The sequence below is a fragment of the Adiantum capillus-veneris genome, chromosome 19, assembly GCF_014529385.1.
Source record: "Adiantum capillus-veneris isolate H3 chromosome 19, ASM1452938v2, whole genome shotgun sequence".
Classification (NCBI taxonomy): Eukaryota; Viridiplantae; Streptophyta; class Polypodiopsida; order Polypodiales; family Pteridaceae; genus Adiantum; species Adiantum capillus-veneris.
In genome coordinates this window covers 1,242,744-1,386,922 of record NC_140949.1, presented here as the reverse complement: position 1 = coordinate 1,386,922, position 144,179 = coordinate 1,242,744, and the positions used below count along the sequence as shown (strand labels likewise).

General features: G+C 41.2%; 1 protein-coding gene across 1 annotated transcript; it reads right to left on the bottom strand.

The window, feature by feature from the left end:
- Nucleotides 1-39,601: 39,601 nt before the first annotated feature.
- Nucleotides 39,602-43,044, bottom strand: LOC147433456 (pentatricopeptide repeat-containing protein At5g27110-like). The gene has a single exon (XM_086490135.1). The coding sequence runs from the start codon at nucleotides 42,261-42,263 to the stop codon at nucleotides 39,774-39,776; it is 2,490 nt and encodes an 829-aa protein (XP_086346261.1). The 5' UTR covers nucleotides 42,264-43,044; the 3' UTR covers nucleotides 39,602-39,773.
- Nucleotides 43,045-144,179: the final 101,135 nt, after the last annotated feature.

Here is a 144,179-nt window from a genome sequence, read left to right as displayed (position 1 = left end):
ATTAAAAATTTGCATGTATGGATATGTACAATGGTAGGTCAAGGTTGTGTCGAAGCTTCTATTTTTGTATATGAACTACATGAAGAGCAAGAAGATTCATTTTTTTTCTATAATTAAGCCGAGCGAAACAATTTGTTCTCGCTTGGGTACCCAAACTAGCTCCGGATGAGGTGTATAGTGTTCTGTGATCTTTCCCTTCCCACGATCTTCAATCATCTTTATCGTACAGGATTTGACTCACATGTGTCAGGTGATAGGTAAGAACACAATTTACGTTTTGGCACCTAGATTTTATCATTCTCTTCATAGTAGCCTTGGGCTTCCAATAGTCGTTTAGGAATCCAACGCAACATTTTCTTACATTTTTGGGAGCGAGTGGGGCGTCTCTTACAAGGCTCCTGTTTTTTTAGCATCAACAATGGTTGCTAAAGAAGCTTTAGGGACCTAGTTGTATGTTTTATTTGTTATATTAGGATGGGTTTTATGTGTCTCAAGCTTTATTTCAACTAAAGAAGTTGAAGCTCTAGAGGATTGGGCTATAGGTACATATGGTTCAACCTCTTGGACATGCACCGTTTTGGGTTTTATTTTCTTGAGAGGCGATATCTCAGGGACTATCGCTTGAGTGGCAGGAATAAGAGTTGGTTTCTGTGTTGTGACACTCCCAATCCCCCAATCAATAGTGCATTTGGTCTCTATCATCCACGTGCGTCCTATGTTTATATTACAATCCACAGTTTCAGCACGCATGACCAAAAAGTCTTGAGCTACAACCTCGTTGTCATAACTGACAGAAGTGTGTCAGATTCCAAAAATTATAGTTTTTTTCTTGTTGACACCCTTGACTTGGAGAGTACTCTCACATAGAGATGGATTTCCTAACGGACACCACACCCCATATGACAATAGATTATATTTAGCACCCATGTCCAATAAGGTGTTGTCGTGCTGTGACATGTACATAGTGGGAACACATGCTACAAGAGATATCTTGTAACTTTTTAGATACATAATTATATTTCCTATAATGTACATATGCATATGTAAGTATAAAAATAAGCTTATTATCTCATCTTATTATTTATCTCAAGGGTAATGTATTCTTACTTTACCATCAAAAAATACTATGGGAAAAGTGTCAATAGCTCCGCCTCTTTAACTTGGGGCAAAAAGTATTGATTCCTTATTTCTACTATTTCATTATCATCTCACACCCTAGCTAGATCCTATATCTAGGATAAACTCCAATATATATATATTCTATGTATTTTTTATACTTTTCTTATATTTCTTTTTGAATAGCTACTAGGAGAGAATCAAATCCTAGTGGGACACTAGGTGGCATGATTTCAAAGATACACTTATTTTAATGCATTATTGCAAGCATGGTTACAAAACTTTGTCAAGGAGAAATGTCATGCTTTCATATGGCATGAGGTGTCCTTGGGAATTAAATGAAAGTCAAGGCTAAGGAGACCACATGAAGACTTTTGCTGCCATAAATGGACCCTATTTTGATGAATTTTTTACACAAGGTTCCAATCCGAATTGGAGAATGATTTTAAAATGGAAATCGTAGCTAATGAGCTGAAGTTTCTGCCCATATTTTTATTTTTTTATTTGGAGCTACGGTTGAGGAGATATGATCAAAATACTGGACCCCAGTCTGCCCACATCATGCAGGGACAGCTCATTTCCAACTTTTCCAATTCCTGTTCACACTGGCTCCTCTCTTCTTGTGTAAACCCTTGTGGGTTCCCTTCACCTATAAAAGGGGACCTCTTCTTCCTTGGAAAGAACTCAAGCATTCAAGCCATTGATGAGAGGAATTCTCGAGGGAGTGAGTAGTAATGCCTAATTATACTTAGCCATTAACATAAGCCCAAGCCTACACTTTCTCCTAGAGGGAGACTAGCCATTCTTGCAACAAGCTAACCTTGGAAGATCAACTCTAATCAAAGAAGGTCTTGCACTTGGTGTATCAATCAAAGTGGAATTATCCACTCTTCTTCTCTCTCCCATCAATAATGGTGCCGAAGGGTTTCAAGTAAGATGTGTTCTACATTGATGTTTTCTTGATTTCTTGTTGTTTTCATTTTCATCTCTAATCCAACATATATATATATATATATATATATATATGTATCTAATCTCATCTCCTTAACCAAGCCTATCTCTCTCATTCTTAGTAATTCATCCTCTCTAGGTTCTCTTCGCTACAAGTACATCTCTCCCCGCAGTATCCTTATTGCCTACGGGCAAGAATAGGGCTTGGGAGGGAAACTTTTCATCTCTTCACTTCTCTCATATCTACATTTCTCACATACTATCCTAGATGAATAACCCACATGATGATCATTTCTATCGCTTTCACTCTGTACGATCTATTAGAATTAACGTATGGATTAGCCGAAAAATATACTTTCAACAACGTATAGTGTTTCTCTTTGGCCCAGAAAGGCTTAATGAAATACTTCTATCACCGGATCCCATCATACTACCTCTCATAGACTATAATTTTTCTTTTGATGTAAGCGTAGTTATCTTGCTATGAACCAAGAGGATTTGTACACACAATTAATCCCAATCACTAGACAAAATATATATATTATGGTAAGCACAAAACTACAATTCCAAAGAACAATTCGTAGCCTATTTGGGCAGCCAAGATTGAATGCCATTAACTCATCTATTAACCCTTTCATATTACCCATGATACGCTATGACCATAGCCTTGATGTTTTCATCTTCGTATTGTTTTGACATTCTCTTTTGCGTTCTTTCTTTGTGTGTGTGAGTGCAAGAGAGAAAGAGTGAGTCTTCTTTGATTGCACTTCTTTCCAAACCCTAGTCTTCATGGCATCTATGGTTTAACTCCTTCATATAGTTTTTGTTGAGTTCTCTCACAAACTCTCACAGCCATAAGCCGGGTGCTTTCCTGGCAAGACCGCAAATTTCTCAACATATTTTTGGTGAACCGGACGCGAATCTGCTAGGGTGAGAGTTTGTGGGTAACCATGGGTGATCATGTTGAGCAACAGGGTATTTATTTTGACCCAGCAACAATGCAAATGTTTCAAGCATTTGCAATGTTCATGCAGCAACAACATGCTACTGAAAGAAGGGAGATTTCAGCAACAAAGGCCATACAAGCGGTCGTCACCAGAATGGATCAGTTCAATGGCAAAGATGTAACCAAGGACTTACGCGAGTATGTGAAGGAGATGGAGCTGCATCACGTGTCAGAAGGTGAGATGATTCAAAGCTTTGAGCTAGTTGTTGCTCCAGAAATTAGGGAGCATGTTAGGGCAATTAAAGATGGGCATGGGAGAAATTGAGAAGAACTCAAAGTAGCTTTAAAGGAGGAATATTTCATGGAGGACTCTGAGAGAGTGACCAAAAGGACATTCTTAGAATGGGTAGTCAAGCCAAAGCAAGGACTATCAATAACAGAGCTACTTAGGGAATTTGAGCGGCGCTATGCACAACTCACTAGGACAGAAAGGGCCACACTAGATGCAGAGAAGACAGATCTTTTCTTACAAGCTGCAGGTAAAGAGTTTCAAGAAAATTTGGAGCTTCTTCTTGAAGATAAAGATGCTGAGCAAGGACTAAAGACCGACTGGAATGAGGTTGAAGGTGCTGTCTCACTGCTTGCCAAACGACAAAGAAGAAGGGACAAGATGGTAGTAAACACTACAAGTCCTTTCACCTCAACTTCTGACAAAATGGTAAAGCCTACTTTTATCGCTCCTAAGTTTGATGAGTCCATGCTAGATGAGCTTGTGAAGGGAATGCGTGACTTGAAGGTGAAGTTTGCAAAGCTTGAAGAAAAAGGCCAACCATCAGGGCCACTTCCTAGGCAAAGACAACAGCCCAAAGAAGGGTTTGTTAATAGATGTATTTGGTGTGATAGTACAGACCATGTAAGAAGGGATTGTGATGATTTTAGTGATGCTTTGTCAAAAGATGTTGTCTTTTTTAAGGATGGTAAAATCCACTTAAGAGAGACAGGTCTACCCTTGAGAACTAACTTTGGGAAGGGGGGAATGCAAACCTTAGTTGAAGATATGGCAACCAAGCATGCCACCTCTTCAGTTGAGGCAGCTACTTATGGAGTAAAAATTGAACATTTTTGTGATGAAGAGGTGAGTGACCATCATGGTCAAATTTGGCCAAATGTCATGCAATTAGCTAAAAAGGGAAAGATTACAAAAGAGATTCTACATGAAGCAGGTGATTGTATACGTCTAGAAACAGGATGGAATGATCCAGTGGACTCATTGTCAGTGCATGCCTACATTACAAAATGCCAACAAAATGAGGCAAGAGAAGCGGAGACGTGAGAATGCTGATGAAGGACCATCAAAAAGAGCTTCTAGAAGTGGGGGAAGAAGCGACTCAATGCCTTCTCAAACACCCTCAACACAAGGAGCATCTCCACCTGAAGTACTCATGGAGGAGTCTACAACGGGAAAGAAGAAAGAGCCAACGAAAGGTAAGACAAAAGGCCCAACTTATAAACTACAATCTGATATTGAGGTTGCTACAGATTTAAAGAAAGTCTTGGAGGAAAGGATCTTGAATAGCAAGATTGAGTTCACTCTGGGAGAAGTTCTTGGCATTGCAAAGCGTGAATTTCATGAGGAGATCATTGACATCATCAAGAGGAAGAGGCAAACCCTTGCTGAAGTTTCTCATCCACAGGTTGAAGGGGAAACCTCAAAGACACAAGGGATGCAACTGCAAAATAAGGAGAATGATGGAGCTGTGGTAGGATGCTACCAATCTAGTGGGAGAGTGAAGCAAGTGTGTTTCTCAAATGATGATGAAGAAGTTGAAGATATTCCTAGGAGTTACTATTCACGAAGTCATTGGGCAAGGGCTACTACAGAAACTTTGGTTAAGGTAGGTGATCTTGAAGAGCCATTTGTTGCCTTGATTGACCATGGTTCAGAAATAAACATAATGTCAAAGAGTCTCTACAACAAGTGCAAATGGCCGATGGACACAGATCATGGCTGGATGGTAAAAGTGGCAAACAATTCATCCGGTGAATTGTATGTAGCATGTCCAGGTGTGAAGGTAACAATAGGTGATGTAAAGATTGACCAAAACTTCTTTGTACAGGATACATCTTCATATCATCTCATCCTTGGACAACCCTACATTGTGGGAGTTCGAATGGAAACAAAGGTAATGGACGATGGTTCAACATATGCTAGGATACGTAGCAAAGATGGTAAACGTGCTGTCCAATTTCTCACAGTTTGTGTAAACCATGAAAGAAATCGTGACAACCTCAGAGAACATCCTCTACCAAAGGTGAGCAAAGAGTTTCATGATCATAAAGAAATGATGGGTTTTGGCCAAGTACCATTGTAAAGCGGGATTGCAGTGGTACAGAAAGAAAAAGGGTCTCGCCTGATCCAAAAATAGGTGAAGCATTTTCAACGAGCTCCTTGGTAACAAAGAATGGATCAGTATGTTTTACAAAACTTGAAGATTTGAAGAGATGTGAGAAGCAATATGTGCATAATGTACAAATAGGCATGAAAAAGAGTGGGTTGCTAGAGCCTACTGAAAATGTTTTGGGTTTGTGTGAACAAGTTTCTTTTGTAGATACTATGGGTGAGCTTGATGCTATAATGAGGTCTAGTTTGCATCTTGAAAATGAAGTTGTGGAAGTTTGCTCTATGGAAATGTATCAAGTAATAGAAGCCTTTAAAGAAAGCCAAACAGTAGGCCCAGAAGTCCATGTTGAAACTAAATACAAGAGTGTAGCAAAGAAGGTGAAACCAGTAGCTTCACCCTTACCACCCAACAACAGGGAAAAGATTGAACATGCTTCTTTACAACCAAGTTTGCGGAATCCTAAAAAGATCGGGCATACCTTCACAAAGGAGTCTTTTCAAGAATTGCAGATTGGTTGCGAGGAGTTTCTAACACAGGAGGAGACAAAGTGCTTCAAAGAAATGCTTTCAAAGCATGGTAAGGCTTTTGCATTTGAGCCACATGAGATAGGATGTGTTATCCTTATATTGTAGCTCTTATGGTAATTTTCACAATACCTCATGTGCCTTGGAATCTGCGGCCTATTCCGGTTCCAAAGGCTCATTTGCCAAAGTTAGTAGAGCTACTGAATGAGAAAATCAAAATGGGAATCTTGGAGCCTTCTTGTGCTCCATACTCAAACAGGTGGTTCACAGTTCCAAAGAAGAATGGTTCTCTACGCTTCATCCAAGATATGCAACCAGTGAACAAGGTGACAATTAGAAATGTAGGAACAGGTCCAATTGTGGATGAATTTGCAGAGGCGTTTGCAGGGAGGGCAATCTACTCAATGGGGGATCTCTACTCAGGGTATGATCAGTTTCAGCTTGCAATCGAAAGCAGAGACTTGACAACCATGAGGACACCTTTGGGTTTGGTAAGGATGTGTACCTTGCCACAGGGAGCAACCAACTCGGTTGCACATATGATGAATGGGATGAATAAGGTCTTACGTGACTTTATTCCTCAAATCACAATGCCTTTCATTGATGATTTGCCTATCAAGGGATGTGAAGAAAGTGACAAAGATGAAGCTTTGGATCTCAAGGGATGTCGCAGGTTTGTGGTAAATCACATAAATGATTGTGATAAAATTTTGTCTAGGTTGGAAGAAGTGAATCTTACATTGTCAGGGAAAAAGTCTATGTTTGGTGTCAAAGAAGTGCTCATTGTGGGGCACATGTGCAGGCCATATGGTAGGAAACCTTGTCCATCAAAGGTAGATGCCATCCAAAGAATGAAAGAAACATGCACTAGCATCACTGAGGTTAGAAGGTTTCTGGGAGCATGTGTCTTCTATGTTATTGGATTCCACATTATGCACATGTAGCTGATCCTCTTTATCAGCTGCTTAGAAAGAATCAAAAGTTTAAATGGACAGAAGCACATTGTAAATCCATGAAAAAGCTAAAGGAGTTACTCAGTCAGCAACGACTTTGAGAAAGGTAGACTATGAGTGTCAAAGGCCAGTGATTGTGACAGTAGATACCAGTCCTACAGGGATTGGATGGGCAATAGGGCAAGATGACAAAGAAAGACACAGGTATGTGGTAAGATTTGGAGCAAAGGTACTAAGTGCTCGCCAAAGAAACTATCCACAGATAAAGAGAGAGTTATGGGGTATGGTTACAGCCTTGAAAAGTGGAAAAGAGTACCTAATTGGTGCATGTGTGGTTGTAGAAACAGATTGTCTACCACTTCTTGGGATGATTACAAGCTGCTCAACACCAGACATTGCTATGTTGCGGTGGATTGCCTACATTAAGTCCTTAAATCCCGAGTTTAAGCACATTGCAGGTAAAGACAATGCAGTGGCAGATATGCTATCAAGGGCAAGGTATGAAGATGAGTCACAAATGATTGATGAGGGAGATGATGTAGGCACAAAATTCTATTCTATCTCTCATGTCAAAGGTAACAATGTCTGCATGACTAATTCACTTGAATTGTTCTTGAAAGATCTTTATGAAGGTGATTGGCTTCTTATTGGAAGCTACTTGAGTACTCTAACAAAACAGGATGATTGGTCTGAACAAGAATTCAAGAGGATACGTAGGAAAGCATATGGGTACTTTTTAAGGGATGTTTACTTGTGGAAGCATCCTAAGCAAAAGGGTGCTACACCACAACGGGTTATATGTAAAAAAGAGACTCAAGTAAAGCTCATGCAAGAGTTTCATGAGAGTCTATGGGCTGGACACAGGGGTGTGTGGGCAACCTTCTCCAAGTTGAAAGAAAAATAATGGTGGAAGGGTATGTATAAAGATGTATCTCAGTTTGTAGAGTCATGTGTAACTTGTCAAATGTATTCAAATGTTCGACATCGTGATGGATTACACCCTACATATCCACTAGCCATGCACTATAAATGGGTTGTGGATCTAGTCATGATGCCTTTAGGACTCTGGCAGATGAGGTACTTGGTTCTTGCACGAGAGGACCTAACTAATCAGGTTGAAGGAAGAGCATTAAGAGCTAAAACCACAAAAGCTGTGTGCAAATTCCTTCTTGATGAGGTGATTTGCCGTTATGGTTGTGTGGGAAAGATCACTGCAGACAGAGGTGAACTGGATGCCGAAGAAGCAAGGGAGTTCTTTTCTAGATTAGGGATCAAGCTTTCTCTTACTACAGCTTACAACCCTGAAGGCAATGGAAAGAGTGAAAGAGGGCATCCTCCTATCATCAAAGCTTTGGCCAAGGATTGCGAAGGAAGAGTTGGTGAGTGGCCAAAACTGTTACCATATGCTTTATGGGCTGATCGTACAACACATAGCTCAGTAACTGGCTACATGCCTGTGGAGCTAATGTATGGTCAAAAGCCAGTGATGCCGATTGAAGATACAATTCCTACATGGAATGTACTACCTTGGCAAGAGGGGCTTAGTAGGGAAGATCTCCTTGCATTGCGCATAAGGCAACTAGAGAGAAGACCTGGAGACATTGAGGCTGCAAAAGAACGACTCAAAAATGCAAGATTGAAAAACAAGGACTACTTTGATAAGCGACATCGGCTCAGGAGCAAAGCAATTGACAAAGGTGACTGGGTTTTAGTGTATGATAGTAGCCTTGATAACCAACACACAGTCATGCGTAAGTTTTCAAAAAGATGGTTTGGACCATATGTTGTAAAACATGTGCATGAAAATGCTACTTACAGCTTGTCTGAACTAGATGGCACAGAAGTAAAGATTCCCATTGCAGGAAAAAGGATCAAAATGTTAAGAGAAGAGGAGACAATGATCCAGAAAATGCTGATGAGGAAGAAGAGCAAAACACACGTGAAGATCAAAGTGAAATGAAGCTCTGGAATCATCCAGTGAAGATGAAAGCAAGGAAGATGTACAAGAGGGCTGATCTTACAAAGAAATAATTTGGCACATACCGGAGGATGTGCAGGTTTAGAGGGTGGATGTCGTGCTGTGACATGTACATAGTGGGAACACATGCTACAAGAGATATCTTGTAACTTTTTAGATACATAATTATATTTCCTATAATGTACATATACATATGTAAGTATAAAATAAGCTTTCTATCTCATCTTATTATTTATCTCAAGGGTAATGTATTCTTACTTACCATCAAAAATACTATGGGAAAAGTGTCAATAGCTCCGCCTCTTTAACTTGGGGCAAAAAGTATTGATTCTTTATTTCTACTATTTCATTATCATCTCACACCCTAGCTAGATCCTATATCTAGGGTAAACTCCAATATATATATATTCTATGTATTTTTTATACTTTTCTTATATTTCTTTTTGAATAGCTACTAGGAGAGAATCAAATCCTAGTGGGACACTAGGTGGCATGATTTCAAAGATACACTTATTTTAATGCATTATTGCAAGCATGGTTACAAACTTTGTCAAGAGAAATGTCATGCTTTCTATGGCATGAGGTGTCCTTGGGAATTAAATGAAAGTCAAGGCTAAGGAGACCACATGAAGACTTTTGCTGCCATAAATGGACCCTATTTTGATGAATTTTTTACACAAGGTTCCAATCCGAATTGGAGAATGATTTAAAATGGAAATCGTAGCTAATGAGCTGAAGTTTTCTGCCCATATTTTTATTTTTTAATTGGAGCTACGGTTGAGGAGATATGATCAAAATACTGGACCCCAGTCTGCCCACATCATGCAGGAAGGCAGCTCATTTCCAACTTTTCCAATTCCTGTTCACACTGTCTCCTCTCTCTTGTGTAAACCCTTGTGGGTTCCCTTCACCTATATAAAGGGGACCTCTTCTTCCTTGGAAGGAACTCAAGCAATTCAAGCCATTGATGAGAGGAATTCTCGAGGGAGTGAGTAGTAATGCCTAATTGTACTTAGCCATTAACATAAGCCCAAGCCTACACTTTCTCCTAGAGGGAGACTAGCCATTCTTGCAACAAGCTAACCTTGGAAGATCAACTCTAATCAAAGAAGGTCTTGCACTTGGTGTATCAATCAAAGTGGAATTATCCACTCTTCTTCTCTCTCCCATCAATAATGGTGCCGAAGGGTTTCAAGTAAGATGTGTTCTACATTGATGTTTTCTTGATTTCTTGTTGTTTTCATTTTCATCTCTAATCCAACATATATATATATATATATATGTATCTAATCTCATCTCCTTAACCAAGCCTATCTCTCTCATTCTTAGTAATTCATCCTCTCTAGGTTCTCTTTGCTACAGGTACATCTCTCCCCGCAGTATCCTTATTGCCTACGGACAACAATAGGGCTTGGGAGGGAAGCTTCTCATCTCTTCACTTCTCTCATATCTACATTTCTCACATACTATCCTAGATGAATAACCCACATGATGATCATTTCTATCGCTTTCACTCTGTACGATCTATTAGAATTAACGTATGGATTAGCCGAAAAATACACTTTCAACAACGTATAGTGTTTCTCTTTGGCCCAGAAAGGCTTAATGAAATACTTCTATCACCGGATCCCATCATACTACCTCTCATAGACTATAATTTTTCTTTTGATGTAAGCGTAGTTATCTTGCTATGAACCAAGAGGATTTGTACACACAATTAATCCCAATCACTAGACAAAATATATATATTATGGTAAGCACAAAACTACAATTCCAAAGAACAATTCGTAGCCTATTTGGGCAGCCAAGATTGAATGCCATTAACTCATCTATTAACCCTTTCATATTACCCATGATACGCTATGACCATAGCCTTGATGTTTTCATCTTCGTATTGTTTTGACATTCTCTTTTGCGTTCTTTCTTTGTGTGTGTGAGTGCAAGAGAGAAAGAGTGAGTCTTCTTTGATTGCACTTCTTTCCAAACCCTAGTCTTCATGGCATCTATGGTTTAACTCCTTCATATAGTTTTTGTTGAGTTCTCTCACAAACTCTCACAGCCATAAGCCCGGTGCTTTCCTGGCAAGACCGCAAATTTCTCGACAGCGTCATATAACACTTTCCCATATGTGCTATTTAACTTAATAGGGTATCGTAGAGGTGCGTCAAAGTCTAACCAATCATCCTCTTTTTCAACGTGAAATGCATGTATGACTCCAAGGTTGGCCTCTCGTTGGCGCCTTATCTGTTGTTGTCGCTCCTTAGTCTCAGCTTGAGCTTGTATCTTTTTTAATTCTGCTTGTGTCTTGGCTGCCTTTTTTTGGTAAATGGCACATAGCTCCTCTTGGTTTAAAGGATCATAGTATCTTTTAAATTTTCTCCCATTGAGGAATCCAATGGTTTCAACTCCATCAAGAGTCTCCACACAAATGGTACCTTGTGGGGTGATTTCACATACTCTATATGATCCTTTTGTGACTTATTTCAACCTTTTCTTCTCGTTACATACTCCATACATAAGAACTTTATCACCAACATTGATATCTTTGTTCTTTAGATGACGGTCAAACCATTTCTTTTTCCTATCTTTCTCCACAAGTGCATTTTTCACAGCCAATTGCCTTTCTTTATCTAACCTCTCAAGGATATATAAACGCTCAACTAAAGGGTTACTATCCCAACCTTCTTGTGAAGCTACCCGTAGACTAGGAACTGCTTCTTGGCCATATACCATTTTGAATGGTGTACAATTAATAGCCACTTTGTAAGAAGTACGATAATCCCATAGAGCTCATGTCAGCTTCAAATCCCAATCTGTGCGATGAGCTTCCACAAATCAAGGTCTTGTTAGTGCTGTCAGCTTGGCCATTTGCTTGTGGATAATAAGGTGTAGAATTATGTTTTTGTGAATTCCTTTATCACTCCATTTATAAAATGAGTACCATTGTCACTCACAATCTCAAAGGGACAACCAAATCTTGTAATAATGTTCTTAAAGAGAAACTTAGCAGTTGACCTTGCATCAGCCTTGCATATCGCCTTGGCTTTTGCGCACTTTGTCACATAGTCAATGGCAACAATAATATATCGAGATTGAGTGTTACGAGCCACCGGACTAATTGGGCCTACAAAGTCTAAACCCCATTTTGCAAATGATTGAGTCACTTTAATAGTATGTAAGGGCATCATATCTTTTCGGTGTGTGATCTTGTAACGTTGGTATTCATCACACCCTTTGGCAAAAAGTTATGCATCTTTGAATAAGGTAGGCAATCAATAGCCTCATTGCAACACCTTTATAGCAGTTAGTTCCCTTGAGAAATGTCCTGCGGCTATACCCATGTGGGCTTCTTGCAGTATGTATAAATACTCATCCTCACGAGCACAACGTCTAAGAATATCGTCCTTCCCTAGCTTGTAGAGAGTTCCTGCAATTAGAGAATAAGGTTCACATTCTTTTAACAATTTTTGAGCTATATCCTTATGAAGCGCCTTGGGTGGAAAACCATTAACTTAAAAGTTCACAATATTCTCACTCCATTCAGGCATGGTCTCTACTAGAAACAGGGAAGTATCGAGTAATTCATCATCAATTCCAGTAGGGGCTTTGCCATTAGGTATGCGAGACAAATGATCCGCCATGGTATGTATTTTACCAGGTCTCACCACAATGGTAAAATCAAACTCAAGAAGAATTAATAACCATCGTGTAATTCTTCCCGTGGAACAAGGTTTATTTACTAGCTACAATAATGCTTGATGATCTACATAGAAAACAAACTTGTTGGCAAGAAGGTAGTAGCAAAATTTCTTAACTACATAAATCATAGCTAAACCTTCCCACTTTGTAGTGGTGTAGTTCCTCTCAGCATCATTTAACTGACGACTTGCAAAGCTAATGGGGTTGTCCAATTTATGTTCTCCTGGTTGAGTTAGAACACACCCAATAGCAAAGCTCGATGCATCAATATGCACATGGAAAATTACATTCCAATAGGGCACTCATAAAATGGGATCACTTGTCAAGGTCTTTTTCAATGACTCATAAGCATGGTCACACTCTGCAGTCCAGTGGAACATAATAAGAAGCTTGTACAAAGGGCGAGCTATCTCGATAATTTTTAAAATAAAATACCGGTAATAACCAACATAGCCCATGAATCTTTGAACTCCTTTATAGTTTGTACGTGGTGGAAAATTGAAAATGGCTTTATTTTGCTCTCATCTATGGAAATCCCTTTTTTTGGATACTATATGCCCTAAAATGACTCCATGTTTAACCCAAAATTGGCATTTGAAAGGGTTTAAGGGCGATACAATGTGTACTTCTCAAACACGTTTTGTAAACATGATAGATGTTCTTTCCAAGAAGAATAAATACAAAGGTCATCTGAGAAAGCTTTGCAAAACTCCCTCAAATATTCTCTTAAAGCAGTGTTTATTAATCTTTGGAAGGTAGCATGGGCATTGGTTAAGCCAAAAGCCATAACACAAAACGCGAACACTTCAAACTCGGTTATAAAAGTAGTTTTAGCTTGGTACTCTAGAGCAATTGTGATTTGATTGTAGCCAGATTACCCATCTAAAAAGCTATAAGCTTCCTTCCCTGCAACTCTTTCAAGCACATGTTCCAAATATGGCAAGGGGTAATGGTCTCTCCTAGTGGCGGAATTTACCTTCTTGAGATCCACGCACACTCTGAGTTTCAAATTATTTTTTGGCACAATAACTATTGGAGACACCCATTCTGAGTGCTCAATAGGGTATATGATTCCGAATTTCACAAGCTTTTCAATCTCTTTTTGAACAATATTTGCAAACTTAGGATACATTGGGTAGGGTCGTTGTTGGACTGGTTTAGCCATGCTATTCATGGGAATTGTTTGTTGCACCAAGGAAGGTGGAACACCTTTCATACCATAATATGTCCAAGCAAATGTATCCTTGAATTTCTTGAGAAGCTCCTTGAGTACATATTCCTTAGCAATGAAAACAGGTTCGGACTCCTCACCTAGGTTTGCTAACTTATTTCCTTAACTATTGCGGAACCATCATAGACTCCATTGCTTCCATCGATAGGTTTTCTCTGGGCCTTTGTATACACAACCTTATGTTCCTTTGTGGTGTAGGATTTGAAATGATCAGGTGCAGGGTGTAAGTCTGTGGGGTCTTGTTGCTCTATGGAATGTGATTTCTCTTCCGCTTCCTTTTGTTGTTGAGCTAACTCTCAATTTTGTCGTCTCCTTACGGTACGACTCAACATTGGTTTCTCTGTAGCTTCTAGCTTTGCGATGTCAATGGGTTGTGGACTACACCACATAAAGCTTTGAAGGTATTCATCCAAGTTATCTACCAGCTTCTGATGAGCATCACATGCCCCTATATAATTAAGCCATTCTGCGGTAGATTTCTTTTCATTTATTCTAGCACGCACATTTGCTCAATATCTTTGCCTCTTATATCTCTTACTCTTCTTGTCTAATTTTTGATTACGGCCGATCTCTAGTGAAGAGTCACTAGATGAATCACTACTCGTGTCTTCTCCTCTCCCTGATAGATTGCCATCTAGGGTACCACTAGGCCCTGAATGGTTTCCCCACATTTGCACCAAGGTTTAACTCAAATTCTTTGTCTTCAGAGTCAACTTCAATTGATGATTCTAACTCCGAATTATGTGGGCTATAGTCTTTTAAGACGCTTCTAGTTCTAATGTCAGTCAAGCCTTCATCTTGTAGGTCATCAAAAGCTATATGCATTGCTCCTATCATATTTAAAGGTACGAGTGGTGGCATTTCATCCCCCTCAGGTGTTACCCAGGTTGTCCCCCTATTGCCCAAGTGTCTATGGTTGTTGCTGCTAGGTGAACCCAATCCACATTGTCAGACTCAATCATCCCAGGTAGAACATCCATATAAGGAGAATATTCCCCAACATCAGTGTCCATTTTACACGTGTAGCAATACTGCAATCGGGCCGAGTGAAGTGTGGTGTTAGATCTAAGATCAATTATAAATTTGTTTCCTAGAGGATGTGCTCGACCAATTACAAGATCAACTTGAATGACAAAATCTTGGAACTACAAGTAGACATGGTTTTTAGACCATTCATGCACCATTTTTGCTTCCCTCATGAAAGGACTTCCTAAGATCATCTTAGATGACATAGTGTGCTTGGAGAAATCCATGACAATGAAGGTATTCCTTATTTTGTGTCCAAAGACCTCGATCTTGAGATTTTCTAGCATCCCAATAGGTTTAACAATAGTCCCATTGGCCATCTTTACCACTATGTTTGTAGTTCCAAGGTGAGGTCTTTCCATAGTTTCCCATCAATTTTTAGTCACAATGCTAACCCCAGCACCACCATCAAGGATTTCCTTCACAGTTAATACCTTGGTAGTGATTGGTATGGTCGCATTGGATTCATCACCTTCAAAGTATTGTCCCAGCTTGTTAACAGGTATTTCAACAACAGATTTCTCATTTAGGTTGGGTCGTGGATCTAAGTGTTCCTCCTCTATCGGCACTTCCCTAGCTCCATCCATTTGTGCAAATTGTGGTAGCCCGGATTTTAGTTCTCCATTGAGGAAAGCTCAAAGAGCTAAGAATAAATCGTGGTCTCCATATAGTTTGGACATGATGGTGGTTCTAACTTCTGAAGCCATGAAATCCATCAATTTGACAATATTTAACGACACTTTTTGGGCTTCAGTCCCTTGACGTGGGGAAGATGGGATCTCCATTTCCTCGATAGGGTCAAGTAATCCCTTTGTAAACATTGAGTCTCCAACAAGGAGTACGTCCAATTTCCCATGACTTAAAGTCACTTTCTTCTTGGATGGCACTAGGTATGGCTACTGGTCTATGTACTATGTGAGGTTGCTATTACGTAGGGAACATTGTGTCTATAATCTGGATATGTCTAGGCGTTGGCTCTAGATCCCTTTGGGTCTCTTCTACCAAACCCATGAATTGCTTGAGTCGATCGATCTCCTCTGTAGGGTTTGGGTAAGTTCTTATCTTTTTCTTGGGTCCTGGCCATCGTGGCTCATGACGATCTTCCTTGTTTGTTTCTTTCCTAGTGGTCATTTTAGTCTCCATGGTCTCACATGAATCAAAATCCTCTTCAACGTCATTTTTATGTACGGGGTCATCACCAATCCCTATGTTGGTCTTTGAAATGGGGTATGACTTTACTGCTTTTTGCTATCTCTTCCTTCGTGTTTTCTTCGTCTTTTGAGATTGGGCAATTGATGATGCGTGTCTTTCTTCAAGAATATAAGTTTTGGAGCATTGATCGTGTGAGTACCTTTACTGGTACCAGGTGTACTTTGTGTTGGCTCCTTAATAACCTCAATTAAATTCAGTGGTGTCATCTTTGGTGCATTTGGGTTATTAGGACATTGGAAAATCAAATGATCTATGACACATCGATTACACATGAGTATCAACATTGTAGATGTGCTCGCTTGATTGGTTTGCATTAGTGTGGCATTCTTTTGTAGCCTAATCCAGGACATTCGGCTACACAATGTGGACCTCCACACTCATAGCATTCAAGAGGTGGTCTCCTATGTTTGAAATATACAATGTATAATTGAAAAAAGAGAATATATTGTCTTTCGAGAGTGGTTGGGAATCGAGGTTTCGTTGTCATCTATTGTAAAAGAGGTCGAAAATGTCCATAGCTCTGTCAAGAGTCTACATTTGAAATCAATACCTGGTTTGGACCATGACTCGTTCCTCAAGGATTCCAAAGAACTGCACAGGGGTAAGACCTTTGCTTATGAGCTAGGTCTAATGAAGAAAGAACCGCAATCTGAGGTGAACAAGGCATTTTCAAACACAGGGAAAAGATTCCTATGCAAGTATGTACATAAATATTTACATTAAGAATGAACAAGTCATTTTTGGTGCTTATAATACACTACATTGTGCTAGATGGTTACAAAAGTGCAAATTCCAACATTGATAGTGTCAAAAGTTTGCACACAATTCTTGATGTTGAAAAAGCAGACTGCATTTTCAACCCAATACAGATAGCACATAATTTCCAAAGCACCGTTTATACAAAATTTCCATGGTTCTTGGAGTATGGGGAGGGGTACTTCCCTTGAAATGAGGAAAAGGCACACAATGATACTGTGAAGGATAGGGAGGAAAGAGTGGGCGGAGGTGCAGAGAGTACACATCACCAAACCTCCCAAATGCCCATGGCAATGAAGTCTAGTGTGGAAGTGTCTCAAAGAGAAGAGATTGCTACCACGTCTTAGGCTCTTCTTAGGTCTGTGATTGGTAGTTTCGTAAAAGGATTTTTTTTTCCAATTTATTCATATAAGTTAGTTTTTGATAGTGATTTCAATTTTGTTCCATAGATGGAGCATTCAAAGATGCTATAGGCTCGCAAGGACCTGCTCCTACAAGGAAAAATATAATTGTATTATCGTCCATAGAATAATAAAGTAGAATTCACTTTTTTAATTGCTATCTTTGTGATGTTTAGGGAAAAGGATTGGAATGTTTGTGAAGGAAGTAGTTGACTTTGCAACAAGTCTAGAAACAAAAATATCGCATGTGTTGGACCTGCCATTAGTAACGTACTCATCATCCAATAAGTGGCTGTTATGAATAGCAGTTAGCCATTGTTGTGTGAATTAGGATCTTGCTTGATCTCCTGACATGGCATGCTCTTGTTTGAGGAATTTGTGTAGATAGTAATGGCGGGTGCATTCAGATTGTGCATTTCACTTGGAACAAGATAGAGGATGACATGAAGGATGCTTTGCTGAGCATTGTGAAGCCACACATTTTGGAGAAATGCCTTTGTCCGTTTTGTGACAGGTCACCTGTTGAGTCTACAATGAACGCTTCTATTTTATTTTTTCCATCCAATACTCCTGTGTGGGATTTATGATTCTGAGGTGCCATATTAGAACAAATTGGAAGTATGCCAGTTGGACAACTTTCTCTACCCGTGCTTGCAACAACGAATGACAAAGACATGTTTGTAGTGGTCTTCCAGTCTAATAATTATGGCATGGTTCATGATATCAATGCTGCTACTAAATGGCATGAAGAACATCTAAACGTAGTTGTTTGTAAGACACCAATATGCAAGAAAGAAAGTAGGATTGGTTCATGATATCATTGCTGTTGCTAAATGGCATGAAGAACATCTAAACATAGCTGTTTGTAAGACACCAATCTGCAAGAAAGAAAGCAGGACTGTGTGCACATTGTTAGTGTCTGCAATAGTAAAGTGCACTCTTGACCATTGGAAGCCATTGAGATGCTTGAGAACAATGCATGGTTCGATACGCTAGAGGAGGAGGATTGGATGAAAGAGGAAGATGGCTCATCTTTGTGAGGTACACTTTGGAATCTTCTATCTAAAAAAAATGTTTCACTGCTTTGTTTAACCTTCTTTTGTTATGCAGGAGGTATGGAACATGGGCATTGCTTTGTTTGGCAATTGCTTGCATAGTACACAAACGAGCACGACATTATCGTCCAATACGGAGGAGTGGGGCATTGGCTTTGCTGGGGAGCCGGATGGGTCATATAGTGACACTATCTAAGAGCAATGAGAAGTTCGCAATCCAAACTACACAATGTTTCAGATATGCAAGCCCTTTGGCTTAGAGAGATGTAGGAGAGCGGCAAGAGGAATGCAGATGAGGTGGATCATGCATTGAGGGAAGCATATTTGGAGGGGACGCTTCCAAGCTTTGTGGAGTTAGATCTAGCAACTCGCGACTTAGAGTGAATATTCTAGATTGCACCTCACATTATGCAAACAATGACCTTTTTTGTAAACCGTTATAAACGGTAGCTTTTTACATGCAATTCAATAGAGATATGTTTATTTTCAAGTGGTATGATCTTGTAATTACATGGATTTAATCTGTTCTTGTGACCCTTTACGTGAACTAATTTGATGTGCCAAAGAGAGAGAGAGAGAGAGAGAGAGAGAGAGAGAGAGAGAGAGAGAGAGAGAGAGAGAGAGAGAGAGAGAGAGAGAGAGAGAGAGAGAGAGAGAGAGAGAGAGAGAGATAGATAGATAGATAGATAGATTTTATTATCATCCTCGGAGGTCAAATATGACCTATGGGACCAAAGTTACATGTGATGTAGTATGTGTATGGTTGATGAGTGACTCTCGATGCTCCAAAATTGTAGTGATGAGAGTCGCAATGGAGATCCCACACTTTGGCTGGGAGAGGAAAGTGTGTAGGTCTAAGTTATGGCTGAAAATGTGAGAGAAGCAAGTTCGGATGTGATCAAAAGCTGAGCACTCTAGTAGTGTGTGGTACTCAGACTCTCGAACTTGCAGTGAGCATAATGTGCACAATCGATTTGACTCTTCTCCATTGCCCCAACGCCCTATCTCGCATCGAAGGAAATGGGAGCTAAGCCGAATTGCTGCGATAGTGCGTATCGCGGACAAGGGAATAGGCTCAAGCATGTAAGTGTGAGTACGGTTTCCTCTCTCAGCGAAGAACATGGTTTTGTAGTTGGGGGCAATATAGGTGGTGTAATGTATGAAGCGTGACCCACCGGATTTCTCCCAAGCCGTAATACATTGGCGTTGTAGAAAAGCTTCATTCACTTGAGAGTCAATTGAAGCATCATGTAGCAAGTGTAATGCATCCCATCTCCCAAACCACTTCTTTATGTCTTGCATCCATCCCGTGCTCAAGATCTTACTTTTATGCGTCTTTTGAACTTTTTTGCTTGCTGCCCATGCAATTGTAGGAAGTCGATGTGAGGGGTTTTGACGCATCTTTATCATGTACTCCACAACCCTTTCCATGCCCATAACCTCAATTGGAAGAGATCCCGACTCAAGAAGTAGGAGCATATATGGTGTTTGTGTCTTAACTTGGAGAAAGTTTGTAAGAAAACGCTTTTGGACATTCTCAAACTCTTTCCAAGTAGACTTTGAGATGCTCCCGCCCCACACTTCAACTCCAAAAAGAAGAACCGGTGTCACCAATGCATCAAAAAGATACTTCTTGAGAACCCAACACTTGATGTTTCCCGCATTACACATGTTGTCAAATGCATAATATGCTCTCTTTCCCGCTTCCAAACGACGCATAGCACATTCATGCCACTTGTGATTGGATGGAACCTCAAGGCCAAGGTACTTAAAGCTCTCAACAACTTCAAGTGTCTCGTTGTTGTACACAATGCATGGCTTCTCCTTATGGTTGGTTTTCACAAGCATAACCTTTGTTTTGGATTCATTTACAATCAGCCCACTATGCAAGCAAAAGTTCTCAAGGACAACCATAAGCTTTTGTGCATCTTCTAAAGTGTGTGCTAGAAGCACTACATCATCCGCATACAACAAAAGCATGATTACCGCATTGCAAATAGTGACCTCTTCAATACCTTCTTCTTGCATAAAGTCAAGTACCATTTGTTCCAATTGATCGATGCATAGACCAAAGAGAGTTGGTGACAATGGACATCCTTGTTTAACCCCAATAGTGCTTACAAAAATTTCTGAAATTTCCCTTCCCATGCGCAATTGACAAATCACCTTCTCATAGATTCGAGAAACCGCAAGCATAAACTCACTTGGCACTTGGAGTTCTTCCATCCTTCTCCACAAATTGTTACGTGGAATCATATCAAAGGATTTCTTAAAGTCCACAAAACAACAATACAATCACTTGCCTTTCAACCGATTTTCCTCCATGAGAACACGAAGAGTGACAAGATGATCAATGGTGCTATGGCATCGACAAAAACCTGCTTGTCCCTTTGCACGCTTGTCATTCTCTTCAGCCCAATCACTCAATTTCATCTCCATTATGCACCCAAACAACTTTTCCATAAGAGACCCAATCATTATAGTCCGGTAGTTGCTTACATTCTTTACATCCTCTCCTTTATGCAAAGGCTTAACCCAATTAGTACTCCAATCATAAGGCATACCATGTTGAAGTGCAAGGTTGAACATATCACACATCCACTCATGGGTAAAATCTCCCGTCCATTTGATCATCTCCGGCTTGATACCTTGAAGATCTCCCGCTTTGCGAGTGGCCAACTTTTCAAGCCCACCGCATACATCCTCAATAGTAAAAAAAGACGGCATACATGGGAGTGAACCATAAAATGGCATTTTTTCAGCATTTGCTTGCTCATATAATTGCCTACAATGTGTATACATATCCACTAGAGAGAGAGAGAGAGAGAGAGAGAGAGAGAGAGAGAGAGAGAGAGAGAGAGAGAGAGAGAGAGGAGAAATTGGGAAAGAGGAGTAAGATGGAGTAAATGATGTGTGGATAGACCTAATTTTGAGGAGTGAGCCTTTTTGGAAACAATTAGGTAATCCAGAACAAACTTGTTGGAGAGAGCTTTTCCATTAATTTCACCATCTGATTCATTTTCCAAAAAAAAAAAACTCCCTCCAAAGCTCGCTCCATACCCCTACTCAAACCTTATATAATACTTCCTCTTCAAAAAACTTCCTCTTCAAAACTCACAACATATGATACTTATTGTGCATTCTAATATGCTTCACAAAACGTTATTTATAAAAAAGGATAACAACATAATCATGTATAGCTGTAAGAAATTGACGCTTTAATTTTGTCCATCATGTGTAAGAGATATAGTATGCATCATATAGCCGAATCTCATGGAAGGGCTTTAATTATCATACATTTTAGGCTCTGCATGTTGAAAAAGACGTTAAAAGTAAAAAAAAGCAAGGGTAGCAATATACATAATGTGACTTCCTTGATAGCACAACAAAGGCAACTAATGCCACTAAGAAGAAAAGGGGTAAAGAGAGATTCATTTCCCTTCTCTTCTCCTCTCTCTCTCTCTCTCTCTCTCTCTCACACACACACACACACACACACACACACACACACACCTACATGGAGTTAGTGAGTACCCTTCAGAGACTTTGATAAGAGGAATCAAAAGGCATTCAGTTGTGCCACATTGCACTGAGCGCTTGAAATTTATCCGGATGGTCACTACTTCAATTTGTTTGAGTTGTATATAATATGTCAATATCACAAAATGAAAGAGACATGAGAGAATCATATCAATGTTAGAGAAAAACACAAACATAATGTCTTCTTTAAACATGGTCTACAACATCTCAAAATTGATTCACACAAAATATATTATGGGGATCTCTTATTTGTATGAACTATATCTAACTTAATATAAGATAACAAATAATAAATCATCGTGAAATAATAATCATATGAATCATAACAAATGATTGTGGAAAAACACAATGGAATAATAGTCATGTTGGTCATAATAAATGATAATAAATCATCATGGAATAACATTATAACATCATGAAACACATCTATGAAATATTAAACACGATATATCATGAAACAATTCCATGACATCATGCAATAAGCATCTATATAGTTGTGAATCAATATGAAATAGTACATAACAATATGAGAAAAAAACAACTCCTAAGATTCATAACCCTTTTAATCATAAAAAATTATCATGGAGCAATACCATAGTATCATCATACAATTAGATAGAACAAAATCCATGACATCATGATAAAGAACGAATCATCAAGAATAATACCATAGCATCATGGAACAACACCATCATAACAAATTATCATGAAACAATACCATGAAATAATTTTTTTTCGATCATATATGAATCATCATGAAATAATATAATGGCATTAGGAAGGGAATGGGGTCTAAGGGGGCCTCTTTATTTGCCATGGGATTAAAAAGGAGATTATGGAAGGGGAAAATGGGTGGATGCCATGTGGACTGAAATGGTGGGTATGGCAGGTCCTAAAAGTAAGTGGTCAAACTTGTGCTCTTTTACAAAATACAAAGAGAAAATCTCTTATAATTCAAAAAAATGAATGTTTCTCTAAATAGTTGAGTAAAAACCAATACTTTCTCTCTCTAGTGGCTATTAGTTTCTCCCCCCCTCTCTCCTAAAAAAGGGTCCCTCCAAAAACGTGCTGATCATTCCCTCCCTCTCTCTCTACTGTACCATCTCTCACTTCTCTTCGCTTCACTTTCAGTTTTCCCTCCCAAAAGCTCTGCAACAGAAGTTTGAACCTTCTTTCCATCCTCAAGCTTACTGCATTCTCCTCAAGCTGAAGTTCTCTATTTCTCCATGAGCCTCACTAAACACCTCTCCCTAAAGCTGAAGATCTGCTACATATTCTTCTGCTAGATCATCCCTCTTTCTATCCTCAACAGGTTTCCTGCTCCTTCTCCATTGTGTTCTCTAGAGAGGATCTACTTTCCTCTCAAGCTTTGCAACATTATCTTTCCAATCAAGCCAACAAGCAGGTCGAGCAGTATAGCAGTAAGTGGCATCCTTCGTCTGATATACCATCAAGAATCTTGCTTGCTCTATACAACTGAGAACATGGATGTGAAATCTCTAATCATAAGTGTTTGTCTGCAGGTTGTGCCACTATTCTCCATGGCATTATCGGGTACTCGAGGACCTAGGAGTGTCATTGACTCCAATTTGTGCAGCAATGTACAAGATGACAGTGGATGTTGGGTGACGATGGAGTTCAAATGATTGATGTGGGTGACAATGCAACCCAGCTCAAGAGGTGCACACAAGGTCTCAAGGAGACACATGGCTTCTCGAGCACACCATTGGAAGGGAAGGATCGTGGAGTTCAAGCAAACCCATGATGGCAAGCGTCTTGCAAAGGTGCAACATGTGTATGTTTCTTCACAACTAAAGCTAGAGACAACAATGGCTCCATCGAGGTTTCCTACAAACTGTAATTTCACTCCTCTATCAATTTTTTAGATTGTATATTTTGTATTTGTGTTGTATATATTGCTTTGATGTCTATAAGGCTTTCATTGCTTGTTCATGTTTGCAGATGTATTCCCATCTGATTTTGTAGAGTGGGAGCCATTAGAGTCCTTCACAGGAACTTTTGAGGCCATCCACGTTGAACTTGGCAAGCTGCTCTATGCTGGTTGTCCATCCGTGGAGCTTGTCTCACGGTACATTTTTTTAACAACCATACTTATGTAACGCCTAGGAAAACTGGGTATGGTAATCTTTCTCTAGTTCATCCACCAGCCTTGCAGAGTACGGAATGGCCTAAGCCTGATAGTGCTTTGATCACAACAACCAAAAGGAGAATTGAGGTGGATGTGTATTCAGTAATGAAGTGCACCTATGGTTCCCATAAAGCTTCCCTAACTTGGTTTATGTCCCTTCATATGTTCGTGTTTATCTTTCAACTGCAGAGTGTTCACAGGACACCAACAATGTGGACTTGCAACGGGGAAAGTGCGATCAACAGTTTCCTTGTAGTTGGATGGCAGACTAAGGTGGTCAACCACCAGGGAGATACAATCAAGTGCTCTATAGTTGCTGGGAATGTGGTGTGCAGATACCATATTGTGAAACAGAGCTTGTCAATTGTCTTTCCCTACAGAAGATGGAAGATGACGAATGGAGAATGGGAGGCACTAGACTCTGATGTTGCTCCTAGAGAATCAATTGATCTGCAAATATGCCTCCATAATAATGCAGTGCATGACATCTCGGTGAATAACGACTGGAATCTCAGTCCCCTTCGCGAGTATCTTAATCTTAGATATACTTTGCCCAATCAATATGTTTTTGTAATCAATGAAAAGGTTGTTCGTTCCAGAAAAGAGAAGAGCTTTCTGTGTGAAAACATTGGTTTTGCGTGATGTATTAATGTAAAAGCTTGTAACTAAAACGATTTCCCTCCCATTAATACATATGGCGTTTTGAATCTCTATCTCATTTTTTAATTTGTTCAAGATTAACTTTGAAATATGCAAGTTTTTTAGTTTCGAGCGTGAATACTTTCGATGTAGGTGTCTTTCAATGCTTGTTGCGTGGTTTTGGTCATAATTATAGTTTTAAGTTAATTTGATGTTAATTTTAAGTGCTTTAAAAAAGTGACATTGAGTATAAAATTCACTTTGTAGGTTTTAAACTTCATTTCTCACATTCACAAAACACAAGCTTTCAGCTCTCTTCCCATCTTCTTCGCGAACATACCCATGACAACATCTTCTGATGCACTTCTCACACAATTACAGAAGATAGGACTTGTAGATCGTGCACATGAACTAGTCAGTGTGTTTGAGGGGACGATTGACATGCATGCCACTGCTAACCTTCATGTAGAGGGATTCCAGAGCTTTCTTGACTACATGATGGAGCACATGGAAGAATATGCAATAGTCTTCGAGGGATCTAACATGGCGTGGTTGCCAATGGATTTTCTCAAACACCTCTATGCGGCTGACAAAAACTTTCACTATTTCTTGTTGAGGTTTATAAAAGGGCTTACTGAGCGGGACTACATGACAGAGGATGAGGATGACCTCATAGACTTGGGCATGGGGTGCATAGGCACCCAATTCATCTCTTGGGACATGGTTCTGGTATTGCTTGTTCTTGAGGGCATGGAGAAGGGAAAATCAAAGGAAAAGGCCGACAAGAAACCTCCTGTAACCATTGTGGAGGAATCAAATGAATTTGTTGAAGAGGTTGATGAGCAGACTGAAGCAACTATGGCACTTTTCCTCTTGCAAGATCCCAACTCCACTAAGGAGGAAGATGGGATGATAGAGGGAGACGAGGTGCTGGAAGAAGCTCCTGACCTCCAAATTCTCACTTTGCATGCAGTGGTGGTGGATGGTTGTCACTTTTTGTTCCTTGATGACATTGCGAAGACACTAGGACTCAGAGAAGATGAGTCGCTCTCAGTGCTCGCTATCTATGCGGGCATGAAAAATCCCAGTGAAAGGCAAGAGAAGGTCAACTTTCAAATTGACTTTGAAGACCAAGGTCTCCCGCCAAGCCTGTTATTCCTCCCTAGTGAAAACGAATAGAATTTGGTACAAACCGTGGCAAATACACTTATGGAAATCAAATCATTGTGCCTCATTTTATGAAGGCATCCCGGAAAGTGCTTTTCTTCCACACAAACCGCTGACCATTATGGGTGGAGAAGATCGCTCTAGCATCGACCTTACAAGGAAAACTCTTGAAGAGATGGATGAGGAAACTGAGGTATCCACTTTTTAACTTTATCGATAGTAAATTGTTTTCAATAGCAAGTGTTCAAGTTGTTTAAAATGTTTTGCAGACCGCATACCATGTTGATAAGTTTGCAATGCGTACTGGAGGTTCACACAACAATCCTATGGGTAGAGATAGCTCCCTGTGGCACTACCTTGGCCATCTGGGGCCATCCGTTCCTTGAGTTGCACACACAGAGTTCTCCAAGCATGGTTCTGCGGAGTTGCTCAAGTGCAAGGCATTAAGTGCCATCCTTGCTGAAGATTCCCTTACCCTTAATGCTCACAAGTGTATCTTGGTAGATCGAGAGGCCGCATTCTATGCTTTTACAAGAAAGCACCCTGGGTCAGTCCTCTCCCACTGTGCCTTAAGCTTAGGTCAAGGGGTGACAAACCCAGAGGAGATTGTCAAAACTTTTGGTGTCAAGTCGGCCATTTTCCCTATACCAAAAGATGTAATTTACAAGAGAACCAACCAGCCATGATATAATATCCAAAGCAATATACAATAATTTTGTTTTCTATCTTTTGTTTGTCACTTCATGTGCTTTTTTTTTTCTATTACACATATTGGCCAATAAATCTTTTTCTTCAACGCGTTCACACCTCCTCGACCATCCAAGCACCCGTCTGATGTGGGACGCCCACCGGTGAATAATTTGTGAAACGGATCCGTTTCGAGTGCGTACGGAGGCCGTGGGAAGAACCAAAGCCACGGCTATGACCGACGACGCGGAACGGGCCGCAAAAAAGCCATGTGCGCCACGTCGCGCATGGGGCAGTTTTGACCAATCAAAACTGTCCCATGTTAGCGCCGTGGTGCACATGGCTTTTTTGCGGCCCGTTTCGCATCGTCGGTCATAGCCGTGGCTTTTGGTCGTCCCACGACCTCCGTACGCACCCTAAATGGCTCCGTTTCACAAATTATTCACCGGTGGGCGTCCCACGTCAGACGGATGCTTGGATGGTCGAGGAATTGAAATCTAACTACTTGATTAATTCAAATACTTCAACAATAGAAAGTACACAATTAACTATTAGAGTTACACCGAATGAGAGAAAATCGAGTCGTTTATATTATATCGAAAGATTACAAATCTGATAAACAGAGATTACATGGGAAAACTAATTCTTATGGAGGCACCCTTCATTCCTCAGATTGAGCGCTAGAGCTAGATCTATATTTTTTAATGTAACTCGCTTTGCATGCACCATACAAGATACACCATCTTGGAACAATTGCACCAGAATGTCCTCGGCGGCATCGTGTAAAGCCAAAAGAGCCGCACGCTGGATACGTGTAACTGAATCTGAATATTCATCCATTATTTCTCTTACCACCCAAGAAAAGCTGCCTTTGGTATTATTGGCTCCGTGCTCTTTTGATATTTGCGGATCTCACGTAGAGCAACTATTCCAGGCTTCCATCACCTTTTCTTCTGCGCTGTTGGCGATAGTGGAGGAGCCGCTTGTTTGGCCCATTAAGGAGGGTCATTTTTATACTTCTTCCTCCTCTCTTCTTAGGATTGCTGCTCTTCAGGTGTGAGCTTGTCCTTTTTCTTTTTCATACATTGTTTTGCTCTCTGAGAAATTTTTACTGGTCTGGAGCTCCCAGCCTTTGCTTGTTGGGCGGCCTGAGTCCCGTCCTCTTCCACTCTCTTCTCGGCCTCTGCTAGTGCTTGTAAATTAGCCAAGTGGGCTCTCTCAACCTCTGATCTGTGCCATTCTTCCTGCTCTCTCTGCCTTCTTTGTTCTTCATGCAATTTATGTGCTTTTCTATCTGCTGCCTCTTTCTTTTCTAACTCTCTCATTCTCTTTCTCTTCTTGGCTTCTCGTGCTTTTGAAACAGGATTACCGGGTATTACCTTGATCACCCTTTGTTTGATTCGCAGAGAGAATTTTCGCGGTGTAGTTGCGGCTGCTTGAGCTTCAAGTGTTGCCGTTGCTTGATCTCCAGTTGGTGTCGTTGCTTGATCTTCAGTTGTTGCCGTTGCATGAGCTCCAGGTCCTGTTTCCTGTGTTGGTCTGTCATGACCTGCAAATGCTTTGAAATCCGGTAGAGATGTGCGATTTGCATGTTGTGGTGGTTGGAGATCCCCAAATATCTATCGCATGGTGTTTTGATCCTCTGTAGTTGAAGGTTAGGGGAGTGGTTGGATGTTAGGAGCTAGTTCTTGTGGTTGAGGCTGTGGATTTGAAGCGGTGGATTTTTTACGAGGTTGAGGTTGCGGATTTGCAGTGTTGTCAGTGGTAGTGGTGTCATCGTTGTGCGTGGTGGTGTGCTCTTGTGTATCATCCATGTTGTGCAAGATATGAGTGCGTGTACGTTTGGGCTTGAGAGGATCTTCTAAAATGTGCAAACAGGAAATGAACTTTGAGTTATGAGTTTTGACTTATATAGTAAAACTTTTAATTTTTTTTTAAAAACTCAATAAAATCACTAAAAAATAAAAAAGACTCCAAAATAGATGAAACTTGAACCATGGGACTAATAATTGTCGCCTTTACAAATCACTTTCCATGACAATGCATGTTTACAATAGAAATGGTTAGTGTCAAAAGGAAATTAAATTTCCACCCAATGCCTGCCATCATGCCGCCTTGTCTCTAGCCAGCGTCGGAATTGATCTTTTGCACTCGAAGCATGATATGATTGTGATCGCCTCAAGCTAACCACTTTTTTTCTATTCTACATTTTAAACTTCTTTGTTCTCTTGTGTTTTTTCTCTCTCTCCCTGCTAAAACTCTATAGAACCAATTGAACATCTCGTGAAGGGCATTGCTCTTTTTTCTTCCACCTCCATGTAGTGTATTTTTAAAATACACTGCTTTTGCTTGATAGTGTGAGCGCTCCATCCCTTTGGCTGCTCCAAATGCCTAATGAACCATAAGTGTCGAGGAAAAAAGCACTATGTGCAAAAATAATGTGCTGAAAAAAAAACAAACTTTAGTTTCGCATATAGATGTATTTTGATTGAAAATATCAAACATGCAACACACCATGTAATGTGTTATGTGTGTCTCCCCCCAAGCATCCACCATTTGTGCTGTAAAACTATTGATTACAAACTTTAGGGTGGATATCTCATCATCGGTTAGCTTTGGCCTTTCGAGAAGATGAAAAATATCATCAGTAGACTGCCACACACGAGCACGCTTAATTTCTAGGACTGTTTCATTACCTTTGTACACCTTTTTCCACAACTGAAACTCATTGGGACTTTGGGAGTCTAAATAGTTTGAAAGCAAATGTCTAGCTTTACTACCACCCATACAAACTTTATTAGGGCGATCTTGTGTACTTCCAGGCTCCTTCTTGTCTTTTGATACCTCAACTGCACCCCCATGTAGATCAACACTCGATAGAATAGATTCTAGTTCTTGTATACACTCTTCTCTTCTTTGTGCAGGCTCCATATTCCAAGCGTAATTAATATGGAGCATAAGCAACTTGCCAAGAATTCGTAGATGGGCATGAAGGATGCACACATGCACATTTATCAGTGGTATTGAAATAATAGGATCCCAATTTGGATCATCCATGTTTCGATTAGGAGGTACTTGCTGGTCACAACTGAGGATACCTTGAAACCATTGTTGTAGTGCTTTACCCACTGCTTGTGTAGTGGGTACACCTTTTGCAGAGTTGACTGTAACTTTGCCTCCCTTACCCTTACCACCTTTCAACTTGCTGGCCTTTGCACCCTTGCCATCAGTTCCCATTGAGACTTTACTGTGGCAACAATAAATGCATGGAAAGAGGGTCATTGCACCTTGCTTGCACCTTAATTACATACACTTGAGTGTTTTCAAGTCTCCTGTCATGCCAAATGCCACTCAACTTGGAACGTTCCCAGACCTGAAACATACAATCTCTGTCCTTCTTGCTGTTGTCAAATGACATCAACGATTTCTGTGTGATTGAAATACCATTTGAGAGTCTCATGTGTCTCATGTGGAGATAAAAAGCTGCCAGCCACCAAATATTTTTCTATGACTGAACACCTAAACAAGTGTTTCCCTTCTCATTGGCATTTAGCTCCACATCCACACCCACCAAGGTCCTGATCATCAACGTAACACTTACCCTTTCGAGCTGTTGACCTTTAACAACTTGGCACTCATCAATTTTCATAACAAATATCACTTTCCCATCACACTCTTTTCATGTCAATGCATAAAATCTTATCATTGACTCTTGGAGCTTCAACAAGTCAACATACACATTGTTGAACTCATTATAGCGGAATACTTTGTTGTCATCTAATGGCATGTCATCCTTCACATAGTGAAATCCACCCAACAAGCTTGCAACATCATTATTGGCACACTTTTTTGCAACAGTGACACTGTAAGGCGTTGGCAGAAACCGAAACAAAACTTTTGTCCGATGACCGAGTGTGACACTTTTATACAAAGCTTCATAGGCCTTGAAAATTATTCTTGCGCTGTCACACACCTCCATCATCTCTTGAGGCGACACAATGTCCTTTAGCTCATTGAAATACTTCTGCCGCAAAATATTAGCAGCGGCAGCATTGGATGGATCATCTAGTAGCTCAACCAACTCCTTTGGCTTGATGATATGTTGCAGCAGAGCACGTCCGGTTGTTTGAGCATCGGGATCAATTCCCATCATCATTCAAGCCAAGTTTTTGCATATTGAATTACCATTACACAAACCTGTAGAACATATAGAAAATCAGAATCGTGCATTAGTATCCTTACTGAGTTTGATGGACATGTTTATTTCGAGCTCCACCACTTGAGAATAGCAAGGACATTGCTTGTCTATTGCGCTTACGAATGTGGTAGCCGAGGGGAATGTGTGTGAGATTATCAATTCGCCGACGCATATTGCGTGAAGTGTGTTGTAGTTGAATATAATTGTCTAGTCGACACTCCTGCTCTTTTTTTTGTTGCTGTACTTTTTCATTGAGATTCGCCATCTCATCGTTCAATTGCTTCATCTTCTTGTTGGCTTCCTCTCTAACTTGCTGTAGATCTTTTGCAGACTTCTCTTGTAGTGATGAATAGGCAGCCAAGAGATGTTTACTTGCTTCCCTTTCATTGAAAAAAGATGAATACAATCTCCAGCAGTAGCCAAACAGTCCGCCTCTTCCATCTCCAATAAAACGCAGAAGCTCAGTGACATTACGAAAGGGTAGTGGTGCATTAGTTGTTGGATCACCTGGATAAATGTGGCCATCAACCCATAAGTTGATTGCCTTGCACCCAATGCTCTGTAGTTGATCTGCAGCATTGGGATTTGATGTGCCAAGTCGCACAATAGCATAATCCTGCTCCAAATCAGTGTTTACTTGATATCATTTTGGCATGTTAGTAATGTATTGCAGTGGAGAGAGATTGAATGACATGTTTGTTAGCTAATCAAGAAAAATAGTGAGAGAATGTGTAGTGGTGACTGCTGCAAGCAAGAAAATCTAGCTATGGAGGGAAAAAGTGGAAGGTACTCAGAGATAGTAGAGAAGGATTATGTTGTGGAGGGAAGAAAGAGAGGGAGTGTAACTCAATCTCTTTTGAATTCAAAATATTGATCATGAGGGATTTAGAGAGTGAAATGCAACTGCAGACAGAGGTAATGGAGTTCTCCATTGCTCTCACTTGAAGCTAGAATGGGAGTGGGAGAGAGAGAGAGAGAGAGAGAGAGAGAGAGAGAGAGAGAGAGAGACATAAAGGAAGAGAGTGAGAAAAAGAGTAGATCTGTAGCCTTGGAGGATCTGCACTTTTTGTCAGATGTAGGCAACATAGAATGTCCTCTTCATGATTGGGAGGTGGAAGTGACAAGAGAGAAAAGGGGGGGAAAGAGAAAGAGTTGGCTCACGTTTTAGAGAGAGAATGCAGAGAGAGAATATGCAAAATCTGCTTTTTGGACAGGGGGGCTGAAAAGTGCTTCTTTTAATGAGAACTAAGTGAGAGAGAGTGTTTTATATGTTAGAGAGAGAGAAGAAAGATGGGGAAAGACATTTTAAAATTCAGTTATCCACCTCTCTTTTGTGTTAAAGTAGCCTATTTTCAAAATACAAAATATACAAATGGTATTTTTAAAAATCTCAGCATAGGCCTTTTTGCCCTCTCTTTTAGGCTTGGTCAAACTTGACTTAAGCTTTAAGAATTTCCTTAAATTGCCAAATAAAGAGGCCCTCCTATACCCCATTCCCTTCCTAATAGCATCATGGAGAAAATCCATGAAGATATAAATATCTCAAACATAACAAAATATCATGAAATAAAATAATAAAACAATATCATGACATCATAAAATGATCATCTCAATCATTACAAATCAACATGAATAATATAATGGTATAATGAATCAAAGCCATATAATAATTATTATTATTTCAATCATAACAAATTATTATAGAAGAACGCCATGATATCACTCTTTTAATCATAGTAAATATATGTCATGAAAGAGTGCCATGACATCATGCAACAAGTATCTAGATCATTGTAAATTAACAGTATCATGACATGATGAAGAAACTCTGTAGAGCAATAACTCTTTCAATCATAACAATTCATCATAGATTAACACCCTGGAATCATGACACAACAACATGGAAATAAAATGATTTTGAGCATAACGAAACATCATGGAAAAACTTCATGGCATCACAGAATAAATCCATAGAATACTAAATATCTAAAATATAACAAAATATCACAAAACAATACATTATAAAATGGTCATCTCAATCATTACAGACAAACATAAAACAACAACATGGTATAATGAATCGAGTCCATGGAACAATAAATATTTCATTCATAATGAATCATCATAGAACAATACCATGGTATTATAAAAAGATTCTATCTAACAAAAAACCATCTCAACTATACCGAGTCATCTCATGAAACAATAGTATGGAACCAAAAAAACCATCTCAATAAGAAACAATTAGTGCAGATGATTTACAAAAGAATTATAATCATTATGGAAACACATCATGGCTCATGGAACAACTCCATGAAATAATAACCATTTTGATAACAAATGATCATAAAATAATAACCATATCAGTAACAAACAATCATGAGAACACATCATAGCATCACATAACAACTCTATAAAGGAATAATAATCTCAGTAACAAACAATCAGTACGAATAACTTCTAATCATCATGGAAATGTATCATGGTATCATGGAACAACTTCATGGAAGAACACTCATCTCAATGAGAAACGATTATCACGAAAGATTTCTAATCACATGAAAAAATATCATGACATCACAAAATAACTCTATAAAGGAATAATCATCTCAGTAACAAATGATTAGTACAAATGACTTCTAATCACCATAAAAACGTATCATGGTATCATAAAACAACTCCATAAAAGAATAGTCATCTCAATGGGTAAGGATTATTAAGAACAATTTGTGATCATCATGGAAACACATTATGACATCATGGAATAACTTCATGAAATAATAATCATTTCAATAATGAACAAACAGTAGGAACAATTTTGAATCATTAAAATACATCATGACATCATAATACAAGTCCATGGAAGAATAATCATCTCAATGAGAAACGATCAATACAAACAATTTGTAATCATCATGAAAACGTATCATGACATCATGAAAAAACTTCATGGAAGATTAATCATCTCAATAATGAATGATCAATAAAAATGACTTCCAATCATGAAAAATATTTTATGGTATCACGAAAAAATTCTATGGAAGAGTAATAATCTCAGTAACAAACGATTAGTACAAACAACTTTTAATCATCATGGAAATGAATCATGGAATCATGGAACAATTCCATGGTAGATCAATTTATAATCATCAATGTGAAAACACATCATGGATCATGGATCAACTCTATAAAGAAATAACCATCTCAATAACAAATGACTTGTAATTTTGGCATCATGAAACAACTCCACGAAATAATAACCATCTCAATAAAATGAACCATAAGTACGAACGACTTTTAAGCATATATCATGACATCATGGAACAACTCCATGAAAGAATAATAATCTCATTGAGAAACGACCAGTATAAATCTATTATGGCATCATGGAACAACTCTATAAAGAAATAATAATCTCAATAACAAATGATCCATACAAACGACTTGTAATCATCATGAAAAAGTGTCATGATATCATAAAACAACTCTATAATCACAATCTCAATAACAAACGATCATAAGATCTTATAATGAGTTTTTTAAAAAATCTTGATATTTGTAGCTAAAAATAAATTGTTAAAATGTATCTATTTATAAATCATCAAAATTATAACTCTTCAATATTTATATATAAATAATTGATATAAATCAATAAATCATAACGATTTGACATGAGATATCGAGAATAAACAAATCATTAAAATTGTAACTCTTTGATGTCTACAATCAAAAGAGAAAATAAATCATCAAATTATAACTCTTTGATAAGCCATCAAAATCATAACGGTTGACATTCACAGAGAAGAGAAATAATATGAATTATCAAAGCATAAGATTCAACATCAACTAATGATTATTAAAAGAATTATCAAAATCGCACTTGTTTGTGATGTAGCTAAATAAATCAGTGAAACGTGACACTTTGATATTCACATAGAAAGAATAAAAAGAATCATCCAAACATAATTCTTCAAATATGATACAAATGATCAAAATTGTAGTCCTTCAATATCTACAATCATAACTCTTTATGAAAAATCAAAACCATAATCCTTCAATATCTACGATGCATAAAAATCACTTTCTTAAAATTTCTCTTTGAGACTGCTTGAAAGCCTTCATTCTTATTTGAGCTGCCTCCTCTGGGGTAGGAACATGTTTCAGTTCAGAGAAATCTTTGATGAAGTGGCCCTGGTGTAGATAGTGGAAGCAAGCATTCGGGAGATTTTTATAAGCCACTCTTTGGAGATGAAAAAATTTACATGCAGAGTCTTTGATAGGAACTTCAAACTTTAAGTCTTTACCAATGCCAACTTCAATTAGTAGCCGAGGGTCCCACTCAGGGTTGATGGTACCTCTTGCTCTCTGTCCTTACACCTTGCCCACCCAATTGCTACATTTTTCAACCAAGGATAGAGTTCAATAGGAAGATTTGGGAAATCAACCCAAACAGGCAGGCACCTTTGTGGGTTTAGGACCCTTGGGGTTAAAATCAGGACGTTAGTTGAAGACAGTCATAGGAGTATTCCTAATGATCCATTCGCCATGTCCAACCACTTACAAAGCAATATTTGGATCATTAAAAAAGAAGATAGTAATTGTTAGGAAGATAATGCACTTGGGTGACTTTAATGTTTTCTTTTGAGAAAAGTAGAAATTGAATTACTGAAGGGTAAAAAGAAAAATACAAAGACTCTAAAAAAGGGGGAGGATGGCCAAAATGTACGAGGTTAAATCATATACAATGCATTTTTCATTCAACATCTTGCGTCTGAGTAAAACTTAGGGATCTTCACCCTCCAGTGCCACCTGGTGGACTTTTGCATAGCAGCTAAAGGATTTCTAGAATCGAAGTAGAGAGAGTGAGGGCATTGAGGGGGGGAGTTGCATACAATAGCATTCTTGCTGAGCCAAATGAACCACAAAATGTTTTCTCTCTATATACATTCTAGAGAGGAACATCAAAGCCTTTACAATTTCATTGTTTTTACTTTGTCTATTGTTGGGCTATCTAGACTGTAAGTGTCTCCATGGAGGGCCTAATGCCATGGCAAAGCTGAGTTACTACTCTGTCCTGCAACTGCGCATGCCACATTTCAAGCTCTTTAGTGGGGATAGTGACACCATTTTCATCAAAATAAGGGTCCTCGACGGCTTTTGATTCACCCCAATGGGGGGTACTTTGATCCCTTTGAGGATGGCCCTTAAGGGCAGTCATCTCCTCAACATCTTCCCTGGCTTTAGGGCTTATACTACTTAGCACATTGTTTGTCTCTAAGATCTGTTATTATGATTGAAGTTCTCAAAATTTTCTTGGAATTGAGGCAAAGGAGACTTACCCTTTGCTTTAGTTGTTCGTAGGGGTTCAATCGTGGAAGTTGATCCAGGTCAAAAATTTGGAGGAGATTGCATGACCATTGCGGCATACAAAGTTTGTTGAGGAAATTGATGGAGTTGCCCTCTATTGACGAAGGTACTGATTGTGGTGAAAGGCGTAGTTAGTGAGGCTATTGAAGCAGCATTGCAGAGTGGTCTACATTGGACATGAGGATTTTGGGCATTTGATTGAGGGTTAATGACCACAGAGTGCAGATGCGGGATTCGATTGTTAGAGGAGAAGGCGCTGAAGAGGCCATTACATAGAGCCTCTTGAAGCTCCATCGTCCTCCCTCCCTCCCCAAAGGGGGGAGGAGGGAGAGGTGGAGGAAGAGAAAATGCGTTGTCACGTCACGAGTGAGAGAGAAAAGGGGGAAAATGCACCATAATGATGGCAAAGCAACTACAGAGGTACATGGCATTAACCCAACGCAATCCTTGAGCTCGTACACAATCCAAAAAAGCTTTTATAGAATCAAGCTCCTGTACTCCCCCCCCCCCGTTTTTTTAAATACAACTATTGCTCTATCAAAAAACAAAAACCACAATATGGAAGAGAAGCGGAAACGGGCCCTGGACCAACCATTGGAGGCGAGCGTGTCTCTACTAATGCAATTAAACCCTTGGTTTGTGTCTCTAGAGAGTCTCTTTGCATACAAAGAGGACCGCCAACCAATCGGGAGAGTGGTCTTGAGCAAGGATCTGTTTAAGCTTCTCTCTCTTTCTCTCTCCCTATCCCCACCAAAGCGGTGCTCGTAAAACTACGGTAGACGAGGGAGGGAACCTCAACACTGAGTAACACCTATATTTAAGGGGACCGGGGGGGGGGTAAATGGAATCAAGGGCAGGGAAGTTCAATCACGAAAGCCAGGGAGATCGCAGCCACAAGAGTCAAATCAAAAACTAAACTTGGACGGGCCCTAAACCTGGACAACCTGGGGAATGCATGTCACCTCACAATATAAGGCCATAAAAATGATTGTGCATACATGATGCGCATGGTGAGGTGGTTAGCCTATGTGACCCTAAACCCGAACTGCAAGGTCATCTGTTCAAATCCCGGCCGCGTGCCTCGTTTTTTCTGCTTGCCAGGTTTATTGCGCCTAGCTTTTTGCGTGGCCGTTGTCAAGAAGTTCGCAATGCGACTAGGAAAGCGTCGAGCCTCTGACTGTGAGGATTCGTAGCAAAATCAAGCAAGACGTAGATGATTTAAAGCCAAAAACACACTCAAATAGAACAAATCTCTAGCCATGAAAGCTCTACTTTTAAAAAGAACCAAAACTAACTCAAAACTCTTGTGTGTGTGAAGATTAGGTGTAGCCTCGCTCCCAATTGCACAGACGCAATGCTCATTCGACCTGTTACAAACCCTAAATTGACACTTTGGTTCCTCGTCATGACCATTTCATGGAAGCTTTAATACTTCATTGGAGAGGCCCAAGTAGTTATTTGAGGAGGGGAAACCCTAATTGGAGGCCTCACAACCTCAACCATGTAGTGGAAGCAGTACGGGACTGCACTAACATCCTATAAAGGAATGGTCATATCTCCTTGCTTATATGCCCAAATGAGCTCATTCTTGGCTCTAAAACTTCCCCCTCAGCTTGATCAACAACGCGCCGTTGTTGATGTGGCATTTTGAGCCATTTTTTTCTATTTTTGACCATTTTATGGTCATTTTTAGTCTTTTGTTTTTGCTAAAAAATGTCCTTTTTTGTTCGTAAAATGTCAAAACGAGATGGGAAAAATCTTTAAATTTGTGGGAAAATCCCGTTGAGTTCAAATTTCATTTTGAACCGCATTTTTCCACTTGGTAAGCACTTTAAACACATCTTTTACACCCGCGCACGAAACCTGCTATTTTTGGCCAGCATCGCTCGCATTGAACTTTCTAGGCAAAATGAGTGTGCCACTTCGAAACACTTGACATTTGTACATTCCTAAAGCAAATTAGGCATTCTTTAATGTGTTGAAACATGCTGCCATGCCACGTCCCCGACCTCGCTTATCTGACAAGGTATGTATACGCCTACAACAATGGCATCTGTTTTCGCATATACCACACTATGTACATTGTAGCATTTGGTCCCACATATAAAAAACATAAAGAGTGGTAAATATTTTTATTTTCACATTATGCACGTGTCACGGCATGGCATCGTGTTTAGTGCGCTTCGAGATCTCGCCCCTCAACCCGGACCGTGGATCCCATTACTCCACCCCGCATTAAAGATGGGTGTTACTTAGTGCGAAGGAGAGAGGACTATTAGCTCTATGTGACAAATTTAAATCCCAAGGGTAGTAAACTTATTATATAGATATAGATATATAGATAGATTATGTATTAAAATTGCCCAATGCTAAGAACATGGGTGGAGTGTAACATGGCTTATATTTGGAAGCGATAAGCACCTCCCCCTGTGGACCTTTTGATGTGTCAAAGAAAAAAAAACATGGGTGGAGTAGACTGACCAACACAAGTTCAAAGTAATAAGAAACATGCTCTTTATTCTTGCTGTAAAGAATACAACATACACCTCATTAGCTCCGACATTGCTAATTAAAATGGTGTAGCCAAGCGGACAATGCAAGCCCACACGATCCCTACAAATTCAATGGGCCTGGCCAAGCTGGTGAGATAGCTGACTTGCCACGTGTTCCTTCACAGAATCTTCTTCTTGCATGAGAATGAAAAGAGGTAGGATGGTTACAAATGTAGAGAGTTGTGTGTGTTATTGGGTGCTTGCAGTGTGACTGTTAGTATACTTGCAATGTCGGTCTGCCAAGAGGCCCCTAAAGGTGACTCTGAATTTGCTCGTACCATCCACAATCACAAATAAAGATCTCATCAACGTGCAAAACTGGAATCCACCAAATATATATGCACTATTGGTTTTTCTTCATTTGGAGGCCTTACAAACTGCGTAATATATATTATAGTGGCAAAACTGACAAATGCCCGAAGACCTTTTCTTTGCCAAAATATTCCTTCTCGTCGAAGTATCTTGACAGGACGGCCGATGAAGACAATTGAAAAAAGGCTATCCGATGGTCTTTAGTCCTTGGCCGAGTTCTAGGCGGACTTGTCTATCTAAGAGCGGCTACACTTTGACGTATGGGAGAGTCTTACTTTGACTTGGTTGCACAAGGGCGGCCATGGACGCATGGCCAAGTTCTACTTGGACTTCGCTATCTAAAAGTGGCTACACATGGACGTTTAAAGACTCCCTTACATCCATATGAAGAGGCTTTCTCTATGAGCCATTATAAACTAGAGACGTACATACACGCACATCCTTATATGAAGGATTGCTAGCCCTTTGTATTCCTAATTGTGCTGGTTGTCTAAATCGCCATCTAAGCTCTACCTTGAGAGTGCATTGTGGATGACGCCATCACTTTGTAAGTGTGCTAATCTAGCTTTTTTGATTTGCCACTAATCTACTTTGCATCGTATCTCTCTCTACTCTCTTGCTACTAGATCCTAACGAATTCTACATTTCTTGCAGTGACATGCCCTGGTTTGAAACTGCGCCATGCCTGTCTTTCAATGGACTAAGGACTATGACCTCCTTGAGATGGAATGGTGAGCTCATGTTCAAGAGGACAACAAAGCTTTAGAGCATTAACCAAGGTATTCAAATTCTCCTCCTATCATCAATAACCGAGCTAGCTTCAAATCAATATCTTTGCTTAGAGTTTTTGCAAACACAAAATTGAGGCACCAGAGTCCCTCACTCGGTCCATATGCCACACCCTCCTTGCTTTCATCCTTTGTTCTTTATTCTCATGGCTTCAATGTCTTTGGCCTTCTCTGGCATACCAGCTGCTGCATATATATTTGCCATTATTATGTAAACTGCCCCATCATGATTATCTAGCTCTATTGCCTGCTCAAATGCCCAAGTCCCTACATTGACATCCAACAATTTCCGGCAGGCACCCAAGAGGGAAATGAAAGTCACAGAATTTGCCAAAACCGGCATCTGCTGGATTACTTCTGTTGCCTTTACTAGGTGCCCGGCACGCCCAAGAAGGTCCACCATGCAGGTTAAACAGTCTATGTCAGGGTTCAAATCATATGTAGCTCCCATACTATCAAAAAGTTCTTGGCCCTTTTCAAGAAGGCCTAGATGACTACATAAATTCAACAGGCAACGAAATGTCACTATATCTGGGAGGATTCCATCAAGCTGCATTTGCTCAAAGCATTCCAGTGCTTGCTCACCTTGACCTTCTTTTGCATATCCTGTGATTAACATGTTCCACAAGACCACATTGCGAGCAGGAAGCTTGTCTAAAACACTTTGCGCTTGGGAGAGAGCACCACACTTGGCATACATGTCGACAAGTGCACCACCCAAAACTATATTATGCTCCAACAACCCCTGCCTTGAAATTTCATCATGGATTTGCTTTCCCTTGCCAATTGCTCCAATCACAGCACAAGCTTTCAAGATGCCCACATAGGTCACTGCATCTGGACGAGTGCCCTTCTGCTGCATTTGTTCATAACACTCTAATGCCTTCTGACCTTCATCATTTTGAGCATATTCTGTGATCAAAGCATTCCACGTGGCAACATCGCAAAAAGGGAGGTTCTTTAGGACACTTTGCGCCTGGAGAAGAGCACCACACTTGGCATACATGTCCACAAGTGCACCACCCAGGACTACACTATGCTCCAACAATCCCTGCCTCAAAATCTCCTTGTGAACTTGCTTTCCCTTGTCAATGGCTCTCATCACAGCACAGGATTTCAAGATGGACACATAGGTCACAGCATCGGGAACGATGCCCTCCTGTTGCATTTGCTTGTAACACTCTAGAGCCTGTTGGCCTTGCCCCTTCTGAGCATATCCTGCAATCAATGCACTCCAAGAGATGACGTTGCGAGAAGGGAGCTTCTCTAGCATGCTTCGAGCTCTGAGAAGATCACCACACTTTGCATACATGTCTACTAAAGCATTACCTAGCAATGTATTGTGATCCAGCAACCCCCGCATCAGAATCTCATCATGAATTTGCTTTCCCTTGTCAATAGCTCCAATTGCAGCACAGGCTTTCAAGCTGCACACATAGGTCACTGGGTCGGGCAAGATGCCCGCATGTTGCATCTGCTCAAAACAATCAAGAGCTTGTTGGCCTTGCCCATCTTGAGCATATCCTCCAATCAAAGCATTCCATGAGACAAGATTGGGCGAGGGAAGGTTGTCTAGGACACTGTGTGCCTGAGAAAGAGCTCCACATTTGGCATACATGTCCACAAGCGCACCACCCAGTACTATACTATGTTCCAACAATCCATACCTTGAAATCTCATCGTGGAACTCTTTTCCCTTGTTGATGGCTCGCATTACAGCACATGCTTTTAGAATGCACACATAAGTCACTGCATTTGGAGGGATGCCCTCCCCTTGCATTTGTTCATAACAATCTAAAGCCTTCTGGCCTTGCCCTTTTTGAGCATAACCTCCGATCAAGGCATTCCACGCAATGAGGTTGCGTGAAGGAAGCTTCTCCAAGACACTTTGTGCCTGGGGAAGAGCACCACACTTGGCATACATGTCCACAAGGGCACCACCTAGTGCTACATTATGCTCTAGGAGCCCCTGCCTTGAAATCTCATCGTGAATGTGCTTTCCTTTGTCAATGGCTCCAATCACACTGCAAGCTTTCAAAATACCCATATACGTCACTACATCTGGACATACACCCTCGTACTGCATTTGTTCAAAACAGTCTAAAGCATTCTGGCCTTCTCCCTGCCGCGCATAGCTTCCAATCAATGCAGTCCAAGGAATAACACTGCTACTCTTATTTCTATCAAGTAATGCTCGTGCTTTTTGAAGCTCACCACATTTTGCATACATGGTAACTAACGCATCAGAGTAGTTGCTGTCAAGTAACCCTCTTCTCTGAAGCTCATGATGTATTCTACTTCCTGTCATCAGGTCTTTATTTTTACAACATGCCCAAATAAGGGAGGGCGAAAAGGCATCTGCACCTCTTGCCGCTCCAATGCATTGCTCTACTGAAAATCCAAGTCTGTAGAGCTCATCTTTTACCCAAGAAGGATTCTTTCGGCTATCCACCCACAAAGGTTCTTTGGTGAGTTTGTGCTTGAAATCGGGCTGCTTGGGGCTTCGTTTGCTGCTGCGATTGTCCCACCACTTTGAGGGATCCTTAAAGAACTCCTTCCATAAAAGGTCCGAGCCATCCCCTCTTGCCGCATCACAACTCTGTAATTGATGCATCGCATGGGCCAGTTCCACAGAAGAAGCTCATAGAATCTCCAAATACGCACGCCTAACGTATCTCGAAAAGCGCGCAATTTTATCTTGACTGCGCGTGCAAACGACAATAGGGATTGTTAATGGTTCTCTTCTTCTCTTCACGTGGTTGCCCTTTCCACGTGTCCTCTTCTGCGATATGAAGGCTAAAATCCATAGTTCAAAGCTTACCCTCCGCTCTCTGGCTGCACGCTCCCACCAGCCTTTAATCTTTGAAGCTCTCGGGGAGAGAGAGAGAGAGAGAGAGAGAGAGAGAGCCACTCTTTGTCTCCATCGCCAGCATGTACAAGTGAGAGTGAGAGAGCTCGCCACTCAGTGGCAGAGTGGCTCAATCTGTGTGTGTGTGTGTGTGTGTGTGAGAGAGAGAGAGAGAGAGAGAGAGAGAGCATTCGGTATCCTTTCGAGGTGAGCATCTCTACCGTCCTCCTCTGCACCGCATTAAACGCAACAGCTCTCACTGTAGTAGCAACCTATGGCCACCCCATTCCGCACCATCACCGACCAATTTGAACGCAACAGCAGCAACCTATGGCCGGAAGCTCTACAGGACCTTGCCTGCGCGTGCGCGCACACACACACACACGCAGAGAGAGAGAGAGAGAGAGAGAGAGAGAGAGAGAGATGCATTGAAAACTGCACAGTTGTGTGTGTGTGTGTGTGTGGCCGAAAGCACTGCAGGACCATGCCTATGCACACACACACACACAGAGAGAGAGAGAGAGAGAGATTGAATTATCATCACGGAGGTCAGATATGACCCATGGGACCAAAAATAGAACATAGCAATCGTTCCAAATATGTGAAGATGTTCGATACATATCAGTTAAGGACTGAAGGTCCATCAAAAGGATAGAAGAAAAGAACAAAAACCTATGGGGGCTCAGGTAAGGAGGTAGCCGGTTTGGGAGTTCGAAATTCCTGGATGATTGCTTTACGGCCTCGATAGACTGCCCATTTACTTTGCTTGCGGGCTTCATGCATCCTCTTGGGTTCACTTGTTTTCATCTTGAGTTGCGTCGTGGTTAATTCTTCAGCGATCCACAACTTTGTTCCCTTCAAAAGTCGGGACTGGTGTAGCAAATTGATCCGCTCCTCTTTGTCCTTGAAAGTGAGGATGCATTGCTCGGGTGGCACATGCTTATGTGTGTCATTGATCCAAGAAACAGTTTCGGGTTTGATCTGAACTGGTTGAAGAATGTCATTAAGTTTAGTGATTGCTTCTTCGAGGGTGTCCTCAGTGCACCATGCTGGCCGGAGCCCCCCAATCCTGACCTTGAGGCCAAGAGATTCTTGTAGTCGACACTCTTGTAGGGCCGCTTGTATCTTGGTATCGATCTTTTTCTGCGCTGCCTCGTGAGCTTTCTTTTGTACCTCCATGACACTCTTGACGAAGGAGGATTCGACTTCCTTTGCTTTTGCAAGCAAAGCTTGGCTCTCTACTTCTTTCCCATCCTCCACACACAGAGAGAGAGAGAGAGAGAGAGAGAGAGAGAGAGAGAGAGAGAGAGAGAGAGAATGAAATGACATGTCATTAACTTTTGTAAAAGGCCTAAAATAAACTCATTTATGCATCAAAAAAGAAATAATAAATAAATAAATAAATATATATATATATATATATAGAGAGAGAGATGAAATGAAATGACATGTCATTAATTTTTGTAAAAGGCCTAAAATAAACTCATTTATGTATCAAAAATAGAGAGAGAGAGAGAGAGAGAGAGAGAGAGAGAGAGAGAGAGATAGATTTTATCATCGTCCTCCGAGGTCAAACATTACATGTGAAGTAGTATGTGTGGGGTGGATGAGTGATTCTTAATGCTCCAAAATTGTGGTGATGAGAGTCGCAATGGAGAACCCACAGTGTGGTTGGGAGACGAAAGAGTGTAGGTCTAAGTCATGGCTAAAAATGCAAGAGAATTGAAAAAAAGGGGAGGGAGAGAGAGAGAGAGAGAGAGAGAGAGAGAGAGAGAGAGAGAGAGAGAGAGTTTTAACGTTGTAGAAAACTATCCTAACGAGGAGAGTTGAACTTGAGATCTGTTATTCAAGAGGGGCATGGCATAACTAATCTACCACACTATGTGTGTGTGTGCGCGCGCACGCGCGCGCGCGCGCGCGTGTGTGTGTGTGTGTGTGTGTGTGTGTGAGAGAGAGAGAGAGAGAGAGAGAGAGAGAGAGAGAGATAAAATGGTATATCAAAAATAGAGAGATAATTTTTTAAGTAAAAATGGTGAGAGGGAGAGAGAGTGTGTGTGAAATAAAATGGTATATTAATGTCTTTAAGAGGCCAGAGTGCCTTCTGCAGGTCCCCTCTTCCTTGGTTAGAGTTAGTTGTTTGTTGATAAGAGTGGTAGGGGGGTGTTAGAAGATGGCTGGGTAGAGCTTTTGGCTGTGTGTGTGGGAGCGGCTCAAGCATACGTAGCTGTGGGCAGCAAGCAGAAGGCTAGGAGGAAGCGGATTGACAAGGAGAAGCAAAAGGCAGTGTGTGTGGCCCATGATTGCCTCTATCTCTCTCAGCGTGGGAGATGCCAAATGTTGACGAGGATTGTGGGTGTGCACAGACGTTGGCGAGGGAAGTAGAGGAGGGGATGACAGATGTGCGGGAGGAGGCGATGAGTTCCCTCCATCTCTGTGGGCACAATTGACGAGCTGAGTGTCAATTGTGTGCGCACTGAACGACCAACTCTCTCTATCTCTGTATTGATGTTAAGTCAGAGAAGGTATTGTGAGGGTGGGGGGAAGTCGAAAGGCACGTCAGGTGCCGCGGGGGAGGGAGGGGAGATCAAGGGAGGGAATCTTCTAGGAAATAGGATTATTTTAGAGTAGCGCTAGTATGTACGCTACAAAAGATGTCACAAATGGTCGCTTCATGGAGCTCGTATGTGTTTGAACCCGTTGTCATACCTTTTAAACGGTTAGGGTGGATCCGCACACCAGAGTTCTACTACCCTCTTTGTGTGCATCAACAACGTTGCATGGCTTGCTCAACTCTACCGATTTCGACAGAGTTGGAGTCTACCTCCGCATTTCAAAGGAAAAGGATGGGAGGGCCTCAGCTTCACAGTCAACTACAACACAGACTTGTTGACGGGAGCTCTACCCCCACCATAATTGCGTGCGAGTCTGCTCTTAGACATAAGAGTTCCAACCTTGGAATAAGGATGAGACGGGGAGGAATCTTTCTAATAAATGAATATATTGTAGAAGGAGATACCCAAACAGAGAATTAAAAAAATAACTAAGCCTCTTAGCCTCTTGCATGGGAAAATAAGGCTTAGTTATTCATTCATCCTCCCAAGTATGCCTTGAACTTCACAACGAATGCCAAAATCTGCATAGTTACAAAGGGTAGGCATAGTTATTCATTTAATGATCCTTTTTGCTGCGTGTGACCAAGAACGAGACTTAGTTATTTGTTCATAATTGATAACTAAGCCCCATGCGACCATAGCTTTATAGACCTTAATTTAATTGAAGGAACTTGTGTGAAGCTCATGGATTTTCAAGAAGCAAACAATTCAATTCAGGTCACATTCAAGAAGTAAGTCACCATTGAATATGTTCCAAATTTTCAATAGGCGGGTGAAAATGTGCCAAACCTCCCAATAATGGAAAATTAGAAGTCAATAAAAATTGTATAGAGATAGCTTCAAAAGATGATGTCGATGAAATAATTGCCCGGATGATTTTCTCACAAAAAAAAATCATACGTACATATGGTAAGGAGGTGGCACCATCCTTTGTAAACCGTAGGGAACATGCTCTTTCTTCACATATTTGTTTTGTCGTTGAATGTGAAAAGGTTAAAATATGCTTCTCCTCCAACGTTGAAGGGTCATGTTTGCTTCTCCTCCAATATAAGAGGTTTTTTGTTTTAAAATTTGCAATGCATTAAAAAAATTTCATTACCTTCATGTTTTCAAAAACAATAGTGTTGTGATGATCAACCATGTCCGTCTTTTGACATCTTTCGTCTACTTCTTTTGCTTGTGACACCATATTTATTTTAACTTGCATGCGTGGTCTTGTATGCTATGATGCTTCTAGCCACTATACGTCAATAGCACTGGGAGCATCCTATAATGATGCTTCAATAGCCACTTCATACTCAATCCCTATGGCCCTTGATCTGAGCAACTCTATCCCATCCAGTTGCTTTTAGTGACGCCAACTATTATTTTGTGTCCCACCTATGGTTGTAGATGCCCCACAATACCACGAGCTACTCAAACAATATCAACTATCATCCTGCACTCCACATGTGGCTAAAGGTTCTCCAAAACTTGAATATGTAGCCCATTTCCATTATGGCTTTCACCGATAGAAAATAAAAATGTTTGTATAACTTCATATAATAATGATCTCAATGTGATGATATAAGCCTGTAAATTTTACAGCTCCACACTCCAGGCATCCCTTGCCTCCATATATTGTCTTTTCTCTTTGATACCTTAGCCCACCCGGGTCATTCTATGGCCTCACCATGCACTATCCCATGCTATCGATATTTACATGCATTAAAGGTTTCTTCATCTTGAAGTGGAAATGGCTCAAGAATTTTGTTAAACCTGTACCACAGCCACCTCAAGAAAATCATGTTTTTATTGATAAGGGTAACCCTATGGGACTGAGCTGCACTGATGTATGTATCTTAAAAGAGCTCAATCAAGAATCTTTAGAAGCCTCTTGCATGAATCCAATGCACTCCTTGTTCATCTCATATTTATTTTCAATTACTCTACAACCAGCTTGCAAAGTCTTGAGAAAGAACCCTACAAATTTGTCATGCCAAGGGCAACAACCCTGGAGGTCAAGGACTTTGGGACCAAGGGCCGGCTGCCAGTTAGAAGGGATCCTAGGGCCAGGTGGCTATAAAGGGAGGTTGGGTGGAGGATTCTAACATGGCAGTCCCTCGGGGGGTGCATCTTTAAGAAACTATTTATATAATGTGCGTTCAAAGGGTATTTGAAAAACCCCCTTTACTTACATGCTTAAGATAATAAAATGACCCCTTTTTCTTAAAAAACTTATGGCTTTTTTCCTAAAATCAATTAAAAACCCCTTCCATTAATATAATCTTGTTAAAAATTTAAAATGTTTAGCAATTAAAAAACCCATTCATTTGAACTCACGTGTAACTTACATGTCTAAGAGGTAACTCACGTGGTAACTTACATGTCTAAGAGGTGCACCCCTCAAGGGCACTCCAAGGGCTGTACACTAGTATCAGAGCTATTTTGGGAGCCTGGGGGTCGTGGACCCCCTCTTGCATGCTCATGCAAAGAAGGAGCCGTGGAAAAGAGCCCTTGACAGGCAGGGAATGCTTGGCCAAAACAAAACATTGCGTGTGTAGGGCCACTTGCGGCGGGGATGGAGCTTACCGACCACCGTGAAATAGAGCGTACTTTGGCTTGTTCAGATCGCGCAGCAGCGAGGAGAACTTCTCGATTCTGCGACATGGCCGTTTGGGGCCTGTGAAGAGAGCTACGAGCTTAATTGTCTTCGCCATCGTTGGTAGCATGTAGAGGACTTGGTTTCTTATTAAAACGTCCAAAAAGGGCAAGTCCCTGTTAGGGTTTATTTTCAAAAAAGGGGGAAAGGAGCGTGTCCACAGTCGACAGGCCTTCTCTACCCCCTTGGAGTAGTTACTTGCATACGACATTACTTCATAGCCCAACAAACCACCGTGTTGGAGGGAGTAACTGACAACGTAACAAGGAAATCTTAGAAATTTTCAAATACGCAAAAAATTTGAAAAGTAGCAATGTTTGAGGTTGTTTTCTGTAGGTGTCAAACAAAGTCGACATATGGATTTGTTTCGTAAAATGACAACATAACTTTGCAAGATAGCTAGATTCTTGCTCGGCTTTGCGGCTTTTGGCAACCATACACTTACACATTGTGGTTGTGGATGTAATTAGCATGGCTAATTACTGGCACTGATGGTGCATACCACGGTAACGAGCTTCTTTGAATCAATGTATTCTTCTTTCTTTGACTAGCAGTGCACATAGTCGCCATGGATTCCAATATCAATATGAATTTTGATTTCGAGAACCATATGCCCAATCCTCCCAATGATGGCTCACGACTGGATGCTCTCACAGAGTCCTTCGGATTCTCAACACTCTCTCACTCCAAAGGAGGTGGACAATTTGTTGAAAAATACAAAGCCACCAACTTTTAAGGGAGAGGAACAAGAGCGCAATAAGGATGCGGTTAATATTTTTCTCAGAAACATGGCTTCTCCTCAATACCTCGATAGAGCATGCTCATCAGATGTTATGTTTTGATGCAAAGGAAAGGCCAAACAATTATGCTTGAAAATCTCAAGGAAATTGGCATGGCCTATTGCCCAACTTCATGAAGGGTGCAAAGTTGCTCAGCATGGCCGTTTATTTGACACCGCTCCTTGAAGTCGGCGGCAAATACTAACTACACAACACTAGTAGCAGATTAAAGGTATGCTTTGTGATTGCAATTAAGATAAACATCAATTAAAAATACTTTTATAATTATCAATATGATGTGCTATTTGACACGGTCATTTAGCTGAAGGTGTTTGACAAGGTCTATTCTCTTTTGCCATGATAGATGTATGTTGGTAGCAACATTTGTTTATAAACACAAAAATACCTATATGAAGCAAGGCTTCAATTTTAGGCATCTCACATCGAGGCTTCCAAGAGGGGAGGCTTCATAATCGGGGATGAGTGAGAGTGTTAGTACTACACAAGCCAAGACGGCATACATGGTACATACAATAGCTCTCACTTTATTTGCATACATAGCTATGAGCCAGATTCCATCACAGCCAACAAAATCAGCCTAACAAAATAATATTTTTCTTCCAAATTTCAGGACCAACTAGCCACATCAGGGCGAATAGGTTAGACAATTTCAAGTTTTGCTTGTTTGACTACAGGTAAGTGAAAAATATATTCATTCTCCAGATACGCATTTGATTTGGTTTTATGTCTTTTTTGAATATCTTTTTGTTTACTTATCCAAGTAGGATGCATAAACTTCTATGTTTTCATCCATTTTGCTCTTTAAGAGACAAATATGTAGGGATTTCTTTGGCACATGTTGTCACATGGGATACAACATGGTCTAGGAACTCAAGGAGTTTGGTTTAGCCAATGTGGAGCAAAGTTAATGAGGGTCCCTCTCACTCCCATCGTAGAGTCTTTGCAGTTACCTCCACACACAAGTACATCTCGAACTTGAAGGATGTCCTTTTCCAGACATCTTTAGTTGAGACATGTTCCACATGTGGAGAATATGAGTCTCTAAAACTGACACTGGCGCTTGCTATTTCACTTATGTGTCACAACAAGTCCCTAAGTGCTGGTCAAATCCATTTTATAGACCATTTTCAACACGTCATATCATGAACATGAGTCTCTAAAACTGACACTGGCGCTTGCTATTTCACTTATGTGTCACAACAAGTCCCTAAGTGATGGTCAAATCCATTTTATAGACCATTTTCAACACGTCATATCATGAGTGGCCAAAAATCGGATACGTTACAATTGTTGCTAAACAACATTAATGGATGGTTGTTAATGCATATAACAAGGCTATGTGTTGTTAATGAAAATGTTTCATTGTTTGTATCTAGAAGTGATTTATGTTTCACCTTCTAGTATGGTTCAAATGTATCAACAAGGCTTGCAAATGATTGTAGTAAAAGTACTTAGTTTCTTTTCAAAACTATTTACACTCCTTTTTTATGTGTGCTATGAGCATCATATTTGCCATAAGTATTGGCCAGTAATGGCATGCCTAGGGTAAGACCAGGCAACAGACCAGGTCCAGGATAGTCGTGGATATACAGGTTTCAATTTGTTTTTGCTAAATGCATGCTCACTAGGTATTATGGTCCCTAGTGTTTAGCAAAGGCCGAATTGGGGTGGCATGCACATTCATGACATAGATCTAGCAATCACCCATAGAGGTCATGGCTCGATTTGAGTGCTTGTGGATATTTCAAGAAAAGCAAGATGGTTATTCATAACATTGTTGTTTCCTCAGCAATGTCCTGAGGCAATGTGATCCCTATTTACAAGTTCTTTTGGAAGACTGTCTGTAAATGGCGGGAAAAACACCTCAATACTGTAATGTATCCAAAGAGGATAGGCAAATCACAAGTGTAATCTTGTGCTAAGGGATATGCGAAGCGTGTACATTAGCACCAAGCAATCCAATTACAAAGCATGTATTTCTCTAGTTGGAGTTTACTAACCACAAGGTCAAGCATGTTTGCGACTAGGTTTAGTCTCTTCATATGTAAGTTAGATTCTCAACCTTGAATACTAGTTATGGTGGGGTTGTTTACTAATGTGATAAGATCACAAGTCAAGTTACTGACGAGTTATGTGAGCCAGTTACTTTCATAAAGAGGTACTCTTTTGGGTACATCTTAGTCGTGATAACTTGTTTAGCATAAAGTAAGTTCTAACTGGAGTCTACCCGCTAGGATGGATATGGACCGTTTCCACAAGATGGTTGCAAAGGGACAACAATGTGGAAAATCAAGATGTTATTTTTGATTTCATTGAACCTCCTATTGAACCATGGGCCAATCAAATGAACAACTGGATCCATGAAGGATGCCATTGTGGAAAACATTAGTGTTCTTATGAAGATATAACCACTTTTGTTCTCGAGGACAAAAACGCTTCTCCAAGGGGGGGGGGGGTAATGTCATGCCAAGGGCAACAACCCTAGAGGTCAAGGACCAAGCCAAGAGTCGAGTGTCAGTGGGAAGGCATCCTAGGGCCAACTGGCTATAAAGGGAGATTGGATGGAGGATTTAGACATGGCAATCCCAGGGCTTTACAAAATTGCCACAGTCATTGCCTTCTATGCTCTTTGAATCTTCAAGTAGGCCACTCTTTGAAAATCTTATCGTCTTTGGAATAGGCTTAAGTGGGATCTTGGAATCACTTCCTTTTTGTGAATTTTAGTCTAAGGCTTCTTTGTTGGATTTTAACTCTCTTTTAGTTTGGTTTTCCTCATGAGGTGGCTCCTCTTGATTGATTTTAGCCTTAGGAGCCTTCCTAACACTTAGCTTGGTCTTTTCCATTAATTAAGTTTACTCCCTACAACATATAAGCAAGAAGCATCTCTTGTAAAAGAGTACTTGACTTTCATAATCATCTTAGAAGGGGGACACCATCCAAGTTTAATGTGTGTGCAAACATTAGGTTGGCCAAAGGGTTTTCCTTGTACACAAAAATAGTGCACAGAGAGCCACCCACCTAACCTAGTTTCATGCAAGACCTACACCAAGCAAAAAACATTTCTTTGTATAGAGGGTGTACCTTGTGCTTGAAAATAGTGTAATCAAAGAGCCATTTGACTAAGACAAATTTATGCAAGAGCAACACGATACAAAAAATAAAGTGTTTAATAGAGGATTGTTTTGCGCAATCAATCATCATGGTATAATTTCGTTCATGTGGTGTCAACATTAGGTCTAAACCACCCTTTGACCTTTTCTTGCATGAGAACAACTCCTATAGCCTTATCCGATGGATCATCAAACACATGAAATGGTAGAGTCCAATCTGGAGGTTGTAATACTGGAGCCACTGATAATATCTTCTTTATCATCTGAAATGCCTTCTCTTAAGGTTCAAACCAAACAAGTGCCACATTCTTGTTTTTTAAATGAGTAAGAGGAATACACACATTGGCCAAATATCTGGTGTACGTGGCATGCCATTTCACCTGTCCCACAAACCTGCTTAATTCCTTCACATTTATTGTAACTTTAACTGCTTTGATAACCTCAATTTTCTTCTCATCAGTAGACATCCCTTCATTGGACACAACATGTCCTAATAGAAATCCACTTTTGATAGCCATAACACTCTTATATGGGTTGAGTGACATCTTGAACATCTTATATCTTACAAAACACAGCTTCAGATGTTGCAAGTGTAATTCCTTCTTACCAAAAACTAAAAAATTATCCACACCCTCATAAAATCATGTAAGGTTCAAATGCTTTTTATAAGGCTATAAATATAAATGATGGTCCATTCTTGAGTCTAAAGCTCATGGATGTATAGGCAAAAGCTCCCTATTTAGTAATAAAGGTTGTTCTATGTTGATCTTCAATAGCTACCTTGACTTGATTGTACCTAGAAAAACCATTCAAAAACCTATACAAAGTTTATTTCTAATACTGCATCCAATATTGCATCACAAAATGGCATTGGGAATGGATCAATGATGGTGTTGCATATAATGTCTTGTAATGAACACACACTCTCAATTTTCCATTCTTCTTGGGTACCACAATAATAAGGGATAACCATGTCACCTCATTGATTAATATAGATAAAACCTACAAAAAAAAACTTATCAATTTCTTCCTTGACCCATTGTGCAAAATTTTGATTTATTTTATATCTTTGCTGCACAATCAAAACTACATTCTCCTTGAGATTTTTCATTTTGATGCAGATCAAGATCAATACCTTGTGCTCAAAATAATTCCATGCAAAAAATTCCTTGTACTCCATCAACAACTAGAATAGATCCCTCCCTAAACCCTAGAGCCATTCAAAACTTTTTCAGCCTAGAAAATAATTTAGAAAAAGCAAGACCGACAAAGAAGTCATCCGGACAATGAGACTTTACTCTAGAATGAAAAGAGAAGGATATTTTGGATAAGAAATTACATCATCCCTATAGTTTTTCAAAAAGATTAAGATTATTTTTATATTTCTTTGTAAAAAGTTGCGTGGGAACTTGGAATTGGAGTTGATCTCTTGAGACAGCTAATTCTAGTGTTGAAGGATTTCAGCTACTTAGAGTAGGAAGATTTCAGACAGCAGACTAGACAAAAATCAGTGACTAGACTGAAATGAGAATCAGACTTAAAGATTGGAATAAGGTTCAGATTCAGATTTAGAAGACTGTCGAGAAGTAAGTATCACTGGAATATATATACCATGATTGAGATTACAGCAAATATGATTAGAGAGAGAGAGAGTGTAGCCGATAATACTGCCACTGATGCTCAAGTGCAATTATAGCTCAAAGCGCTAATACAAGTGATAACAATTGCCAACCTGATAACAATGTAATGGGCCCTATTTATAAACTTCGGGTTTACTGTAGTAATTACTCTAGTAATTACTAAGTAATTCGCTACCCATCTTCTAAGAACACGTTCCCACATGGTGATTATCCAGCCGTCTACATCCTTCCATTCTTTCTTGAATTTTGGCAAGATTACAAAATTTTTGAAAAATTCTCCATCTGATGCTGATGTAAGACTGAAAAATCCATCGTTTGGTTCTAGTGTGGAACCAAAAAATCCATTGTCTGGTTCTGATGTTGGGATGCAGGAGTTCAAGAAGGATCACAGATTGCGAGAGGCAGCTGAAAAGGCCAAGGTGGAGCTGTCATCTCTCCCTGCCTGTTGAGAAGAAAAGTCGCCACTGAATTCTGAGATAGAACTACCCAGTATCCTTCCATTGGACCGTCTTCCTTTTGCCTTTGTTCTTCGATTGGGTTGGTGCCTGAGCAGTCCCAGCACCAGCATTCTCCTTCTGAATCAGTCGGTAAATGGCCTCCTGCTCAAGCTGATCCCGCCGGTCGGTGGTCATCTCTACCTCATAAGGCGTGAGAGAATGATAGGTTTTCGTATCAGGATCATAGAGTGTACGCCTGCCCTTGCTCAGTCTGGTTCTAGCCAGCTTATGACAATGTGAAGCAGTATGGATCCATCCTTGTGGATGAGGCTGATTTGTTTTGACGCGAGCTTTGAAAAGAATCTTAGCCATCTCCCTATACTGCGGTGTCAGACCCGACTTTGCTGCAATGTCTTTCTAAGGTAGTTTGGAAAATTCGACTGTAAGATGTAGTAACTGATTAGTAATCCTAGTCAATCCTCTGACCTGAATCTTCCACTGGCCCATACAAAGCTGAATCCTATGTAGCTCTTCTTTCATTGCTTGAATGTCATTGATTTGAAGAGAATCATTGAGCAATGTCTGCCAAGTCTTCCATTCCATAGTTGATCGCTCATACCAATCCTGAAGCTCATCAATTATTTTGAAATATGTGAGTCGATCAACTGATTCTTGATGTTGAGGATACAGCGCTGGAAAGAATCTTGGCAGCTCAGTTTCTCTTGCTAGAACAGCATACAAGAGAACTGGAGAATCAGGCACAAATTCCAAGAAATTGAGAACTGCCTGGTTCTCTTGTTGCATCATCTTCCGAGTAATTATCACTAGCTGGAATAAGGTTCGTAGAGCAGTTGCTTGTGCTCCTACTGACATTCTCGTTTGAGGTCCTCTGCTAGTGGCTGTCTAGTCCTCAAGAATGGCTTTCACTCTCTGATCCAAAACACCTCTGGCAGCTTGCAGTTGTACCAGAACTTCCTTGAGTTGGACCCTAACATCCTTCATGCAGCGGTTAGTTAGTTTGTTACCCAGCAGAAGTTTCCGTTCTAGGGCTAAAGACCGACAATCTGCAGTAGACCGTCTTTGCCAGTGCGGGTTTGCCACTTTCTCATCAGCATTGAGTATCCATTTCGGAACTCGCTCCAACAGCTGAACTGTACTGGGATACGCAGGTAGTCTACAAGCTTCTTTACCATGGAAAGCAGCGGATTTCCAATGTGCTACCATTTCCCTGGCTCCCACATATAGTCTTTGAAATCTTTCTAAATCAGTCCAGAGAGCATCATCCTCTAGATACTGTCTGGTGATGGAGGCCTGTTGATGTCTCAGCTGCTTATTCAAAGTAATGAGCTGTAGTGAATGCTGATGATCAATCACTGGTCCCTCATCCTGAACCTTCATTTTCCCTTTAGCGTCTCTGCTGTGATGGGACTGATCAGTTGGTTGATTCCCAGTGTGACTGGGCTGCTGCTCTTCAGTCTGCTGATGACCCGACTGGTGCTCTTTATCCTGTCCTTCCTGCTGACCCTCATTCTCGTTTGGCTGGTCTGGCTGTGATTGGCCTCCGTCATCTGGACCTGTCCCACCAGTACCAGGTCCTGGAGGTGGAGATGGTGGTGGGGCATCATCATCATCCTTTGTATGTCCGGCTTCTTGATCATCCTCCTCCTGATCAGCTTCATCTTCTTCATCCTCCTCCGGGGAAGTCTGCTGCTCAATATAATCCATTATTGCTTGGTTCATGAGAGCATTGTTGAACCCACTCACCTTGTCCTGCAAATCGCTTTGAAGACTTTTCATCAAGGACTTTAAATTTTCTAAATCAAAAACAGCATTGCCTGCGGGGTTTAAAATTTTAGACAAGCTATTGTAGATGTATCTGTCAGTCAGCGAACGCTTCAGAGCTATATGGTGCAATAGCAACTTTCTGAATTATGCCCACTTCATTCTGAGCACCGTTTCAGCTCGCTCGGCAGCTCGCAATGCTTCATTCCTTTGACTCTTTATGATCATAATTTCAGACTCAGCTTTAGCTAACTTTTTGTTCAACAACTCCTGATCCCTTTTTGATTGAGCTTCCTATACCCTGTGTTGTATGTTCTGCACTTCCTGGGCTTTCTGGAGTGTTGCAATCTGATGTTGTGCTTCTACCAAGTCAGCCTTAAGCTTTTTGACTTCATCTTCTGATCCAGCAGCTTCCACCAATTGTCCCATACAGCCGACAATTGTATTCCAAGAAGACTGTATCAGTACTGAACATCTGTCTTTGACCGTGGTTGGATCAGAATCAACAGGTTCATATATTGCCACAAGAGCCACATAGGGTAAAGTTGCATAATCACTTTTGCTGAGCAAAAGATGCCCTCTCAATTCTGAGTTTGCATTTGCTGCAACTTATCCTTTTTAACCAGTTGCAGAGGGTTTCCAGAAATGGAAGGAACTACTCCAGACAAAGTCGAGGACGCTGGACCTTTCCCTTTATCCAGTTGACTCTTGCCTTTGTCTCCTGACTGGTCTGGTACCTTCTCCTCAGTGATTGGCTTCACATGATCTTTCCCAGAGCCAGTAGCAAGAACTGACTGATCAGGCACAGTTTGCTGAGCAATTTGCTGCTCAGTTTTATTTTTCTCAGCTTTCTCAGTGCTCACTGCCTTAACCTGGCTTTCTATTTGCTTCAAGGACTCACTGCTTTTTGTCAGTGTGATTCTTGGCTTCTTTGAACTGCCAGCTTCCTCTGCAGTGGCTTTCCTTTTCAGGTCATTGGAAATCGTTTGACTGTCCGTTTCCTCATCGTCTGAGGACAGTTCAATCTTCTTTGGTTCAGAAATAGGCTGCTTACTCCAAGCCTGTTTTACCTGCTCATTAACAAATGCAGCAGTAGCCCAATACAGAAATTGCCAGACATACCATGCCTTGAAAACAGTTTGAGATTTCAGCTTGGCAGTTTGTTGGAGTACATTATGCGAGAGTATTTGACACAGGTTGATATGGACTTGTGGATCCAGTATCTTGGCCAACAGCATAGAAAATAATTTCTCTGACACATAAGTTGGGTTATTCTTAAGACCGACGGCTTCAGCTACAAACCTGTAAGCAGCGGAGGCTTCCAGTCCTGCTACTGGAACTCCTTGAGCACTTGCCTTGCGCTTCTTTCTAGCTGTTTCATCCTTCTTTAGAGCAATACTTATTTGCTGCACAGTCTCCATCGATGGTTTGAGCTCATTAGGCATCCGAAATGCAAATGCAATGGCTTCTCGTGTCACTGACACCTTCCTATTATTTATTACAGCACTGCTGTTTTCAGCATCAAAGGAATCAAGAACTTGCTTGATGATCTCTGCATCAAAAGCAATCCTTGTCGCTTGCAACACAACTCGCAGATCCCAGAGTTTTAGCAGAGTCATTGCGTGATCAGTAAAGAAATATCGTTGGATTTTACTGTATGGAAGAACAGGAAGGCTTGCCTTTGCCTCAACAACTATAGCCTGGGTTTCTTCAAGAGTTTCCTGCATCTTCTCTGAACGTTTCCTTCTACCCATACACTGTGAGGTCGATGACGATGAAACAGGCGAAGGCGAAGAGGACTTACTTGTGTCAAAGCCGTTTCTTGGTGTCGCTGGTAAGGCTATCTAACAGTCAGTTGTCTCGTCAGAGGTCGAAGTTTGCGGCTGTAGTGAAGAAACCTCGGAGCTCGGTGATGGCGAATGATTGACAGGAGGAAAGCGTCACGCAAGAGATTTATGAGGAAAAATGCTAACTCTCCTGACTGTTATACGTGTTCGCATCATAAAAGCTCCACCACTCGCCTCTCCTAGGCTTGTGTGTGCCGTTGCTGTCGTGGCAAACATGCATTGGATAAGACTGCAACCCATCCTTGTAATAATTACCACTGGCATACCACTTGACCGTTGCGCACTTAAAATTTGGAAAGTGTGTCCATACTGGTTCTGAACTGATTCCTACTCTGGTTGGACTATACTGGTAGTGGTTCTTAGGTCAACCTGATCTGGTTCTTCTGGTACTAGTTCTGAAGCTGGAACTGGTTGCACATGAAAAAGACCAAAAATGTCTGATTCTGGTATTTCTTGATCAACATCCTCCAGTTCCTTAGTACCTTGTTCCAACCTAGTTTCTTTGGTCTCTGAATAATAAAGTTTGATTTTGCTCCATTATATACTCCTGGCAACATCAGTCCAGATAAATCTTTCAATCTGACTGTGCCATTGGAGAAGACCCAATCGACCTCAAAAGGTCCTGCCCAGGCAATCTTCAAATTCGGCTTCTTTGGACCCAATTTAGACTGATATAGAAGCACTAAGTCTCCTTTCTAGAATTCTTGGATTTTAATTCGGCGATCATGCCAATGCTTCCTTCTTTGTTGAACAATCTCCTGTTCCAATATAGCTCTTTGCCTGAGTTCATCTAACTGCATCAATTCATCCAGTCTTTTCTTAAGATTTTGGTTGAAGTCTAATCCATACTTTACAGCCATTCTCAGACTGGGGATTACAAACTCCATACGAACCACAGCTTCAGTACCATACACCATTCTGAATGGTGTCATTCCAGTAGTTACCTTATAAGCTGTCCTATAATCCCATAGAGCAGTCTGAAGCTTCAAATCCCACTGGTCCGGTTTCTTTTGCACCACCTTAGTGAGAATAGTCTTAATTGTCTTATTGCTACTTTCAGCTTGTCCATTTCATCTGGGATAGTAAGGAGTAGATTTCCAATTCTTGACTGAAAGCATATCCAATAGGATTTCCATAGTATCATTGATAAAATGTGTCCCTTGATCGGTCACAATTTCCATTGGACATCCATATCGACAGACAATATTCTCAAACAGAAACCTTACAGTTGACTTGGCTGTGTTGTCAGGAAGAGCTTTAGCTTCAACCCACTTGGTAACATAACAAGTAGCCATCATGATGTACTTGTTCTTCTTGGGAGTCACCTTCTTAAAAGGTCCCATAAAATCCAGTCCCCATTTCATGAATACTCCCAATGGTTGTATTGGCATTAAGGGAGTCATGTCTGCAGCTATCGGTCGGCCCATTCTTTGGCATATGTCACAAGTTTTACAAAAACTTCTGACATTAGCAATCATTGTTTGCCACCACAGACCTGCTTGCAGAATCTTCTTGTAGGTTACTTCGTTGGAAAAATTTCCACCAGACTCGCCATTATGCGCTTCTGAGATAACTTGCATTCTTCCTTCCATAGGAACACATCTTCGAAGTATACCATCCACACCTAATCTATAAAGTACTCCCCCAATGATGGTAAATTTCAGGCTTTTTATGATCAGCGCTTTCTTCTGATTCTGTTTCCAATCTTCTGAAAAGGCACCCTGGGAAAGGAATTGATAAATATCATACCATTCAGGATCCACTGATTCTTCTGCTTCTATCTGAAATAAATCAGCATCCACTGGCTCATCTCTCAGAGGTGATTCTGAATATCCTTCTATACTTCTGGAAAGAAAGTCAGCTCCATAGTGGTTTCGGCCAGGCTTATGGAAAATTCTAAATTCAAATTCCATAAGTAACATCATCCATCTTATCAGCTTGCCTTGAATAATAACTTTGTTAATCAGAAATAGAAGAGCTTGATGATCCACATAAAAATGGAATAACTTCCCCAATAAGTAATGCCCGAACTTCGTGGCGCTAAAAACCATTCCGAGAGCTTCTCTTTTAGGAGTCGTATAGCTTTGTTCAGCCTGACTGAATCTTTGACTAGCAAAATAGACCGGATAGTCTATTCTGCCATCTGGCTGAGCTAATATTGCCCCCATTGCCAATCCTGAAGCATCTACATGTACATGAAAAATAATATCCCAATTTGGCTGCTTGAGGACTGGTTTACTGGTAATGGCTTTTTTCAAATTCTGGAAACTCTCCTCACAGTCAGCAGTCCAATTGAACTTACTGGTCTTCTTTGTAAGCTCATATAGTGGTACTGCTTGAGAAGCAAACTTGTGTACAAATATTCCATAGAAATTCACATACCCCAAGAAAGAACTCAACTCAGAAGCAGTTCTGGGTGCTTTAGCTTGCTGGACAAACTGTATTTTTTCATTGGCCATTTCTATTCCATTGCAGGAAACCACATGTCCCAGTAGCTGTCCCTTCCAAACCAGAAATACATATTTAAATGGATTCAAGCAAATCCTTTTCTCCTGACAGCGTTTAAAAACCATCTCTAGGAATAGAAGGTGATGTTCCTCATCTGAATAGACACTGAATTCATCCATGAAAATGGCGAGGAAATGATGAAGAAATTCATTAAACATCTACATCATACACCGCTGAAAAGTAGCTGGTGCATTGCACAGGCCAAAAGGAATCACCAGATACATGAATGCTCCCCACTCAGTGATGAAAGTGGTCTTGGACCTATCTCCAGGAGCAATCTATAACTGGTTATAGCCGCTATAACCATCCATGAAGCTATACATCTCATATCCTGCGATCTCATCAAGCAACATATCAGTAAAAGGTAAGGAAAATGAATCCTTAATGGTCTGGGCATTTAGTTTCCTATAGTCGACACAAACCCTTAATTTCCCATTCTTCTTAGGAATGACAACTATTGTAAATAACCAATCACTGCTTGCTACTTCCGTAATGAACCCAGCCTTGAGAAGATTATCAAACTCCTCCTTGACCTTCTTTGCATAGTTGGGGTTCATCGGGTATCTTTGCAATCTGACTGGCCTAGCATCCGGTTTCAGTGGTATTCGGTGCTGACAGACTTCAGGATCTACTCCCTTCAAATCTGTATGTTCCCAGGCAAATACATCTTTATAGTTCTGGAACATTTTCCGTGCCTTTTCCTTCATTGCCGGTTTCAGGTGCTTGTTGACTTTGATCATTCTGGGATTTTCCTCTGATCCTAGGTTCCACTTCTCTACTTCCTGATCATCTGGAAGCAACCAGCTTGGTCCTCCTCCTTTTCGTTTGGTCGATTCTTCAGCGTAGTCCCAAGAAGGTCCATTCATTTTTGAATCATTATTCTGATTCAGTGGATACTCTTCAGAACATACTGATTCTTTCATTATACCAGTATTAGCTGGTTCATCCATTCTTCTAGTTAGCTGAACGGTTCTTTCCCCTATATTGACTTCAGTAAAGTGATCAGGGAATTGTCTCTTCTACTTGTCAGCTTGCTCTTTGTTCAGTAGGACTGCATTCAAATGAATTTCTGCCAAAGGAAATATGTTCATAGCTGCTAACATTCTCTCAATTTTCTTAGCTCGGTATTTCTGACACAACTCCTTCGGCCTCAGTTCCTTTTTTCAGCTCCTAGTGTTGTTGGTCTGGATTTTGATTCTGCCACTGGCCCCTTCTATGGTTAAAGTCTGGTTTGCGTAGTCATGAACAGCATGTGCTGTTCTTAACCATAGGCGGCCTAGTAGCATTCCATATGCGCCCTGCACATCCAAAACTAGGAAACTAGTTTTGAATTTCTCCCTCCCAACTCTTATCTGCATGTTTTCAATCATGCCCATCGCTTGTACGACCCGATGGTCTGCCATTCTTACTTTGAATGGTGCTGGTTTCATGTTAGTGATACCCATTCTTTGCTGAAGATGGGCTCCCATTATGTTGACTCCTGCTCCTCCATCCAGTATGATGCTTGAGAGAGGTTCCCACTGCTTCCTAACCTTGTAATCTACCTGAATAAGTGGAACTTCATCATCCCGGACAGCCGTCAGGTCCACTGTTCTAGCCTCTGCCTCAGTCTTCCTATGTTGTCTGATAAAGTTGGCCACCTCAAGTAAGGTCTTTCTTATATCCTCCAGCTCTATAGTCAGCTTCTGGATTCTATCACAAATTTTCACCTGAATTTCCTCTTGCTCCTGGTCAGACTGATTGTCAGAGCTTGAAGAACTAGTGTCTTCATACTGCCATTCTTCTTTAGCAGTACTTCTACTCTTTCCTTCCTCTTCCATCTCACCAGCTAGTCCATGTACCACAGCCAGCATGGTCTCTGTCATGGCCGGTACTGACTGATATTATCAATCGATTGGGCTGGTATCTTCTGAATGACTCTAGCCTCAGAACTTTCTGGCTGCTCCGACAACTTCTTAGCTAAATCCTCTGTGATTTTAGCTGCTAGTTCTCGCTGCTCTTGCCACTCATCCACCACCTTTTCTTTACCTTTGGCCTTCCAAACTTCCCTTTGCTGGGCCCAATTGCTGCTGTTAGGATTGGTTGGTACTTCTAAAATGTCTGGAATTTCTTCAATGATCACTCCCTTGCTCCTGGTAACTACTCTGACTGGGACTAGCTATGGTGCCTTAGCCTTAGTAGCAGTCGTTACCGGTGCATCTAGACATTGGGCTGCGAAATGACCATACTTCCCACAGGTATAGCAATTCATACTCCTGGTCTGGAAGTTGCCTCTTCCTCTTCCTCTACCCATTCCTGGTTGTATCCGCCACGTCTTTGACCAATACCACTGGTACATGGTCTCTCTTCTTGAGCTACTTTGATTGGTTCTACCTTCACTGGTTCAGTGTAGGCAACCACTGATAGATCCTTTCCTTTCTTAAAATGGTGAATTCTGATGCCACAATTATTCCATAGGTGACCAAAGGCCTTGCAGTAGGTACATTGTGGGCATTCTGTGGAGATGCCGTCCTTGGATTTACATCTTGAACACCAAGTCTCCATCTTCCGGACCGGCTGTCTTGTGTGTCTAATTTCTGCAATCTGCTTAGCCATTTCTTCAATTTTCTTGGTCCACGATCCTTTCTTTTATTTTTCCTTTGTCCGCTTATTGGAGCTTCTTTCGGAACTACTGGACGTTGCACTGGAATCAGAAGCTTCAGTAGCCGAACTACTGCTACTGGTCCTTCGCTTCTTGTGGCTCTTTTCTTTCTTAGCCTGCTATTCCAGTTGTAATGCTCGCTGGACCAGATCATTGAATTTCTTTGTAGGGACTGGTACTTCTTGTTCTCTCAGTTTTTTGCTTCTGAACCCATTCAGAAACCATGCCCTCAATCTCTTCTCAGACGACGGTTCTTGCAACTGCCTGGTTAGCTCTTTTATCTTTTTGACATAGCTGCGGATGACAAATTCCTCTGTTTGATCTGATCCAATTCACAGAGAATATCCTTGTCCCCTTGATTGTCGGAATATTCCAGCCTGAAGGCCTTAAGTAATTTGTTATATGATCTCAGTTGGCATGCAGGGTAATGGTAATACCATTTCCTTGCTGCTTCCTTCAAGGTTTGTGGAAAGTATTCCCCCCAATCATCTTCATCAATGTTTTTTAGTTCAGCATACTGCTCGAAAGCTTAGGGAATCTGTCTAAGATTGACGATCCAATTCAGGCCTTGTTACATATGGTCTGCGACATCTACCTTAGCTTGGTTACACATTACCCGCCCAGGGTTGGGTATGTAGACATGGAGGCCTATGGCTGGTGGAGGTTAAGCTTCTGGTATTGAGCTCCAACTAGTAAACTAGCCTACCTTGCTAACAAATGAATCCAACTTTATAAAATAAGACTCGCAGTGTGTATAGCATGCCTACTCCCAACAAGGATTGGCACACATAGATTTGTCGTGTTACTTGTGTATCTACTAGCCTAATGCTATTTGCAAATAGCCACTAGTGCAGAAGAAGGAAAATTAGTAGAGAAGATAAATTGTAGCCTGTAGGTATCACAAGATAGCTTTGGTTTTTAATATTGTAGGACCTATCCCAAGAGGACTAACTTGAACTCGAGTCCATTTCTTCATATTTTGAGGTGTAAATTCATGTTAGATTCTAAATTTGGCATATCACTTGGAATTTTTGAGTATAGTTGGCATATATTATGAGCCAGTAGGTCAAGTTCATTTATAATATAATATTGGTCCACCTGTGTACTTCAAGTGTACAAACTCACGTAGTTTGTGGTCTTTTATTGTTGCAAGCTTTAAAATCTACATCATGGGTGATTTGCAATGAATAATACTTGTTGCTATTCTTATTACTTCCACAATAGTTTTAAATAAAAAAAGACATTTTAAAAAGTCTCTTTGGGTAAAATTCCATGTACGTAGATAGAGGAATTAAAATAACTAAACTGCTTTTATTGAATTTTAAAGTACTTGACCTCACACAGATGTCAATGCATGAAATGGATATTAAAATGAATAGAACAATACTTTGAGAGGAGTATTAGGATTTTTTTTTTTGACATAGATGTTTTCTTGGAGGAGGATAATTGCATACTAGAATATGTTACAATTTAAACTTCAATTAGTAGGACTGATGACAAACGTAATACATCAAGTGCATTTAGTGATGGTCTGAGCCATGGCCAAAGGCTTATGTAGCAAAGATGATGGTGATTGATGTGGGTGGTTCATCAATGAGAATTCAATGGATTTCAAAAACGGGGTGGACGTATCTTTGTGCTTTTAGGGTTCTCAAAAATATCGAGCTTTTGGGTTATGCCCATAAGGATTTTTTCAAGGGTTCATTTGGTTTTCAAACTCCAATATTATGCACACTTGGAAGTTTGAAAGTTCATGAAATGGTTGAGGGACCACAAGGTCGTGCTCCAAATGTTTGAGTGGTCATGGAGGGCACAACTCTACAACCTCAAGAGGAAAATTATTGCAATCCAAGTGGCTATGTTTTGTAATCAAGAGGCACATCTGCTAAATCCATGAAACTGCTACAATAACCCAAAGTTTTGCTAGTGACTTCCATCCCCAAATCAAAGATGGAAAGATAGTAAAGTGGTGGTCAAAGTTAACATAGGAATTTTAGAGAAATTTTGACTTGGATGGAACCATGACCAGAGAGTTTTCAGAGAGGTCATTGTGGTGTGCATTATAACAAATGTTTTTTATATGAAGAATTTGCATGCATGTATGTATATGTGTATGTGTGTGTGTATATATATACATATATACATGTATACATATATACATGTATACATATATATATACGTATATATACGTATATATATATATACATACATATATATATATATATATATATATATATATATATATGTATATATACGTGTATATATATACGTGTATATATATACATGTATATATATACACGTATATATGTACGTATATATATATACATATATATATATAGATATATATATATATATATATATATATATATATATATATATATATATAGATAGATAGATAGAGAGAGAGAGAGAGAGAGAGAGAGAGAAGAGATTTTTGCAACTATTGTAGGGAGAGATTTCTGTAACATTTTGTAATCATGGGCCTTAACTTTTAAATTGAATATGTTCGACATTGCCGTAGTTTTGACGGTAAAGAACAAGTTTTGGTTGATATCTTAATAATGATCTTTTTTGCCATTTCTATTGTTGCTTTACCATTGTAAGAAGAGCTTCTATCTATTAATACAAATCCTTCAAGCAAGGTTTGTGGCATGTATTTGTAAGCAAAAGGAAATTCTTTAGGATAGAAATTGACAATGGATGTATTTCCAATAAACAAAAATCACAAAGTCATGCAATGATGATATTGCACAAGGATGTCAAAAACATTGTGGGTTTTGCTCAATTTGTGGTTTGCTTGAATTTTGGGATTCCTCAACTCCAAGCTAGTTCTATTACAACATGAATAGAAGAAAAGCTCCACCACTTGTCCATGCTAGCTCTATTGGACCTAGCATAAAAGAAAATCTCCATTACCTATTCTATATATGCTTCTTTGAAACATGGAAAGAAGGAAGCTCCACCACTTACCCAAGCTCAAATCAATTGAGATTGGGACAAAATTAATCTCCATTACTTGGTCAAGCTCAAATTAATTGAGATTGGGATGAAAGTAAGCTTTACCATATGTCCAAATTGGGCTCCACTAAAACATGGAGAATCTAAGATATGTTGTACATTGAGTTTTTTACTTGAAGGTCCACCACTTTTCCAAGCTACACTTCATAGATAGTAGACGGTTTACTCTAGTAGTCCACAATGTCAACATGCTTAGACTTAGAAATACAAGGCGTACCACTTGTCTAAGATGGGCATGGAGAATTGATAAAAGGTGCATGACTTATTCATGCTAAGGATCTAAGTGCATGTCCACCACTTGTATATCTTGTAAAGCTCAATCTTGAATGGTTTTTCTTTCTCAACCTATACAGAGGGTTTTATTTCAAGGTCCACCACTCGTCCAATCTAAGCTCACGAGAACATGGAGAGAAGCAAAGCTCTACCACTTGTCCAAGCTATACTGATCAAAACATGGAGAGAAGCAAAGCTCTACCACTTTTCTAAGCTTAGATAGAAAAATATTAGATGGTTTAATATAAAGCTCCACCAATTCCCCAACCTTTAATAGCATGGTCCACCTTGTAATGCTTGAAGGCCTACCACTTGTCCAAGCTAGCTCCATTGAAGCAATGATGATTCTCTTCCAACACTCTATAAAGCTCCTCCCACCAAGGTAACGTCTCAACACCAGACCAGCACCTACACCAGACCAACCCCTTTCATGTACAAGACATCACCAATCAATTTGTACTTGGATGCTCTACGCCCAAAACCATACTTCTTAGACTTCTGAATGTCCTTCGGAATGATTCCTGTTAGCAAAAACTCCTCTTCTTGAGACAAACTTTCCTGGCCATGATAAAGAGGTAAATTAGTCTTCAACACAAATAACTCCCCAATCATGCTTTGAAATACTTCATGTGCCTCTCTATTTAGAGCAAGTTTAATGTGTCTGATGCTCCATGCTTTGAACTTTTTTAACAGGCTTTTAATTCTGAAACACATTTCCTTCACTTGCTCTTCCACACACCCAACACTTGCTTCACAACTAACAAGGCATCACCTTTTATGCTCAACCTTCTAATCCCATGCTTCAAAAAAATGTGTAATCCGGCTTCCAAAGTAGCATATTTAGCCTCATTATTACTATGAGCATCCAAAAGTTGAACCCTCTCTTGCATACTAGCTTCCCCTCTGGATCGTAAAGTGCTATACCCCCTGAAGCCGCATCATGGCTCTTTCTATATGAGCCATCAAAGAACAACACATGTGCGTTGCTGATCTGTGGGCTTCTTGAACCACCCTTTTTACCATCTCTTCCTTAACAAGAAGGGGATTCTCCTTGTAAGTCAACAAATAAGCTAGGGTAGCTCTTGTACTGTCTTCCACTAAAAAAGAGAACTCAAACTCTTGCAACTCAATTAACCATTCCTTGACCACATTTGACATGTTAGTGCCATTAATTAACTGTGGCAAAAAGGTGTAGCTTGTTACAAAAACAAAAGGTCGTGGTAGCAAATAATGACAAAATCATCAAGAAGCAAATATTACACTGGCCATCACTAGCTCTACTTCCACAAATTTTCTTTCTGTTACGAACTTCGCTCAACTTGCACAATACACTGGCCTCATATGATGGCTGCTCTTCTCCTTTTGCAATAGCATGGATCCAATGGCATCATCCCCTACTGATGGATTTACATAAAACGCTTGCTCCCAAGCAGGAGCCTGCATGGCTGACAGCCCCCCTAACACTTCTTTCACCTCTTGAAACACTTCTTCACACTTGTCATCCCATTGCAACGGATCATGCTTCGCCACTTGTTGTAATGGACAAAGGAGTTGTGAAGACAATGGAATAAATTGTGCCATGTACTTCACTTTGTGTATAAAGGTTGCCAATTCATTTGTACTCTTCGGTGATGGAAGAAAAAAAATAGACTTAACCTTGTATGGATAAGCCTTAATGCCATTTTTTGACACCATATGGCCCAATAACTTCACCCTTGGCTGTGCTAGATGAAATTTATTTGGATTTAGTTGTCCTTCACATTCATCATATTGAGCCAATACCATTTGCAACTTCTCATGGTGTTCAACCCTACTGATGTGGACACAAAAGTTGTCCATAAAATCTTTATTACAACTACCAATGAATGGTGCCAATACCCAATTTTCTCTCTCTTGATAGAAAGATTGCCCATTTGACAACCCAAATGGCAATACCATGTAGCAATAACAACCCCATGGTGTAATGAAATTTGTCTTTGTTTGGTATTTAAGTGAAATCTTCAATTGAATATAGCCTGAAAAACCACCACACATTGTACCTCTCCTAACCTACCACACTGAATCCAAGATTTGATTGATGAAAGGATATGGTTTCTTCTTAGTGGCTGCATTTAAGGGTTTAAAATCTACACAAATCCTCCACTTTCCATCCTTCTTTGGGTTGACCACTACTCGACTCACCCATTCTATGGTCTCCACTAGGACTATGACCCCTGCCTTCAATAACTTGTCCATCTCTTCCCGCAAGGCTTCCATATTCTCTTGACCCATCCTTCTTAGCCTTTGCCACACTGGCTTAGCACCTTCATTCATCTCTATATGCATCTCTTCTCCTTTAAACACGCTAATATCTTCATATGAAGTAATGAACAAATCAAGAAAACTAGCCGGCATGTGAAAATAAATCTCCTTCTCCATAGCTAAGAGGTCTCCACTGATCATTTGTGTCATCAATTCCTGCTTCTTTAACAATTCAACCTTGGTTTGCATCAGCCCTTCAATCAATTGATAAAGCCCTTCACTTTCATCTTCAATATCATTTGCAAATGCAACTAAACCAGACTCATGGATTTCTTTGTCCATCAGAAGTAATGCAACATCAATATCCTTATCATCACTGCTAGTAGTACTATCACTGTGGAATAGTCTTCATCACTAGACTCACCCTCATCTTCATAAATTTCCTCCAATAGTTTCCTTGTGTCAATATTATATAGTTTGTTGGCACCTTTCTTTCCATAGAGGCTTATTGTACACGTCTCTAGTCTTGAATAGCTCCCACTACACGTAACCATGGTGTGCCTAGTATAATAGGATATGCTCCCAACCCCGTTGGTATCACATTAAAATCAACCACTGTCTTTGCATCATACACCTCCACTTCTAAGCTCTTTACAACACCCAAACATTTTACTTTATGATGGTTTGCCAATTTGATCCAAAAGCCTGACACCCTTGTCATTGTAAGACCCATCTTCTCAATGCATGAGTGTGTTATTACATATATTTGGGCTCCACCATCAACATAACCTTGTCCTAGATTTTTCCTTCTATGCCACACATCTACTATTGGGAAAGTGTTTTGTAGCTCATTGATTGCCAACACCTTTACTGAATCTCTCTCTCATTCTTTCTTCATTGGGTTAACTATCCTTTTCCACTATCACTTTAGCTTAGGCACATCTCTATAAGCTGCCCAAAAGTAACATCTGCTTTCCTGCTTGTTAGATCCTCCTTCAAGTCATAGCTTAATTGTCCATCTCCTAGTGGAAAATCTAAAACATGAAACTTACAACGAGCCCTTCTTTTCCTCTTAGCTTTGACATCCTCCTCTTCATGGCTCTTTCCCTTCTTCTTACTAGGACATGTGCCACTTCTTCCTTCCTTATCCTGTGTGGTCCTCTTCCTAATAGGCATCACTAATGTATCCTCCAGCTTTGCTGCCTTCTCCAAGGTGACCACACTTATCACCTTTGTATTTCCCTTTTCCTCTAGTTAGAACCTGTCTTGGAAATGGATACATGTCTCCCCCTATCCTTGGTGTCTTATCACATTGCGGGCTGATGTGGCCCAACTCTTTGTAATTATAACACGTGGGGGTCTGCCTCCAAACCCTACCATTGCTTTGTCCAACACCATTCTTGGGTTTTTCTTCACCTTGTGACTGATTTGCAAACCTCACATGACCTGGATTATTTCCCACATTACCTAGCATGTTTAGGTTGAGATTCTTCATTAAATCTACCACTTGCCTCATGTATTGCCTTAGCCCATCATCTTGCACTGCTGAAGTGACCACTGTTGGCATAACCTGAGGAGTAGCAGAAACCATTGGTTCATGATGAACCCGTGGCATGCAACCTTGCAAAGAATCTATAGGCTGAAACTCAAACCTCCTGGGCAAAGACTCTACTCTTAGCTGACTCATTATTCTCAACTTCCACTCTTTGTTCCTCGCTACATCTAGTGCATATTCATATGTCCTAGGATTATTTAGCTCCACTCTCCAACGTATATTCTCCCAAAGACCATCCAAGAACCTGTCCTTCTTCATCATGTCAGGTGGGGGTACCTGTGGTGCTAAGGTCTTGCACATTCTCATTGAAAACTTACGTAAGTACACATCTACTGGCTCACCTTCCCTTTGCACAAAACCCTGTACTTCTGCCACACTTTGTTAGGATCTTTTGTCTTCACAAACTCCACTTCCAATCCATGCCGTAGATTGTCCCAACTTAATCTCACAGGTGGATCAGCCGCACGGAAATCCTCTTCAAATGCTTTGGACCAAACTTGTGCATCACTCTTCAAAAAAATCTGGAGAAGACATAACATCTGCGTCGAATCATGGATCTGATTGCTAATGCAGGCAACCTTCATCTTTTCCAAAAAGTCTTACACATCTTCATCACTTCTTCCATGAAATTCCGGATAAGAGAAAGCCATGGCTACCCAAGTTTCAATGCTTTATGAACCCCTTCTAACACAGGTGCAAGAACCCAAAACTTTTTCATTACTCAATCCCCAGAAACTTCAATGGAGCTCAAGCTGTTAGAAAAGGATGAACACATGAACATCAAATGAGTTTTCATAGTTAATCATCCGAATAACAATAGGCAAAGGAGATTCCAATATCTGTCTTAATTCTCTTGGCCCAAACATAAAGACTAGTTGGTAAAAAATCTTCCTGTCCACATGAACATTTCTTTGGATTCTTTGTGCAAAATAAAAAGAAGTGAACTGAGGTCCGTCATGATTATCCATTAAAAGACATCCATGTAGCTCCCAAGAAAGCACACTTGACTAATTACCCTCTGATTTTGCCAGAATTTCAGCAGCATAACAACATAAATGGCTCAAAAGACCAAAAAACCAACCATCACAACTTGGTGACGCACCTGCTTACCTCATGGCGTGGGCCCGTTGATCTAGCTTCCTTGAGAAGTTTACGCTCTACCAACTCCTCATTATTATAGAAAAACACACTAATACTGGTGATAATGAAAATCGATGTACTATATACACACTATCCTACCTGTACACATTTGGGTCCCATGTAACCACCTGGCTCTGGACAATGGGAAATTCTTTAGTCGACGCACCATGCATGTGTATTTACATATGTGCAATCACTTCTTCCAAAAAAACTCCTCACAACGTAGAGAAATAATAATAGGTCCATCCCGCATCCATCCTAGGTACAAGGTCCACACCCAACCTCTAAGGCTATAGCTTGAATGGTTTTTTTCATGACTTAGATAACCCTTGATATGTTTTCATTGAGGGGTTTTGTTTAAAGGTTCACAACTTGTCTAAGCTAACTCTATTGGACATGAATAGAAGCAAAGCTCCACCACTTGTCCAAGCCAGCTCTATTGAGCTAGCATAGAAGAAAAGTTCCACCTCGATGTTTTTGTGAGACATGGAAAGAAGCAAGCTACACCACTTGGCAAAGATAGGATCCATTGAGACTGCGAAAAAAGTAATCTTTACCATGTATCCAAACTAGGTTCCATTAAAACATGGAGAACCCAAGCTATGTTATACATTGAGATTTTTGTCTGAAGGTCCACCACATGTCCAAGTTGCACTTTATCAGATAGTAGACGGTTTGGTCTAATAGTCCACAACATGCCTAGCCATAGAAATATAAGGTATGCTGCTTTTCTAAGATGGGCATGGAGAAATCATAAAAGGTGCATGACTTATTCATCCTAGTATCTACGTGCAAGGTCCACCCAACCCATAATATGAGTCCACACCCAACCGCTAAGGCTATAACTTGAATGGTTTTTCTTCACCACCTAGATAGCCCATGATATGTTGTCCATGAGAGGTTTTCTTTGTAGGTCCACCAAATGTCTAAGCTAGCTTTATTGGGGCATCTTAAGACCACAAAGCTCTAGCACTTGTCCAAGCAAAGCTCCATTGAAACATAAAGAGAACTAAAGATCCACCACTCTTCCAAGCTAAGTTCATTGAAACATAGAGAGAAAACAATCCACCACTTGTCCAAGGTAGGCTCCATGAGAACATGAAGAGAAGAAAGATCCAGTATTTGTCCAAGCTAAGGTCCATTGAAACATGGAGAGAAATAAGCTCTACAGTCAAGCTACATGTTTCAATGGAGCGTATCTACTATGTTTGGCAGCATGGATGGTTTGGCTTAGAGGTCCACCCCTTGTCCAGCCTACACTCCATTGTATTATGGAGATTTTAGTTCAAGATTCAAAAGTTGCCTGCCTAAATTTTAATCATCTCATCCAAATTCAAATTTAAATTCAAGGTTATTATCCCGCCTGGATTCAAATTTCCCCACCCAAATTCAAATTCAAATTAAAATTTACCTAAAATGATGTGAGATAACCGCCTAAAATTTGAAATATCCCACCTAAATCTAAACCATATTTGATGATATTTATCATCTAAAGTTAAAGTGGATCATATCAAATCATATTTTTGCATCGGAATCTAAGAAAGGTCCACCACATCACACCATGAAGGTATTGAGTTTGGAGGTCCTTACACTCCCCAAGCCTCAAGGTCACCCACTTGCCCAATCATTCACCCTTAGAGAAGTGCCAACATTAAACATCTAGCATATGTCTAGCCCAGGTAGTGTTTGTCTACTTATCATAGTTGTCAACCATTCATGTGAATAAGGAATCTCATAAGACTATATTACTTTTGTTGAGAAGCAAAAGCTATAATTAAATTTACAGACAAGTTAGACAAAAGGCAACCCACCATGATCCACCACTTTCAGAAAGAGTCATTAACGGATCACACAAGTAAGTCCTCCATACATTTTTGTCTACAAGTACTCTAATGTTTTAAGTATCTCTTATATATGTATATGTGTATGCATGCTATGTGCGCGTTTATTGTATTAGTGATGTCATTGTTTATCTATGCTATGCATTAAAATGAAATCTCTCTATGTGTTATTTTGATAATCTGTGCAAAAGGGAAGAGGACAAAGTGAGCAAAAGTGAGAGGACATGACTGTATTCTCTTTTAATTTTCAACAAAGGTAGAGAGAAAGAATGACAAATCTGAGAGTTCTTTTGCATGTGCAAGAGAGAGAGAGGGAAACAACACTTAAAGCTCATGTGTGTTGAGTGGGAATTGAGTCAGATGGGAAATGAAAACAATATTGAACCTTGTATTTTTATGCACAAATCAGAACCTAAACGTGTATCAAGAACCAAGTCAAAACCTGAATCAGTATGTGAAATTGAATCAAAATCTAGATTGAAATAGAATGACAGAGAGTCATTAGCTGCACATGAAAACAACAAAATAGGGAGAGACGCAGAGAGAGGGTAGGACCTTTCAAAATCTCTCCTCTATTGAGCATGATGATGTTCTCAAGCTTGCCTTTGCCAATCAAACAAGCTTTCCTCTGTCAGGCAAACAAGCTTGGTTCTGTTTTTCCATGGGGATGGTCTCTTACAGCGTCACTAGGCCAAAAGTATCCTACTTGTAGAATCTTCCTACTAGTGATATCTAGAGCAAAATGATCACCGCAGACGCCGTCATGGCAGCTTGAAATTACCTTTGTGATTTCACTGGAGATTGGCACCCGCCTGAGAATTTGATCTTTACCCTTGCAATACAAGTGGTCGTCTATAAGGCGGTACCTAGTAGCCTTCCTTACCAGCCATTGTTTTTGGCCTTTAGTGTGTCCTGTTGGACATTCCCTTGTATTTAGAAAGCTGATGATATCAGGCATAGCATCACTGCCTTGGAAGAGGGGTAGCTTTAATTTGATTGCTCCTATGGAAACATCTTGTATTCTTTCTTTAGTTAGTGCATCTGCCTCTTGATTTTCTGCTCTGGGAATATGGAAGAGTTTTACTGCTTCAAACTTCTTCAGAAGGTCCTTAACTTGGCGAAGTTGACCAAGTAAAACCTGATTTTTGCACTCCTAGGCGCCATTTATCTGCCTTATCAAAAGTAAAGCGTCGCCGAACACATTCAAGCGCTGAATTTTTTGTGAAATACATTGTTCCAGCCCAAGGATTAGGGCTGCATATTCTACCTTATTGTTAGAGTGGGAGTGTAATAACTGCCCCATGGAGAATACTCTTTCCTGCTGTTCATTGAAGATGACCATGCCTGCTGCAGACTGATCCATTGTTCTCTTGTATGCTCCATCAAAGAAGAGAGAGTGAGCTCTCTCTAGCTTAGGGCTCTCTTTTTCTGGTATTCCTTCCTTTTCTTCCGTGTTGACCTTCAGCTTCTTCTCATAGTGGCGATGAGTGAGAATTCCTGCTAGACTAGCCCTGGTGGAGTTTTCTACTTGCATGGTGTAATCAAACTCTTGTAGTCTAATTAACCACTTTGAGATCCTAGATGAGACGTCCATGTGTCGCATTACATAAGGGAAAACTTCTTCCATTGTCAGGATTGCAAATGGTCTAGGCAGGAGATAGGAGCGAAATTTCGTGGTAGCAAACATTAATGCCAGAACCATGTGTTCTACTTCGGTGAATCCCTTTTCTGATGGGGTCATGACTCGACTAGAGAAGTAAATAGGACACATGAAAGAAGTTTTGGGATCCTTTTGCATTAGCACTGCTCCCAGAGTATCATTTTCCACACTAGGGTTCACATAAAATGGCTCGTCCCACTTAGGAGGTGAAATAGTGGGAAGCTTAGATAGGACTTGCTTTACCTCAGTGAACTGCTGCTCATTCTCTTCACTCCATGAGAAAACATCCCTTTGGGTGATTTGTTGTAGGGGAAGGACCACTTGAGATAGCAGGTGAATGAACCTGCTTAAATATCTTACCTTCTGAAGGAAAGAAACCAACTGCTTGGCGGTGGTGGGAGATGATAAAGATACCAGAGACTGAATTTTGCTAGGGTCAGCCTCGATTCCTTTTGCTGAAATTACATGACCAAGGAGAGTGACCGGGCTCTCACCAATGTGACACTTGTCCACGTTGAGTTGGCCACCCAGGGTTTGTAGCCTGGTTAAGCCATCATAGACTTTGCTTAGATGAAGGGCTCGTGAGCTATAGATGCAAAAATCATCTATGAAAAACCGTATTGATGTTCCAAAGTAGGGTTGGAAAACAAAGGTCACATAGCGTTGAAATGTGGCTGGGGCGTTGGTGAGGCCAAATGGCATTACTCTGTAAGAAAAACATCCCCAAGGTGTGATGAAGGTTGTCTTCTTCTGATCCTCCTCCGCAATGCTAATCTGGAAGTATCGTGAGTAGCCATCGCATACTGTGTAGCGTTCTTGACCTGCCACTTCATTGAGTATTTCATCCTAGAATGGGAGGGGAAAATGGTCCCTCTTTGTGGATGCATTGAGCGGTTTATAATCCACACAGACTCTCCATTTACCATTTTTTTTTTGGTGTGACTACTACTGGGGAGACCCATTCTGAGTCTTCGACAGGGTAGATGAAACCTGCTTGCAGCAAACTCCTTACTTCTTTCAGCAATGCCTCTTGTTGGATTACCCCAAGTCTTCTGAGCTTCTGTACTACGGGTTTACTGCCTTCCTTGAGCTTTATGTGGTGCTGCACTACTATAATTCCTGTGATCTTATCATAGCCATCAATGAACAAAGTAGTGAAGTTTCCTAACATGGAGACATACTCCTTCCTTTCTTCATTGGTTAACTCATTTGAGAGCATTTTTTGTAGCTTACCTGCATCCTCCAATGAATGCTTACCTGATGGTCCCTCTTGGTTTGCTGAGGTTGCTTCAGATTGTGTTAATCTGTTTGGGTCTTTAAGAATGACTCCCATTACTTCGATGCTACTGTCACTCCCGTCGGTGGTGGTTGTGTCTTCTCCTGAGGTAGACGAGGAGTCGCTGGTGGACTCGTCTTCTGAAGCGTCCAAGATCATATTGTGCTGCTTTCCAGTCCTCATGTCATAGAATATGAACTTTCCTTTAGCATCCTTCATCTGGATCATCCCGGTGCTCCAGTCTTGTTTAGCTTCCATGGCCATAAGCCAAGGCCTTCCAAGAATGATGGGGTATCCCTCCCCTTTGTGTGGCATGACGAAGATTTCTACCTCCACTTTCGTATTGAATGATTTTACTTTGATCGCATTTACAATACCTACGCATTTTACTCTTACATTGTTTGCCATCTTGGCTCGGCAGGGTTCCGGCCTACTTACCTCTAGACCTAGATGGTGCATCATCTTTTCACGCATGACGCATATTTGCGCACCACCATCTATGTAGACGTTTGAAATCTGCTACCCTTTGATGTGAGCATCCATGGTTGGCAAGATGTCATCGAGATCCTTCCCAGAGATAGCCCCAGCTATCCGTGGTTTTGATTTCCTGGTACTTACCATTTTCGTCCATTGCCTCCTCATTCTGGGTGCAAGGTGGAGTAATTGGGGCCAAGTTATCTTCGGGCCCTGCATTAACACATCCTGAACTAAGTCATAGGGTTGTGCTTCCTCACCTAGTGAGAAGTCCACGATGTCTATCTTCCGCCACGGTTTAGCTGCTTGCTTGCTAGACTCAGCTTTCCATTTCATCTTCTCTTCTTTTTGAGATGCCTCCTCGTGCCTCGCACGTTTCACTCCCATAGCATCCACTTCTTCTACCTTCGCTTTTTCTTTGTGCTTCTCTCGAGCTGACTCTTCTACCTTCGCCTTCCCTTTAGCCTCTAAGCTAATGACACTCACCGCTTTGTTCACCGCAGGTGGTGGGGGTAGTGGCGGAATGAGAGGTTGGGGTGGTGGTTGCTGTTGTATAGGTGGTCGCATGATTTGGATTGCTGGGATTGGTCCTGGCTGCCTTGGTGGTGGTCTTACTCTTGGAGGAGAGATCTGATTCTGTCTCCCCCCTCTATTGAAATTCTGCCTTCTTGGGTGTGGGCAGTAGTACATTCCATGGCCGTCTTCCCCGCAGTTGTAACAGTGGTATTCTGGGTTTTGCCTTCGTTATCCTCTTCCTTGTTCTGGATTTCTGCCAGATGCATGCCCTTGCTGCACCAGATGCACAGATAAACTCTCTAGTTGGGTGGTGATGCGACTCAGCAGGTCTTGCTGTTCCTCTGATGTCTCCTGTGGTTGGACTCTATGATTGGCTGTTGCATCCACTGGGGTTGGTCGGGCCGAGCTTGTTTCCTCTGACTCGTTTACTCTTGCTTGCATGCGCAGATTCTTGTCTTTAAGGCGGGATACTTCGAGTGCCAACTCATATGTTGCAGGAAACCTTCCCTTCACCTTCTCTCTAAGCGACGACCATAGACCAACAATGAAACGGTCCTTCTTCAGGAAATTAGACGCTCCTTCGCCTTCCTCCAGTGTGGCAACCCACCTCTCCCATAAGTCCACAAACTTTGACTCGTAGGTGGCGTACTCCAGCAGGCCTGCCTGCTTTAATTCTGTCAATAGCTGCTATAGCTTCTCCGAGGTTGTGCCTCCACCAAACCTCTTTACAAAAGCAGCCCTTAACACATCCCATGCATTCTTGGTAGCCTAGGGCAATGCATTATACCAGGACTTGGCCTCTACTTTCATCAGTAGAGGAAAAATTCTGAGTCGTGAAGCGTCGTCATCTTTGTTGGAGACGACACAAGCAATGTCAAAATCGTCCAAAAAATCAGTGGTCAGATCCTCACCCTTCTTTCCACTGAACGTGGGGAAAGCAACACTTGCCATGGTGGTGACTCGGGAAATTACAAATTTTTTTTTTTTAACGTCAACAGCAACTGCTCATAGCGATTTTTATAGGGGCGAATGGATAGGCTAAAACAGGATAAAAATAGAGACATTAAAGGAATGATGGTAATCTAGTATGGGGAGAATGATAGGGTTCGGGGAATTGAGGATTTCTCCTAGTACTGCCGCACCAAATAGGTAAACGATATTCTGTTGGTAGAAGACCTTCCTATCTACATAGATATTCACATGCATATGCTGCAAGAATCTGAACGGGAATGCCGTCGGCCCGTTTTCCATCATGCACAAAGGGTGAAATACTTACTTATACTCTTACCGTGCCAGTGTTGATGAGTCGGCACATCCACAAGAGGTCGTCACCTTTCATGGGCTCTACCCTTCCTTCGTTGCTTAGCACGTACGGGGCGATGGCGACGCGTCTGACCACTCCCAGTCTCTTGGCTAACAGCAATTGTAGGTAATTTCCGTAATCGGCGTGTTGCATGAATTCTACTTCATTCAGCTGCAGCTCATCTCCAGCCCACTGGGTCTCTCCCGTGGTAGAGAGCTTCTTCAGGATAAGTTGTACAAGGAGGGGAGGAAGGTCCTCCACTCGCTTCCCAAAACAGCGAGAGCAATAGCCGAACCACTCTTCTCTAGGACATGGGAATCTTCTCACCACTTCTTCTTCTGGATTGTCAAAGTGGATTGGTAGCACTCGCATGTGTCGTGCAAATCGGTAGGCGACCTTCCGCCGCTTAGCTTCGGATGACTTCTTCTTTGACAAAGTGGGTACAACCTGGCTCTCTGAGCTTGAAGCACTTGCTTGGCCAGATGCTTCTCCCTTCGGGATCATGTGTTTCCAGGCTAGCCTATCTTCTCCTTGCCCTTGGCTTGAGCAGCCCCTTTAGGCCACTTTGGGGTTTTATCTTTGACTGCAGTTTCTTTAGGGAAAAGAGACCTCACCGTCTGCTTTCCTTCCTTGACGTGAATGACCTCCTTGCAATGAATGTCCATGTAGAAGACTTCAGCCCTTCTGCTGCCTTCGTTGCTGGCACTTATCGACTGTGTACCTTGGTTGACAATAATGATGTCACCTCACCAATCTCCCACGTGATGCTTTTGATTTATAGTTAGAACGAGCAACACGAGATGGAGAATTTACCTCTTGAATGTTGATGACACTGCAGCCTGGCAGTAGCACCTCAATGAAAGCGGCTAGGGCCTCCTTTGTCTCTTCTTCTTTCGTCCTCCAGTTAGAAAATTCCTTTAGCCACTCGTCCATGATTGATAGTGGGCATCACTTTCAACATTGTAAATTGAAGGGTCTTAGAAAATCCCTCCTCAGTGGGGGCACCAAATGATGGACGCAAAGCGGACCCGAACCCCGACGGCCTCTAAAACGCCGGGGGCCGAATGGCTCCCCTCGAGCCTGCCACGGTAAAGCAAACAGGGAGGCACCACCTAGCTTTGAGCGGCTAGGACGCAAAGCCCACGATGATACGAACACCGCAAGCCTACACACCGAGAGAGAGGAAAGGAGAGAGAGAGAGAGAGAGAGAGAGAGAGAGAGAGAGAGAGAGAGAGAGAGAGAGAGAGAGAGAGAGAGAGAGAGAGAGAGAGAGAGAGAGAGAGAGAGAACACTCGCAATTGATGAAAACAACCTCGGGGGTGTGAGTGTGATTTATTTCTGCAATATTTACAAGGTGGCATGCCGTGGTGGTAGAGAGGTAGGGAGGAGATGGTGCAACCTACTTGGTGCGTTCTCTAGGGCGACTCAATGACTGTGAATGCTCATTGCTAAGAGCATACATACGTGTGTGCATCGACCATTGGAGTCGAGAGATGGATGTGTTTCCCTTCGCATGGTGCAATTTCCAAGGCAAACCCAACACACAAGACCCCCTCCCCGTGATGGTGATGGTGTCAATCCCTCCTACTACACTCTACCCAATGCTTGGTTCCACATAAGTTGCCCCTCCCCGATAGTGACCTCTCAGTGCCAATTTATAGGTGTTGGCTGCTTGGATTATGGTAATCCCAGTGTGGTTAGGATAATCTTAATGGGGGAGACAAAGCAAGTGGTGGGCCCGGTGTGGTTGACCCTTGCTTTGTTTTGGGGAAGGTTATTAAAAGATGGGAATCTCTAGGTGGGCCTTTGTGACCATCACCTAGAGAGAGGATATTTACAAAATGGAAATTTACAATGGCTCGAGTGAAAAACTGAAGATAATGGTAAAATAACCTAAAAATTACTGGGATGGCGTCGTGGTTGCGTGTTGCCGGCGAATGGCGTGTTGCTCGTGCGTTGGTGTCGAGCGTACTTCTTTTCGGAGTCGGCTGGGGCATGCCTTCGGCGCATTTTCTGTTTTTGTTGTTGGCGACGCGTGCTTTGGATCGTCTTCTTCTTTTGTTGATGTCGTGGCCTTTCCTTCGTATTGCGGTGCGGTGCGTATATGCGTGTCGTGTGTATGTGTGTGAGTGTGGGAGCATATATGTGTATTTGCGGGTGAGTGCGTATATGTATATGTGTGTGCGCATGCGTGCGTGGGAACAAGGGCTATATATATATAATGTATATATATAAATTTTTTTTTTTCTTCTCTGATGGCCGGCGGCCTGTTTCGCTGCGCAAGGCGGAAAGGGAGGGGGGGGGGTAGGATAGGGTGTGTGTGTGTGTGTGTGTGTGTGGGTGGGTGGGTGAGTGTGTGTTGTGTATTTGTGTGTGTGTGTGTGTGTGTGTGTGTGTATGGCGAGCTACGGATTGCGTGCATGGGGAGAGAGGACGTGTGTGTGTGTGTGTGATACAGCGCGGGGCACAGCACATGGGAGAGAGAGGAGAGGGGGGGGGGGGGTGTTGTGTGGGGAGTGTGTGTGTGTGCCATTCTCCATTGCAAGTGCTCGTAAGACTTTGCCTTGTTTGTTTACAACCTCTTGCAATGATACAAAGTATGCCATGATCATTGTTTCTGATGTTGTTGGTTGGGTGGTTGTGTTGCTATCTCCACACTTAGAAGATTTTGGATTATTCTCCACAATGGTTGTTGACCTTGTTGAAGAAGAGGAACCCTTGTGAGTGCCGGAAGACATTGTATGTAAAATAAGAGATGAGAGTCAATTTTTCTGAACCTGTTCACTTCAAAAATGCTGTTTCAAAAACGCCTTACATAAGTTCATTTTTTTTTGTCTTTACATCAATGCGTAGAGGGATTTGTGCTCTTTGATTGAGGGTATAGATCACCCAAATCGGAGTTCGAATGAAGATGTAATGATCAAAAGAGTGAACTGTTGTCTACTAAGTCAAAAAACGGTTGCGTTTTTTGTTGGGAGAGAGAGAGAGAGAGAGAGAGAGAGAGAGAGAGAGAGAGAGAGAGAGAGAGGAGAAAAATAGAGGGAGACATGTAAAACAAAAGAGAGAGAGAGAGAACATGAAAAGATCCTCAGTGGGGGCACCAAATGACGGGAGCAAAGCGAACCCCGAACCCCGACGGCCTCTAAAAAACCGGGGACCGAATGGCGCGCCTCGAGCCTGCCATGGTAAAGCAAACAGGGGGCACCACCTAGCTTCAGCGGCTAGGACGCAAACAACACACCACCAGAACAAAGTTTTTATCCAAGAGAGATGGATGCTTGGGAGTAATGATGAAAAGGAAAGGGAATGAGATCGAGAGAGAGAGAGAGAGAGAGAGAGAGAGAGAGAGAGAGAGAGAGAGAGAGAGAGAGAGAGAGAGAGAGAGAGAGAGAGAGAGAGAGAGAGAGAGAGAGAGATAGATAGATAGATAGATTTTATTATCGTCCTCGGAGGTCAAATATGACCTATGGGACCAAAGTTACATGTGATGTAGTATGTGTATGGCTGATGAGTGACTCTCGATGCTCCAAAATTGTAGTGATGAGAGTCGCAATGGAGATCCCACACTTTGGCTGGGAGAGGAAAGTGTGTAGGTCTAAGTTATGGCTGAAAATGTGAGAGAAGCAAGTTCGGATGTGATCAAAAGCTGAGCTTTCTAGTAGTGTGTGGTACTCAGACTCTCGAACTTGCAGTGAGCATAATGTGCACAATCGATTTGACTCTTCTCCATTGCCCCAACGCCCTATCTCGCATCGAAGGAAATGGGAGCTAAGCCGAATTGCTGCGATAGTGCGTATCGCGGACAAGGGAATAGGCTCAAGCATGTAAGTGTGAGTACGGTTTCCTCTCTCAGCGAAGAACATGGTTTTGTAGTTGGGGGCAATATAGGTGGTGTAATGTATGAAGCGTGACCCACCGGATTTCTCCCAAGCCGTAATACATTGGCGTTGTAGAAAAGCTTCATTCACTTGAGAGTCAATTGAAGCATCATGTAGCAAGTGTAATGCATCCCATCTCCCAAACCACTTCTTTATGTCTTGCATCCATCCCGTGCTCAAGATCTTACTTTTATGCGTCTTTTGAACTTTTTTGCTTGCTGCCCATGCAATTGTAGGAAGTCGATGTGAGGGGTTTTGACGCATCTTTATCATGTACTCCACAACCCTTTCCACGCCCATAACCTCAATTGGAAGAGATCCCGACTCAAGAAGTAGGAGCATATATGGTGTTTGTGTCTTAACTTGGAGAAAGTTTGTAAGAAAACGCTTTTGGACATTCTCAAACTCTTTCCAAGTAGACTTTGAGATGCTCCCGCCCCACACTTCAACTCCAAAAAGAAGAACCGGTGTCACCAATGCATCAAAAAGATACTTCTTGAGAACCCAACACTTGATGTTTCCCGCATTACACATGTTGTCAAATGCATAATATGCTCTCTTTCCCGCTTCCAAACGACGCATAGCACATTCATGCCACTTGTGATTGGATGGAACCTCAAGGCCAAGGTACTTAAAGCTCTCAACAACTTCAAGTGTCTCGTTGTTGTACACAATGCATGGCTTCTCCTTATGGTTGGTTTTCACAAGCATAACCTTTGTTTTGGATTCATTTACAATCAGCCCACTATGCAAGCAAAAGTTCTCAAGGACAACCATAAGCTTTTGTGCATCTTCTAAAGTGTGTGCTAGAAGCACTACATCATCCGCATACAACAAAAGCATGATTACCGCATTGCAAATAGTGACCTCTTCAATACCTTCTTCTTGCATAAAGTCAAGTACCATTTGTTCCAATTGATCGATGCATAGACCAAAGAGAGTTGGTGACAATGGATATCCTTGTTTAACCCCAATAGTGCTTACAAAAATTTCTGAAATTTCCCTTCCCATGCGCAATTGACAAATCACCTTCTCATAGATTCGAGAAACCGCAAGCATAAACTCACTTGGCACTTGGAGTTCTTCCATCCTTCTCCACAAATTGTTACGTGGAATCATATCAAAGGCTTTCTTAAAGTCCACAAAACAACAATAGAATCGCTTGCCTTTCAACCGACTTTCCTCCATGAGAACACGAAGAGTGACAAGATGATCAATGGTGCTATGGCATCGACGAAAACCCGCTTGTCCCTTTGCACGCTTATCATTCTCTTCAGCCCAATCACTCAATTTCATCTCCATTATGCACCCAAACAACTTTGCCCTAAGAGACCCAATCATTATAGTTCGGTAGTTGCTTACATTCTGTACATCCCCTCCTTTATGCAAAGCCTTAAGCCAATTAGTACTCCAATCATAAGGCATACCATGTTGAAGTGCAAGGTTGAGCATATCACACATCCACTCATGGGTAAAATCTCCCGTCCATTTGATCATCTCCGGCTTGATACCTTGAAGATCTCCCGCTTTACGAGTGGCCAACTTTTCAAGCCCACCGCATACATCCTCAATAGTAAAAAAAGACGGCATACATGGGAGTGAACCATAAAATGGCATTTTTTCAGTATTTTCTTGCTCATATAATTGCCTACAATGTGTGTACATATCCACTAGGCTCAAGTTACCAAAATTCTCAACCCGCTTGCCTCTCAAGTTTCTCCAAAATCTTCTACATGCATGTGCCTTTTCTTGGACTTGAAATTTTTGTTGCTTTACTTCCCATCTTCTTCTCTTCTTTTGAATCAATGCCTTGTATGTATGCAAATGACTTTGATAGTTGTCTTTGTCCATAGTTGCATCAAGCTTTATCAAGGACTTTCGAGCATCTTGACATTCTTTATCAAACCACCTTTTGCGTGATCTATCTTTGTTGATACCATGGAGATGCTTTATGGCAAAGCATTCTTCGGCACAAGAACAAATAGCTTTCTTGAAAGCTTCCCATTTAGTTTCCAATGGTGCATCACATTGAAGCTTTGTCATCCATAATTTTTGCTCAACCATTTCAATGTACATTGGTGCCCGTTTGAAATCCATACATAGTGATAACTTCTCTTTCCTTTGGCTGAGATTATCATGCTTAGTTGCTTCTCCACATGAAAGGTCAATACATAAGGTGCGATGGTCGGATTCCGGGGTCCATTGACCAAACATAAAACTCTTTATGCGATACATGATGGCTTCGGAGAGTAGCATATAGTCAATCACACTATCCCCATTATGTCTCCTACATGTAAATCCATTGGTTCCACTCCACAAAGATACACCATTGGCAATGAGCATACCCGTGCTATTACACATGTGTAAAAGTAACTTTCCATAGTGATCCGGCTCTTTCTCATCCATTGAAGTACGATCATACAAGTGAACTTTCTCCAACTCCCTTGAAATGTATGGCATATCAAACTATTGAGTATCATGTTGCAATGTTTTTGTGCGAGCATTCATATCCCCAAATACAATAACATCACCTTCACCTTTGAAATAGGCAATGTCCTCTTCCAAATCAGAAAATGGTTGATCTCTATCCATGCAAGCATAAAAGGGAGAATCATGATGAGGAATGTAGCAACCGGCTACAAAAATGGGTGTTCTTTTTGGTGTCATAATTTTCAGCCATACATAACGTTTGTACTTGTCATCTTTCACAATTGATACAAAATCTTCCAATCCTTTCTTAACCATACATGCTAACCCTCCTTGTCCTCTTCGTTGCTTGAGATTCTTTGACCACATCAATGAATGCACATTGTAATCCTCCAAGCCGTTAATCCTTTGTGTATCATGCTCCCAAGTTTCAACAAGAAGTACAACATCGGCTTTGCTTGTTAGTTCATCAATGCCAACCCCCGCATTCCATGGGTATCCATTACAATTCCAAAAGCATATTTTCAATTGTAACTCGGTCTCATAGGTCACGCATCCCTATTTGCTTGAGAGACTTGCCTCCTCCTTGGGCACATTTTCTTCATAAGAGATCTCCTTGTTTTTATTATTCTTTTCCTCATATGCCTTGCGACGCATATTTTGTTGCTTAATAGTGCGATCTTCACATACAAAACATTTTGTATCCCTCAAATAGATCCAACTATTATTAAGGATAATCTTTCGCTTGGTCTCATCCGGCATGGTGCATACAATTGGCCGTTCTCCCGAGCGAGGAGCTCCTTGCTTCCCCACTCTATGTGCTCCATAGACCATAAGTCCGGACATGCCAAAGTGGGTTTTGAAGAAATCTTCAATAACAATGGCAAGAGAAGGAGGTGTCTCTAACTTCTCTTCGGGAATTCCACGAATAACAATGTTCTTGGAACGCCGCTTCCGTTCCTTCAACTCCTCCACATCCACATTCTCAACATTCTTTGTTTGAACCATAGCTTGCATGAGTGAGGAATTAGAAACCACATTGCTACCACATACATCAGCCCAAGACTTGTTTGTGCATACATTTTTCATGTCGCATACATCCCGGCTCATAGTGTCAAATTTCTCCTCTTTCAATACATGGTCATGCTCTACTTTGCTCATCCGCTCCTTCAAAGCATTCAAGTCCACAAGAGAGCGTTTACATTCCTTGACTTCCTCTTCAAGTTGCATCAAATGTGTTGTTTGCATCTCAAGTGTCCTCTTGAGATTCTCATTCTCAACCACAAGTACCCTTAGTGTGCCATTCTCCATTGCAAGTGCTCGTAAGTCTTCGCCTTATTTGTTTACGGTCTCTTGCAATGATACCAAGTACGCCATGATCATGGTTTTCGATGTCGTTGGTTGGGTGGTTGTGTTGCTATCTCCACACTTAGGAGATTTTGGATCATTTTCCACAATGGTTGTGGACCTTGTTGAAGAAGAAGAACCCTTGCGAGTGCCGGAAGACATTGTATGTAAAATAGGAGATGAGAATCAATTTTGTTGAACCTGTTCACTTCGGAAATGCTGCTACAGAAACGCCTTCCATAACTCTGAAAATTTCTGTCTTTACATCAATGCGTAGAGGACTTCGTGCTCTTCGATTGAGGCTATAGATCACCCAAATCGGAGTTGGGATGAAGAAGTTATGATCAAAAGAGTGGACTGCTGTCTACTAGGTCAAAAAACGGTTGCGTTTTTGAGAGAGAGAGAGAGAGAGAGAGAGAGAGAGAGAGAGAGAGAGTGAGGGAGGGGGTGTAGTGGCTTAGTACTTAGGCACCACAAAAGGATGGTGAATCCGCACACCCTTCACACATACACAAGCTCACTCCAAACACAAGATTAGGTGGCGATTCCGCACACCTCACATGGGCGAAACATTGCAAGAAAACATACTCACAAAACCTCAAGCTTTATTTAGAGAATAAGGCAATGAAATGGGGAGCATAGGGTAGGGGAATGAGAAGGGAGAGAGAGTGGTAGAGCACATGGCGGATAGGTGGGAGTTGATGGCGAAGACTCGCACGAGGATTATGGACATCATCCTTCATTTAGTTGCCCTTCATCTTCCATAGCCAAGGGTGTAGAGGTCATGCTCAAGACAAGCATGGTGATGGCGGTGATGGTGATGGTGTGGGTGTGTGTGTGTGCACTAGGCACACACAGTGCATAGTGTGTTCTTTGGTGATGTTGTGTGTCTTTAGTGTGATAGTGAACCCTCTTTATATAGGGTAGGAGGGGGGAGAAATTCTAGAATTTAGAAATGAAGAAATCATTATCTACACATGCCATGTGACTGTGGGCCCCACTTGTCTGGCTGTGTGTATATGTGCCAGAACAGCAGTCTCATGAGAGAGACTAAGAGAAAGAGATGGGTGAATGGAAAAAAAGAGAGGTGACATGGAGAATAAAGTAACTACAAGAGGGGAGAGAAGGGAGTGTGTTCAGAGGTGAATCTGTGTGCAGATGTGTGTGAACACAAGAAAATCAGGTAACCAATGGGTGGGGATGGGTCTGTGGACACCTTTTTCAGTGAAACTGAGTGTGTGTGAGTGTGGGGGAGGCCATCTGGCTACAAGACAAGAGATATTTTGAATTTTAGAGAGAGAGGGGGGTATTTGGATCATGGGAGAGTGTATGAGAGAGAAAAGGGGGTGGGGTATACTGTTTTGGAAGATAGCATAAGTTGCATGTGAGTTAGGGTGCATTATTGGTGAGTTAGAATGCATTATTGGTGAGAGGTGGGGTAGCTTGAGGGGAGAGAGAAAGGAGAAAGGACAAGGGGAAGAGAGAGGGGGTTGACCTTTTGAGTGGAGGAGAGGAAAAGGGACACACGGCGGGACAACAGTGAAGAAAAAGGAGGCAAGGTGGGGATGGGCTGCCCCGTAGGCATGAGGTGGCCTATTTTACCTTTCTCATATATTTACATAATCATACTTTATTTTTTTTCTTACTTTTTCCAATGCCTTTTATCACTCCCTCCCTAAGAGGAGGTTTCCATGGGGTGGGGATGAGAGAAGAGGGGTATGGGAGCTTGGTTTGTGAAAAGCCCCCATCAGCATATTTGTGCGAGCATTCATGTCTCCAAAAACAATGACTTCACCTTGATCTTTGTAATGAGCAATGTCTTCCTCTAGTTCAACAAAGGGCTGATCTCTATCCATATTCAAGCAAGCATAAAAGTTGGAGTCATAGTGAGGAATGTAGCAACCGGCCACAAACATGACTTGACCATTTGGTGGGCTGATTTTCAGCCATAAGTAGCGTTTATACTTATCTTCTTTGACAATGGAAACATCTTTCAAACCCTTTTTGGTCATACATGCTACGCCTCCTTGGCCTCTTCGTTGCTTTGCATTTTTGGCCAACATCAAAGAATGCACATCGTATTTGTCAAATCCAAGAATTCGTTGCGCATCATGCTCCCATGTTCGACAAGAAGTATCACATCGGAGTCATTGGTAAGCTCATCAATGCCAATTCCCGCATTCCATGGATACCCGTTACAATTCCAAAAGCTTATTCGCAAGCGTGAGTTGGTCTCATAGATCATGTGTCCCTATTTGTTGGGTGGACTTGCATCCTCCTTAAGTGGCTTTTCTTCTTGAGGTGATACCTTAACCTTCTTGCTTCTTTCCTCATATGCTTTGCGACGTACATTTTGTTGCATAATAGTGCGATCCTCATATACATTACAACCTGTTCCATTGAGGTAGATCCAACCATTGTCAAGGATGATCTTTCTCTTTACCTCATCAGCCATGGTACATACAATAGATCTTACTCCCGAGCGAGGGACTCCTTGTTTTCCAACTCGATGTGCACCATAAGCCATGATTCCTGACATGCCAAAGTGTGTAGCAAAAAACTCTTCAATAGCAATTGCAAGAGATTGGGGTGTTTCCATGCTTTCCTCCTGGATTCCATGAATGACGATGTTCTTTGAGCGTTTTTGTCGTTCGTGCAATTCTTGAGTGTCCACATTCTCTACATTCTTTGCTTGGACAATGGCTTGCGTGATAGGAGATGTAGAAACCACATTATCCTTACATATATCAGCCCATGATTTGGATGCATTTCTCATCTCACATACATCATGTCGTATTGTATCTATTGTTTCCTCTTTCAATACATGATCACTCTCAACTTTGCTCAAGCGCTCTTTCAATACATTCATGTCAACAAGAGAGCGTTTACATTCTTGAACTTCATTCTCAAGATGCATCAAGCGTGTTTTTTGCATTTCAAGAACCTTCTTGAGGTGCTCATTCTCCACAACGAGAATTCTTAAAGTACCATTCTCCATTGCAAGTGCGCGCAACTCTTCACCTTGTTTGTTGACGGTTTCTTGTAACGAGATCAAGTAAGCCATGATCATTGCTTCCGTTGTTGTAGATGATGTGGTTGGATTAGCATCCAAATTCCTTGGAGATTTTGCATCATTCTCCATGGCGAGTGTGGCTTTTCCACCCTTGCGAGTTTTGTCTGACATTGCCTTCAAGTCGGCAACAAAAACGCAAAGTTTTGACAGTTTTTTCAGTTCTGAGATGCTGTTACAGCAAAGCCTTCCATTACACAAAAAAATTCTGTCATTACATCAATGCGTAGAGGGCTTCGTGCTCTTCGATTGAGGCTATAGATCACCTAAATCGGAGTTCGGATGAGCAAGTTATGGTCAAAAGAGTGAACTGCTGTCTACTAGGTCAAAAAACGGCTCTGTGTGTGTGTGTGTGTGTGTGTGTGTGTGAGAGAGAGAGAGAGAGAGAGAGAGAGAGAGAGAGAGAGAGAGAGAGAGGACCAAGCTCATTAACTTAGCGAGGGTGAGGAGAAGCATCCTCACTTAAATTTTGACCATGCGCACAAAAATCAAGGATTAAGAGGGAGATAGATAGATAGAGAGAATCATAGAAAGAATGAGACACTCATTGACAAAGCAATAAGAGAGAGAGTCAAAACATCCACACTAAAGATTTGACCATGTAGATAGAACACGTTTGTGCATGCACACGTGCACACACACACACACACACACACACACACAGAGAGAGAGAGAGAGAGAGAGAGAGAGAGAGAGAGAGAGAGAGAGAGAGAGAGAGAGAGAGTTACATGAAGAATGAGACAGACATTGACACGGGGGGAGAGAGTCTCATAGAGAGAGGAAGGGGAACCAAACTCACTGGCTTAGGGTGTGAGTGAAAACATCCACACTAAATATTTGAGCACGTGGACAAAAAAAGCGGTTGGAGGAGGATAAGGAGGAGAGAGAGAGAGAGAGAGAGAGAGAGAGAGAGAGAGAGAGAGAGAGAGAGAGAGAGAGAGAGAGAGAGATTGTTATCATCCTCAGAGGTCAAATATGACCTATGGGACCAAAGTTACATGTGATGTAGTATATGTATGGCTGATGAGTGACTCTCGATGCTCCAAAATTGTGGTGATGAGAGTCGCAATGGAGAGCCCACACTTTGGTTGGGAGAGGAAAGTGTGTAGGTCTAAGTTATGGCTGAAAATGTGAGAGAAGCAAGTTCGGATGTGACCAAAAGCTGAGCACTATAGTAGTGTGTGGTACTCAAACTCTCGAACTTGCAGCGAGCATATTGTGTACAGTCGATTTGACTCTTCTCCATTGCCTCAACGTCCTATCTCGCATCGAAGGAAATGGGAGCTAAGCCGAATGGCTGTGATAGTATGTTCATAGACAAGGGGATAGAATCAAGCATGTAAGTGTGTGTACGTTTTCCTCTTTCAGGGAAGAACATGGTTTTGTAGTTGGGGGCAATATGGGTGGTGTAATGTATGAAGCGTGACCCACCGGATTTCTCCCAAGCCATAATACATTGGTATTGTAGAAAAGATTCCTTCATTTGGGAGGCAATTGAAGCATCATGTAGCAAGTGTAATGCATCCCATCTCCCAAACCACTTCTCTATGTCTTGCATCCATCCCATGCTCAAGATCTTGCTTTTTTATGCGTCTTTTGAACTTTTTTGCTTGCTTCCCATGCAATTGTAGGAAGTCCATGTGAGGGTTTTTGACGCATGTTTATCATGTACTCCACAACCCTTTCCATGCCCTTAACCTCAATTGGAAGACATCCCGACTCAAGAAGTAGGAGCATATATGGTGTTTGTGTCTTCACTTGAAGAAAGTTTGTAAGAAAACGTTTTTGAACATTCTCAAACTCTTTCCAAGTAGACTTTGAGATGCTCTTGCTCCACACTTCAACTCCATAAAGAAGAACCGGTGTCACCAATGCATAAAAAAGACACTTCTTGAGAACCCAGCACTCGATGTTTCCCGCATTACACATGTTCTCAAATGCATAATATGCTCTCTTTACACATTCATGCCACTTGTGATTGGAGGGAACCTCAAGGCCAAGGTACTTAAAGCTCTCAACAACTTCAAGTGTCTCATTGTTGTACACAATGCATGGCTTCTCCTTATGGTTGATTTTCACAAGCATAACCTTTGTTTTGGATTCATTCACAATCAACTCACGCAAGCAAAAGTTCTCAAGGACAATCATACGCTTTTGTGCATCTTCTAAAGTGTGTGCTAGAAGCACTATATCATCCGCATACAATCGAAGCATGATTACCGCATTGCAAATAGTGACCTCTTCAATGCCTTCTTCTTGCATAAAGTCAAGTACCATTTGTTCCAATTGATCGATGCATAGACCAAAGACAGTTGGTGACAATGGACATCCTTGTTTAACCCCAATAGTGCTTACAAAATTTTTTGAAATTTATCTTCCCATGCGCAATTGACAAATCACCTTCTCATAGAATTGAGAAAGCGCAAGCATAAACTCACTTGGCACTTGGAGTTCTTCCATCCTTCTCCACAAATTGGTACGTGGAATCATATCAAAGGCTTTCTTAAAGTCCACAAAACAATAATACAATTGCTTGTTTTTCAACCGACTTTCCTCCATGAGAACACGAAGAGTGACAAGATGATCAATGGTGCTATGACATCGACAAAAACCCACTTTTTCCTTTGCACACTTGTCATTCTCTTCAGCCCAATCACTCAATTTCATCTCCATTATGCACCCAAACAACTTTACCATAAGAGACCCAATCATTATAGTCCGGTAGTTGTTTACATTTTTTACATCCCCTCCTTTTTGCAAAGGCCCAATTAGTACTCCAATCATAAGGCATACCATGTTGAAGTGCAAGGTTGAACATATCACACATCCACTCATGGGTAAAATCTCCCGTCCATTTGATAATCTCCAGCTTGCTACCTTGAAGATCTCCCGCTTTGCGAGTGGCCACTTTTCAAGCCCATCGCATACATCCTCAATAGTAAAAAAAGAGGCATACATGGGAGTGAACCATAAAATGATATTTTTTTAGCTTGCTCATATAATTTCCTACAATGTGTGTACATATCTACAAGACTCAATTTACCAAAATTCTCAACCCGCTTGCCCCTCAAGTTTCTCCAAAATCTTCCACATGCATGTGCCTTTTCTTGGACTTGAAAAAGTTGTTGCTTTACTTCCCATCTTCTTATCTTCTTTTGAATCATTGCCTTGTATGTATTGATCCGAGCCTATCACAAATTTTTGTTTATCATATTTTGTTGGTTTTCCTTGCTTCTAGAGGTTTACAATAAAAGAAAGAGTGAGAACAACCTCTTGGAAAAATAAAAAAAAAATGATTTTTTCTTGACTAGTTCACCGGAGGTGAAAGGTAGAGGGAGAACCTAGTGGTAAAGGGAAGGGAAAATATGTAAATGTGAAAAGAAAAGATATGATGTGGTTGTGGAGCCATGCACCCATTATTCAAGGGTCATGAGTGGCTCATATCATCATGGCTTTGGAGCCATATGATGATTCAAACAAATGGGACCCAAGTGGAAGACTTGGTAAAGGAAGAAACCATACACATGATTTTGCTGAATTTTTAAAAAATACTTCCACTCCGATCCAAGAAAAGTTGTCTTCATCAAAGTTGTAGCTGATGAGCTGGAGATTCTGGCCATATTTTTTTTATAATTTTTGCATCTACGGTCTAGGAGATATGGCCAAAATGGTCGATGCCAGTTTTTTCAACTGTGGTGGAGACCACCCCCTCTACCTTTACACACACACACCCTTCCTTTTCCACATTGAGACCTTCTCTAAAATCAGCCATTAGTCTTCTCACCATCCTCTCCTTCCTTCTCTCTCTCAAGCTCAAAAACCCATCAAAGTTCCTCTTCTAATCACCTTTCAAGTCATGCTTAATCTTGTTGTAATTCATAAGTTCTCATTCAACCCCTTCCTATTATTACTAGATATGTATTGATTTTATGTAGATTCTTTACATTTTAAAATAAGGAAGCTCTTGGACTCAAGCTATGGAGGAAGGAGTGAAGACAACACAAGTGATGATGGAGCTAATTGGTCAACAAATCACTTGGAAGGAGCTTCTTCATTGGTTGAATGTCCCTAATCAAGCTTCATTTGTACAAATTACACTTGGATCTTAACCTCACTCCTAATCACTCTCTTTCCTATATAAAGAGGCCTTCCCCTTTGTAATTTCAAGCCTCCCTTAGCCCCATTGAGCCTTTGTATCACTCACCATGAGCCCATAAGCTCATTCATTCACTCTATTCTTGCACATCCTAGAGTGCAAATTGTTTCATGCTAGTAACCTCTCTCCTCTTACTTATGTTAATTAAGAGAAATGTTTTATATGTGTGTGAGAATGCTTGATGTGATCTTGGCTAATCCTTGAGTGATTGTTTGGTAATCTATATGCTATTTGTGTTGGGAGTGTTTGAAGTCATCCATTCCTTGTACACACACTACGGTTAATGCTTCATTCATAGTGATCTCTCTCTCTCTCTCTCTCTCTCTCTCTCTCTCTCTCTCTCTCTCTCTCTCTCTCTCTCTCTCTCTCTCTCTTTCTCTTTGTGTAGCGGTCCTAGTCCACGCTTCCAAGACTAGGTGGTGCCCTCATCTCATTTCCCTTGTGGCGCAATGGAGTTTGTTTTGGTGTAGAGGCCTCCATTCCAAATTTCCTTCGTCATAAATTGGTGCCCCCACTGAGGAGTTCTCAAGCAGCGCTCTATCAATCCTTCGAAGGAAGATCCATCAAATTCTCCGAGACTTCCACTATGGTCTCCCCAAGAAGCTCGAGAAAAGAAGCGTCTTTATCGACAAATGGCACGTATGCGGGTAAAGAGAGTTAACTACACACACCCTTCTTTGCTTCAAGGAAAATCTTGTAGTCATCAAGTCCCTAGGTCAAAAAATTGTGTTGAGTGCTTTGTGGCTAGTGTGAAGACACTTCCTTTGAAGCCTCGACTTCAGGTGGTGAAAGCACTCTCAAACTCAGGAATTAACAAGTTTTTGGAGGGGGAGCTACACATCAATGGGGTGCGGTATTGGCAAGAGGCTACATATGGTGATGCACTCCAACTACTACTAGCAAGAAGGCTCAAGGTGGTTGAGAGGGTAGCCATCAAACCCTATGAGCTCTACAAAGCTGAAGATGGTCACACCAAAGCTAGGCTAATCACTGGTGAGCAAATTCTTCGCATCTCTCAAATGGTGGGATCCAAGAGAGCTCAACTTCAATGAAGTGCTTCATGGAAGTTTGTAATTAATGCACCAATGAATAATCCCATTTTCTACAACTTTCAATCAGTTCAGAATATTAGGGTGAATGTGCGCATTGATAGAAAGATTTTTTTCCAACAAAGATTGGTCTTCTATTTTGGAGCTGAGAGGTTGAGAGAGATATTGCTGTCCCCTGACCCTATAATATTTCCTATTTTGGAGTATAATGTATCTTATGATGTTCACATCTTCATCTTGCTTTAAGCATACTCCATGAATCATGAGGATTTATATGGACCTTTCCAACCTCTTGCTAGACAAACTGTGCATATAATAGCTAGCACAAAGCTTAGGTTCCAAAACATCATAAGGGACTTACTAGGCCCTCGTCGTCTAGCTGAGATTAATGCATCTATCAATCCATTTATTCTACCCTTAATAAGATATGATTTGGGCCTAGACGTTTTCATCTTTGTGCTGTATTGAGAGGAAGGCAACCCACTTTTATGATGGCTTTCCCAAATTTTTTTGGGCGTAGTGGGGAAAATGCTGGGGATTTTTTGGATAACTTGGAGATGGCTTTCCTTGTCTCTGGGAGGGATGATGAAGCATTGAAATTGAGAGCTTTTCCTTTGGTGCTCAAAGAAGAAGCTAGGGTATGGTTCCAAGCTCTAGATCCAACCCAAAGAATTGATTGGGAGGGATTGAAGGTGGCTTTCCTACGGAGATTTCAACGAGCCAATTCGGCAGAAGAACTATGGCAACGGCTTCTGTCCCTTCATCAAGTTGACCCTCATGATTATGCAACCTATGAGGAAGGTTTTTTGAAACTTTGGGGCCAATGGTCAGACTCACTAAACCCTGGTGAGCGAGCTCCCAATTGCCTCCAAAAGGATCGATTTATCTCAGGTTTGTACCCCTTGCTGAGGGAGAAGGTAAAGAGCAAATTTCCAAATGCTTTTGAAGATGCCTTAAGAATTGCTAGGTAAAAGAATAGAAAGATTCTCTATCAAGCCCAAGCTGGCCAGCTAGCTTTGGGAGGCAATATCACAACTATGGAAGCTTCTCACATACCTCCAAATGTGCCTAATGCACCAGACCTCAATAGAGGTCAACAAGAAGATATGCTCCAACAAATAAACAATCTCACAAACTAGCTAGAGGGGTTGAGAGTAAATCTTGTGCAGGGTGCAAGAAGGCCTATTGAGGGAAATGGTGGGAATCGGCCACCAATGCGACGTCAAGCAAGGGAAATGTTGTGTTACAATTGTGGGGAAATTGGCCACGGCATGTATAATTGCCCTCATCCCAGAAGATATGACTACCCTATCAGAGGTCCTCGACAACAAGTAAGTCCACCCCGTGCTAGAGCTCAAGCACAAGAGCAACCGCAACCTCAAATTTTGCAGCCACCTCGTGCTCAAGCTCAAGCCCCTGCTACTCAACCAAATGTGAGCATCATAAGGATGGAGGAGGTCCTCAAGGGCAGAAGCAACCAGGAAGAAATAGCTAAAGGGAAGATGAAGATAGATGAAGTGGCTACAATGCCTATCAAACGTGTGCGTGTCCAAGAAGAAGTAGGTAAAGAAACAAGCAAGGATGCAAGCAATGAAGCAAGTACATCTCGGGCAACTAAAGATGAAGCCAAGAAGAGAAAGACCCGTACTAGGTCTCAAATTGACATCTCTGATTTCCCTATGGGATCTCGGACACAACCTTATGACTTGACAGCTGATGTGAGTTCTCAAGGACCAAAGATTACTTGGCCACAACTACTTCATATCTCCCCAAAGCTTCGACGACAATGGTCAAAAATGGTGAGCACGAGGGCAAAGCGAAGTAAGCTAGTAAGTGTAATCAAAGCATATGGTCTCAAGGATATAGTGCCTTTGGTGGAGGCTCAAATCAAGGGACAACGGATTCCAAAAACTTACATTGACAGTGGAGCAGAGGTTTGTGTCATGACAGAAAAGCTAATGCATCAATTGGGTTTAGAGGTAATGGAATCATCAAACTTTAGGGCAAAAATGGCCAATAATGTCTCTGTCACTTGTGTGGGTGTAGTGAAAGCTTTGAGAGTTTCTGTTTTTGGAATCACTACAGAGGTTGATGCTTATGTGATGCCAGTAAAGGGAGAAGGATACCCCCTTATTTTAGGACGACCTTGGCTCATGGGTATAGGAGCTAGGCAAGATTGGGCAACAGGAGACTTGGAGTTGAGGCATCGCATGGGTGGCCATAGTCGGAAGGTGGTTTATAACCTAAAGAATGGGCGACAAGAGAACCTTGAACTAGAGACGTCAGCTGATGAGTGGAGCTCAAGTGGATGCTCCTCATCTATGGACGAGGAAGAGAGTTCAAGTGAAGAGAGTGATAGCACTCTCGAAGTCATGGGCGTCACCATAAAGGAAACTACCTCATCAGAAGACAACCCAAAGATCCAAATGGAGAATGTGTGGGATGCCAGCCTAGAGGAGATGTTATCCAAGGATATAAAGGAAGAAGAAAAGGAGGGTTATGTAAATGTTCTCAAGAAGCATGCATCATTGTTTATTTCTGATTACACTCACATTACAGGTGTCACTGCAATGAAGCATCATATCCATCTAAAAGAAGGGAGCAAGCCAGTAGTACAAAAACTAAGAAGATTAGGAGTTGTGCAACAAAATGCACTGTTGTCTGAGGTGAAGAGACTCTTAGAAGCAGGATTCATATACCCAGTAGAAGATTCAGAATGGGTCTCCCCAGTAGTGGTGAGGCCAAAGAAGAATGGTAAATGGCGAGTGTGCGTGGATTACAAGCCACTAAATGCTGCAACAAAGAGGGACCACTTCCCTCTCCCATTTCAAGATGAGATTCTAAATGAAGTAGCAGGCCATGAGAGATACACAGTGTGTGATGGCTACTCTGGCTACTTTCAAATACGCATTGCAGAGGAGGACCAGAAAAAGACTACTTTCATCACACCATGGGGATGTTTTGCATTTCGAGTCATGCCTTTTGGTCTCACCAACGCTCCAGCCACCTTTCAACGATTCATGAACATGGTCTTCCAACCTTACTTTGGTAAGTCCATAAGGGTTTTCATAGATGACTTTTGTATTTACAGCTCCAAAAGTATGCATCTCGGCAAGATTGATGAAGGATTTACTCGTTTAGCTAAGCTGGGTGGACAACTAAACAAGGACAAATGTCACATTGGGGAAAGCAAGGTTACACTATTAGGGCATGTAGTGTCCATTGATGGAATCGAGGTAGATCCTGAAAAGATAGAAACATTGCTAAATCTACCTTCCCCAACTTCCATCAAACAATTAATCTCCTTCTTGCAAAAGCTAAGATATTTGAGTAGATTCATACACTTACTCTCCCAAGTGATATTTCCTCTACAACAGCTGACTCGTCAAGAGACGCTTGTTTGGAGTGAAGAAAGTGAAGGGCATTTTAGAGAGATTAAAAAAATGTTAGGGTCACTCCCTATAATCCTCCAACCTTGTTGGGAAGAAACATTCTTTGTAAACCCTAGTGTGGGAGAAGAAGCCATTGGTGCTGCCCTCCTACAAAAAGATCCAAAAACATCCTTTATGAGGCCCGTGTATTTTGCTAGCCGCCTCATGGAAAACACAGAGAAGGCCTACACCCTGATGGAACAGCTAGTGTTAGCTCTCATGTTTGCGGTAACCAAATTTCGGCCATACTTGCTGCCGAAGAGGTTTGTAATTATCACTGTGGAGGATATGTTTCCCTATGCACTACAACATATGGAAATCTCTGACAAAATAGCAAAGTGGGTGGTGCGACTTCAAGAGTTTGATTATACAATACAGGTTGAAAGAACAACTCGAGCATGCTTAGCCGACATTTTAACAAACAAGTGCTATGAAAAAGTTTTCCATTTGAAGAGAAAGGAACTTCCACCACCTCCAGCTCCAGAGGCTTTGGTCAATGCTTATAGCCTCTACTTTGATGGAGCATACAAGAGAACCAAGGATAAGGCAGCTGCAGGCATTGTGGTCTTATCTCCATTGGGAGAGAGGATCCATGGTGAAGGGATCACTCTAGAAGATGTCCACTCCAACAATGAAGCAGAATATCATGCTCTAATTCATGGCCTTTGTTGGTGCCTCGATAATTCAATTAAGAGATTAAACACTTTTGGTGACTCCATGCTTTTGGTAAGGCAAATGCAAGGTACATGGGCTTGCAAAAATGCCCGTCTCTCTGCTAAAATGAGAGAAGCCAAAGCTCTTATGAGGAGATTTAGGGAGGCACAAGTACATCATGTGCCAAGAGACCAGAACAAGGATGCAGACCACCTAGCATCATCAAAGTTAAATGAGTCAATAGTGGGAGCAGTGGCCATCAAACTTCCACTTCAGCAAGGCAAGGAGGACTTGGAAGATATTATGCACATTCTAGAGCAAGGAGAGGCTCCTAAACACTTGAATGCAGGGGAAAGGCGATGGTTAGCTAGGAAGGCTACCAGGTATCGCATAGTAAATGATGACTTGTATTGTCTAGGTAAGGATGGTGTGCTTAGGAGAGTGCCTTTGAAGAGTGAAATTGAAGAAATTTTAAAAGCTTGTCACGATGATATATGCGGAGGACACTTTGCACACGACGTCACTAGTAGAAAGGTTCTACAAGCTGGGTTTACTTGGCCAAGTCTTCATCGTGATGTCAAATACTGGTGTCAAACATGTGACGAATGTCAGAAAGCAGGACCACGACGGCTCATAGCTGAACCTCAGAACCCAAAAAAGGTATATGGGCCCTTTGAGAAGTGGGGAATCGATGCCATAGGGCCTCTACCACGCACTCAGTCAGGTAAAGAGTACATCATCATGGGAGTAGACTACATGACTAGATGGGCTGAGGCTATGCCGACCAATAGAATTACTGCTAAGGATGTGAGTCAGTTCATCTTTGACCACATCTGTTGCCGGTTTGGCACCCCTCTTGAAATACTATCTGATAGAGGACCAGGGTTTAGAGCAGACTTGGTAGGAGAACTCATGAAGAAGCTAAATATTCAGCATCAACACTCTACTCCTTACTACCCTCAGTGCAATGGTTTGGTGGAAAAAGTAAATGGAATCATTTGCAAAATTCTCACCAAACAGGTACATGCCAGGCGCCAAGATTGGGACAAACACCTGAATGGAGCTTTATGGGCCTATATAACCTCCTTCAAAACCACATTAGGGTACACACCCTTTCATTTGGTTTATGGAAAGGAGGCGCTTTTGCCCATTGAAGTGAAGTTAACAAGTCTTCGAATATTGGATAGCCAGGTAGGCTCTCAAAAGGAGAAAGTACATCAAAGGATCATGGATCTAGAGAGGCTGCAATTGGATCGTGAAGAAGCCATCAACCACTATTCTCAAGAAGCAGAGAAGCGCAGAGAAAAGTTCAACAAAAAGCTAGCATCCAAAGACATCAAAAAGGGATCTCTGGTGCTTCGATATGACAATCGCTTCGACACTCGTAAGGATGGAAAGTTTCTTTTCCGATGGGAAGGCCCGTTCTTGGTCACCAAAAAGTTCAAAAATGGCTCTTACAGACTTCAAGACATTGATGGTAAAGTGCACAAGACCAGGACAAATGGATGGCGTCTAAAGCCTTATCACATCAAGATAAGGTCAGCTCAAGATCAAAGAAAGTAGGCTAGAGGCATAAATACCCCTAGCCAGGTTTGGGGGGGCTATGATCCGAGCCTATCACAATTTTTTTTTAATCATATTTTGTTGGTTTTCCTTGCTTCTAGAGGTTTACAATAAAAGAAAGAGTGAGAACAACCTCTTGGAAAAATAAAAAAAAAATGATTTTTTCTTGACTAGTTCACCGGAGGTGAAAGGTAGAGGGAGAACCTAGTGGTAAAGGGAAGGGAAAATATGTAAATGTGAAAAGAAAAGATATGATGTGGTTGTGGAGCCATGCACCCATTATTCAAGGGTCATGAGTGGCTCATATCATCATGGCTTTGGAGCCATATGATGATTCAAACAAATGGGACCCAAGTGGAAGACTTGGTAAAGGAAGAAACCATACACATGATTTTGCTGAATTTTTAAAAAATACTTCCACTCTGATCCAAGAAAAGTTGTCTTCATCAAAGTTGTAGCTGATGAGCTGGAGATTCTGGCCATATTTTTTTTATAATTTTTGCATCTACGGTCTAGGAGATATGGCCAAAATGGTCGATGCCAGTTTTTTCAACTGTGGTGGAGACCACCCCCTCTACCTTTACACACACACACCCTTCCTTTTCCACATTGAGACCTTCTCTAAAATCAGCCATTAGTCTTCTCACCATCCTCTCCTTCCTTCTCTCTCTCAAGCTCAAAAACCCATCAAAGTTCCTCTTCTAATCACCTTTCAAGTCATGCTTAATCTTGTTGTAATTCATAAGTTCTCATTCAACCCCTTCCTATTATTACTAGATATGTATTGATTTTATGTAGATTCTTTACATTTTAAAATAAGGAAGCTCTTGGACTCAAGCTATGGAGGAAGGAGTGAAGACAACACAAGTGATGATGGAGCTAATTGGTCAACAAATCACTTGGAAGGAGCTTCTTCATTGGTTGAATGTCCCTAATCAAGCTTCATTTGTACAAATTACACTTGGATCTTAACCTCACTCCTAATCACTCTCTTTCCTATATAAAGAGGCCTTCCCCTTTGTAATTTCAAGCCTCCCTCAGCCACATTGAGCCTTTGTATCACTCACCATGAGCCCATAAGCTCATTCATTCACTCTATTCTTGCACATCCTAGAGTGCAAATTGTTTCATGCTAGTAACCTCTCCTCCTCTTACTTATGTTAATTAAGAGAAATGTTTTATATGTGTGTGAGAATGCTTGATGTGATCTTGGCTAATCCTTGAGTGATTGTTTGGTAATCTATATGCTATTTGTGTTGGGAGTGTTTGAAGTCATCCATTCCTTGTACACACACTACGGTTAATGCTTCATTCATAGTGATCTCTCTCTCTCTCTCTCTCTCTCTCTCTCTCTCTCTCTCTCTCTCTTTGTGTAGCGGTCCTAGTCCACGCTTCCAAGACTAGGTGGTGCCCTCATCTCATTTCCCTTGTGGCGCAATGGAGTTTGTTTTGGTGTAGAGGCCGCCATTCCAAATTTCCTTTGTCAGTATGTAAATGACTTTGATAGTTGTCTTTGTCCATAGTTACATCAAGCTTTATGAAGGATTTTCAAGCATCTTGACATTCTTTATCAAAGCACCTTTTGCGTGATCTGTCTTTGTTGATACCATGGGGATGCTTTATAGCAAAGCATTCTTTGGCACAAGAATAAATAAATTTTTTGAAAGCTTCCCATTTAGTTTCCAATATTGGTGCATCATATTGAAGCTTATTCATCCATAATTTTTGCTCAACCATTTCAATGTACATTGGTGCCCGTTTGAAATCTATACATAGTGATAATTTCTCTTTCCTTTGGTTGAGATTATCATGCTTAGTTGCTTCTCCACATGAAAGGTCAATACATAAGGTACGATAGTCAAATTTTGGGGTCCATTGGCCAAACATAAAACTCTTTATGTGATACATGATGGCTTTGGAGAGTAGCATATAGTCAATCACACTGTTCCCATTATGTGTCCTACATGTAAATCGATTGGTTCCACTCCACAAAGATACACCATTGGCAATAAGCATACCCGTGCTATTACACATTTGTAAAAGTAACTTTTCATAGTGATCCGGCTCTTTCTCATCCATTGGAGAATGATTATACAAGTAAACTTCCTCTAACTCTCTTGAAATGTATGGCATATCAAATTGTTGAGTATCATGTTGCAATGTTTTTGTGTGAGCATTCATATCCCCAAATACAATAGCATCACCTTCACCTTTGAAATAAGCAATGTCCTCTTCTAAATAAAAAAATGGATGATCCCTATCCATGCAAGCATAAAAGGGGGAATCATGATGAGGAATGTAGCAACCGGCTACAAAAATGGGTACTCTTTTTGGTGTCATAATTTTCAGCCATACATAACGTTTGTACTTATCTTTCACAATTGATATAAAATCTTCCAATCCTTTGTGAACCATATATGCTACCCCTCCTTGTCCTCTTCGTTTCTTAAGATTTTATGACCACATCAATGAATGTACATTGTAATTCTCCAAGTAGTTAATCCTTTGTGTGTCATGCTCCCAAGTTTCAAAAAGAAGCACAACATCAACTTTGCCTGTTAGTTCATCAATGCAAAGACCCGTATTCCATGGGTATCCATTACAATTTCAAAATTATATTTCCAGTTGTAACTCGGTCTCTGTAGGGAGGCGTTGTAGCATGACCTAATCGCAACCCACAAAATTGTCAAATCGTGGATCGGTAACCCGACTAGGACATGGAAGCATGAGCCTAAGATGTATAGACATAGAGGATTCAAAGTATCCTTCTACTCATCATAGAGAGAATCCATGGAAAGGGCTTCCTCTAATCAACAACACATTTCTACTTACTAATCACTTACACACAATCATGTGGTTGAAATTAACCTCTCACATCAATCACTCTATTCACAATTCTTAATCACACAACTACACAAGCATGCAATTAATATACCTTCTCCGCATTAGTGTGTCCATTCCGGCATAACCCCTCAATGCGACTACGTATGCACACACACTAACCGCACACCTTGTAGAGAGAGATGAAGAGAAGGAAGGCATAACCCTCACACACCATAGCCAATGGTGTGGATAGAATAGATTAACTCAAAAAAGGGACTAGGATCACACTAATACAATCTCACTCCACATAATCAAACAAAGAAGACTAATAAGAAAGAAAGTGTAATTGATTATTAGAAATCAAGAGCTACATGGGTATGGAAAGCCCATGAGCCTCATGACCATCCACTCTACAAAGAGGAGAACTCACCCAAGAATGACTTCTCATTAAGCATAGGGCTCTTTTATAGATTTGGCCTCAAACCCTTCAACTATGGGATAAAGTTGAGCTCTCTAGCCTAGACTCATACAACTTTCGAACTCCTAAATGAGCCCAATGTCCTATACAATGAAAAGGAAATATTGTGAACTATAGAACATCCACAGCTTGGTGCATAATTGGTGCTTGGCCCAAGGCCCTATACAATGAAAAGGAAATATTGTGAACTATAGAACATCCACAGCTTGGTGCATAATTGGTGCTTGGCCCAAGGCCCTATACAATGAAAAGGAAATATTGTGCACTATAGCACATCCACAGCTTGGTACAATGAAAAGGAAATATTGTGCACTATAGCACATCCAGAGCTTGGTGCATAATTGGTGTAGCCCGTGTTAGCCGCTGCTAACAGTCTCATAGGTCACACATTCCTATTTGCTCAAGGGACTTGCCTCCTCCTTGGGCACATTTTCTTCATGAGAGATCTCCTTGTTTTTCTTATTCTTTTCCTCATATGCCTTGCCACACATATTTTATTTCTTTTAATAGTGTGATCTTCACATACAAAACATTTTGTATCCCTCAAATAGATCCAACTATTATCAAGGATAATATTTTGCTTGGTTTCATCCGGCATGGTGCATACAATTGGCCGTTCTCTCGAGCGAGGAGCTCCTTGCTTCCCCACTCTATGTGCTCCATAGACCATAACTCCGGACATGACAAAGTGGGTTTTGAAGAAGTCTTCAATAACAATGGCAAGAGAAGTAGGTGTCTCTAGCTTCTCTTCGGAAATTCCACAAATAACAATGTTCTTGGAACGTCGCTCCCGTTTCTTCAACTCCTCCATATCCACATTCTCAACATTCTTTATTTGAACCATATCTTGCATGAATGAGGAATTAGAAACCACATTGCTACGACATACATCAGCCCAAGACTTGTTTGTGTATACATTTTTCACGTCGAATACATCCCGGCTTATGGTGTCAGATTTGTCCTCTTTCAATACACGGTCATGCTCTACTTTGCTCATCCTCTCCTTCAAAGCATTCAAGTCCACAAGAGAGCGTTTACATTCCTTCACTTTCTCTTCAAGTTGCATCAAACGTGTTTTTTGCATCTCAAGTGTCCTCTTGAGATTCTCATTCTCAACCACAAGTACCCTTAGTGTGCCATTCTCCATTGCAAGTGCTCGTAAGTCTTCACCTTGTTTGTTTATGGTCTCTTGCAATGATACCAAGTATGCCATGATCATGGTTTCCGATGTCGTTGGTTGGGTGGTTGTGTTGCTATCTCCATACTTAGGAGATTTTGGATCATTTTCCACAATGGTTGTGGACCTTGTTGAAAAAGAAGAATCCTTACGAGTGCCAGAAGACATTGTATGTAAAACAAGAAATTAGAGTCAATTTTCTTGAACCTGTTCACTTTGAAAATGCTGTTACAAAGACACCTTCCATAACTCTGAAAATTTCTATCTTTACATCAATGCAAAGAGGGATTTTTTCTCTTCAATTGAGGCTATAGATCACCCAAATCGGAGTCTGGATGAAGAAAGTATGATCAAAAGAGTGAACTGCTGTCTACTAGGTCAAAAAACGGCTTCGGTTTTTTGTTGGGGAGAGAGAGAGAGAGAGAGAGAGAGAGAGAGAGAGAGAGAGAGAGAGAAAGAGAGAGAGAGAGAGAGGGAGAGAGAGAGAGAGAGACTGGTACATTAGGGGAAGAATGAGGGAGCCATTGACACGAAAGAGAGTAGAGAGAGAGAGATAGGGGGGAGGGAGATAGAATCTTAGAGAGAAAGAGAGAGAGGGAGGATAAAACTCTCTCTCTTAGAGAAAGTGAGGGGCATTATCCTCACAAAAGTTTGACTTGGTGGAAAAAACTGAGGGCTAGTGGAAGAGAGAGGGTTAGTGCATGTATTCAGAAATATTCATAATTTTATATATGTGTGTATGTTTGTATCTGTATATGTGTTTGTATATACATATCAAGGTAAAAATGTACTTAATATATGGTCCTTTTAGATATGCCAGGTATATATACATACATACATACATACATACATATATATATATATTATATATATATATATATATATATATATATATATATATATATATATATATATATATATACACACACACACACACACATATGTATATATATATGTATATACATATACCCACACACACACACACACACACACACACACACACACACACCCCACACACACACACACACAACACACAACACACACACACACACACATTTATATGTGAGAAAAATACCAAAATACCCCTATAATTTGTGAAAATTTCCTTAATACCCCTCAATTTTCTAAAATTCCCAATATACCCTTGCATCATTTTGGGATGGATTTGCCCCAATTTTGCATAATCTAATGTTTATGACAATGGAGGCCTGTCTTCTAGCGCTTTAGTCACCAATGAGCTCACAAATAGAGGCATCTACATTAAAAAATGATAAATGATTTCAGCTGATCAATAGCCCTCAATACCATCTTAAATCCTAGTTCTATCATCTTTTATTGAGGAAAACCAATCTCACTATGAGGAGTTCCAAAAAGAAATTATTTTAAGAGATGTTTCCAAAGTTAATTAGGAGTATTTTGGGAATTTATGCCCAAATATGAGAAATACAATGAGATATTTTCAAATCTAAGGGGTATTTTGGGAATTTCCACAAATCACACGATTATTTTTGGTAATTTATCCTATATGTACATACATACATACATATATACATATATATATATATAATATACATATATATATATATATATATATATTATATATATATATATATATATATATATATATATATATATATATATATATATATATTCATATTTATAATCATATTGTATATTGGGCAGTGGACTCAAGTTTCAACAATCTAGTAACAAGACAACCATCTATACTATTATAAAAGGGGACGACACAAGGACACTCAATGAGAATGAGAGAGAGAGAGAGAGAGAGAGAGAGAGAGAGAGAGAGAGAGAGAGAGAGAGAGAGAGAGAGAGAGAGAGAGAGATGTCTGCCACTGTCGTGGCCCCTCCCCCCACATGGCAAAAACAATCTGCTAATAGGTCAAGCTAGGCTTTTCGCCAAGAAAACACAGAGCAAGCTCAACCTCAAAAACCATGAGGAGGAGGAGGAATTCAGGCAAATAAAGAGAGGGGGAAAGAGAAGCTTAGATGGGATATTTTGCAAGATTTCATCTCTTGCAATGCATTGATTGTGGGATATGCACAACTTGGGTAGGGCCATGAAGCTCTGGGACATTTTGCGCGCATGCAAAGTGAGGGTGTCTCACCAATGCAATCACATACACTTCCATTTTGAAGGTAAGGGCCAAATGCAATCATGTATACCTGCTAATATGGGTAAAAGAATGTACGATGGTATTGTTTGCCAGGGGTTGTTACAAGGAAACATCGTGCTTGGCATTGCCTTAGTCAAAATGTATGCCAAATGTAGTGCTCTTCACAAAGCATAAAAAGTGCTTAAGGAACTCTTTGTGCAGGATGTGGTCTCTTGGAATGCATGGATTGTGGGATATGCCCAACTTGGATAGGGCCAAGAAGCTCTGGGTTGTTTTCAAAGGATGTGAAGCGACCCCTGATCTATTGATGGGGTGACCTAGGCTTGGAGCCAAGAAAACATAGAGCAAGCTTGACTTCAAAAACCAGGAAGAGGAGGAAGAATTGAGGCATCACTCTACAGCTTCATCATCAATAGGGAAACATGCAAATAAAGAGGGGGGAAAGAAAAACTTAGATATGATATTCTACGTCGATACAGAGCTCTGCCGATGGTGGGAGAAAAGCTCGTTAAAACCAAGGTATAATGTAATCCCACCTACAAATTATGGGATGTACCTTCAAATTTGAAGCTGAGAAAACCTACAACATGTAGATAAATTTAGTGTAGGAACCTTCAACTTTGCCATTGCCTTGGTCGATATGTATGCCAAATGTGGTGCACGTCATAAAGCACAAAAAGTGCTTGAAGATTTCTTGGAATGCATTGATTGTAGGATATGTCAAACTTGGACATGACCAAGAAGCCTCAGTTGTTTTTGATGAACGCGAAGCAACTCGCGAGGGTGTCTCTCCGATGCAATCCCATATGTTTACGGATGGAAGAGGGAAGGAAAAAGAAATCCATTTTATAAAGGTAGGCACTATATGTTGTCTATGCTATTAAACTCCACATAGTAGTGCCAGGGGGGACCGATGCCACCTTGAAGGGGGCGCCTTTGTACTAGTCGTATAAAAATGTGTGTGTGTGTGTGGGGGGGGGGGGGGGGGGGGGGGGGGGGGGGGGGGGGTTTAATGAGGACTATACATTTCTTGGGAATTTATGACTTTGAAATCCAGCTTGAGATAGGAGAGTACGTGTCTTTTCAATTTAATGAAACATTGAACATTTTTGGCCTGCGGAAGGCCATAGGAGGGTGGGTGGAGAAATTGTGCAATTTTGCGCCGTCTATATAAAGGCACTGGATTGAGGACACATATGCTCTTAAGTTGAAAGTGGGCTTTTGATATTGTAAGGTATTTCTTGATGGAGTGGTGTGTGGGTCTTTGTGTTAAAGACGGCTGGTGAAGGTTTGCTCCTCGTAGCATCTATAGCAGGCACGTATGCACGATAGATGGCTCCCTTCTTACAATGTGTGTGTGTGTGTGCTGATGTACCCGCCTATAGACCATAGGCCCTGTAGTCAACATGATTGCCCCTGCAAGACAAGACAAGTTGCATGATTTTCCTCCTTCCACCACCCTCGAATTGAGTGTGTGCATGCATATTGTGTGCCTCCTCACTATTTCACACGGGCATCGGTTGGATGGGATCAATGGCCCACACCCATTTCGGGGATCGGGTGCAATATGAGCCGTCCGATGCAACTTTTGTAAATTCGGAAAAATAGGTAAATTCAGGGTGTACCAAACCTTGTAAATTCGGGCGCCCCTGCCCCCCTCCCCCTCTCATCCCCTGGACTTGAACCCCAGACCCCTCCTTTGAAAGCTCATCACTTTAACCACCTCACCTGCGCGTGCTTGTTGAAAGCAATGGGATAAGGGGGAGTTTTATGATAAACCCGTCGCTGTATAATTTCGGGGCAGCTTTACTAAATTTAGGCAAACAGGTAAATTCGGGGCGCGCAGCGAGATCAACGGCCCACGATGCCCACGCTCCCCAAAAAAGGTGTGGGCCATTGATCCCATCCAACCCATGCCCGTGTGAGATAGTGCTAAGGTATTGTGTGTGCGTGCGTGTGTGTGTGTGTGTGTGTGAGAGAGAGAGAGAGAGAGAGAGAGAGAGAGAGAGAGAGAGAGAGAGAGAGAGAGAGAGAGAGAGAGAGAGAGATCCGCCTTCAAAGCCGAGGCATTTTGACATGCCACCTTGTGCAGTCCTAACCGTGGTGGGTCACGAGAAGATGCAGTTTGACATTGTGTCATGTCAACTCTGACGAATCCACCACTAGAGGCTAGTTGATCTACAAGCTTTGACAAGCATGTAATTTGAGTGTTTTGAGAAAGAGACTGCTGAAAGGAACACAAGAGGTCATGCATGGTCTTGATAATCTCAAGTCTAATTAGAAGAATGCTATCAGTAGTAGTATTGCATTATGGAAGTTTAAGACAACAAATTGATGCACTTGGGCGTTGTGACTTCATCAAGAATATAATAACTTCAACTTGATATGTTGACAGTGCGCAGTTCTCTTGACGATGCCACCAATGCTGGATTTGAAGATGGTTTGTTCAAGTATGGAAAACTTGTGAGCCCTTCCTGCTACTGCAATACAATGGATGCAACCACCCCTAAGTATTAAGGCTCGCTATAAAGAAATCATGAAGAAATTTCCGACCAGATTACAGGTGGTTGTAGAGGTTGAAGCTCATTCTCAGTTTCCAAAATTTAGAGCTTACCTGGTTTGAAGGATCCGGTTCCAATTATGGCTCTTACATCCATAACAACAGATTGTGTTAATATGGATATTATGAAGTCACTGAAGATGGATATTGGCACAACTAGAGTTGTGCCGACAACCTTGTTTCGGCCAAACCTACGATTCCCAGTAAGTCTTGTATGTTATGCTAGATCTTCCTCCTATCATCTATTGCTGGTTTTAGAATGCCATCTAGCGGCTCACAGATGATTTAGTCCCAATTTGTTTAGGTCGTTATTTAAACCCTCTAGGGGTGCAATATCAAGCCTTGAACCGTTAATTTTTTAATCAAGATTTAATCTTTAATTTCTTTCCATCTACTTTGCTTTAGGCTTGAGCTCTTAGCTTCTGGCTCCACATTTGTTTCTTGTTGGTGCTAAAACAGTTTTTAGTTTTGCATGCATATTTGGGCAAATTTAATAAGCAATTGAGTTCTAGTAAAATGCTTTATATATTTCTCTACTTTGTCGTAGATGTCTGTTATCTACATTTCATGTTACCTTAAAATTTCAGAGGTTGACGATCAAGAGTTTCTCGTTTTCTATTGAGCTTATTTGTTCAAGGAGTCAACGCTTTTTGAATTGTTGGATTGCGTCGTGGGGTGGCCCCCTTGTAAGCCGATGTATTAGTGTCATGTCATGGCTTGACATGAGCATGACTAATATTTGTAATTATTTTGGGTTACTAATATAATATACTCACATTCATGAGTTTTGTAAAAAAATAAAAAATAAAATGTTGGATTACAATATTTTATGTCCCTTCTACAAAAAAAAAAAAACCACCTTAAATGTGTGGAGGACCAGTAACCCGTAGTATAGAGCAATTGAAGCTTCAAAAAACTTAAATGCCTTTGACAATTCCCTGGTTATCATTTACAATCTTAAAGTTCTCTACATACAATTCATTTAGTTTCAATAACCCTTTCTAACATGTGTACACGGTAGAACGATAAGTACCTTTTAATGATCTATTTATGATGTAGAAGTACTTCATTGCAAGACATGCAGGCCACCCTCATATCTAGAGGATTTTAAAAATATGGCTTGATTACTATATATGCGGTTTTGGCAGCTCTAGACATTTATATGGGCTCAAGCCATCATGATACTTCACCAGTAACTTCATTGAAATTTCTATATTGGAATCACCCATATTAATAAAATGATTGTCATAACCATACACTATTCATATTGTAATTTTAGCAGATAAAGGACTTCGATATATAGAGATAGCAATCAACTCATAAAAGTTGGTTAACATAAATTTTGCAAAAATAACTACCACCCTATCCCCTACTTTCCTTCTTGAATAATTCAATATTGAATATCCTTTCTAGATAGGCCTTCTAAGTAAATGGCAGAAAAGACGTCAACTTGTGTAACATTTGGTATATTTCCTTCAATTCCTTGTAAAACATAAAATATGAGAAGACATCACACTTGAATAATTCAAAATATCCATGTAATGTGAGTTAAAAGAATCAGTAGTCAATGATTGAATAATCAAAGCATTATTCATATATTTCATAATATTTCCATTGTTGGGTATCCATGGTGTCCTTTGGCAAAGTAGTTCATGTAAAACATTAATATCAACTTTTATTTGGTAAAGGGTTGGATTTTGGGTGCATCTTTAGATCATTGGATAAAGCTTGAGGATTAGTGCATATGGAAAGATAATGATAATAGACTTTTATTTATTTCTTTCTTTTAGGCTCTTGTGATAAGGTGTTGACATTTGTGTACCCTTTTCTTTCAAATGGGACATTGACTATTGTGTCAAACATTATTTTTTATGCTTTTGAAATATATTGTAATCTAAACAATCACGATTTCTCAAAAAAACATAATATTTTATTGTGATACTATATGTTTGAAAATACAAATGTCACAAAGAAGCCTCTTATTATGAAATTCTTCTCGATAGCCTTAAGTACCTTAAGTAGGACATAGTGAATTTTCACCTTGTTATTCAAATCAAATTAAACAAGTGAAAGGGTCACGACGGCTTTCAAAAACAATACGAAAGTGATAAAATTGTTAGGTTGAATTAAATTGGTATCAATGTTTGGCAAAGGATTGCCTCAGCTTAGTCTTGAGCTGATTGAAAATCGAAACTAGCTAGCTGCAAACCATGGTAAACGAAAGAAAGACCGATGAAATATGTGAAAAAGTCGTCCAAAAATTTTGCAAATCTCAAAATTTCTCGTAGTATTGTCGACTTTCTTCTTTGTGAGGAGGAAATTACTCGATCAATAGTAGCTTAATAAAAGATATTTTCTCGAACATTAACAGTGACTGGAATCTAGTTATAAAATGCAAGAAATATAAAGCCATGTGAAGTTGTGAAATAAAAGGTGAAATAAAAAGAACTAATTAATATGTGTGTGTGTGTATAGAATGTATCAAAATTATGCAAGGTAAAGCTTTACTTTAGCATTCTGAAACACTAAAATGCAAAAAAAACACATGTGTGTGTGTGTGTGTGTAAAATTTACTAAAATTATGCAAGGTGAAGCTTCACTTTAGCATTCTAAAACAATAGAATGCACGAAAAGTAAAGACATGTCAGGATGTAAAATGAAAGGTAAGTCTCCATCATGCACTAAAAACAATGAAAGTCTCCCTAACCCAACACAACACTAAGAGTTTCTTTTAGAAAGCCAAAAACCCCTCTCGAGTCTCACTCTACAGTGGGTTTACAAACCCTCTCTCTCTACAATGGTGGGACCTTAATTCTCTCTCTCTCTCTCTCTCTAGACCCTCTGTTCTACACCGGTTCAATGATCTCTCTCTCTCTCTCTCTCTCTCTCTCTCTCTCTCTCTCTCTCTCTCTCTCTCTCTCTCTCTCGTGCAGTGCTCGATGTCATCATGGCCATAGGACACACTGGCCAGAGCAAGCAAAGGGCCAAAAGGACTGATGAGAGCAAATTGATACAAACTTGGTGGAGCTTAGCCGTCTTCAAAAGGCCACAATGGCTGATGAGAATACAATCTTAGTGGATCTAATACAATGTCTGGTTACAAGATAAACTGAAGTAAATTGGCCCCTGGGCAGATCAAGTGTTTGCCAATTCATTTTCACTATACGACAATTATATGGTATTATGGTGTCTTCGCACCCATCACCTGCACATCAACTCTCTCTATCGACATATGGCGATTGAACTTCTGTAGGCACCAATTGTGCAGGGGTGGACTGCATGTAGCTGTAGAGTTATATAATTAGGTTTATAATTTCATTTACCTTAATTATCCAAGTCAAAATATCAACATCATAGTTATATACCACTATACATAGCCTCAATTTTTTTGTAAATCCCAACTGGGTAATTAGGATACTTGGAAAATAAATGGTAAAAAATGGTTTTTTACAGCAATGCAGGTTTCTTTGAGCTATCATCTTCGACATTAAAAATTAGAAAACATGTATAACACTTGAGACCAAGAAGATCTATTAACTTGCCTCACCATTCTCAATCTAGGATATTCAGCCCAAGAAAATGGCAATCATATTGAAGAGCAAGATCCACTTCAAGTCCATGAAGAATGCCACTCGGACCGTGTATATGATACACAATCAATATTTGTGGTTGAAGCTGAGGGAAAAATCCTCAATTAACATATTGGTAGCATAATACATGGTGGATTAAGCATCTCAAGGGAACATAATTAAGAGAGAATGCTACATTTGTCGGGTAGTATAAGAGAGAGTGGGAGGAGGCTAAGCGGTTGCATGCTCCTTTCGATGCACAGGATCAACATAGAAGTTCAACAGCCGCTGGAACAATACCAACCGAATTGAGAGAGAGAGAAGAGCGAGAACTGCTGCCATAGTTGCACTCTTTGCGTCACACACACACACACACACACACACACACACACACACACACACACACACACACACACACACACACACACACACACACACACACACACACACACACACACGTACCGAGAGAGCCTAGAGAGATCAAAGAGCTGCTGCCATAGTTGAACTCTGTGTGCATGTGTGTGCGCACGCTCGCACCTACACTTCAAGTCGGAGCACAACTGTTGGCGCATTTGGAATACCTATGGTTGCAAATGGCAACTTGTAGGTCGACATGCCCTGCACTTCAGCTAGGCTCTATGTGCGCTAGGTTTCAATGGGATAGGCTCTACGATCAATGTAGTCCACATATTGAGGCAGCACAATGCGTGCTTGCTACTCGAGGGGACAAAAAGAGAAGCGAGGCCGCAACTCGAGGGACAGCTTGCCTACGATGTCCAGGTGGCAGGCTTGCATGGAGAAGAAGAGCTAGAAGAGTGAGTAATCAAGGAGAGCAGAGATCATCCGAAGTGGCTATAGGCATTTGTAGCCACATGTAAACCCCATAATTTTCCAAGTCAAAATATCAACATCATAGTTATATATCATAATACATAGCCTCAACTTTTTTGTAAATCCCAACTAGGTAATAAGGTTGCTTGGAAAATAAATGGTAAAAAATGGTTTTTTACACCAATGCAGGTTTCTTTGAGCTATCATCTTCGACATTAAAAATTAGAAAACAGGCATAACACTTGAGATCAAGAAGATCTATTAACTTGCCTCACCATTCTCAATCTAGGATATTCAGCCCAAGAAAATGGCAATCGTATTGAAGAGCGAGATCCGCTTCAAGCCCATGAAGAATGCCACTCGGACAATGTATATGATACACAATCAATATCTGTGACTGAAGCTGAGGGAAAAATCCCGGGGAATTACAACCATATCTGTGGCTGAAGCTGAGGGAAAAATACTGGGGAATTACAACCATGTCTCTGGCTGGAGCTGAGGGAAAAATCCTCGATTAACATATTGGGAGCGTAATACATGGTGGATTAAGCATCTCAAGGGAACATAATTAAGAGAGAATGCTGCATTTGTCCGGTAGTATAAGAGAGAGTGGGAGGAGGCTGAGCGGTTGCATGCTCCTTTCGACGCACATGATCAGCAGAGAAGTTCAACAGTCGCTGGAACAATACTAACCAAATTGAGAGAGAGAGAAAGAGCGAGAGCTGCTGCCATAGTTGCACACTTTGCGTCACACACACACACACACACATGTGCACACACACACATATCGAGAGAGTGCTCCCACTTGAAGTGTAGGTGCACGCGTGCATGTGTGTACGCACGCGTGCACCTACACTTCAAGTGGGAGCACAACTGCTGGCGCATTTGGAATATCTATAGTTGCAAATGACAACTTGCAGATCAACATGCACTGCACTTCAGCTAGGCTCTATGTGCGCTAAATTTCAATGGGAAAGGCTCTATGATCAGTGTAGGCCATATATTGAGGCAGCACAGTGCGTGCCCGCTACTCGAGGGGACAAAAAGAGAAGCGAGGCCGCAACTCGAGGGACAGCTCGCCTGCGATGTCCAGGTGGCAGGCTTGCTCGGAGAAGAAGAGCTAGAAGAGTGAGAAATCAAGGAGAGCAGAGATCATCCGTAGTGGCTACAGGCATTTTTAGCCATGTGTACATCTCACCCCTGTCTTTTTAATATAGTACTAGTACGGCCAGCCACCTTCGACGGTCTTTCTCTCCCCCCCTCTCTCCCCTCTTTATCACGTGCAATGGGGCTTGTTTTAGTTTTGGACTTTAGCTTTCAGGTTGCAGATTGCGACACGTGTAAAGGACTCCTCCTTCCATCATATTATGTTAGTATATATAGTGTATTTATATATATATATATATAGATATAGATATAGATATAGATATAGATATAGATATAGATATAGATATATAGATTGCTCAAGGCGCATTAACTGAGCAATAGCGGCCGTAGAAAAAAGGAATTATCACACACTCTCTCTACAGTTCGATCATAAGCTCCACCATGGCCCTCCGCCTTTCATGGTGTTTCCTTACCTACAGGTAGGCATGACGTCTCTCTCTCTCTCTCTCTCTCTCTCTCTCTCTCTCTCTCTCTCTCTCTCTCTCTCTCTCAAGCTTGAGATCAGCCGCTGGGGGTAAGGAAGAAAGCTCCATGAGTCAAGATTGGACAATGGACTCCTCTCATCGAGCTCGCTGTTGCAATGAATTAATGGAATAAAGAATGTTGAAGGGCTGCCCTGCAGTGCTCCAATTGCAAGAGTTGAGGCGCGATGATGGCACTTGAAATCTCTCTCTCTCTCTCTCTCTCTCTCTCTCACACACACACACACACACACACACACACACACACCACACACACACACACACACACACACACACACACACACACACACACACACACACACACACACACACACACACACACACACACATGTAGCACCATTATCCATAGCACGAATATGGCAGCCATGCTAACCAGTGACATTGACCTCTCTCCCTCTCTCTCTCTCTCACACACACATACATATTGTCGGAGACTCTTACTAGTCACGCATAAGTATCGAGATCGCTGAGCATGGAATTCCAATTAAAGCGGACATCTGTGTAGGCCAATTGCATGGAAACGCTGTCGAGAAATATTCCTCCTTTAAAGCTACTTTGAGTTCTTCCCAATTTCTCCCATGCCCATCTTTAATTGCCCTAACATGCTCCCTAATTTCTAGAGCAACAACTAGCTCAAAGCTTTGAATCATCTCACCTTCTGACACGCGATGCAGCTCCATCTCCTTCACATACTCGCGTAAGTACTTGGTTACATCTTTGCCATTGAACTGATCCATTTTGTTGACGACCGCTTGTATGGCCTTCGTTGCTGAAATCTCCCTTCTTTCAGTAGCATGTTGTTGTTGCATGAACATTGCAAATGCTTGATACATTTGCATTTTTGCTGGGTCAAAATGCATACCCTGTTGCTCAACATGATCACCCACGGTTACCCACAAACTCTCACCCTAGCAGATTCGCGTCGGGTTCACCAAAAATATGTCGAGAAATTTGCGGTCTTGCTAGGAAAGCACGGGGCTTATGGCTGTGAGGGGCTTATGGCTGTGAGAGTTTGTGAGAGAACTCAACAAAAACTATATGAAGGAGTTAAACCATAGATGCCATGAAGACTAGGGTTTGGAAAGAAGTGCAATCAAAGAAGACTCACTCTTTCTCTCTTGCACTCACACACACAAAGAAAGAACGCAAAAGAGAATGTCAAAACAATACGAAGATGAAAACATCAAGGCTATGGTCATATCGTATCATGGGTAACATGAAAGGGTTAATGGATGAGTTAATGGCATTCAATCTTGGCTGACCAAATAGGCTACGAATTGTTCTTTGGAATTGTAGTTTTGTGCTTACCATAATATATATATTTTGTCTAGTGATTGGGATTAATTGTGTGTACAAATCCTCTTGGTTCATAGCAAGATAACTACGCTTACATCAAAAGAAAAATTATAGTCTATGAGAGGTAGTATGATGGGATCCGGTGATAGAAGTATTTCATTGAGCCTTTCAGGGCCGAAGAGAAACACTATACGTTGTTGAAAGTGTATTTTACGGCTAATCCATACGTTAATTCTAATAGATTGTACAGATTGAAAGCGATAGAAATGATCATCATGTGGGTTATTCATCTAGGATAGTATGTGAGAAATGTAGATATGAGAGAAGTGAAGAGATGAGAATTTTCCCTCCCAAGCCCTATTCTTGCCCGTAGGCAATAAGGATACTGCGGGGAGAGATGTACCTGTAGCAAAGAGAACCTAAAATTTGTAGAGAGGATGAATTACTAAGAGTGAGAGAGATAGGTTTGGTTAAGGAGATGAGATTAGATATATATATATATATATTATATATATATTATATATATATATATATATATATATATATATATATATATATATATATATATATATATATATATATATATGTTGGATTAGAGATGAAAAAGAAAACAACAAGAAATCAAGAAAACATCAATGTAGAACACATCTTACTTGACAAACCCTTTGGCACCATTATTGATGGAGAGAGAAGAAGAGGGGAGAACTCCACTTTGATTGATACGCCAAGTGCAAGAACTTTTTTGATTAGAGTTGATCTTCCAAGGATAGCGTACAAGAATGGCTAGTCTTCCTCTAGGAGAAAGTGTAGGCTTGGGCTTATGTTAATGGCTAAGTACAATTAGGCATTACTACTCACTCCCTCAAGAATTCCTCTCATCAATGGCTTGAATGCTTTTTTTTTCTTCCAAGGAAGAAGAGGTCCCCTTTTATAGGTGAAGGGAACCCCCAAGGGTTTACACAAGAAGAGAGGAGCCAGTGTGAACAGGAATTGGAAAAGTTGGAAATGAGCTGTCCCTGCATGATGTGGGCAGACTGGGGTCCAGTATTTTGATCATATCTCCTCAACCGTGGCTCCAAATAAAAAAGTAAAAATATGGGCAAAAACTTCAGCTCATTAGCTACGATTTTCATTTTAAAATCATTCTCCATTCGGATTGGAACCTTGTGTAAAAAATTCATCAAAATAGGGTCCATTTATGGCAGCAAAAGTCTTCATGTGGTCTCCTTAGCCTTGACTTTCATTTAATTCCCAAGGACACCTCATGCCATATGAAAGCATGACATTTCTCCTTGACAAAGTTTTGTAACCATGCTTGCAATAATGCATTAAAATAAGTGTATCTTTGAAATCATGCCACCTAGTGTCCCACTAGGATTTGATTCTCTCCTAGTAGCTATTTAAAAAGAAATATAAGAAAAGTATAAAAAATACATAGAATATATATATATTGGAGTTTACCCTAGATATAGGATCTAGCTAGGGTGTGAGATGATAATGAAATAGTAGAAATAAAAAATCAATGCTTTTTGCCCCAAGTTAAAGAGGCGGAGCTATTGAGCTTTTCCCATAGTATTTTTTGATGGTAAAGTAAGAATACATTACCCTTGAGAAAAATAATAAGATGAGATAGAAGCTTATTTTTATACTTACATATGCATATGTACATTATAGGAAATATAATTATGTATCTAAAAAGTTACAAGATATCTGTTGTAGCATGTGTTCCCACTATGTACATGTCACAGCACGACATCCACCCCCTCTAAACCTGCACATCCTCCGGTATGTGCCAAATTATTTCTTTGTAAGATCAGCCCTCTTGTACATCTTCCTTGCTTTCATCTTCACTGGATGATTCCAGAGCTTCATTTTCACTTTGATCTTCACGTGTGTTTTGCTCTTCTTCCTCATCAGCATTTTCTGGATCATTGTCTCCTCTTCTCTTAAACATTTTAATCCTTTTTCCTGCAATGGGAATCTTTACTTCTGTACCATCTAGTTCAGACAAGCTGTAAGTAGCATTTTCATGCACATGCTTTACAACATACGGTCCAAACCATCTTTTTGAGAACTTACGCATGACTGTGTGCTAGTTATCAAGGCTACTATCATACACTAAAACCCAGTCACCTTTGTCAATTGCTTTTCTCCTCAGTCGATGTCGCTTATCAAAATAGTCCTTGTTTTTCAACCTTGCATTTTTGAGTCGTTCTTTTGCAGCTTCAATGTCGCCAGGTCTTCTCTCTAGCTGCCTTATACGCAGTGCAAGGAGATCTTCCCTACTAAGCCCCTCTTGCCAAGGTAGTACATTCCATGTGGGAATTGTATCCTCAATAGGCATCACTGGCTTCTGACCATGCATTAGCTCCGCAGGCATGTAGCCAGTTACTGAGCTATGTGTTGTACGATCAGCCCATAAAGCATATGGTAACAATTTTGGCCACTCACCAACTCTTCCTTCGCAAGCCTTGGCCAAAGCTTTGATGATAGGAGGATGCCCTCTTTCACTCTTTCCATTGCCTTCAGGGTTGTAAGCTGTAGTAAGAGAAAGCTTGATCCCTAATCTAGAAAAGAACTCCCTTGCTTCTTCGGCATCTAGTTCACCTCGATCTGCAATGATTTTTCCCACACAACCATAACGGCAAATCACCTCATCAAGAAGGAATTTGCACACAGCTTCTGTGGTCTTAGATCTTAATGCTCTTCCTTCAACCTGGTTCGTTATGTCCTCTCACGCAAGAACCAAGTATCTCGTCTGCCAGAGTCCTAAAGGCATCCTGACTAGATCCACAACCCATTTATAGTGCATGGCTAGTGGATATGTAGGGTGAAATCCATCACGATGTCGAACATTTGAATACATTTGACAAGTTACACATGACTCTACAAACTGAGGTACATCTTTATACATACCCTTCCACCAGTATTTTTCTTTCAACTTGGAGAAGGTTGCCCACACACCCCTATGTCCAGCCCATAGACTCTCATGAAACTCTTGCATGAGCTTTACTTGAGTCTCTTTTTTACATATAACCCGTTGTGGTGTAGCACCCTTTTGTTTAGGATGCTTCCACAAGTAACCATCCCTTAAAAAGTACCCATATGCTTTCCTGCGTATCCTCTTGAATTCTTGTTCAGACCAATCATCCTGTTTTGTTAGAGTACTCAAGTACCTTCCAATAGAAAGCCAATCACCTTCATAAAGATCTTTCAAGAACAATTCAAGTGAATTAGTCATGCAGACATTGTTACCTTTGACATGAGAGATAGAATAGAATTTTGTGCCTACATCATCTCCCTCATCAATCATTTGTGACTCATCTTCATACCTTGCCCTTGATAGCATATCTGCCACTGTATTGTCTTTACCTGCAATGTGCTTAAACTCGGGATTTAAGGACTTAATGTAGGCAATCCACCGCAACATAGCAATGTCTGGTGTTGAGCAGCTTGTAATCATCCCAAGAAGTGGTAGACAATCTGTTTCTACAACCACACATGCACCAATTAGGTACTCTTTCCCACTTTTCAAGGCTGTAACCATACCCCATAACTCTCTCTTTATCTGTGGATAGTTTCTTTGGCGAGCACTTAGTACCTTTGCTCCAAATCTTACCACATACCTGTGTCCTTCTTTGTCATCTTGCCCTATTGCCCATCCAATCCCTGTAGGACTGGTATCTACTGTCACAATCACTGGCCTTTGACACTCATAGTCTACCTTTCTCAAAGTAGTTGCTGACTGGAGTAACTCCTTTAGCTTTTTCATGGATTTTACATGTGCTTCTGTCCATTTAAACTTTTGATTCTTTCTAAGCAGCTGATAAAGAGGATCAGCTACATGTGCATAATGTGGAATCCAAATAACATAGAAGACACATGCTCCTAGAAACCTTCTAACCTCAGTGATGCTAGTGCATGTTTCTTTCATTCTTTGGATGGCATCTACCTTTGATGGACAAGGTTTCCTACCATATGGCCCGCACATGTGCCCCACAATGAGCACTTCTTTGACACCAAACATAGACTTTTTCCCGACAATGTAAGATTCACTTCTTCCAACCTAGACAAAATTTTATCACAATCATTTATGTGATTTACCACAAACCTGCGACATCCCCTGAGATCCAAAGCTTCATCTTTGTCACTTTCTTCACATCCTTTGATAGGCAAATCATCAATGAAAGGCATTGTGATTTGAGGAATAAAGTCACGTAAGACCTTATTCATCCCATTCATCATATGTGCAACCGAGTTGGTTGCTCCCTGTGGCAAGGTACACATCCTTACCAAACCCAAAGGTGTCCTCATGGTTGTCAAGTCTCTGTTTTCGATTGCAAGCTGAAATTGATCATACCCTGAGTACAGATCCCCCATTGAGTAGATTGCCCTCCCTGCAAACGCCTCTGCAAATTCATCCACAATTGGACCTGTACCTACATTTCTAATTGGCACCTTGTTCACTGGTTGCATATCTTGGATGAAGCGTAGAGAACCATTCTTCTTTGGAACTGTGAACCACCTGTTTGAGTATGGAGCACAAGAAGGCTCCAAGATTCCCATTTTGATTTTCTCATTCAGTAGCTCTACTAACTTTGGCAAATGAGCCTTTGGAACCGGAATAGGCCGCAGATTCCAAGGCACATGAGGTATTGTGAAAATTACCATAGGAGCTACAATATAAGGATCAACACATTCTATCTCATGTGGCTCAAATGCAAAAGCCTTACCATGCTTTGAAAGCATTTCTTTGAAGCACTTTGTCTCCTCTTGTGTTAGAAACTCCTCGCAACCAATGTGCAACTCTTGAAAGGACTCCTTTGTGAAGGTATGCCCGATATTTTTAGGATTCCGCAAACTTGGCTGTAAAGAAGCCTGTTCAATCTTTTCTCTGTTGTTGGGTGGTAAGGGTGAAGCTACTGGTTTCACCTTCTTTGCTACACTCTTGTATTTAGTTTCAACATGGACTGCTGGGCCAACTGTTTGGCTTTATTTAAAGGCTTCTATTACTTGATACATTTCCATAGAGCAAACTTCCATAACTTCATTTTCAAGATGCAAACTAGACCTCATTATAGCATCAAGCTCACCCATAGTATCTACAAAAGAAACTTGTTCACACAAACCCAAAACATTTTTAGTAGGCTTCAGCAACCCACTCTTTTTCATGCCTATTTGTACATTATGCACATATTGCCTCTCATATCTCTTCAAATCTTCAAGTTTTGTAAAACATACTGACACATTCCTTGTTACCAAGGAGCTCATCGAGAAAGTTTCACCTATTTTTTGATCAAGCGGGACCGTTTTTCTTTCTGTACCACTGCAATCCCGCTTTACAATGGTACTTGGCCAAAACCCATCATTTCTCTATGATCATGAAACTCTTTGCTTACCTTTGGTAGAGGATGTTCTCTGAGGTTGTCACGATTTCTTTCATGGTTTACACAAACTGTGAGAAATTGGACAGCACGTTTACCATCTTTGCTACGTATCCTAGCATATGCTGAACCATCGTCCATTACCTTTGTTTCCATTAGAACTCCCACAATGTAGGGTTGTCCAAGGATGAGATGATATGAAGATGTATCCTGTACAAAGAAGTTTTGGTCAATCTTTACATCACCTACTGTCACCTTCACACCTGGACATGCCGCATACAATTCACCGGATGAATTGTTTGCCACTTTTACCATCCAACCATGATCTGTGTCCATTGGCCATTTGCACTTGTTGTAGAGACTCTTTCACATTATATTTATTTCTGAACCATGGTCAATCAAGGCAACAAATGGCTCTTCAAGATCACCTACCTTGACCAAAGTTTCTGTAGTAGCCCTTGCCCAATGACTTCGTGAATAATAACTCCTAGGAATATCTTCAACTTCTTCATCATCATTTGAGAAATGCACTTGCTTCATTCTCCCACTAGATTGGTAGCATCCTACCATAGCTCCATCATTCTCCTTATTTTGCAGTTGCATACCTTGTGTCTTCGAGGTTTCCCCTTCAACCTGTGGACGAGAAACTTCAGCAAGGGTTTGCCTCTTCCTCTTGATGATGTCAATGATCTCCTCGTGGAATTCACACTTTGCAATGCCAAGAACTTCTCCTAGAGTGAACTCAATCTTGCTATTCAAGATCCTTTCCTCCAAGACTTTCTTTAAATCTGTAGCAACCTCAGTATCAGATTGTAGTTTATAAGTTGGGCCTTTTGTCTTACCTTTCGTTGGCTCTTTCTTGTTTCCTGTTGTAGACTCCTCCATGAGTACTTCAGGTGGAGATGCTCCTTGTGTTGAGGGTGTTTGAGAAGGCATTGAGTCGCTTCTTCCCCCACTTCTAGAAGCTCTTTTTGATGGTCCTTCATCAGCATTCTCACGTCTGCGCTTCTCTTCTACAATTGCCTCATTTTGTTGGCATTTTGTAATGTAGGTATGCACTGACAATGAGTCCACTGGATCATTCCATCCTGTTTCTAGACGTATGCAATCACCTGCTTCATGTAGAATCTCTTTTGTAAGCTTTTCCTTTTTAGCTAATTGCATGACATTTGGCCAAATTTGACCATGATGGTCACTCACCTCTTCATCACAAAAATGTTCAATTTTTACTCCATAAGTAGCTTCCTCAACTGAAGAGGTGGCATGCTTGGTTGCCATATCTTCAACTAAGGTTTGCATTCCCCCCTTCCCAAAGTTAGTTCTCAAGGGTAGACCTGTCTCTCTTAAGTGGATTTTACCATCCTTAAAAAAGACAACATCTTTTGACAAAGCATCACTAAAATCATCACAATCCCTTCTTACATGGTCTGTACTATCACACCAAATACATCTATTAACAAACCCTTCTTTGGCCTGTTGTCTTTGCCTAGGAAGTGGCCCTGATGGTTGGCCTTTTTCTTCAAGCTTTGCAAACTTCACCTTCAAGTCACGCATTCCCTTCACAAGCTCATCTAGCATGGACTCATCAAACTTAGGAGCGATAAAAGTAGGCTTTACCATTTTGTCAGAAGTTGAGGTGGAAGGACTTGTAGTGTTTACTACCATCTTGTCCCTTCTTCTTTGTCGTTTGGCAAGCAGTGAGACAGCACCTTCAACCTCATTCCAGTCGGTCTTTATTCCTTGATCAGCATCTTTATCTTCAAGAAGAAGCTCCAAATTTTCTTGAAACTCTTTACCTGCAGCTTGTAAGAAAAGATCTGTCTTCTCTGCATCTAGTGTGGCCCTTTCTGTCCTAGTGAGTTGTGCATAGCGCCGCTCAAATTCCCTAAGTAGCTCTGTTATTGATAGTCCTTGCTTTGGCTTGACTACCCATTCTAAGAATGTCCTTTTGGTCACTCTCCCCGAGTCCTCCATGAAATATTCCTCCTTTAAAGCTACTTTGAGTTCTTCCCAATTCCTCCCATGCCCATCTTTAATTTCCCTAACATGCTCCCTAATTTCTAGAGCAACAACTAGCTCAAAGCTTTGAATCATCTCACCTTCTGACACGCGATGCAGCTCCATCTCCTTCACATACTCGCGTAAGTACTTGGTTACATCTTTGCCATTGAACTGATCCATTCTGTTGACGACCGCTTGTATGGCCTTCGTTGCTGAAATCTCCCTTCTTTCAGTAGCATGTTGTTGTTGCATGAACATTGCAAATGCTTGAAACATTTGCATTGTTGCTGGGTCAAAATGCATACCCTGTTGCTCAACATGATCACCCACGGTTACCCACAAACTCTCACCCTAGCAGATTCGCGTCGGGTTCACCAAAAATATGTCGAGAAATTTGCGGTCTTGCTAGGAAAGCACGGGGCTTATGGCTGTGAGATTTTGTGAGAGAACTCAACAAAAACTATATGAAGGAGTTAAACCATAGATGCCATGAAGACTAGGGTTTGGAAAGAAGTGCAATCAAAGAAGACTCACTCTTTCTCTCTTGCACTCACACACACAAAGAAAGAACGCAAAAGAGAATGTCAAAACAATACGAAGATGAAAACATCAAGGCTATGGTCATATCGTATCATGGGTAATATGAAAGGGTTAATGGATGAGTTAATGGCATTCAATCTTGGCTGACCAAATAGGCTACGAATTGTTCTTTGGAATTGTAGTTTTGTGCTTACCATAATATATATATTTTGTCTAGTGATTGGGATTAATTGTGTGTACAAATCCTCTTGGTTCATAGCAAGATAACTACGCTTACATCAAAAGAAAAATTATAGTCTATGAGAGGTAGTATGATGGGATCCGGTGATAGAAGTATTTCATTGAGCCTTTCAGGGCCGAAGAGAAACACTATACGTTGTTGAAAGTGTATTTTACGGCTAATCCATACGTTAATTCTAATAGATTGTACAGATTGAAAGCGATAGAAATGATCATCATGTGGGTTATTCATCTAGGATAGTATGTGAGAAATGTAGATATGAGAGAAGTGAAGAGATGAGAATTTTCCCTCCCAAGCCCTATTCTTGCCCGTAGGCAATAAGGATACTGCGGGGAGAGATGTACCTGTAGCAAAGAGAACCTAAAATTTGTAGAGAGGATGAATTACTAAGAGTGAGAGAGATAGGTTTGGTTAAGGAGATGAGATTAGATATATATATATATATATATATATAATATATATATATATGTTGGATTAGAGATGAAAAAGAAAACAACAAGAAATCAAGAAAACATCAATGTAGAACACATCTTACTTGACAAACCCTTTGGCACCATTATTGATGGAGAGAGAAGAAGAGGGGAGAACTCCACTTTGATTGATACGCCAAGTGAAAGACCTTCTTTGATTAGAGTTGATCTTCCAAGGATAGCGTACAAGAATGGCTAGTCTTCCTCTAGGAGAAAGTGTAGGCTTGGGCTTATGTTAATGGCTAAGTACAATTAGGCATTACTACTCACTCCCTCAAGAATTCCTCTCATCAATGGCTTGAATGCTTTTTGTTTCTTCCAAGGAAGAAGAGGTCCCCTTTTATAGGTGAAGGGAACCCCCAAGGGTTTACACAAGAAGAGAGGAGCCAGTGTGAACAGGAATTGAAAAAGTTGGAAATGAGCTGTCCCTGCATGATGTGGGAAGAATGGGGTCCAGTATTTTGATTATATCTCGTCAACCGTGAACTCCCCCCCCCCCCTCTCTCTCTCTCTCTCTCTCTCTCTCTCTCTCTCTCTCTCTCTTCTCTCTCTCTCTCTCTTTTCTCCTCTCTCTCTCTCTCTCTCTCTCTCTCTCTCTCTCTCTCTCTCTCTCTCTCTCTCTCTCTCTAACAACCTCGAGAGCCGCTGGGGGCAACAAAGAGAGTTGCGTCCAATTGCATGGAAAGGTTGTAAGTTGCATCTCTCCCTGCGCATTTCAGCTCGTAGAAGTCTAGTTTTGAGCAAAACCTTTAGATCTCTCTCTCTCTCTCTCTCTCTCTCTCTCTCTCTCTCTCTCTCTCTCTCTCTCTCTCTCTCTCTCTCTCTCTCTCTCTCTCTCTCTCTCTCTCTCTCTCTCTCAGATAAGCCTTGCTCAATGCACCGAACACTGACTATGGACGCTTGTCCTTCAGAGTCCAGTGCTGAGCCCAACATGCTGCGTCCGCCCCCCCCCCCCCCTCTCTCTCTCTCTCTCTCAGTCTTGCATAGGTTTAGCACGAATACATTTGATTAAGTATGTGCTTACATTGTTCTTTGGTGTGGCATAGTTTGGCCGATCCCCATCTATAAGGCTCTCTCTCTCTCTCTCTCTCTCTCTCTCTCTCTCTCTCTCTCTCTCTCTCTCTCTCTCAGACTCTCTCAGAAACACACACACACACACACATACACACACAAAACACAACCGTTTTTTGACTTAAGAGACAACAATTCACTCTTTTGATCATAACTTCTTCATCCGAACTCCGATTTGGGTGGTCTATAGCTTCAATCGAAGAGCACGAAGCCCTCTACATATTGATGTAAAGACAAAAAATTTAAGAGTTGTAACAGCATTTTCGAAGTGAACATGTTTATGAAAATTGACTTTCATCTCTTATTTTACATACAATGTCTTCCGGCACTCACAAGGGTTCTTCTTCTTCAACAAGGTCCACAACCATTGTGAAAAATGATCCAAAATCTCCTAAGTATGGAGATAGCAACACAACCACCCAACCAACGACATTGGAAACCATGATCATGGCATACTTGGTATCATTGCAAGAGACCGTAAACAAACAAGGAGAAGGCTTACGAGCACTTGCAATGGAGAATGGCACACTAAGGGTACTTGTGGTTGAGAATGAGAATCTCAAGAGGACACTTGAGATGCAAACAACACATTTGATGCAACTTGAAGAGGAAGCGAAGGAATGCAAACGCTCTCTTGTGGACTTGAATGCTTTGGAGGAGCGGATGAGCAAAGTAGAGCATGAACATGTATTGAAATAGAAGAAATTTGACACCATGAGCCAGGATGTATGCGACATGAAAAATGTACGCACAAACAAGTCTTGAGATGATGTATGTGGTAGCAATGTGGTTTCTAATTCCTCACTCATGCAAGATATGGTTCAAACAAAGAATGTTAAGAATGTGGATATGGTGGAGTTGAAGGAACGGGAGCGACGTTCCAAGAACATTTTTATTCGTGGAGTTCCTGAAGAGAAGCTAGAGACACCTCCTTCTCTTGCCATTGTTATCCAATATTTCTTCAAAACCCACTTTGGCATGTCTAAAGTTATGGTATATGGAGCACATAGAGTGGGGAGGCAAGGAGCTCCTCGCTCGAGAGAATGGCCAATTGTATGCACCATGCTGGGTGAGACGAAGTGAAAGATTATCCTTGATAATAGTTGGATCTATTTGAGAGATACAAATTTTTTTGTATGTGAAGATCGCACTATTAAGTAACAAAATATGCGTCGCAAGGCATATGAGTAAAAGAATAAGAAAAACAAGGAGATCTCTCATGAAGAAAATGTGCCCAAGGAAGAGGCAAGTCCCTCGAGCAAATAGGGATGCGTGACCTATGAGACCGAGTACAATTGGAAATATACTTTTGGAATTGTAATGGATACCCATGGAATGTGGGGGTTGGCATTGATGAACTAACAAGCAAAGCCGATGTTGTACTTCTTGTTGAAACTTGGGAGCATGATACACAAAGTATTAATGGCTTGAAGAATTACAATGTACATTCATTGATGTGGTCAAATAATCTTAACCAACAAAGAGGACAAGGAGGGGTAGCATGTATGGTTAAGAAAGGATTGAAATATTTTGTATCAATTGTGAAAGATGACAAGTACAAACATTATGTATGGCTGAAAATTATGACATAAAAAAGAGCACCCATTTTTGTAGCCGGTTGCTACATTCCTCATCATGATTCCCCCTTTTATGCTCGCATGGATAGAGATCATCCATTTTTTTATTTAGAAGAGGACATTGCTTATTTCAAAGGTGAAGGTGATGTTATCATATTTGGAGATATGAATGCTTGCACGAAAACATTGCAACGTGATACTCAACAATTTGATATGCCATACATTTAAAGGGAGTTGGAGGAGGTTCACTTGTATGATTGGTCTTCAATGGATGAGAAAGAGCCGGATCACTATGGAAAGTTACTTTTACACATGTGGAATAGCATGAGTATGCTCATTGCCAATGGTGTATCTTTGTGGAGTGGAACCAATGGATTTACATGTAGGAGACGTAATGGGGACAATGTGATTGACTATATGCTACTCTCTGAAGCCATCATGTATCGCATAAAGAGACCTCGGAATCCGACCATCACACCTTATGTATTGACCTTTCATGTGGAGAAGCAACTAAGCATGATAATCTCAGCCAAAGGAAAGAGAAATTATCATTATGTATGGATTTCAAACGGGCACCAATGTACATTGAAATGGTTGAGCAAAAATTATGGATGAAGAAGCTTGAATATGATGTACCATTGGAAACTAAATGGGAAGCTTTCAAAAAAGTTATTTGTTGTTGTGGCGAAGAATGCTTTGCTATAAAGCATATCCATGGTATCAACAAAGATAAATTACGCAAAAAATGGTTTGATACAGAATGTCAAGATGCTCCAAAGTCCTTGATAAAGCTTGATGCAACTATGGACAAAGACAACTATCAAAGTCATTTGCATACATACAAGGCATTGACTCAAAAGAAGAGAAGAAGATGGAAAGTAAAGAAACAACTTTGTCAAGTCCAAGAAAAGGCACATGCATGTGGAAGATTTTGGAGAAACATGAGGGGCAAGCGGGTTGAGACTTTTGGTAACTTGAGTCTTGTGGATATGTACACACATTGTAGGCAATTATATGAGCAAGCAAATGCTGAAAAAATTCCATTTTATGGTTCACTCTCATGTATACCCTCTTTTTTTACTATTGAGGATGTATGCGGTGGGATTGAAAAGTTGGACAGTCGCAAAGCGGGAGATCTCTTCAAGGTATCAAGGCAGAGATGATCAAATGGACGGAAGATTTTACCCATGAGTGGATGTGTGATATGTTCAACCTGCACTACAACATGGTATGCCTTATGACTGGAGTACTAATTGGGTTAAGCCTTTGCATAAAGGAGGGGATGTAAAGAATGTAAACAACTACCGGACTATAATGATTGGATCTCTTATGGAAAAGTTGTTTGGGTGCATAATGGAGATGAAATTGAGTGATTGGGCTGAAGATAATGACAAGCGTGAAAAGGGACAATTAGCTGATTTTTGTCGATATCATAACACCATTGATCCTCTTGTCACTCTTCGTGTTCTCATGGAGGAAAGTTGGTTGAAAGGCAAGCGATTGTATTGTTGTTTTGTGGACTTTAAGAAAGCCTTTGATATGATTCCACGTAACAATTTGTGGAGAGGGAAGGAAAAACTCCAAGTGCCAAGTGAGTTTATGCTTGCGGTTTCTTGAATCTATGGGAAGGTGATTTGTCAATTGCGCATTAAAATAGAAATTTCAGAAATTTTTGTAAGCACTATTATGGTTAAACAAGGATGTCCATTGTCACCAACTCTCTTTGGTCTATGCATCGATCAATTGGAACAAATGGTACTTGACTTTATGCAAGAAGGCAGCATTGAAGATGTCACTATTTGCAATGCGGTAATCATGCTTTTGTTGTATGCGGATGATGTAGTGCTTCTAGCATACACTTTAGAAGATGCACAAAAGCTTATGGTTGTCCTTGAGAACTTTTACTTGCATAGTGGGGTGATTGTGAATGAATCCAAAACAAAGGTTATGCTTGTGAAAACCAACCATAAGGAGAAGCCATGCATTGTGTACAACAATGAGACATTTAAAGTTGTTGAGAGATTTAAGTACCTTGGCCTTGAGGTTTCCTCCAATCACAAGTGGAATGAATGTGCTATGCGTCGTTTGGAAGCGGGAAAGAGAGCATATTATGCATTTGAGAACATGTGTAATGCAGGAAACATCAAGTGTTGGATTCTCAAGAAAAATCTTTTTGATGCATTGGTGACACCGGTTCTTCTTTATGGAGTTTAAGTGTGGGGCGGGAGCATCTCAAAATCTACTTGGAAAGAGTGTGAGAATGTCCAAAAGTGTTTTCTTACAAATTTTCTCCAAGCAAAGACCCAAACACCATATATGCTCCTACTTCTTGAGTCAGGATGTCTTCCAATTGAGGTTATAGGCATGGAAAGGGTTGTGGAGTACATGATAAAGATGCATCAAAATCCCTCACATCGACTTCCTACAATTGCATGGGAAGCAAGAAAAAAAGTTCAAAAGACGCATAAAAGAAATATTTTGAGGACGAGATGAATGCAAGACATAAAGAAGTGGTTTGGGAGATGAGATGCATTACACTTGCTACATGATGCTTCAATTGACTCCCAAGTGAATGAAGATTTTCTACAATGCCAATGTATTACGGCTTGGGAGAAATCCGGTGGGTCACACTTCATACATTACACCACCCATATTGCCCCCAACTACAAAACCATGTTCTTTGCTGAAAGAGGAAACCGTACTCACACTTACATGCTTGAGCCTATCTCCTTGTCGATGATACACACTATCGCAGCCATTTTGCTTAGCTCCCATTTCCTTCGATGCGAGGTAGGACCCTAGGGTATTCACTCTACATACAAAACGGGATGCCACTTGTGAGCTGACAACTTTGATAAAACCCCTATATACAACTCATACTAGGGAGTATGACCCCCAGCTTATAGAACAATCAATGCAGAAAAATACCATACCCCTATCTTACATATAAAAGTTAGTTCTCACATGATCTTACTAAGTAAAAGTAGTCAAAGAGCGTGGAGCATAGTGATTGACAACGTAGTAAGGAACCACTTCTGTTGATAACAAGATGTACCCTCAATGTGTCTTAGTTTGACTTTTAAACTATGTGTCCGTTCAGCCTGCACTCTAGTTACTCGTCCAATGCTAACCCAACTAAATTACTCCAAAAACATGGTTATAAAGTTGGGTTAGGTTCTCTATGTAAATTTGCATCTATACAAACTCTTTATAGCTTTCATCCCTCATAAACTATAAACATAAAACAAGAAATTGATGTAAAGCAGTGTTAGTTCTTGCATGTATCTTTGTAGCTTTGACTCACAAGTTCAAGGGTAGACTCTTTTGGGAACCCATAATTTTGAAACAAAAAACTTCCTCTCATTTTTCCATTTTCTCACCCCCCCCCCTTCCCCCCTGCCCCCCCTAAATATGATACCCCCTCCCTTATTTTTAAGCTTGAGAGATAAACTATTGGGGCCCTGCCCCTAACTTATATGCTTATGTAACTTGTAAAAAACCCCCTCCCTTGCACTTATGTGGTGTGGTAAGTTCTCCATGGTGAATCCCCAGGGGATAGGACACTGGGGCAATGGAGAAGAGTCAGAGAGACAGTGCACATTATGCTCACTGCAAGTTCAAGAGTTTGAGTACCACACACTACTAGAGTGCTCAACTTTTGGTCACATCTGAACATGCTTCTCTCACATTTTCAGCCATAACTTAGACCTACACACTTTCCTCTCCCAGCCAAAGTGTGGGCTCTCCATTGCGACTCTCATCACCGCAATTTTGGAGCATCGAGAGTCACTCATCAGGCATACACATACTACATCACATGTAACTTTGGTCCCATAGGTCATATTTGACCTCCAAGGACGATAATAAAATCTCTCTCTCTCTCTCTCTCTCTCTCTCTCTCTCTCTACATCCCTAAATTTGGTCCACATGGTCAAAACTTTATCTCAAACCTTCTAAGTTTTTTACTTTCCCTTTGACTCCCTTAGTTTTACCAATGGCTTCCTCATCCCCCTCTCTCCGACCTCCATCTCTCACTTTTGGCCACATGGTCAAAACTTCTGTAAGGATGTTCCTACAATCTCTTTTAGTGAGTGAGTTTTTTTTCCACTTCGTCAAAACTGTGTGATTAAATTTGGTCCTCTCCCTCATTATCTCTCTCTCCCCCCTTGTCTCTAGAGAGAGACCTTGAGTAAATGAGCTAAAAACATCTCTCTTTTTGTTCTCTCCCTCGCCCTAGATTTCCCATGGAAATGACAGCCCTATATTTCCCATGGATCTGTCATTTTACCATCAATTTTTTCCACATGGTCAAAATATCTCTCTCTCTCTCTCTTCTCTCTCTCTCTCTCTCTCTCTCCTCTCTCTCTTCTCTCTCTCTCTTCTCTCTCTCTCTCTCTCTCTCTCTCTCTCTCTTCTCTCTCTCTCTCTCTCTCTCTCTCTCAACCAAAATGAGCACTTGTCCGTGTCCTCTGCACACTTGCTCGTCGGTGCATCCTCTGTACATCCGCTCGTCATGCTCGCCACCAGTGGCGCCCTCTACAAAGGCCTATTTGGAATGGTTGAACTGCAAAGCCACTTTACCTAGATTTTGGTCTCATGGCAGCCTTATTCACCTTTGAGAATGAACACCCAAAAGTTCATCGCAAGGGTCCTGACCAAGCTTTGTGGCACTCGTAGCAGCTCCAAGCAAGCTCACTTAGATTGAAGAGCTTCAAGAAACCCTTGTTTGGGTTATAGAGGAGAATCGTGACATAAAATTTCATCTTAACAAGCTTGAGGCACACTTTGACTCCGTGGTCCAAGTCCAACGACCAACAAAGTAAAAGAAGTCGAAGCAAAGGACACCCAATCCCGATAGACCACCTTTGCCAAAGTACAGAATTGCATGAAAACAAAGTTCCACAAACAAAGACTCCAAGAAGAAAACTCCCTCAAGGTTTGCATTGGTGGGCTCTCCTCGCCATGGTGCACCATCAAGGACACTCTCAAAAGAGAAATCACCAAGCTCAATGACATCCTTCAGCCAATTAACATCAACCTTGAAACGGTTTCTTGGATCAACGACACACATAGGCAAGTGCTACCCAAGCACTGTCTTCACTTTCAAGGACAAAGAGGATAAGATGCAGTTTCTACAAAAATCTTGACTTCTCAAACAAGACAAATGAGGAGCTGAACGACAAATCATTTGAAGATAAAAAAGAACGAGCTCAAGAAGATGCATGAAGCCCGCAAGCAAGATAAATGGGCAGTATATCAAAGTGGTAAAGCCATCATCCAAGAGTTTCGAGCCCCTAAAAAGGCTCTACTCAGCCCTCCTTAGGTCTTGTTTCTTTTTTTTTACCCTTGATGATTGGACCCTCAGTCCTTAACTAATATGTATCCAATGTCTTCACTTAGAAGCAACCAGCCGATGTGATGTTTTGTGATGGTCCCATGGGTCATATCCAACCTCCGTGGACGATAAATCTGAGCGTGTCTGTGTGTCCCTCCCTACATCCTTAAGTTTTGTCTGTTGTGGCATGAACTTGTCTTCATTATGGGGATCCACCTTTGCACAATCACGTGCTTGGACATAGGAAGTTTTCTTTTGGGTCAAACATCTTTTTGCTAGGTGGGTGGATTATATTTAGGTGTATCTTTGGTCTGTGTGGCTAGTTTATGAGTTGATTTTTGTGCACAATCGACTTTTAGGTACCCAAATGTATTTGCCATTGATTTGGGGTATCCTTAGGGATCCATATCTATCTAGATTGATCCACATGAAAATACACTTGATCATCTGAGAAATGAAGATAATCTTTGTATCTCCTTTGCCAAGTGGCTCCCAACACGATTGGGGTCTCTTGATCATCAATATCAAAGATATAAGACTTATGAGCACTTAACATGTCTTTGATATATACTGGAAGTTTTGCATACCCCATGGTATTTGCTTCAGTACCATTGAAAGCAACACATTTAACAGCTTCTTTGATCATTTGCATTTCTAGAAGAGTTTTGAATAGATCATATGTGATGAAGTTAGGTCCTGCACCCAAATCAATTGTGGCATGAGTTACTACCCCGGCCTCAATAACCTCAACTGGAAGACATGGGTCAACATGATCATCTAAAGCATATGTGGTGATCTGTCTATGTTGAATCATATGTGGTGATTTGTCTATTTTGAATCATCTTGTCTCTTTGATAAGCCAACATTTGTAGCTTGCACTTTAAATTTTTGATTCGGGTTTCCTCCTATGCTTTGTCTTTCACCTGTTGTTTCTTGACTTTGTGTTGTTTTGCCTGATGAGCTTTGTTCAGCATCTCATGAGTTAGTGGTAAATAATATTCTTCAATCAACTTCCACTAATCTAGTTAGGCATTTCCTCACCATCCAATGTTGCAAGTTTAATGGCTCCACTTGAATCCAAATGGACCCATACCTCCCTTTTGTAATTTCTTAGTTTTCTACTTAAGAGTGTAAGCAAGCACATAACACATGGTTGGAATTTTTTTGATATGATGTGCTTGTCATGAAACACTTTTAAGAATCATTTCTATGCATATATGCCTACAGCAGTTGTCAAGAGCATTTCATCCAACTTTTCTAGGGTATCCACTCTTTCTAGCAGTTCATGTCCCATCCATTCTAGGGTCTTGGCAACTTTTAGATAAAAACTCTATAGGAAAGATAGCATTGAGGCCAAAAACCATGTTAAATGTTGTCATGCCCAATACTATCCTATATACTACACGATAAGCCCAAATAGTCGAATGTAGGCTTATGGTCATAAGGGCAATACATATCTTGTGAACACTTTTTCATACAAAAATTGTGTAATTGTGCTTGCATCATTCTTAACAATTGCCTTAGCTTCTACCCATTTTAGTGAAATAATTAGTTGCCACTATGATATATTTTGCATGGGACTTATCTACCAATGTTGCTATGGGACCTACAAAGTCAAGACCCCATTTTGCAAACACATCTGCACTCATCATTGTTCTAAGTGGTATCTCATCCCTTTTAATCGAGACTTTGGTTCTTTGGAACTTGCCACATCTTTTTACATATACATGAGCATCCATAAAAAGAGTAGACCATCAAATTTGAGCAAATCTAACCAATTTAGCAATCTTTTCGACTGAAAAATGGCCTCCAACTTGACCTACACACGCCTCTTGAAGTATAGGCACATGCTTATTTCTCGAAGCACACAACCTACGTTGATTATCTTTACATCTTTTATGCGATTGATTGTCAATCAACTCATATGTTTGTGCCTCTTTCCTAATTGCTCTTTCCCTAGATTTTGACATTGATTTAGGGAACGAAACTCCTCTCAAATGGTCAACTAAGTACTAATTCCATTGGGGGGCTATCGTTATGTGAAACATTGTGTCATGTTCCACTGGTATTCTTTTTTGGCATAAATGATAGTTGTTAACATAGTTATGTACATCTAATTTCATAGTAGGTCAAAAAACTCCCAACCTATTTAATTTCAATAAGTCTGCCTTTTTCCATAATTTACATTACCTAGTTGGATCTGTGCTTCACAAAGAAATAATTTATTCTCCACCGGATCCACACATAATCGTAGTATCCCATCTAACCCTAGATGATACAATCTTCTGCTAATGAGCTAGAAAGAAATATATATTGCAACTTGTGTAGCATCTATGGTCTTCTCATGGTCAATTGTCAATTGTCCTATAGACAAGAGTGGAATCACTCTTTCACTCCATCTCATCACCGTTTCTATATTGAACATATATGCATCAAGTAAGTCATCATCTAATCCTTTTAAAAGTTCACCATTCAATAGGTGAGAAACATGGTCAACCATTTGATGAGTTATACCTTTCTTAACCACAACTGTAAAATTAAACTCTAGCAAAATCGTAAATCAATGCACTATTCTTCCAGTGTTGCAAGGTTTCTTCACTAGGTAAAGAAAATCTTTGTGATCCAAGAAAAAATTAAATTGATTTGCCAAGAGATAATGCCAAAATTTCTTCATAGCATATATCATTCCTAAGCCTTCCATTTTAATAGTCGTGTAATTTTTTTTAGCACTATTTAGTTGTGGACTAGCATAACAGATAGGAAAATACATGTTTATTTAACTTGGTTGAGCCAATACACATCCTATTGCAAATGTTGAGGTACCGACATGAACATAAAATATTTTCTTCCAATCGGGTGCTCTCAATATAGGTGTTGAAACTGATGCTTTTTTTTTTAGCACTATTTAGTTGTGGACTAGCATAACAGATAGGAAAATACATGTTTATTTAACTTGGTTGAGCCAATACACATCCTATTGCAAATGTTGAGGTACCGACATGAACATAAAATATTTTCTTCCAATCGGGTGCTCTCAATATAGGTGTTGAAACTGATGCTTCTTTTAGTTTATGACCGTTCACACTCATTAGTTCAAATGAATATATTGATCAAAGCATAAAGAGTACGTGCAATCACAACATATATGTAGATAATATACAATAATATTCATAATATCCCATGAATGATTGAACTTTCCTTGTTTTCGTCGATCGTGGTAACACAATGATTGCTTTAGTCTTATCATATATGTTGATATACCATTCTTGGACACATTATGACCTAGGATTTTGCATTGTCTCACCATGAACACACATTCTCAAGATTTAGGTAAATCTTATTGACTCTGCATTTTTCAAAGACTTTCTTAAGATGATCTGTATGGTCATCTCGCAGAAGAGAATTCACACATAGATCATCCATATAGATCTCTAGAAATATTCATAGATACTCCTTAAATGCATGACTCATTAACCGCGAAAACATTGCAAGAGTATTTGTAAGTCTAAAAGGCATTACTTTATATCCAAATATGCCCCATTTTGTAGAAAAAGCAGTCTTATGTTGATCTTCAGGCTTAAAAGCAAACTAAATGCTTCTTTTCCTTCTACTCATTCAAGCACATGGTTTGTAACGGGTAGAGGATAATTGTCTTGTATTATGGCTACATTTATCTTCTTAAGATTTACACACACTCTTAATTTTCCATTCTTCTTAGGCACAACCACTATGGGTGATGCCAAATCTGTATGTTCTATATCATAGATAAATTCCACCTCTGTAAACTTCTTGATTTCCTCTTTAATTTTTTTTGGAAAAAGTCTTATTATAGGTATAGGGACGTTAATATCTACTTGGTTTTGCATCAGCCTTAAAGGGTATTGTATGTTGACACATCTCCAAATTTACACCCTTAGTATCTTTGTATGGCCAAGAAAATACATCTCTATATTCCCTAAGCATCTTTATAAGGATTTTCTCTTCTTCAGGAGATAGATCTGTAGCAATATAAGCTAGATTTGATTCTTCTCCTAGCTCTGCAAAGTCAACCTTTTTTGCAACATCAAAGCCATCATAATACTCCCTTGATTCCTTTTTCTTATGCATGGATTATTCCATAATAATTCATTGATCTTGGATAGTGTACTTCTTGTAATGAGAAGGAATACTAATCCCATTTTCTCTTGAGTCTTGATTAGAGTCACCCTCATTCTTCGTGGTCCACACATATTTCAAAGTTTGTTTTAACTCTTGTTATTTCTTATTGTGCTCTATTTTGGTCATCATCTGAATTTCAAAAACTTATTTCTTTTCCTTCAAGGGTTTTGGATTTTGTTTCTTCTTTTTCTCACGCTGACTTTTGTTTAAATGTGAAAAATGCCCAATTATTTTGTCCTTGATGCAATCTTGTGCGTTGACTAGCATCAAAAAATGCATCTTTCCCTCCACTGTAGACATAAGATTCTTCCTGATTCCCCTCTTGTCTCTTTTGGCTTTATAGTAGAATTGGCAATGTGGTCTCTGGTTAGGAAAGTCATAGTACTTTTCCATTTCATCATCATCCTTACTTGCAACACCATTTGTCCTATCAGCATCAGATTGTGACTCAAGCTCCATGGTTTGTTCAAGATCATAAAAGATCTCTTCTTCCTCTTTGGGCTCCGTGTTGTTTCCTCTTGCACTTTGTTGCTCTCACAGCTTGAGCTAAGGTTCCCAATCGATACTTAATCTTGGATCCTTAGGTACTCAACTCGTTATTCCTACTCATGACCCTAATTTCTATTAGTTGCTACCAGTTCCTCTCACATTTCTTCATCCTATTGGGTAAAACTCACCACAAATACTGGATAGACATCCAGTCCATTCTCATCACAAAACTTGGTAGGAGTTACCTCAATTACGCACACACCAAAAGTGGCCAAGATCTATGTCCACTACTCGAGGGGTTTGAACTCAATTTCTAGAAAGATTCTGGCACATAGGCTTCATCTTCCATTGACCATTCTAGCTAACACTCTTTCTTGGTCAAGTTGTTACACATTGATAGTCCACACATTCAAACATAGGGTTTAGATACAAGCCATTCAGGCACATCAGATTCAACTGTTGTTGTAGGGTCAAACTATTCAACAGGCACCTTTTGCACATCTCGGTGACTATGATCAATCAAATTGATACAAGTAGCATTGTCCATATGGTGTAAGTAGATGTAGTTGTAGCCCCAGCCTTGAACCATCTTAAGCTGGCACATATCTCTCAATGTAGCCATTAGCTAACTAAAATTTCATTCTCATTTGTCAAAGTGTAGGCTTTTCCCATTTTATCCAAATCTCTTTAGTTGCAATGGCAACACCCACTCCACTATCTAGAATAGCTAAGGATTAAACCCCTTGATACTCTATTAGTAGGGTGATGTTCCCATCTTCCCCTTCACAGTAGTCTCCAACCTTGCTCAATGAAATTGGTTGCCCATTCTTCCTAGGCTCACTCAAATCTCTCATGTCCTCTTCAAGGTGTTTCATTGGGTTTGCAATCCCCATTTTCTCCAGACACTTTTCTATGTCTTGCTACATATCAGGCCTTACCTTTAAGGAGACAATAATCTAAGAATGAAGTTCAATATGTAGACATTTTCCTTGAACAAAACGAGGCATAAAAAACAACACAGTCTCAATGATACACAAACAACTAAAGACCTAAAGAGTCAGTTAGAGATGCTACTCTAAAAACAAACCTGAATATGTAGACATGTTCCTTAAACAAGATCCCAATGCCATATAAGCTAGTATCCTAACTCTTCAGGTTCACAAATTAACCATCTAAAATAGGACGTACATCTGGAAGCAATGCATGACCCTATAAGACTGCGTTGTTAGGAATGATATCAATGTACTCCAAACTAGTTAGTTTATTGATGTAGAAGTTAATGTGGATGTGTAATGAAGTACATGAACAACAAATTTAGACCACTACAACCCTTTAGACCACCTCAAATGAAAACGAGCATTACTTGTGGAGGAGATCTTCCAACACAACAATACACCACTCTTCCTCAACAAGTGAATCCTTTGCCACCAAGAACAAAAAACTGGTGTTTGATCAAGCCAAAATGGACCAATCACAACGCAAGTGAGCACTATTAAAACTTGGGTTTTTTGAGGGAAAGAAAAAATGGCAAACGTGCCATATTCTTCAACAGTGGGCAATCTTATGTACACCATGGTAGCCACAAGACCAAACATTGCTTTTGGAGTGGGAGTGGGTAGTAGATTTATGGAAAATCTTGGTAGGAAGAACTGAGAAGTAGTGAAGCACATTCTAAGATATCTTAAGGGTACAACTAGCAAGTGCTATACAAATGCAAATTATGTAGGTTGTGTGGATAGTCAAAGATCCATGTCTAGCTATGTATTTCTATTTGTTGGAGTAGCCATGTCATGGAGATCATGTCTCTAAGATTCCACTTCATCAAACTGCTGGCTCGCTGCTCCTGCTACATGCACCGATGCCCCCCCCACCCCCCCCCCCCCCCCCCCCCCCCCCCCCCCCCCCCCCCCCCCCCCCCCCCCCCCCCCCCTCCCCCCCCTCCCCCCCCCCCCCCCAGCCCTTGCGTTGGTCGCCCCCGCTTTGCCCAGCCTAGCCCGCCGCCCTGCCCTTTGCCCCCTGCCCCCCCCCCCCCCCCCCTTGCCCAGCGCCTTGCCCGCTCAGCCAACCCAGCCGCCCACGCAGCCTGCCCGCCCTGCCAACCCCGCCGCTGCCCTGTCCCTTCGCCATCCTTTTGCCCGCCCTCCTACCTGCCCACAGCCTTTTTTGCCCTCTCCCCGCCCGCCTGCATTTTCAATTTTTAGCCTACCCTGCTTGTCGAGCCTCGCCAATCACCTTTGCGTGTTTGGTCCAGCGAGAGTCTCCCCCCTCATCTTTATTTTTTTTTGCTTCTTCTTCACAGCAGCAAACATAGATGGAGGCTCAAGCTCCACCGCAAAGGGACTCCAATGAAGCCCCCTTGCCCGACCCCGCTGAGCCCACCATTTGACTTGCTCTCACACTGACAGAGAAAGCGAGCCTAACCGCACAGGTAGAGCACCTCTGCAGGCGACTTCTATCATCTGCAAGATTCTCGGCACCAGACCCAGGAGAGGAGAGCTGCATGATCTTCTCCAGGCCCGCCTTCTCACAAGGTGGGCAAGATCTTGGATGTTCAGATCCTCTCATGAGGCTACTACCAGATTGAGTTCGAGACCCCCGAGATGGCGCCCAAGTTCATTGCCATGAGTCCATTGACCATCTGAGCAGCTCGAGCCCACTTTTGACCCTACTTTAGATGTTCTAGTAGAGGAGGCAGACATCCCCATCTCCGTCTGCTTTCCTGGTTTGCGGAGGGAGTATCTACCACTTTTTCCCAGGATAGGCTCAACGATTGGGACTGTCCTGGAGACACCTCGCACGATACCCTCAGTAGCTGCCAAGGCGGCCGGCATTCCCTCATTTCACGTTCTGGTTAGGGACACTCACACTCTCCCGAAGGTCATCCTCCTGCCTTGGGTGAGTAGGGGCTGGTTTAGACAGAGCGTGGAGTATTCGGGCCTCCCAAACCATTGCTTCATTTGTCGATAGATGGGCCATCTTGCGAAGGCATGTCCATGGAGGAGGCCTTGACCTACACCACAGACTCAGCCCCCAGCCTGCAAGGGCTGGCTAGCAACTACATGCAGAGACAAAGATCACACATGTAGAGCCACCCTCTGAGCCTGGGGCTCCAGCGGAGGAGGGATGGCAGCAAGTTTGTGGTCAACGAAGAAAGGGGTACAACAATAGCCTGGCACTCAGAGTGGTTCTCAGGTGCCTGCCCTGCAGCAATGGGTTCCCATGGGCAATCGTTTTGGTCCTCTTGAGCAAGATGAAATCCCTGCTCCAGTCCCCCACCTCAGCTTCACCCTTGACAGCCCCTCCGCCCCTGAGTTTTCCCCCTCCTCATCATCCTCCCCCCTGCCTCCTGCTCCCCCCGCCTCTTTCCCTCAGCCGTCTACCTTTGCCGCTCCCCCTCACCCCTCTTCTCCCCCTCTTCCCCCTGCTCCTCCACCCCCCCTCCCGCTCCAGTTCCACAGTCGACCCAGGGGGTAGGGCCATCTCTAGCTGCTGGGAGATCTCTTGGCAATGCCTTTGCCACGAGTCGCTTGGCGAGAGAGGGACAACCTTTCTTGCGACCCCCTCTACAGGTATAGATGTCTCCCTTTGCAGCAGTCCCTCGTGGTCTGACGAGCTTCAACATTCGACACCGATGGGACTTCTTTGACTACAACTTTACACGTTTTCGCGGCGACTCCTCAGCAGACCATGAGGCAGCCTGCTTCAGGGTTCATGTTCTGTTCCTTGCAGCTAGGGGGATAGAGGCCTTTGACTCACAGGTTGGCTTCCTTGTCCCCTTTGCGGCACGGACCATACTGAGTAGACTCTCGACTCAATCTTGGAGTGGTTGCATACATAGGTACTAGAGTTCTCTCACCACATGGGAGACCTAGGAGTTACAAACATGCTTCAAACTTTGTGGCCATTGGCCAAGTTTGCGGTGACCCCTCCAGGTACAACATGATGTAAACACATTGTGGTTCACTTCTTTGCTAATACACAGTGCTTGCCATGCTATGTACACATTCATGAGGACTCCTATGTAGAGGAGGTTGCTTTACGTATGGCTCACTCTACTTGGGCTTGGGCCAGGCACTCGTTGCAATCATGCCTATCTAGAGGACGCTCGGGTGCGGATTACTCCCCATCCAAGCTAGCTTCGAAGATAGCATGTTTAGCTGCTACGGCAACATCTGTTCTCTCTTGCTCCCCATGAGGATCGTCTCATGGAAGATGCAGGGACTTGGTGGGCCCCAGTTTCAGCGTCAGAGGGGTCGACTGCGTCAAGAGCTTCAACGTTGACTTGTGGGAGGAGAGATTGATCTCCTTATGCTACAGGAGCATCATCTGTGTGAGAGCCGCATTAGACGTTGTGGTCAGTCGTGCATGGACGATATGATACTTTTTGGTCAGCTGCTTTTTGACCTGGAGGCATCCAGGGTGGGGTATGTATGACTATTGTGGATTCTTTGCAGCAAGCCATTGTGGACAGAGGGATTATTGTGCCAGGTAGGGCTCAGTGGATCACTATGCAGGTTCAGGGTTGCCTTGTGGGCTTCCTGAACATATATACGTCCAATGTGGCCAGTGCACGAGTAGAGTTTTGGTCACAGATTGTTGAGTCTTTGTCGTAGGTAGAGCAATGGTGCATAGGGGGTGACTTCAACATGTTGGAGGACCCTTCTAACAAAATTGGTGGTAGCCATGCTATAGTGCATGGAGTTGAGCTGGCAGCTTGGGAGAGATTTTGTATGACTCTGAGGGTCTCCGGATGTGTGGCAAAACTCTAGTTTTATGAGGTCCCTAGAAATCTTGGCCTACTCACGTTCGGACCGCAGAGTGGGAGGAGTGAATCTATCGCGGATAGATTGCTTCTACACTAGTGACCATTTCAGTGACTTCGGTGGGACAATTGGCATTCTGGCAGGGACTTCCTTCTCAGACCATGGCCCCGTGATCCTCACAGTGGTGGCAGACAGACAGAGGAGGGGGAGCACGATGCTTCGCATCCCTGAGAGGGTCTTGCTAGACTCTGCACTCAGAGATCGAGTAGCGGCTCTCTAGATAGAGAGCTTGGACATGCAGGATTCTCCTCCTAACAGAGTGGCCTAAGGACTAGCTAAGATTAGTTGTTTCTTTCTCCAGGAGTCCTTTGCTCACTTGGATGCAGCAAGAGAGGAGGAGCAGCGTCTCAGACGGGGTGTTGCTTCCTTGTAGAGGATGCAGGAGGAGCATCTAGACAGTCCTTGGTTGGAGGAGCAGTTACAGTAAGCTCACCAGGAGCTTGCTAGCACAGAGGAGCGGCACCATGAGTTTGCTTTCCATCAACAGGCATCTCAATGGAAACAGGTGGGTGACAGTGACTGGTGCTTTCTTCGAGGCAGTGGGATCTCGGCATATGCATGCCCAGGTCAGTCAGTTTTTGAGGAGGCCTGACGGGTCAGTTGCTTCTGAGCTAGAGGACATGCGTGCATTTGCTATTGACTTTTACCGTGATTATTGTCTACAAAGCCTTAGTCAGAGCATCAGGATGCATGCAGGGAGCAGGTGTGGACATAGATGCCTTGCCTTGTGACTGAGGAGATGCGTTAGAGTCTTGAGTTGCCACTTCAGCTTGAGGAGTTGCACACGGCTCTTAGTGCACTCCCTCGTGGTAGCTGTCCAGGTGAGGATGGCTTGACTCCCAATGTTTTCTTGGAGTACTGGTACTTGCTTGGCCCAGATCTCTGTAGTGCTTTTCAGTACATCTTGCACACAGGAGAGATGCCTAAGAGCATGAGTGAGGGTCTGCTCTACCTCATTCCCAAGGAGGGTGGCTCCTTGGATGAGATTCGACAGTGGCGCCCCATCACCATCCTCAACTCAGCCTACAAAATTCTTGCCAAGGCTCTTAGCTTGAGGATCCAGCCACTTCTAGAGAGCCTTATACATGGAATTCAGATAGGTTTTGTCAAGGAGCGCAATATCCTTAACAATATCTTTACTTTTTGGGAGGCTTCTGCCCTAGCGGGGCTCCGTGGTGAGGATTTGGTGATTCTTCTTCTCGATTTTGAGAAGGCCTACGATAGAGTTGACTAGGACTTTTTGGAGGGCACTCTATGCAGGATGGGCTTCTCAGATGCTTGGATCAGAGGGGTGTCAGCTTTGTACTGACGGGCACACAGTCAGGTACTTTTGTCAGAAGGTAGAGGTGATCGTTTCATGCTCACACATTTGGTGAGACTGGGTTGCCCTCTTGTACCCTTCCTCTTTCTGTTCTATGCTGAGGTGATGAGCAGGTTTTTGGTGTAGCAGTAGGTTGGTTTACGAGGCTTAGCTCTCCCTATTTGGGGAGATGAGCTACTAGAAACTGAGTTTGCTGACGACTCAGCCTTGTACTTGGATGGCCACGACTCCAACCTTCACAGGTGTGAGCAGGCTCTTGAGACATTTTGTTGTGCATTTGGCACACTGATCAACTGGATAAAGTTAGTGCCTTTCTCAGTTGGTAGTGCTCCTGTGCCCAATTGGATGCCAGGTGAGGGTTTCAGGTGGATTCCCCCAGGGACAGCAGTTTGGTACTTGGGTTGTCAGGTTGGTTTGGACTTGTCTCTCGAGCAGCAGATTGCTCCCCTCCTCTTGTCTATAAAGAGGAAGTTGTTACATTGGAGCTCCGCACAACTTTCTTTGGCTCATAGAGTTGTAGTGGCCAACCAGGTGCTGCTGGCTACTATGTGGTACATCACTTCTTGCTGGATCTTATGGAGTTCTTGTATCAGCCAGGTAGAGCGGCTGATCAGGAATTTCCTTTGGTCAGGGCGCGACACTCTGGCAGCCCGGGCCAAAGTCGCTTGGCAGGTCATCATTCTTTCTTTCTCACAGGGAGGGCTTGGGATCATAGACCAGCACAACAGAGCAGAGACCTTCTTGGGAAGTTCATCGTCCGAGGTCTTATTCCAGGTGAGGAGCCATGGAAGGAGTTCTTGTTACAGTGGATTCGTCCTAGGGTGCCTCAGGCAGTAGGCCCGTGGCAACCTTCGATCTGATGGA

What these genes read in the sequence shown, in the direction of transcription:
- LOC147433456 (XM_086490135.1), bottom strand. Translation starts at nt 42,263, where the DNA reads ATGCATCAATTACAGAGTTGTGATGCGGCAAGAGGGGATGGCTCGGAC.